The 144,179-nt window shown below is 39.4% G+C and overlaps 1 protein-coding gene and 3 pseudogenes across 1 annotated transcript; all 4 read left to right on the plus strand.

Annotated features, from left to right (window-relative positions):
- The first annotated feature begins 11,603 nt into the window (after positions 1-11,603).
- EPSTI1 (epithelial stromal interaction 1) lies at positions 11,604-120,500 on the plus strand. The gene is made up of 11 exons (XM_028151565.2): positions 11,604-11,853; positions 33,793-33,851; positions 36,117-36,200; positions 39,402-39,475; positions 40,138-40,221; positions 50,520-50,593; positions 76,211-76,304; positions 85,733-85,816; positions 108,856-108,929; positions 113,562-113,661; positions 119,973-120,500. Exons 1-11 carry the CDS (start codon positions 11,687-11,689, stop codon positions 119,979-119,981), a joined length of 903 nt encoding a protein of 300 aa, XP_028007366.2. The 5' UTR covers positions 11,604-11,686; the 3' UTR covers positions 119,982-120,500.
- On the plus strand, positions 27,915-28,208 carry LOC114232966 (COX assembly mitochondrial protein homolog; annotated as a pseudogene).
- Positions 72,440-72,720, plus strand: LOC103289656 (39S ribosomal protein L34, mitochondrial-like; annotated as a pseudogene).
- Positions 120,501-135,679: 15,179 nt separating the features above from the next.
- LOC114232980 (small ubiquitin-related modifier 2-like) lies at positions 135,680-137,214 on the plus strand (annotated as a pseudogene).
- Positions 137,215-144,179: the final 6,965 nt, after the last annotated feature.

Genomic DNA, 144,179 nt, shown 5'->3' on the forward strand with positions numbered 1-144,179 from the left:
TGCATAACTGCTCCCCTGTCAGCCTGTTTGCCCCCAACTTCCCTCCTCTGCTGGCATGGTCACCCCTAACTGCCCTCCCCTGCAGGGTTGATCGCCTCCAACTGCCCTCCCTTGCAGGCCTGGTCCCTCTCAACTGCCCTCCCTTGCAGGCCTGGTGCCTCCCAACTGCCCTCCCCTGCTGGCCATCTTGTGGTGGCCATCTTGTGTCCACATGGGGGCAGGATCTTTGACCACATGGGGGCAGCCATCTTGTGTGTTGGAATGATGGTCAATCTGCATATTACTCTTTTATTAGATAGGATATAAGTAAAATCATGTGGTATTTGTTTTTCTCTGACTTGACTGGCTGCTTGTTTGAGAGGTTTTAGGACAGTTTAAAGCATGAGTCAAGACAGGCCATTTGTATGGAAAAGTCACTGGAAATGGCTTGGGTAGGCCCATAACTTGGGTTGGGTGGTTCTCAGGGTGGGGCAAATAGTGTGAGACAGGTTGATGGAGACTCAGATATGATGTCAACCTGCTGGCTTGGTTGGGGAGGGCTCAGCAAAGGGACAATGCCAGCACTTTTATCTGGGAGAAAGCTGGTCCCCCAGCTGTCACTCTGATGCCAGATAATTCAACTCCTCTCTGTATGTCCCCAGTGTTTTTTGAGCTGCTGTCCCAGCACTGGAGCTCAGAGCAAGTGACTCCAAGTAAGTCTGTGCATGGGCCCTTTAAGAGAAATGCCTGATTCTCCAGCTACACATCATTTCACTTAGCCACAATCCCTGTCAGTCTTTATAGCCAGAAGCTATGGGGACTTCTCTTTCTGACATTTGAACCCTGTGGTGGTCTGTTATGGGGATGGGATCTCTCACTCCTTAGCAGGAACCTTCATAGTCAAGCTACCTCTCCTGATTTTTAACCATCACACATGGGTGTGGAACTTGCCCATTGCATTTCTCTGCACCTCTTACCAGTCTTGATGCAGCTTCTTCTTTATATCCTTAGTTGCAGGACTTTTTCAGCTAAATTTCGGGCCTAAACGGGCAGTCTCTGAATGATGGTTGTTCTGTAGTTTACTTGTAATTTCTATGTGGTTCTGGAAGGATTTGAGTACCACATGTACCTACACTGCCATCTTGACCAGAATCTTCCTCAGTCTATTCTAAAGAGTCATTGGAGGCCACCTTGGAAGCCAAACATAACAACTCACTCCCTTTCCTCAGACTGCAAGTAACACAGTATGCCTCCTGGTCTTGAAAGATTCTTATCTCTCCCACATGCAAATATACTAACCTTCTCCCAAGGCTCCATGAGGCTTATCCTATTAGAGCATCATTGAGCCTCCTCACATGTAGTTCCCCCAATATATCCAACATAAAATGGTGAGATATGCATAGGACAACCAATATAGATACTATATTCAAAGGGGAAAAATGGGAGGCAAATAGGTGTCACTATATAGCAATTCTGAAATCCATCAAGGTACAGATTGGCACTTCCAATTAGTACTCAAGGCATGGGAATAATTCTTTGTGGCATTTGGTTATCCGGTCTGAGCTTTAAGTTCTGCCTTTTGAGTCATCTTTCTTCTTTCATGAAAGGCAGCCCCTTTGTGAAGTTGTAAAGTTTTCTAGCCTGATTTCTGTCAGTGCAAGATTTCTGTTTATTTTGTAATGTATCACACTTTTATTCCAAACTGGTGGTGTTTCTGCAAATACAATTCTCTTAAAAAGTCTGAGGGTACTCTTATGAATCTCATTTGAGTTTTTCTATTGAACAAAACACACCTAGACTCTTATATACTTTGGGCTTCTGCTGACACTGTTGAAGGAAAGCTTCTGAAAATTTTATTCTTTGACTGAATGATTCCCTGAGGTACTTATTTCCTTAGATCATTCTGTCTTAACAAAGGAATTAGCAGCCACTTTTTCAGCTTCCTGTTTAGATCAGGCTTTCTTGATGGTGCTCTGAATTGATCTCTTCCAGGAGCCATTTTTTTTTTTCTTTTCATTTTAGCATAGTTTGCCACTTAGAGAGGTTAGAAACTTTTAAATGAAGTAAGTCCTGGCTCTGTTTTAAAGAATAATATTTCATTTAGGTTATCCTTCCCCTTTCACATTTTATTATATACAGCAAGCATAAATTAGGCAGGATCTTCAACATTCTGCCTGGAAATCTCTTTAGTTAGCTCACTCAGTACATTAGGTCCTCCCTCCCTCCTTCCCTCCCTCCCTCCCTCCCTCCCTCCCTCCCTCCCTCCCTCCCTCCTTCCCTCCCTTCCTTTCTTCCTTTCTTTTTCCATTCTCCAATTTATACTTTATTCTATTTTTTGTATGATTTTTAAAAATGTTTTATTTTTAAAAAAATTTAATTTTCAATTACAGTTTACATTCAATATTATTTTGTATTAGTAGTTATATTTTCTATTTTCTATATTACCATAGGTAGTGCTTCTAAGCTATCTACCACTTTTTAACACAGATCCCTATTCTTCAGTTCCTGATAAAATTTTCTCTAATCTTTCATGGGCAGCCCCTCAAAGGCTAATAGGTTTCTACTAGCAATCTCTTCAATATTCTTAAACATGTGTCAACATTCTCCTCAAGGTTCTTCCCGCTTCTACCCTCCGATCACTTCTAAAGCCAAGCCCATATTTCTTTTTTCAAAAAATATATTTTTATTGATTTCAGAGAGGAAGGAAGAGTGAGAGATAGAAACATCCATGACGAGAGAGAATCATTGATCAGCTGCCTCCTGCACGCCCCCTACTGCAGATCAAGCCTACAACCTGGGCATGTGCCCTGACCAAGAATCGAACCAGGACCTCTTGATTCATACATAGGTGGATGCTCAACCACTGAGCCACAACGGCAGGTGACCATATTTCTTTTTTGTTAGTCTGCACCACACTTCTAGGTTATAAATCTTTATTAGTTGTCTACTGCTACATTACAGTTTACTCCAAATTTCGGGTAGGAAGCAAGAATCACTGGAGGTCATCTTGAAATCTGACTACCACAGTACTTGACAATATCTAACACACTATACATAGTACTTATTTACTTTGTTAGTTATCCATGTAGAATGAAAGCTTCGGTGTGTCAGAGCTTTTTGATGAGTTTATTCACTACTATAGCCCCAGTGCCTGGTATATTCTAGGTATTCAATGAACATGTTTTAAATGACTGAATTAAGATTATATTTCTTAGCCTTTATGTAACTAGTTTGGCCATGTAAATTTTGACCAGTGAAATGTGATCAAAAGTGATGAGTGCAATCTCTAGGTTGTGCATTTAAAGAAAATGGACTTGTCTTCCAGTTTCCTTTTCTCCCTCCTCATTGACTAGATTATTTATACATTAGGTGCAAATAAAGGAAACATCCTAGAGATGTCAGAATAACATATGGAAGCCTTGACCCTTGACACCATACAGTCACTATGCTAGCCATGGCCTGCATATGCCAGGATTGGTAACAGAGAAAATTTCCAAGCTGCTTAAACCACAGTCACTATGAGTCTCTACCATTGTGGATTAGTTACACATATAGTTTAACTAATATAAGTTACATAAGTGAGGGAAGCCTAAATAGAAATACAATAATATATGAAAATAGCTCAAGGAACTAAAATAATGGCCAACTAGTACCTAGAGAATAATAAATATAGATCTCCTCATATATAATATCACACTAGAGTCCTGGTGCATGAAATTCGTGCATGTGTGGGGGGGGGTGTCTCTCAGCCAAGCCTGCACCCTCTCCAATCTGGGACCCCTCGAGGGATGTTCGACTGCCTGCTGCACCCTCTCACAATTCAGGACTGCTGGCTCCCAACCACTCACCTGCCTGCCTGCCTGATTGCCCCTAACCACTTCTGCCTGCCAGCCTGATCACCCACTAACCACTCCCCTGCTAGCTTGATCGATGCCTAACTGCTCCCCTGCCGCCGATTGCCCCTAACTGCCCTCCTCTGCTGGCCTGGTTGCTTCAACTGCCCTCCTCTGCTGGCCCGATTGCCCCTAACTGCACTCCCCTGCCGGCCTGGTCACCCCTAACTGCTCTCCCTGCCGGCCTGGTTGCCCCCAACTGCCTACCCCTGTAGGCTTGGTCACCCCTAACTGTCCTCCCTTGCCAGCCTGGTCACCCCTAACTGCCCTCCCCTGTAGGCCTGGTCACCCCCAACTGCCCTCCCCTGTAGGCCTGGTCCCCCACAACTGCCCTCCCCTGCAGGCCTGGTTCCCCCCAACTGCCCTCCCCTGCAGGCCTGGTTCCCCCCAACTGCCCTCCCCTGCAGGCCTGGGCCCCCCCCAACTGCCCTCCCCTGTAGGCCTGATCGTCCCCAACTGCCCTCCTTTGCAGGCCTGGTCCCTCCCACTTCCCTCCCCTGTTGGCCTGATCACTCACAACTGCCTTCCCCTGGCAGCCATCTTTTGGTGGTCATCTTGTGTCCACATGGGGGTGGCCATCTTTGACCCCATGGGGGTGGCCATCTTGTGTGTTGGATTGATGGTCAATTTGCATATTACCTCTTTATTATATAGGATTATTATATAGGATTGTAGGGTATACTACAATTTATTCATCTCTTGTTGATAGGCATGTGAGTAGTTTCTAGTTTTACCCTCCTATGAATTAATGCCCATATAAACACTATGGCACATGACTTGGTGAACACATTTACTGTGGACTGGTTGGATATGAAAAGGTTCAGTTTTAGAAGATTGTGCCCAACAGTTTTCCAAAAAAGCTATATTATTTTACAATCCACTATCAGACTACAGAATTTTAGTTGTTTTCTTCTCTTTCACTTTATACATTCTGTTAAGTGTGTAGAGGTATCTCATTGTAATTTTAATTTGCATTTCCCCTATGACAAATGAAGTGGAGCTCCTTTTTATATATTTATTAGCCACTTAAATATTTTTTGTGTGTAAAGTTCTTTGCCCAGTTCAATTTATTTTTTTTGAGTTTAAATAATAAAGATCACTATGTTCATTGAGTATACCATGTTGGATATATGGTACTAAGCAGTTTGTACTTAATGTATACAACAACACTATTCAGTAGGTTTTCTTACTCTTATTCCCATTTTACAGTTGAAGACTGAGCCCCTGAAATGTTCAGTAATTCACTCACATTCTCACTTGTAAGTGGTAGAGCCAAGATCTAAACATAGGCCTATATGACAGCCTAAAGTTTGAATGGCAAACCCTTGGTAGAAAGCATACAACTCACTCCCTTTCCTCACACTGCAAGTAATTTCATTATCTTAACAATTTTAAGCGATTCTCTTACTAGCACCTCAAGAAAAGTAGCCACATAGGTGGTGGGCTGCTGAGGACTACTCAGAAGAATCTTGAACTCTAACCTGTGTGGTGTCTCTGGGGAATTCCCACCCTAATCACACTCCTGGAAGCATTCAAAGGCCATGGGAATTTCTAATATGACTCCTTCCCCAAGTCAAATCAAATAGAACCCTAGGTTTTAGTAGTAGAAATGAAACTCTTGTCAGCTTCCAGAAGATATTAGGGTTGAAACAGTGTCACAAAATGTCTATGGAGTGCTCAGTGCCTTCTGGTTATGCCAAAGGAGTCCCAGCTTCATTGGGGACTGCACTCCTAGGTATTTATATGTTAGTAGGTGGAACTATAAATATTGTTTTTTTTTTTCTATTCTGAAATGGATTTCAAGATAAAACACACTAAGGATACAACTCTGTTATGTTTTAGCAATTGAAAGCCAAGAGCTGCTGGAATTGAAGTTAAGAACTCTTTTAGGACAAATTTAAGTATTATTAGAAAACACATATAAAGCTCTCCCATTTTTTGGCATCAAGGTGCAACTTATGATCCACTTTCACATGTTATCTCATTTGGTGCTCACAGACCCCTAAAGGGAAATTGGACAGGTGGCGTTATTATGATTAATATTTCCATCTCACAAATGAAGCCACCAAAGCTCAGAGAGTTTCAGTGGTTGCCTGAGATCACAAAACTCTTAAATGGCTCTTCCAGGTCTCAAGGTCCAGTCTACCTTTTTCTTCTGCACCACATATTCTCTTACATACCTGGTGACATTTAGAAAAGACTGAATGCTCACAGAAGAGTTGGCTTAGAGCTAAAACATTGCAACAATTAGGAGTTCCCTAAGAGGGGGAATTTTTGGAAAAGGCACAGTGGTTGGGTAAAACATGAGCAGCTCTGTGGAGAGTTTCTGTTTGACTCATTTATCACGGCTAAAGAAACCATTCAGGGGAATCTGACAGTCTTCAGAAGTTTTTCCAAACTCAAGGGAAATTTCTTTCATCCCTGCAGCCAGCAGAGATCTGTGGCAGCCAACTCCTCAGTGCTAGACCCAGAGATGGAAGCATCTATCTATTCCTCAGATGTGAATTTACAAACAAAGAAATTGAGTCACTTTCCAGAGGATAGGAAGTATCAGTGGAAGCACATTTCTACATTCATCATGTCCCCAAGTGACAGTACACATTGTCATCAGAAAAATAGAGCGAACAAATGTACATCTTAAGTAGAATTCTTTATCCTATTCTATAAAACTATTTTAGCACTATTAAAGAAAAAAACCTCTAACCAAATTAGTGTTTGCTATTTATGAAAAATTGACAAAATCATTTGATCATGTAATTATGGAGAAGAATATTGGAATGTTAATGTTGATTTGATAGGTTTAGAAACTTCGACATACTGTTTTGGAAAATAATACACAGCTGCTCATTGTGAAACTTGTAATAAATGAAAAGCATTCCAAATCCTGAATTTTATAAAAAATATATTTGTCAAAATCATCTTTCAAAATGTGAATTTGACTCAGACCTAAATTCAAGTTCTGGTTCTGCCACTAATTTGTTATACAATGCTGGCAAGTCACTTGACTTTGATAAGTTTCTGTTTTTTCATGTCTAAGATGAGGTAGCTGGATGAACTTAAACATGGATTTAGAATAACAAGGTTCTGCCTGTTTCCCATTTGAGCTCTAGGGTCTGAGAGAATGAGTGGGATGTGCTTATCATTCATTAAATATTTCTTCCATGAACTTAAGATGACTTATAGTTATAGTATCCCAAGATTTTTATGATATAAATTTGAAGAATTTCTAAAGAATATGAAATTTTCAAGACACAAATATGCACACACACATACACAAACACTTAAAATGAGATGATGTTAAGTATTAGGAGAATTTTACATTACTCCTTTGTTAGAAGAGGAAAAAAAGCTTTAAAATAACTGCTATCCTTAATCTACTGGATTAGTCTAACTTTTCACTGCAGAATCAAATTTAAGGAAGCATGACTTAGAATTTTCAGAAACTGTTTTCATTGAGATACTTCATTCATACTAATGAAGGAGTAATTTAAGGCAAATAATATACATTTACTTCCTTGGAAGATAAGACACACTTGGATATGTTAACCTTAGACCAAACTGATAAAAGTTGTTTTGTTTTTTTAATTTAATTTTAGCTTAGCTCACTGGGCTAGCTAAAATTGGTCATTGTAGTCCTGAACACATTGTAGCCATTTTCCATCAATGTCTCATTTTACACTTTCCTTTGAATATCTTTTTAAATCATTTCCTTTTAAAAAAAACTGTTTTTATTGATTTTTAGAGAGAGAGGAAGGGAGAGACATAGAGAGGTAGAAATAGCAATGAGGGATGGAGCCTGCAGCCTGGGCGAACCAGTGAACTCTTGGTTCATGGGTTGATGCTCAACCACTGCACCACATTGGCCAGGCTTTGAATCCTTTTCTTTTCACTCAGCTTCCCTCTTCCTTAACCAAATTGTGTTTGCTCAGATTAAACTCCTTTAATACATGAATACGTGATTAATTCCTAGAGGCAGTTATATCTTAAAAGAAAACCATTTCCTAAACTAATCTCCAGTTGGCCAAATTTCAGGCAATTTAACAATCTCACTGGATTACAGGTGTTTCTCATATTGCATATAACATATAGGCAATAGTCTGCTACAGTGGTTCTTCAAACTTGTGAAGCCATGCAACTCCTGCTTTAAACAAAACCAGGCAGCAGTCCAGTTGATAGAGGAGATTCAGATTAAAGTACTTTGGTGGAAGCAGGGATGGGAATCCAGAACCTTCCCCACTCACCCTACTTCTTGCCCCAGCCATTGCTGTATAGTGCCCCTCCTCCCCGCAACAACAACCCTGGTAAAAAGCCAGCCCGTGCTCTCACATCAATGCACACACCACGTGAGAGAATGGGTGGGTGATATATAAGTAGGCAACTTTCCAGCAGCCTAAAGGGGATTTTAGATGCCTCCTGCAATAATAAATCACATTCACGTTTTATATCACTTTGAGAATGTAGTGGAAGGAGAAGTGAACAGAATAAGCAACTTAAATTTTGCCTATTATTCTCTATTTTTATCTTACGTTTGCAAGTTTGGTGTATTACATGGTTGTGTTGTAAGATAAATATGGATAACTAAGTGTATTCCTGAAGTCAGTGATACTATTACTAGCTCCTTGAATATGAATGAATTTTTGCTAATTTGGGTTTTCCCTTACTGGTACTTTGAATTTAATCCAACCACCAAAACAATTGCTTTCTCCTCTGAAACAAAACTTCCAGTGGTGTTTTCCCAGGGGTAAAGATTTTGAAGATGGCTTCCAGAAAGACCACCCAGATCCAGGTTTTGTTTTTTTGTTTTTTTTCTTACACATCTCACCCTGCAGACACCTCTAACCCAACAGTTTCCAAATCAAACTCTTTCACCTTCACCCAAAACCTGTCCCTCCTTTTGGTTCTGCCAACGATCCATTCACAAAACTAAAACATTAAAGGCGCCATATAAACAGCACCGTTAAATTACAGGGGCTCTAATATAGGCATATTATCTGTCCATCAGAACGTTTCAACTTCAGCACTATTGATGTTTGGGGCAGGATGAGTCTCTGTTGTGGGGGCTGCCCTGTGCCTTGTAGGTGTTTCACAGCATTCCTAGCAGTCTCCTTTAGGCTGCTGGAAAGTTACCTACTCATATATCACTCACCCATTCTCTCACGTGGTGTGTGCATTGATGTGAGAGCACGGGCTGGCCTTTTACCAGGGTTGTTGGGGGCGGGGCGATATACAGCAATGGCTGGGGAAGGAAGTGGGGTGAGTGGGGAAGTAGGGTGAGTGAAGTAGCCTGACCTCCAGTCCCTTCTAGGCTTCAGGATAGAAAATGCTTCCAGGCATTGTCAAATGTCTGCTGGAGACAAAATAAACTCTATTGGAGAACCACTAATGTGGATTGTGTCTTTATTCCTCACAATACCCAACAAAGTAAGTATTGTAACTTCATTTCACATTATAGAGATGTGGAAACTGGGTCTCTGAGAAATTAAGAGACTTAGCCTTGGTCATGTGTCTAGGATGTGGCAAAGCTGGGTCAAAGTACTGTATAAATTGTCTCCCCTTCCCCCTGGGCCTCTGTCGCTCAGTTCGTCTTTGCATCTATTTTTTTCTTCTTCTTCTTTTCTTTTTTTTAAATTTTATTTAATTGTGTTAATTTTTCACTAGAAATGTCTTGATTTTGCCCCCTACTTTCTATTTCCCTTAGCTTAGACCTGTATTTTTATTACCTAGATTATAATAACTGGGCTCTTGACTTATCTCCCAGATTTCAGTTTTATTTTTATTCTCCCTTTTACATTGCTAGCAGATAGATGCTATTACATAACTGCCCTATTGAAAACCTTCCTTGTCTTCCACATTGCCTATAGCAGTCATCTTAAAGCCATGGTTCTCAACCTTTCTAATGCCGCGGCCCTTTAATACATACAGTTCCTCATGTTGTGGTGACCCCCAACCATAAAATTATTTTCATTGTTATTCATAACTGTAATTTTGCTACTGTTATGAATCGTAATGTAAATATCTGTGTTTTCCGATGGTCTTAGGTGACCCTGCTAGTGGTTCTCAACCTGTGGGTCGCGACCCACAGGTTGAGAACCGCTGCTGTAGAGCCTGAGACCACCAGAAAACACAGATATTTACATTACGATTCATTAACAGTAGCAAAATTACAGTTATGAATAACAATGAAAATAATTTTATGGTTGGGGGTCACCACAACATGAGGAACTGTATTAAAGGGTCGCGGCATTAGAAAGGTTGAGAACCACTGTCTTAAAGGCAGTCCTGGCACCAGCCGCATCTCCTGGAATCTTGTTAGAAATGCAAATCCTTGGGCCTCATCCCAAACCTATTGAATCAAAAACTCAAGGGTTAGGGCCCAGAAGTCTGTTATAACACATCCTCCAGGTGGTTCTGATGCTTGTAAAAGTTTGAGAACACCTGGCCGACTTGATGGAGCTCTAATGCCTTAGGTACCATGGAAACCGTTGACTCCCTTCCTACCCTCCTACCCCCGCACCCTGCCCCATCCTGCCCCCTGTTCCTTACCACTACCTTCTCTCCTCCTGTCCTACCATGCATTTACCCTTCCTGTGCTTCAATTTCATTCTTTCACCAGCGATCAAACATGTATTTCTATTCTAAGCACCATAATATAAGGAAGACAATCCAGCTCCTGAAAGGCTTGCAGGCTGGGCTGGGGTGCTCAGGCTACACTACCTCACCTGGACGGAGTTAGATATGCATCTTGCCATTTTAAGCCACAAGCCTCTGCCATTGTGTCTCCTTCCTGGTGAACTTCTATGTCTTTCATGGCTCATTCTCAAATGTCCCTTTTTCTTGAATTACCCAGGCTAATCCCCAGTTTCCTTGAGCGCTCACTAGCTTCCCCACATCCTGCTATTTCACTTGTCCCCTGGTGGCATTAGCTCCTGTTTACCTGTCCCCTAGAATACAGGTTATGTGAGGGAAGAGCCTCCTCTCATCTGTGTACAGCCAGCTTTATGACCGGGGTGATCAATCCAGCACACATCAGAATTCTCTGAGAGCTTTATAAAAATGCCTCAATGCCTACAGAGGCAGAATCTTGCAAATCTACATTTAAAAAAAATTCCCCACACCGTAGTTGAACCACTGCACAATGTCTTGCACAGAGCAGGCAGCTAATCAACATTTATTGAACGTCTAATCAATTACTTAGCAAGGTTGCCTGGAGAATCATCTCGGCCTACCCCTCAGCTTGCTTCTCCAGTTGTGTGTTTTCTCTGCTTTTGATTTCAGTTTCCATTTCCTTTAACTTCAGAGTACTTGCACAACAACCAAAGGGCAGTCATCACTGATACAGGCAAGTCTTTGCTTAGATGATTGTAAATGTTGGCCTAATCTCTGGCATCTGAAGGTCGGTAGTCTCAAATACCCAGCAGTAACCTCACATTAGGGTTACCTAAAGTCTCTCTCAGGATTGTAGCCACCTTAAGGCTACTCACTCACAGATGTTTGTGGCTGTTACCTTTATTATCCTCTCAGCTTGGTTGTGAGACTTTAACCAGACTCACCCGTAGCGGCCAAGTCAGCTCAACTCAGCACCCCGGGGCGGGCGTGGCCAGAGCTGGTACCTGTGATAAGGTTGGGGGTGCCAGACTGGAGCACGAAAGGGGAAGGAAATCCCCGGGCGGGCCCAGTTTGCAGCCTGGTAGCTAGAAATCGAAACTCAGCTGTTAAAACCGCTGCCCTGCCCTTTGGAATCGCATCTCGAGACTCGCTCAGCGTCCCAGCTCGCATCCCCCCTGCAGCGGCGGCGGCCGGCCGCGGACTGAGCCATGTACACCCACAGCAGCGTGCTGGGCACCTCCCCCGCCGCCCGCCCGGCCAGGGACCCCTCGGTGAGGCGTCGGGAGCCCGACCCGCTGCCAGCCCCGCGGCAGGTTTTGGAGGCGACTCCGGAGACCCCTTCGCGGGATGGACCTGGGCACGAGGGCCAGAGGCTGTAAGTATTTCACCGCACCTCTTGGAGGGGCGAAGCGGGCAGGAGCCTAGACCCCAACCTTACTCACCGCAGACACCTTCCTCATCAGTACAGTGTGAAACCACAGGGGCCCAATAACAGGGTCTTTGAGGGAAAGAAAGTTCATTTGCCTAAACAAAAGCACATACAAATGGAATGTGTGAGCCTGCGGTTCTTGGTTCTTTGCATATTTATCTGAGCCCCTATTCCTTTCAAGACCAACAGTCTCCTGATTCTGGTGACTGGCTCCAGGGTTGAAATACACACGTGGGTGTGGAAAAACTGCCTTGGCTTCTTACTAATTTTCCAGGTATCTTCAGAACTCATCCTCGTTAGAAAAAAAATGTCTTTACTGTCTCAAACATTGGTGCCCTAAATACTGTCTCACATCAGCTGCAAGGTCGGGGTGAAGGGGGCCTGCGCTCTGGGGTTGCTCCAAATGCTGCCTCCCAACAAAACTCGCAGATCAAGGAGCACCTAGGACCAGAGGCCTTGATGGAGAGGGTGTGGGAGTGGCTGCAGTTTCCTGTCCCTGACATTGATAAGTGCTCTTCATATTTACTCTTGATCTTTGGTCCAGGGACTGCAGTTGGTGTCCTGGAAACATTTGTTATGCAAAGTGTCAGCGGTTCTCTCTTTCTGCCCAATAAAATGAGCTTCTGTAACTCAACAGTATGATTTGTAAAGACATTATTGCTTTTGAAGTGCTGCCTCTGTGAATTGGAACGGTCCAAATGGCTTCATTCCTAGTTCCCTCTTTTCATCAACTTCCAGTCACATGAAAGACAAATGATCGTTGCTAAGGAACAATATATAACCTTATGACCAATAAGCAGATTTTCTTTCATCCCTTAACTTTAGGGAGAATTCATAAGTACCAGGCTTTTAATATTATTCAGTTCAGGGTTAACCTTAGTTGAGGTAGATGAACTCGGTGGTTTCAATGCGATATTGCTGCATTTTTCTCCTCCTCAAATAGAAACTCATTAATTTCAAGTAACCTGTATCTCCATAAACTGTAGCATTTAATGTATCGGAGGTCATGGACATTTAGTTTCAGGTTGATGATGAACATCCTCTACATGCTTCATTTTCTATTAAAAATCATCTACTTAGGTATAGTCATTTGCTTGTAAGTTCATATAATCTTATAAACATTAGCAGCTGCATTTGTTTTCTTTTTTTAAAAAAATATATTTTATTGATTTTTTTACAGAGAGGAAGGGAGAGGGAGAGAGTTAGAAACATAGATGAGAGAGAAACATCAATCAGCTGCCTCCTGCACACCCCCTACTGGAGATGTGCCCGCAACCAAGGGACATGCCCTTGACCGGAATCGGACCTGGGACCCTTGTATCCGCAGGCCGACACTCTATCCACTGAGCCAAACTGGTTAGGGCTGCATCTATTTTCTTATTTGAGGTGAATTGCCCTAGAATCTTACTGGGTCAACTTTCTCAGAAACGGGTAGTTCTTCACTGCATACTATTTTGTGATTTCTAGGGTTTGCCAATAGACCGTTCGAGAGTACATAGGAAAGTACAGTTATCTTTCACAGAACACTCTTACTTATTTACTTTCATGTGAACCAGTTACAAAAAGCAAAGCATTAAAAGATATATTCCCTTTTAGGTGTTTAGCATCAAGATCCCTTTGGACCCTTCTAAATTCCTCTTATATCTGCAACAGACACTTATAGCTAACTAGAGGCCTGGTGCATGAAAATTCATGCACTGGAGGGGGTGTCCCTCAGCCTGGCCTGCCCCCTCTCACAGTCCAGGAGTCCTCAGGGGTGGGAGGCGACCTGGCGATGAGGGGAAGACGGTGCTCCCATCACACCTTTGCTGCTGCCACTGCCAGCAGCGCAAGCCTTGGCCGGCCCTGGTTACCTGAGCCTCTGGTGGCCCTGGGTGGCAGGGAAGCTGCCATCGGCAGCTTGCCTGCGCCTTGGGCTGGCCCTGGGGGGTTGGAGGGCTGAGGGGACTGGAGGACTCCGGAGGCAGGTGCACAGAGCAGCTGGACCCGCCTGGGGACGGGCCCGGTGGTGCTGTGTGCCTGCCACCCCATCGGAGCTGAGGGGACTGGGCGTTGCCATCTTGTGGCTGTGGGTGCTGCCATCTTTGAGGGGCAAATCCACTTAGCATATTCTTAGCAGTCACTTAGCATATTCCCTCCTTATTGGCTGTGGGCGCCACCATCTTTGTAAGGGTGTGACGGTCAATTAGCATATTCCCTCTTTATTAGATAGGATGTTTTTTCTCACTTGTCTCCTTTAATGAAAGTGGAAAATCAAGGAAATGGCTGAATTGAAAATAGCCTTTTAGTAAAAAAAAAAACAACAAAAACCCATTAAGGTTTGAAATTTTTTTTGTTTTTGGAGAGAAATTGGAAACATTTTGTGATGGAAAATTAAGAAAAAGGAAGGATAAAATTAAGTGCTTAATAATGAGGCTGAATGTGTTCACTCTCAATATGAGCTTAATTATATGACCTGGAATTTGACCTTGTTTTGTGTACATCTTTCCACGGATTCATCAGGAAAGCCTCAGTGTGGGCACAGGAGCACCAGCTTCGATGCCAGGCCGACTTTGGTTCCAACTCAGATTGTGCCACGACTTGCTCTCTGAACTTCAAGCGCGGTGCTTAGCTACTTTATACTTGCGTTTGTCACTACTTAAAATGAGTTAATACCAACCACTCACAGTTTCTTGTTTTTATTATGTATATGCATGTTTGTGTGTATGCTTGAGATTTTGCTGGATATTTGCAATATTTTACTGGATAGTTATTTGCTTTGTATGTTTATGTACAAAGCAAATAACTATCCAGTAAAATATTGGGTGCTGATAGCCTTATATTTATTGAACCTATGTTTATTGACCAAGTGCTATGCTGTTACCCTGAAGCGGAGTGTTTGTGCCTTGTAAAAACATACTGATTTAAAACACCCACCTACTTACATATAAATATAAATATAAATAAATAGATTTTAAGACAGTCTCTTAAAATGACTCCTGAGGACCGTTACTAGTAGACTCAAAGCAAAGCTGAGTTCTTGACCGTATTTGGATTTAAATAGTAACAAGTATATTTATTAATTCATATTGGCTTTCCCACTTATTTTTAGTTGGTAATTTTATCTTGTCTTTAAATATTATAAGCTCTCTACACAGACTTAAAGAGAAAAAAGTCCCCACAAACTCTAATCCAGAATAATTTTTTACCCTTCCTTTCAGTAGTTTGCTTGTTTGTAAACATCTTACTCACTTATTCATAGGTACATAACTATAAGACTAAGGCCTGGGTTTTTCTGGAAGGGATTTTTACCTCGCTTTACCCAATTCTCGACTATAGGCTCTTGCCTGTGATCATAATATAGGCAGGTTCACTTCATTGAGATACTTGAACTATACCTGGAAGTGGCCTTATAATACTGTTTGAAGGAAAGATCTACTGAAAATGAACCCATAGTTTGGAATTTTACTAAACAGTTAACTTTAACATATGTGTGTACAAATTCAGTTTACCTTAACATATTTGTAGCCTGCTTTATAGTGAGAACTGTAGAGAGTTAGAGATGAGCAGTATTAATAGCAAACACATGTCATGCTTAGTATGTGAAAGTGCATGGCATATATTAACTCTTTTAGTCCTCACGGCAACCCTACAATAAGAGAGGATTTCTAACTCTGGATAGTCAATTAAAAATATAGGGACAAATAACTACTCAGCAAAAGACAGGCCCTAAGAAGCTTACAGTCTAACTGCTGGGGCAGACACTTACCAGATAATTACATGAATAATACTTTATATGTGTTATAAAGGAAATCCAAGGCCTGAACTAGGCCAGCGGGGGGGGGGGGAGGAGGGGGGGGGATGGGGGGGGGGGGAGGATGCAGTTGGGAGCAGGAGGTGATGTTTCAGGGGCAAATCCACAGGATAATTAGGAGTTGTGTGGGGTTTTTTTCTTACAAATATGTCATTCCAACAACAAATAACTACAATTCAATTCAATCCTGACTCTACCTGCTCAGAGTTAGCACTGTTGCCACAAGTTAAGGGTTTACTCCCCTAAGTCTGCCCCTCACTTTAGGAGTAAGCCACAAGTGAGGTCCCCAGGCTACCAACATTTCTTCCCAGCTGAGTACAAATTTGGGGTTCCCATCACTTTTCTCTACCTCTAGGTTCAATAATTCACTAGAATGAATTACAGAAATCATGGAACCGACTATATTTATGATTACAGTTTTATTATAAAGCATATAACTCAGGAACAGTCAAATGGGAGAGATTCATAGGGCAAATATATGTACAGCTTCTATACTTTCTCTGGGTGGGTCACCATCCTCGCACCTTGTGTGTTCAAGCTCTCCAAGCCTCATTTTTCATTCAAGAATTTTTATTCAGGCTCCACTGCAGCGTGATTGATTGATTATATCACTGGGTAGTGTGACTGAGCTCAGTGCCCCAGAGGTGGGGGTGGGGGAACGGGGGGTGGAGAGTAGACCTGGAAGTTCTAACCCTTAAATCACATTGTTGGTTTTTCTGGCAAACAGCCCCCATCCTGAAGCTATCTAGAGCCACACCTCCACTCCCCAGGAGTCATCTATTTCATTAGCACATAATCCAGGCTTTTGTTAACATAAAAAAAAAAAAAAAAATTCAAACCTGTAAAGAATTTTTGTGAGTTTATTTGAGCCAACCTGTCGACAATTGCCGGGAAGCAGAACATTGAGATAATGCTCCAGAGAATGGCAGGTTGCATCTATATTTATACACTATTGGCCTGGTGCACGAAATTCATGCAGGGGGTGGGGGAGGGGTGTCCCTCAGCCCGGCCTGCACCCTCTCTAATCTGGGACCTCTTGGGGCATGTCCGACTGCCAGGGGATGTCCCTGTGGGATCGGGCCTAAACCGGCAGCGGGACATCCCTCTCACAATCCAGGACCACTGGCTCCTAACTGCTCACCTGCCTGCCTACCCGATCGCCCCTAACCACTCTGCCTGCTGGCCTGCTCACCGCCAACTGCCCCCCCCCTGCTAGCCTGATCACCCCCAATGCCCTCCCCTGCCAGCTTCATGGCCCCCAACTGCCCTCTTTGGCTGGCCTCATAGCCCACAACTGCCCTCCCCAGCCAGCCTGATGGCCCCCAACTGCTCACCCCGGCCAGCCTCATGGCCCCCAAGAGGCCCATCCACAGCAGGGCTGACAGGACCGGGGACTCCAGCGGCGGGGCTGACAGGAATGGTGACTCCAGTGGTGCGGCTGACAGGACCAACCAGGGACTCTGGTGGGGCTGAGGGGACTGGGCACCGCCATCTTGTAGCTATGGGCGCTGCCATCTTTGTGACAGGGTGACGGTTAATTTGCATATTACCCTTTTATTAGATAGGATTGCAATCAAAGGAGGGACGTAGGTGGGTTACATTGGTGATAGACTAGAGAGGCGGGAGAAAGCAAAGCCGGGGGAGGGGGTACCCCTAGAATTGGATAAAAAGTAAAATGATAGACACATACTTAGGTAGGTGCAGAAACAATTAACATGATAACAATGAAGGAATTTGTGGTATCTGTCCTGGAGTCCAGGCACATTAGGTTGTGCCCCAAGGGGTCCAGAAAAAGGGAAGTTATAAGTTACCCAGACATTTCAAGGGTATGTTTTTATAGATGCAAAACGACAGATAGACTCAGTTAAAGTAAAGGCTGACCTTGTCAGTGAAGATACCGGTCTAGGATATAACTACCCACCATAACTGTTTTTAGTTAAAGTTTAATTTCAGACCATCTTTTGTGGTTACTTTAAGTCTCTGAGTTTGCAAGAGTGCCATGCAGACCTTCCCTGAGCTTGTCAGGTTAGCATGTGGCTCTTTTCGTCCACACTTTAATCACTTGTAATTCCAATGATTTTAGGAGCTCTGTGCCAGGAACCAAGGACAAAGACTAAACATTTATTTTTTAATTATACTATAGGAGTTTAAGTAGCTTCTGTGACAGCCAGGGAAGCTTACTATGCAGGTCCCCTTCAAAAGAACTTACTGTGAAGGGCATAGCCAATTGACAGCCTCTGCCACCACCCTTTTGGATCCATTACACCTTTTGCTCTGAGAGCACACTTATTCTGCATTCTTCCCAGCCAGTGACTGAGCATTCCAGGGTACTAGTGCCAGCCCATTCCTGCCCAAGTGGAACTCCTCTATTCGTCAGCTTCTGCCAGAAGACTCACCACTGACCTACCCAAGATTTCCTCAGAACTGTATAGCAGCAGTGTGAGGCTCTTCCTTCTCAATCTTCCCTCTCTCCTTTCATGGATATCAGACCTGCTCTTGTTCTCAAGGCTTTCCCTGCCTGCTTCTGCTTATTCCCCTTTTATTCTTCACAGGCATCCCCCCGGTAAATCTCTCTCATGGCTAATCCCATCTTGATGTATCCTTGATGTCTGCTTCTTGGAGAACCCAAAAGGACATAGTCTTTAAGATGCACCTACCCCTGACCACACAGCTTCAACACTGTGTCTGATGAACTGCTTTATATGTGTACTGGGGAAACCCACTCCTTTTTCTCATTTCCTGCCTTGGGGCTCGGGGGACATTCCCTAGCTTTCTTACTCTAATTTCAGTACCTTTTTTTTGGTTAATCCTCATTCAAAGATATTTTATCCCATAGATTTTTAGAGAGAGTGGAAAGAAGGGGGAAAGAAAGAGAGAAACATTGATGTGAGAGAGAATCGATTGGTTGCCTCCTGCATGTGCCCTGACCGGAGCTGGGGACTGAGCCTGCAACTGAGGTATGTGCTCTTGACTGGAATCGAACCTGTGAGCCTTCAGTCCATGGGCCGATGCCCTACCCACTGAGTAACCTGACTAGGGTCAATACTTTTCAAAGCTCATTGTGCTACTGGAAAGGAAATAACCCTGGTAACTAATACTTTTCCTTCCCTCCATCCTCAAAGTCTCAAAGGAGAGTGAAGGGAGAGTAAAGAATGGCTTCGTAAGACCACTTATTAATGGCCAATCCCTGTCTTTTCTCTCTTTCCCCCTTAAAGAGCACTGTAGTACATTATTATTAAACATTTTGTAAATATAAATTGGAATGGAAAGTGGGATATGATAACATAGTCATTAAGTTATAGTATTAGGACAATATTTATAAATATCACTATTGAATAATTGATGTGTATATTTGGAACCCTGAGTATAATTTGTTATGCCTAAGACAGATGATAATCAAAAACTTTGTCATTCTTGACTCATCTTGTTTGAATTTAAACTAGAGACATAAAGCCCAGCTGGTATGGCTCAGTGGTTGAGCATCGACCCATGCAGCAAGAGGTCACTGGTTCAATTCCCAGTCAGGGCACATGCCCAGGTTGTGGGCACAATTCCCTGTAGGGGGCATGCAGGAGGCAGCCAATCGATATTTTTCTCTCATCAATGTTTCTTTTTTTCTTTTTTGGTTAATCCTCACTGGAGGATATCTCCCCCCCGCCCTGTCCCACATACACTGATTTTAGAGAGAGTGGAAGGAAGGCGGGAGGTGGAGAGAGGAGAGAGAGAATCATCAATGAAAGAGAACCATATCAATCGGTTGCCTTCCGCATGTGCCCCAACCAGCATGGAGAGCCTGCAACCCAAGTATGTGCCCTTGACCAGAATCAAACCAGGAACCCTTCAGTTCTCAGGCTGACACTCTAACCACTGAGCAGCACAAGCCAGGGGTCTCATGGATGTTTCTATCTCTCCCTCTCCCTTCCTCTCTCTAAAATCAATAAAAACATATTAAACTAGCCACATAAAATAATCTTAGAGTTCAAGCTTCTACAAATTTATGAGAGCCAATAAGAACTGTTTACTGTTTCTTCTTCACTGCAATGCTCCAGATTTCTCTACAGTCTCTTCATATGACTGAGAAAATAAGCTTTGCCTATAGATGCTAAATGGCATGAAAGCATCAGGTTGTCCCTTTTCCCTGGGAATGAAGAGCTGAATAATGCCAATGTTCCCTTTAGTGCTCTGAAACGATAATACACAGGGAGAGAAACATCTGTGATTGATTTTCATGAATACTCTTCTTTTTCTTCTTCTTTTTTTAATCCTCACCTGAGGATATGTTTTCATGAATTTTCAGAGAAACAAGAAAGGAGAGAGAGAGAAACATTGGTCAGTTGCCTCCCATACACACCCTGACCGGGGACTGAACCCACAACCTAGATAGGTGCCCTGAGTGGAATCAATCCCGCATCCTTTTGGTGTAGGGGACAACACTCCAACCAACTGAGCCACGCGCCAGGGCTGAGGAGTACTCTTCTTGATGGCTCAATATAGGTGGCTATTCATTAGGGGGCTATTTAACCCAGTCTCCGCATAAGACTCATAAGCATTCAGGAAGTTTGTAAGATAACAGGTAGTATTTAACAATACTATTTAATGATTTTCTCACTTAATGATAATGATATGGCTCAAGGATTACCAGATTCTCCTACCAAACTGAACAGTGGAGCTCTGCCTATTTAACTTATTTTTGAAATGAGAAATGCAGCAAAGCATTGCAATACTGTGTTAGCATAGAGTGAATTAGCAGTGACCTGAAATAGTTAAACTGAGTACCTTGAAATGAGTTGCAATCTGAAAGAATTAAACTGAGAGACTAAAACCAAAATAACAATCAATAACTTAAACTTTTATATCTGGAACTCTTTATCATGTGCTAGACCTTGTGCTAAGCATATTATATACTTTCCTAAATTTTCTCTTCACAATAAAGATATTGTTACTTTGAGGTAAATAAACTGAGTCTTGAGAGATTAATTGATTTCCCAAGTCTCAGAACCAGCACTCAAACAGGAGTCTACCCACCACAGTCTGGGTCCTGACATGATGTAGAGCTGGAGAAAGGAGTGAAGTGCAACTAGTTAACTTCCTATCAATTGTTACATTTTCACATCAAGAAAATAGAACTTCTATAGGCTAGGGCAGGTGTCCTCAAACTACGGCCTGTGGGCCACATGCGGGTGTTTTTGTCGTTTTGTTTTTTTACTTCAAAATAAGGTATGTGCAGTGTGCATAGGAATTTGTTCATAGTTTTTTTTAAACTATAGTCCGGCCCTCCAACTGTCTGAGGGACAGTGAACTGGCCCCCTGTTTAAAAAGTTTGAGGACCCCTGGGCTAGGGGTACTATAGAAACAGTAATGTGACATTTGTTTACAGCTTTAAAATGATTTGGATAGAGAAGTAGTTTGTAAGAGAAAATTTTCTGTGGGGATTCTTGTTGTATGTGATAAATTCTTGACATCTTTTTCTTTTTCTTCATTAAAAATAAATTTCCCTTTAGTGGGTTACTACCTACGGTTTGAAAAGCACAGTTCTATGCATGGCAGAAGAAATTATTGGAGTGAATGGAAAGAAAAGACATTTTGGTTTGATTAGATCAAATTTACTTTCCTGTTTATGCAGGAGGGTAGAAATCATGGTCCTGCTTAGAATGAATTTCTAACTCTTCTGTACTAGATTCCACTCCTCGGTATGGTATGAAATTGCAGCCTGCCAAGTCGTAGGGAGTAATCATTTTTATTCAAATACAATATCACCAAAAATGAGTGGGCATTTCTCAAAAAGCCTTTGACAGCTGAAACAGTGAAACAGTAAATCAACAGGATGATGAAAGCTTGAAAACATGTAGCACCTATAATAATCAGTAGATGCATAGCAGAAATGAGAAAAAAAGAAACAGTTCAATTACACAGTAGGTTACTTACTTCAAAGTCAGTACAGTGCTGTAAGGTTATACGTATTGTTAAGGTTAATTGCATCTATTCAGAATGTATTTGAATCTGAAACAAAAGCTTAACAGGAAAAAAAATCAAAGGCAGAAGACTGCATTTGAACTGTCGGTTCTATATCAGAGAATCAACAGATGATGGTTCCTTGGTTCTGTAATGTTTGTATCTCCCCCATATAAACACTTAAAAGGCAATCCATTACAGTCTTGAAAAACTGAAGACATCTGCCATCATTAAAACTCAAGGGCTAGTATTGCCCAGTGATTGTTTTACTATGGAACCAGTGACAGCGGAAATTCTGTGCTACCTAATCTTGTAAGAAAATGTGAGCCCTAAAACTTTAGTTTAAATATATTTTTCATTTCGAAATCTTTGGAATATTTTTTTCTTGATTATAGAAGTGAAGTCATATCTACTTGTTATAAACACTCAAACATTGTAAAAATCATATAAAATCCCCTGTAATTCTAATCCTTAGAAATCAACACTTCAAACATTTTCATACAAAGACATTTTTATTTTTAATGTGCAGGTTGTGCTTTTTGACTCTTTATGCCACGAAGGGAGGATTAGGAGCATTATACCCTTTGATTTCTACTGCCAATAGGAGGTGACAGGTATAAGAAGATATGTTCCCTTTCCAATCTTTATTTTAAAATGTGATCGCTCTCTATCATATAGGCAGATACTGTTTTTCACATCTGTTTATTATTTATTTGTACAAGGAAACAACTCGAGTTCTAACAGTAGAATCTTGGATAACATCTCCTGTGTGGTACTATTTCCAAAAATGTTTAACCTACATATTTAATTGTGAGGGAAATCATTTCTCAAATTCAGATTGTGAGGCATTTTATAAATTCTGTAAGGCAATTTACCTGGTGTATTGGTCAGGGCTTTTCAGCGAAATGGAACTAACAGTCTATCTATCTATCTATCTATCTATCTATCTATCTATCTATCTATCTGATTTATTGTAAGGTGTTGGCTCAGTGATGGAGGCTAAGAAGTCCCACGACCTGCCATCTGCAGGTGGAAGACCCAGGAAGGCACAAGGTGCAGCGTGAAGGCCTGAAAGCCAGAGAGGGAAGGTGTCTCCCACTCCAAGTCTCAGGGCCTAAGACTGGAGCACTGAGGGCGGGTGAGGATCTCTGCCTCAGCTCGACAGTCAAGCAGAGTGATTTCCACCTTCCTCTGCCTTTTATTTTTTCTATTCATGAAGGCCCTCAGTGGATTGGGTGATGCCCACCCAGATGAAAGAGGGGCATTTACTTTACTCAGTTTATCAGTTCAAATGGTTATATCTTCCAGAGAGATCCTCACAGACACAGGTGGCCCAGTTATGTTGACACATAAAATTAATCATCACACCTGGACTCTTCAAAAATAAAACTGATTAGATTGTAGGAGTCTAAAAAGCATGCCAAACCATAGGAGTATATATTTCATGATTGGATCTGGGATGGAGATGGAGCAAGTTAGAAATGTAAATATAGACTGAATACTAAAATTCCTGGGGTATGATAGTTCTATCATGTTTAAAGAGAACTCTTTGTTCCCAGGAGATAAATGCTGAAGTATTTAGGTGTGATGTGTCATGACGCTGCAGCTTATGATCATATGGTTCAGAAAAAAAAAAAATGAAGAAGAGGAAAGAGAAAAAGCAATATAACAAAACATTAACAATTGGTAACTATAGGTAATAGATATGGGTTTTTATTTTACACAATATTTTAAGTTTGCTTATAGGCTTAAAATTTAAGATAAAAAGGTGGGGAAAAGTAACTTAGATAATAACCTAAAGTTCATGGTACCTCTCCCTCTTTTGCCATTATTCTTTTGGAATCTGGATAAGTTAAAAGAGGGCTTGTCATGGAGCTGTATATTTAAAATTTGTATAGTTTACCTTGGGATCAGAACTGTGCTATTTTTAAAAATATACATTTTTATTGACTTTTAGAGAGAGAGGAAGGGAAAGGGAGAGGGAAACATTAATTGCCTGCCTCCTGCACACCCCTTACTGGAGATCAAACTCGCAACCCAAACATCAAACTGGCAACCTTTTGGTGCATGTGGCAATACCCAACCAACTAAACCACACTGGCCAGGACAGAATCATACCATTTTTTATAGGAGAAAACTGGTTAGTAATCTTTAATGAGATATTACTTATCAATACCATTTTTGTTTCAGTGGTTCTTTTTACTCCTGGGACACAACAACCAAAAGGAAAGAATCAGGAACCAGGCTATAGATGTGAGAGTGAAGAGCCAGAACTAGCGATGTAAAAAAATAATGTGAAAAACTATCCTATCTAATAAAAGAGTAATATGCAAATTGACCATCACTCCAACACACAAGATGGCTGCCCCCATGTGGACACAAGATGGCCACCACAAGATGGCCAGCAGGGGAGGGCACTTGGGAGGGATCAGGCCTGCCGGGGAGGGTAGTTGTGGGTGATCAGGCCAGCAGGGGAGGGCAGTTGGGAAGGACCAGGCCTGCAAGGGAGGGCAGTTGTGGGTGATCAACCCTGCAGGGGAGGGCAGTTAGGGGTAACCAGGCTGGCAGAGGAGGGAAGTTGGGGGTGACCGGGCCTGCAGGGAAGGGCAGTTGGGGGGGACCCAGGCCTGCAGGGGAGAGCAGTTGGGGGAACCAGGCCAACAGGGGAGGGCAGTTAGGGGTGACCAGGCCTGCAGGGGAGGGCAGTTAGGGGCAATTGGGCTGGCAGGGGAGCAGTTAGGCATCAGTCAGGCTGGCAGGGTAGTGGTTAGGGGGTGATCAGGTTGGCAGGCAGAAACTGTTAGGGGCAATCAGGAAGGCAAGCAGGCGAGCAGTTGGGAGCCAGCAGTCCTGGATTGTGAGAGGGATGCTCGACTTCCCGTTTAGGCCTGATCCTTTTGGGATCAGGCCTAAACGGGCAGTTGGACATCCCTCAAGGGGTCCCAGATTGAAGAGGGTGCAGGCTGGGCTGAGGGACACCCCACCCCCCATGCACGAATTTTGTGCACCGGGCCTCTAGTCTATATGTATAAAACCCTAATATGCAAATAGACTGAACAGTGGAACAACCAATCGGTCTCTATGATGTGTGCTGACCTACAGAGGGCGTGCGCAGAACATGGCAGGCATCAGCCATGGTGGGATGGTGGAGCAGGGGAGCGGGGGCGCCAGACCAAGGTGGGGAACCAGTCGCTGTCATCAGGGCGAGCTTCTGGTGGTTACTGAAAATTCTTGGCTCACATGTGCTGTGGCCCCACCCAGCGCTTGCACCCACTGCCAGCACTGGAGCTGCCACTTGCACCTGCTGCCAGCGATGGCCCCACTTGCACCTACCGTCAATGGGGCCGGAGCCATCAGTGCATGGGAGCGGCAGCAGCGGGAGCAGGGCTGCCGGCAAACAGGGGACTGAGGGGTCAGGCAGGGGCACGGAGGATGGGCCAAGACCCACCCCTGTGCCCACCACAGCCTTGCAGCCTACAGTTTCTTTCAAGATGCATAAATTCATGCACTGGGCCCCTAGTATTACATATATTGTGGAAGAAGCAGCAAAGGATTCAGTCACAGCATGAAAAAGGAGATGTATTAAGTGATTCAGGACCAGGGTTTATACTGTATCTATAATAATAAAGGCATAATATGCTAATTAGACCGGACAGCCGAATGACCTTCTGGACGTCATTCCAGACGTCCTTCTGGATGAAGCTGTGGCAGCGGGGGCTGAGGCAGAGTGGTTAGGGGCAATCAGGCAGGCAGGTGAGTAGTTAGGGGCGATGAGGCAGGCAGGCAGAGTGGTTAGGGGCAATAAGGCAGGCATGCAGAGTGTTTAGGGACAATCAGACAGGCAGACAAGTGGTTAGGAGCAATCAGGCAGGTAGGCAAGTGGTTAGGGGAAATCAGGCAGGCAGGCAGGCAGGCGAGCAGTTAGGAGCCAGCGGTCCCAGATTGCGAGAAAGATGTCCGACTGCTGGTTTAGGCCCCATCCCTGCAGAAGTTGGACATCCCCCGAGGGTTCCCAGATTGCGAGAGGGTGCAGGCCTGGCTGAGGGACGCCCCCTCACTCCTGCACAATTTCATGCATCAGGCCTCTAGTGTATAAAATAAAAGTCTATTAAATTATATATGTTATATATAACTATTATAATTACATACAATATAACTTATATCCTCAAATAGGTGTCTTAATAGATGGCTGTATTTATTTGTTACTCTCTTATAAGTCTGAAAATAGGTAGTCTAGGGCAGATATAGTACAAATAGTAGGCAACCATAATAGAACATTTATTTCCAAGCACTGTTTTAGTTTAAGAATTGAGGAGTGTCAGGCATAAGAGCAGAAATTAATCATGTGATCACATTGTCTCTGGATTTTGGAAATGTAAATGGGATATTTAAATGTAGTCCATATTCCTGTTCAGAATACTGATTCTTCTGGATATTGTGCTGTGCAAAGTTTTATGTTTTACACTTTGTACATCCTGCAAGATTGTTTATAATAGTTAGCAATTGAAACAACTGAAATGGTAAAGTGAGTAATTATATTATGATACATCTACTAGTATGTCATGAAATATTATGAGGCCATTTAATATTAAGCTTATTTCATGTATAATTGGGAAACCACTTATAAATGAAAGCAGAATATAGAATTGAACCTAAGATATGATTACAACTGTACAATAACATGTACAGAATATGGATTGGGCTGAAATTTACCCAAATGAAACTGTAATTGAGATCTCTAAGGGGTGGGATTATGAGTGACTTTTAAATGTTCTAAGAATATGCATTTTTTTCTATGAGCTTATGTTTCTTTTTAAAAAATATGTTTTTATTGATTTCAGAGAGAGTAAAGGAGATGGAGAGAGAGATAGAAACATCAATGATGAGAGAGAATCATCAGAATTATCAATCAGCTGCCTCCTGCATGCCCCCTACTAGGAATTGAGCTTGAAATCCAGGCATGTGCCCTGACCCCTGACTGAGAATTGAACCATGACCTCCCACACCACTGGGCCATATGTTTCTTTCAAAATCAGAAATAAATGATGTATATCATTTTAAAATATTCTATGTGAAAATTAGATATAATTTCCTATGTCTTGAAGTTCTGATTTTTTCCTTTAAGTTACAGATAACCTTGGAGGAGACTATGATCTAATTATGTACACATAATTAGATCATAGTCTATTAATAATAATAAAAAAGAAAATGTATAGCCCAGGTTTTTATGGAAATGCCAATTTCCTTTTCATTCAGCTATCCTTAAACAGAATGTTAATCCTAAATATTCTGTTGGAACAGACAGCCTTTCTTGGGCTTCTTTCACTTTGATATGTCTTGCTGGGTGTGCCAGGACTGCATCCCTGACCATTTCTTAATCTGGACAATTTCTCAGAGTTGTTATGCAGCTGGGAACTTTGAAAGATGAGGCATACTATTCCCCAGGACAAGGACCAGTCTTGCTTACTTAGTTGCTATATAAATGGTAGATTCCCCAACTCAGTGTTCCTCAGCTGTAATGCAATCACAACGTGCAGTGTTGCCCCGGTAAGACTTGGGGCCAGAGAGAACAGATGTAAATGTGCTGGTGTTCATGTTGCCTGCTATGCCATGAGTACTAAAGTCATTTTTTTCTGACCCAGGAGTCTCATGACTTCTGCCAGCATCCAGGTTAGTTTGTTGGGTTAAGATTATTTTGTCAGTAAGGTCAAATCAAATCCCCAGACCTATATCGATATATTCTGAAAATATGGATTTCTTGTAGTTATTTATACTGAGGAAGCAAGTTTATGCATTTTGCAAGTATAACTATCAGTTGGTCCCCATCTCTACTTCCATCATTGATTGGCTTCTGACATCTTAAAGATGATGAATCTCTATAATATTGTATTTTATGTACATTCTTTTTATCTGTAAAGTAAATCTTTCTTGCTTTCTTTTTATTTTTCATAGCTTTTGTCATTTATGTGTTTTAAGTGAAGAAATTTGACATTGTTCAGGTCCACCCTGTAAAATTGTGCAGGCTGGTAACTGCACAAATTTGCTTGGCTAGGGTGGTAATTTGGAGCTGAAATATGGTACAGTTGACCCTTGAACAAGAAATCCATATACAACTTTTGACTGTATAGTAAGCCCTGTGCATTCATGGATTCAACCAATCATGGACCAAAAACAGTATCTTCGGCCTTCCTCTGTCGCCGAGATGGCACTTGACCCAGTAGGATAAATCCTGAGAAGTGTGTTTGCTGGGTCATATGAGCAGCATCTCAGGCATGTCAAAAATATATTTTGATACCTAAAATAATGAGAGAAAAGGCCCAAGAGAGATGTTCTGAAGAAGTTCAAAATTTGGCCAAATTTTGCAAGGAGTGTGAAATCCTATGGTAGTAAAATGTTGGAAAGAAATTCTGCATTGAAAGAATGTCTAATGGCTTACTGTAATGATCCTGCCTTTTATGAGGAATGCAAAATGGAATGCCTTAAGGAAAGGGAAGAACTCAGAAAAACTGGAATTCCTACCAAGAAGAGGCTACAGAAGCATCCAACAAGCATGTAAGCAAATATTTAAATGACTAGAAGCCTGATGCACGAAGATTCATGCAAGAATGGGCCTTCCTTCCCTGGCTGCCGTCACTACCTTCGCTCCAGCTGGAGCTGCCTTTCCACCTTCCCACGCTGCCCAGAGGCCTGGAGCATCTGGGACGGTGTGGCGGGGGCCGCTCAGCGCCTGTGTATGCAAATTAACCTGGCAGCTTTGTTGGGTTAATTTGCATACTCACTCCTGATTGGCTGGTGGCTGTTGTGAAGATATGGTCTATTTGCATCTTTCTCTTTTATTAGTGTACATACCCAGTAACTCTGTTCATGGAAATGACAATTACCTAAAATAATGGACTCAAGGAAGTGTGTTTGCTTTATTCTAAATGATGAACATATTATTTTAATCTGAAATAAAGATTTTCTAGTTAAAGCAAAACAAAACAAAAACAACAACAACAGAATTTTCAATTAGAGGTGGGATTTCATGCTTAGGAGTGCAAAAATACTGTTTTTTTATCTGTGATTGGTTGAAACTGTGGATGCCAAGGGCTGACTATTTTTATTGAAAAACAACAATAACAACAACAATATATAAGTTGACCCATGTAGTTCAAACCCATGTTGCTCAAGGTTCAACTGTATATATATATACCAAACCATGTGTGTGACACATTTTTCTCATTTGCCTAAGTTTACTGTGTCTCATGAAGCCATGACTTGCATAGGAACCCTGGTATGGATATGTCTGTGTGTGTGTACTTCTTTCTAGTTTCCATAAAGGCACCCCATCAACAGAGGCTCTGATGACCTGATGGTCTCTTGTTTGCTTATCTTTTCCTTTTGGGTGTCTATTCAGCTCTCTAACAGAAGCTGTGAGTTATAGAACTAACCAGCTTCACGTCAGCCTCTTGGGTGTGCAGACTATGTTTTGGGCTCTGCGCATTCTGAAACCAAAGAGCATTCACGCGTCCTTCCACACTGGTGATGTCTGGAGTGCTGGGTCAGGGCTGGTGTAACAGGCTTAGGGGTCAAGGATGATTTACTCGGTCTGATCTTGTTATTTTATGTTTCTCTTGTTATTTTATGTTTCTCTTGAGAATATGATGTGTTTATAAAAGAACTTTTGGAAGCCCGAATGCTTCAAGTTTTGACTCCAAGTTGGCTAAAACAGTAAGGTTCAGATTCCTGCATTGAAGATCATTTAGTAAAAACCAATATGGAAAGCCTTATCTAGAAAGTAACTCTCTATCCAGTACCTTTGATTAACCAAATCCTTCTTTTTTACAATTTCATCCAAGAATAAGATTTTCTTAAACTATGAAAGCCTCAAACCAATTTTGTATAGGACAGCAGACTATGTCTATTTGTCTGCTTGAAATTACGTTTGTAACATAATCTTCTACCCCTTTCTGAATTTTTGCTTTTGGCTGTGTTCTTTCTTTTTTAAGTCAACTAGTATTGTTCTTAATTAGAAATTTAAATTACATCTGCAGTTTCTACACAGCAGGATATATATTTTTGTAATACTGTTAGACAGCCAAGATATTTTTCATAATTTCAACATGACATTTTTTCGTAGAGGGCTTATTGACGAGGCTTCATAAAAATTGTGCCAGAATGTATGCAGGAGAAGCAGTTGTGTAGATCAGGAGAGACCTCACAAAGAAAACATTTATTGAATATATTTATTTTTTTTTTTTTATGGTGCAGGAAAATATTTTTTCTTTTGTGCTATTCTTTTATCTGTTCTCCATTAGTATATCTCAATGATATGTGCTGTTAGAAAGTGAAAACAACCTTACAAATTGAGAAATTCCATTAAATTTCAATGAGGTAATTAAGGAAACTCATTTTCAAAGATATACATTTATTTCAGTAGCTTGAATGTTGCTTAATCAGGAAATGACCAGAATACTAAACACTGACAGGTAGGTTGTGCTTGTGTAGAACAGCAGCTTTGAGAGCCAGACAGTTGAAAGGGATGACATGGAGGTTAAAACAGCAGAGGCCCTTGTTGTGGGTGGAAACTAATTGGCTGAAAGCATGAATAAGTTATATGTTATTCATGTCAAGGAAAAGCTAGGAGAAAAGGGATGAATATTTGTATCTACCAAGGCATTACACTCTGCCATATGCTATAAGAAATAAAAAGCAGATCCTTGGATTTATGCTCTTCTTCCTATAGCAAGTAAGAGGAACAGAAGCACGATTCATTGGCAGTGCTTTCTTCTGAATATTACGTTTTAGACTTGGCATTTTCAGCCAATAAAATATTACTAAGACGGTTGCTAAGAAATTCAGTAACATAAAACATTTATCACAGAGACCATTGTCCTTGATCCTGGGATTATGTTTAAGTGCTTTCAATTAAAAACCTCTGATTTGTGGCTAGATAATTCTTTTCCTCTTTTCACAGCCCTCTACCATGCCTGGGTATCCCTAGCCTACACATTGGCCACAGATTGACCATAGCCCTATTTCAAAGACTAAAGATTCTAATATGATATTATTAGACTTAAACTTAATCAGATTAGACATTGTAGAATTAAAACTTTAAAAAACATATTAATTTTACTTCCCAAATCTTTTGCAAAATTTTTATGAGAGAGACCCATGAAGCTTGGGAAATTCTCTAGGAAGCTGCTCTTAGCAAAGTCTTAGCAAACAAACATATATATATATATTTTTTTTTTTTGCCATTTTTAGATCCTATCCTTTAAGCCTCAATTTGCTATTCTTCTCTGAAGTTTTCTACCCCTCTGGGGTCTCTGACTCTCCTCCACCTTAAATCTCTCACTACTCCTTACATCTCACTTGGATGGTTGTTTGGATATCCTTGCGGTGTGTTCTCGTGGTTTCATGAATGGTTCCTAACGGAAGCATAAGCCCTGTTAAAGTGATTGGTGTCTGTGTTTTGGTATTGTCCCTAACACAACAAGTCTATAGGTGCTCAGTTAAATTAAGTTCATTACTTTGTTTGGAAATCTATCAAGAGGCTGAAGTTAAGGACAGTCATATATTATGCTTTCTACATTGAGCTGCAGAGTTAGCTGCAGACACCTGACTGGTCTGAGTCAAAAGTCCTGGGTTTGCATCTCAGCACTATTGCTTAAAATAACCTCGTGATCATTGACATATGTTTCTTTATCAGTGGTTTCTTAACCCCTAAGATCCCTTTTAGTGCAGATGTTCAAAGTCAGCTTGTCTGATCTATAGCAGTGGTTCTCAAAGTGTGGTCCCCAGATCCAGAACACCAGCATAACCTAGAACTGTTAAAAATGCCAGTTATCAGACCCCACCCCAGACCTACTGAATCAGAAATTCTGCCCTTTAACAAATCTTCCAGGATCCAGGTGATTCTGCTGCTCACTAAAGTTTAAGTATGACTGATTTGCAGTATAGTCAAATCCCTGGTATGGTAAGAAGCTCCGTACTACAATCTTAGTGAACATTGAGGATTGTGCCATCATTTCATGGTTGGCGTGTAAATCCATTACCTCATGTTTCATCTTTAAGACTCTGCAGAATGGCTCACTTTTGTGTCATATTCAAGTCTGCAAGGAACTATCCACAGAATTGTAGCTCTCAGGCTCCTATAAAGTGTTGGCAATTGAGGAGTGAAAAATCTTTCTTAGGGTGAGCAAAGAATATGCAGTGGACAAGGGATTAATTTCCAGCAGCAGCAGCCTCCTAATTTTGTATTCATAACGTTGCATGTATGCTAGGCTACACATGCAACATCTGCTGATATACATTAGGTAATTGGGCATCCAGCAGCCCCATTTGTATGCAAAGGTGGTTGCACACCTCCCATTTACAAGTCTAAAATTAAAGCCCAGTTTGAAGCTGGCTGAAGGCTCGCTGCTAGGAACATAAATAGATAAGGAAGAAATGGCTTCTGGTAATCAGCGCTTTTGGCCTCTCCTGTTCAATCTTTGCTAATTTGTCCTTTGAAATTGTACATTCTGTGTTGAAGAGAGACTTCTAAGATTATCTGTTTTTGTTGTTTTTCTTTAAAGAAAACCTACATTTATAAACTGGTTGTGTTTACACATAGCATTTCCCCTAACACTGTAACCACATGTATGCTACCGTCAGTTGCTGAGCCATATTTTTGCGATATGAACTATTTATGCTCTTGTGGAACCACATGGATCATCTCAAAGAAGAGACACCCAGCACAGACTCACTGACTGGGTGTTGGCATAATTTCATTTTAACTCAGCCCACATTTGTCAAGTAGCTACATTGTGTCAGGCGTTTTGCCAGAGGCTGGGCATAAACAGATCAATCAAGCACAGTTTCTGCCCTCAAAAGCTCACAATATTTTAACATCTTGATATCCCAGAGTTGAATATTTTTGCATAAATGAAGTCTTCTCTGATAATCTCATGAATTGAAGTGACTCCTTCCTTCTTTGAGCTCCTGATTATGCTCAACCAGTGTCCCAAGAAGAATGAGGGATCCATGCCTGGAAGACTCAGAACTCAAGCACAAGACAGTGGTCAGTGACCACTGAGATGGGTCATCAAGAAGAGATGGCTGCACTAATCCACACCCTTATGTTCATTACAACGTTATTTACAATAGCCAGGATTTGGGGGTAGTCCAAGTGCACGTTAGAGGATAAGAGGGTATAAAATCCGTTGTACATTTACACAGTGAAATGCTACTCGGCAGTAAAAAAGAAGGAAATCTTACCTTTTGCAAATGCATGGATGGACCTAGAGAGTATTATGCTAAGCAAAATTAGCCAGTCACAGAAAGACAAGTACCGTATGATCTCACTTATATGTGAAATCTAATGAACAAAACATACTGACAACAAACTAGAAATAGACTTATAGATACATAGAACAGACTGATAGCTGTCAGAAGGGAGTTGAGTTGAAGGGCTCAGTGAAAAAGGTGAAGGAATTAAGCAAAAATTAAAAACGAAAAAATAAAACCCTCATAGACACAGACAACAATATGGTGATTATCAGAGGGAAAGGGGGTGAGGAGAGGTAGAAGAGGATAAAGGGGGGCGGGGATAAATGATGATGAAAGGAGACTTGGCTTGGGGTGGTGAACACAATACAATATACAAATGATGTATTATAATAGGATTGTATACTTGAAACCTATATAATTTTACTGACCAATGTCACCCCAATAACTTCAATAAAAGTAATGTAAGAAGAGATGGCTGCATTGCAAATGACCCATATTCCCAGTTTGTGGGAACAAAGAATTCATGAGTGTTTCTTTTACTCCCAATATGGGTCAGTCTTGTGGAAGAGGATGCCCATCTAAAGCCACCTCAAAGGGATTTGCTCGTGAGTACCACCTAGAGGAACGGTGGATCCCTGCAAAAAGAGTACACCAGGAGCCAACAGTGAAGGGTTGTCACCTGTCACTCTGCATGTGTTTTACTTTGACAACTAGATTGTAAAGCTTCTGGAGAACAGACCTGGGTCTTAATAGGAAGAATATCTCCCATAGTACATATTTGATGGTGATGACAGTAAATGAGTGTATCGGCAGGAAGAATGTTTGGTGGTTTATAGGCATTAGTAGTTTCTCATGATAATAAACAATTTTTCCCCTCTTCATTCTAGCATAGGTGCCTACACCTTGATAGCACCAAATGAAAACCGAAGAAAGCAGATACAAAGGAGTATGTATATTTATTTAACATTTAGAAAGCTTCTCATTTTCTTATAGAGTACAATTGATTTGTTTTGGCCTAAAGTATTTTTATTTTCTGATTTGAATATACTCACCAGATCTCATCAATTTTTTTTTAACTTTAGCAGTTTTAATTCTACCTTTTAAAAATACTACTATTAATGTTTCTAACTTGTTTCTCTAGGTTAATAGCAGAACTCATTGCATGATTGTAAATCTCAGATTTCTGTTGAGCTTAAACAGTTTGCCAATAGACCTTTTTCTCGTTCCTGTAAAGTTGGGCTGACTGCAGACATTTTTATAGGACTACTAGAGGCCCAGTGCATGAAATTCGGCAAGGGTAGGCCTTTGCAGCCTTGGCTGCCTTGTGGCCCCGCCCGCTGCCTGCACCCGCCTTGGCCTGGTGCTGCCTGAGTCCACCACCACACACCCCGGTTCTACGGAGTCTCCTCCCACCCCCATCGATCACCCCCCTGCAGGTGGCCTGGGCCTCTCTCTGAAGGGTGATCAATCACAGAGCCCCTGCTTCCCCATCGATCTCCCCACAGAGGGTTGCCTGGGCCTCCCTCTTTGGGGCAATCGCGCCCTCCCCCCCCCCTAATTGATTGCCCCACTGGCCAGTGGCCTGGGCCTTCCTCTGCAGGGCAATCGTGGGGCGATGGCGGGCCCCCCAACCAATTGCATTGCACCCGCCTTGGCTGGCCTGGTACCAGTGCCGGTCATAGCTTGGTCGTCTGGAAGGTCATCCGGAAGATAGTTCTGCTGTTTGGTTGTTCTGTCGATTTGCATATTATGCTTTTATTATCATAGATGACTACTTTTGAGATAGACAAGTTATATATTTAAAATAATTATGTACTTGAAATAACTTGTCTCTTTCTTGATGTGTTTAATCCCTTCATAATGGAATTATTTTTAAGCTTCTGTGCTCCCATACTTTTGTAACTATCACAGTCTACTCTCAGTTATTTTTATTTGTATACAGTAAGTAAATTCACTTCACATTGTTTATAGGTTCTGCAACTTCAAGTGAAACAAAGTAAAATAAAACCAATTTTACCATAGACCACTTGATATAAACAAAAGCTAAGTTCCTATGTCATCTCATCAACAATATAATAAAAACATATTGGAGGACATGCTGTACTTCATTTTTTTTTAAATTTAGATTACAACATCTTTGAGGACAGGGACCACACTGTACTCATTTTTGTGTTTATACCTAGTGGGTATTAAGATATTTAATTGAATTGTACAGCAAAATAAATGCTGTCATTTCAAGTTATAGCATTATACACTATACTTGGAAGGAGAACTAAAATTTAGTTCGCAAATAAGTTACAAAGCTTGTTCAAGTCAATTGTGGGACTATCTCCTTCATTAGATCTTTGTAGGAAATTTAATTTTATGATTAAGGATGGACATCAGAGCACAACAGGAAAGCAAACAGCTCTCCTCCTGGTGGTAAAACTGGAGGTTTCCTTTTAATATTCAGTGTAGAATATGACAAACGCAGCTATGCAGTGAGTGGGCACTGCCAACAGTTGACCAACAGAATCCCAAATGTTTTGGCATCTCACAAGCTTTTGATTTAAATACTTAAGTCTCAGTGTGCTCCGGATTTTTGAGGTGTTTCAGAAAGTTTTTTCTCTAATAATTAAAAAATATTATAAATGGACATTTGGAACAATCAGGTCTAAGTGGAGATTCCGAGGTGCATTAGTAGTGAAGTAGTATCTCTGGCGCCCCCTGCTGTCACTGAGTGTATTTTGGGGAATGAGCACGGCTGTCCCAAGTGCCAGAAACTAGAGCAGGGTTGCCCCCCTGCAGTGCAGAGCTCCCACATTGTACAGTTGCAGTAAGATTTGGGAACCCTTAAAATAAAGAATATGGGCATCAGAATTACTTGGGAATATATATTTACCTATGTGTGAAAAGCTCTTATTGACATGAATGTTCTAGTTTTGCACACATTCTCTAGAATGGGAAGAAAAAGGAACTCCTTTATTTTAGTAGGAGTTCAGGTTCTTTTCCATATTTGAACCTCCTAGGCAGAGACATTGCCACAGAGGTGGGCCTAGGGTGACTTCAAGGGATTAGAACTGAATGATGTCTTCCTTTCCCCGAATATCTCATCTACCCATGCTCACATGTATTTAATTGCCCTCTAATGGTTGTTTTTAATGCCTTAAAGGGACCAGTTTCCTTTTAACATTCTAATGATTGATTATTTTATATTTCTCACTTGGCTTAGTTGCTGAGAAAGAGCTGGAGAACCTGGAGAAGTTGAAGGAGCAAAATAGAGCGAAGCCAGTTAACCTGGTACCAAGGAGGCTAGGTAAGCAAGCAAAGTGGTCATCTGAATAGAGGAAGACAGGGCATATATCAATCCTGTTAGCACCTTGCCTAGGCCTGTCTTTCACTGTATCTTACAGGTGGTTGGGTCACTGTGCTTCTTGGAATGGAGTGCATTTAAAGTTGAAACAAGTACGCAGATATGTTGTTGTTTCTTATTTTCTGCAAGTAGCAAACATATGATGCCACACAGTTATGTGGGAATAAAGTGATAACTTAATTGCCAAACAATTTAGAGCATCTTAGATGATCAACTCTGAAGAAATCTTACCTGGGGTGCTGCGCATACCCCATCATAGCTCTAGTCAGGATGGAAGTAAAGGTATCACAAGCATATGAATCATGGCACTTAATGCTAATGGGGAAAAATGAATGGAGAGTCAATTCAAAACTAAGACAGGAGTGAGCTGGGGGCCCAGTGGTCAGTATAAAGGGAAGCATCACCTCTGTTTTTATTCTACAGATAGAGACCTTTTGGTCTCTGACACATGCTGCCAGTGTGATGAATTGTCTTGGCTGCCTTTGCCAGTGTTTGAATCTTCCAGTGGGGAGGCCACCTAATGGGAATCATTCAGTCCTTTCTTCCCTTTTCTTTTCTAGCAGCAGCTAAGAACTTAAAGGGCTGGGTACAGTTTCCACAGATTTTGTTAATGCAAATGTGTCAAGCAACAAGGACCATGTACTGTCACAATAGTTTTAGAGAAGTATTTTTTTCCAGGATATAGGTAACAATAAGCTAATTTGGAAATCATTAATGGATGAAAGTAATAGTACTGTCACCACACCCCCACTATGAAAAGGGTTAATCTTAAGTGTGACCTTTACACTGAATAAGCCAGGTGTGAGAGGTACAACCAGGAAACAGCTTTGTCCTTCCTAAGTGATTCCCTCAAACCAGCTCTGTGGGACTAGTTTGCCCCTTTAATGTTTGGATTAAATTAGCTCTTTTTGATCTTTCTCAACTAATAAAGTTATTCAGCCAATTCTAGGCATAAAACAGTGTCATTTCAGTAATTAACCTTCAGTCCTAGCTACTGGGCAAATTGTTACTAATAAAGACTAAAACTTCCTCCACGCTCCAGCCCAGGTATATTAGGGGTAGAAAGATAGCAAAGGAAATGGGGCATAATGGAATTTTTCTCTCCAGACTGTCCTGCTTCCATATTCTGACCCCTCCAGGGTCAAAGGGAGAAGGGGAGAGAAGGGTGATAGGGTCTATAGTGTCCTGATCCTGGTTTCTTAGTCTTGGTATATGCTTACTGTGCATCCCTGCCCCCCCCCCTACCCCCACCCTCTACGGGGTCCTTGGAGTTCTTCAGATACCTTCCTTGCCTCCTTTGACCTAGATTCCCCTGGTAGAGATGATATACTTTCCTGCTGTCACCCGTAGCTTCACCATTGGCTCTTGGTAGGTAGACTTTCTCGGTAGGGCTGCATTTGTTTCTCTAGGTGGCTCACATGGGCAAGTCCCTTTAGGACAGCTTTAGATTAACATTCTCCTTCATGACAACTCAGATTGGGAGTACAGGAAACACAAACTCTGGGAAAACAGGCCATTTGCCCTTTAGCCACCTCTTGTTGGTGACCCATTGAGTAGACAACTGACAACAGCCTTTGGGCTCTGACTTTTCTAGTCATGGGTCCACTAGGTCCCTCAGTCTCTTGGGGGAAATGGATTGAGATCACCAAGTGATTTTCATTCAACATCTCTTGTTCATCTTTCCTCCTTCCCCAAAGACACAGAGAAAATAGAATCCACAAAGACATCCTCTGATTTCTACCTCCCTTTGCCTTATTCAACCCTTTTTATAGGCTGAGGGTAGTTGTTACTAAAGGTTTTCTAAACTTGTTCAGTTCCCTCCTTGAAGATTCTGCTTAGGGATCCAGGTACTTTGTTTTAGATTTTGGAATGGTTGGCTACTATTGTCTTCAGACCTTAGGTAAAAATGAACAGAATCTCATTTTTGACTTATCTGGAAATGGCCACGGATATCTGTGTGGAAAGAGGCAAGGGGGTAGAAAAAGAAGTTTCAGAGTGTACTAAACTTTATGATGATTTTTGAACAAAACCTATAAATGCTTATACATCTGACTATCTTCATTTATTTTTGTTCTCAGCTCTTCCCCTATTCCTCTACTCTTTAAAATATTGGAATAGTTTGAGGAGATTCTGAAAGTGGCTATAACATTATACAAAAGCTTTAGTAGCCCTCACTTTTTCTTTCCCTTTCCTCCATCCCCTACTACAGAGATGAAAGGGCCCAAACCATACAGGCTTTATATATCTTTTGGGACTCAGACGAGAAGTTCCTATGGTGTCTTTATCAGTTCAATTATAAAAACCATGGTGATGCAATTTGTTTTAATGCATCTTCTGTGAGAGTGAATCAGAGAACTGACACATTTAGTGACCAAAACACCAAAGAATTATTTCAAAGGGATTTTTATTATACACATACCATGCTTGCATAAACACAAAGTAATCCCTAAATAGCAATTCTTAGATGATTATCAAGCTGCATTCTGGCCCCAAATTACTTTAGGTTTAAGAGGGAGCAGGCAAATAATCTAACATTCATATTTTTTTCATGAATACCTAAAGAAAGAACAATAAATAGTATAGATTGACAATCAATTATGGATAAGAATATTTCTATTGTACTTTTAAAATCTGGGTTACAAAGACCTCATATTTGTCTAGTGGCAAGAGCCCTGAGGGTTTCCTGAGCTTTGCCACTTGAATCAGGACAATAGGGTCAGAAGAAGAAAAGCAAGTGAAGTATCATTGATAATAATCCTTATCTTGGTTAAGAAATGGTCATACTTAAGCAGGAGGAATGTTCTAGAATTTCCAAAACAAGCAATATTTCTTATTATTTAGTATGGAACTTCAAGTATGATTTCCATCTAAATGAAAACTTGAATATTGACACAACTGGAAAACTCAAGTAGGATTGTCCTGTTCTTTTAGGAATATGGTCTATCTGTCTAGCTCTGTCTATCTTTTAAGTGATGGCCATTCTTTAATGTCTTATTAAGAAAACTGGTTATGTCCTTATTTCTAGAGGTATGAAAATGTTAAAGAAACTCATTGTGTAGTCTTATCATGTATTAATTAGTTTTTGATGGCTGACATTTCAGGTTAACATTCATGTTTCAACTTTGTGACTTTTTTTTTCCTTAGGTGGAAGCCAATCAGAGGTTGAAGTCAGGCAGAAACAACAACTCCAACTGAAGCAATCTAAATACCAGCAAAAGGTCAGAATCCATCTCTTTTAGTTTAATTTTGGCAAGGAATTTGAGCACCAGCACTTTCTAGTAACCATGAAATAACACAGTAACTTACAGAAACATAAAACCTTTCAAGCAATTGCAAAAGGAAACTCTCAAAGGCAAAGAAATCAGGAGCTGAAGAGAGATATATCTAGAATTTTCATCCAAGCCATACATTAATCAGCAGCACCCCTGGTTCAGGGATTTTTTTTCCTAGTTTAACTCTACTATGTTTTGAATATTTTGCTTTCAATAACATGGATTTGTTTACTGGATAGCAGTCATGAAAGTATTCAAAAAATAAAATATTTAAGGCGCTTAGTGATTTTTTACAATGCATGTCATGAGTTTTATAATCAGGAACAATTATCTGCCCACCCTTTTTCCTTCCCAACCCAGATTTGGGGAGGGGGGTAGGAGATGACAGACAGAGACCAAGGAAGAAATACAAAGAGAAATTTCATAGGCAGGAGAAATAGCCTGGCCAGTCTCTGTGCCCTAAGTACTTGAAATACCAACCTATAATCATGGCGAGGTAGAGCACAAACAATACTGTAATTTGCCTTTCATCATAATTTTGTGTTCCGGAGATTCAGACAGAAAAATAGTAACTGTTTTTTGTCCTCTGTAATCTCAATACATTTTAGCTAAAAAGAGAAGAATCTGTAAGAATCAAGAAAGAAGCTGAAGAAGCCGAAATCCAAAAAATGAAGGCAATTCAGAGAGAGAAGGTAAGACAGTGGAGAAGATGATTAGTTAACATTGAGTGAGGGTATTTTATGTGTCAGGTTCTTTTCTAGTCACGGTCCATGTACAAACTTATTTAATCCGCACAATAATCCTACGAAGTACATATCATTCTTACTAGCCAAGTTCACAAATGAGGAAACTGACACAGAGCAGGTAGATATTGTGCCCAATGCTTACAGCCAGTAAATAGAAGTAGACCCAGGCTGATGGGTCTCAGAGCTAGAGTTCTTAGTCACAACACTATCTTGACTCTCAGGCAAATGATCAAAGTAGTCACTATATATTTGGCTATAAGCAAAGCAGTTAGTAATCATGGCAATTAGTGGTGGACCGCCATATTTATAACCAAATACTGACTTTTCCAGGGTGAATGCGAAATAGGTGAACATACTCACTTACTGATAGAAGAGAAAGCGTACATTTGAATTTCAGTATTAGGGATATGATCTAAACCTCAAAGTGTTTTTAGTTTTGATACTTATTCTGGGCTTGGGGAAATAAACCTCCTAAAAATGTTCATTTGCTAGAGAAGAAGGAAGAATGTAGTGTTATTCTCCCTTACCCCTGTTTCCTACTGTCATTCCTCACAAAGTCCTAAGCTGTAGTAGGTTTTAAGTGCTGAAGGTTTAGGGGCAAGGAGTTGACTCATGATGCTGACTACCAAGTATGACACCTGCTGCAGGTGTAAGTCATGGAAGCACAAGTGCTATTCCTGCTGTCTGTGTCTCTCCCCCTCCTCTTTTCTCTTTTTTTTTTAAAGATTGAGTGTTGGTCAAGATTTAAATCTGATTACCAAACAATAAATAGTTTTACCAGTTAGAGTTCATGAAGCCAAAAGCTGATGACTTATAGAATGTGTGAGAGAATAGGAGCCTTTTCCTCCCCTGAGGACTTCTCTACCTGCTGGGGAGCAGACTGAGTTTTTCTTGCAAGTGTCCTGTTGTGCCATGTGACCTTGAGCATGCTGTACCCCTCCCTCAATTATTCCTGTAAAAGGAGTCTATAAGCCCCCCTCCTCTTCTCCCAAGGTCCAGTAGCATCTGTGGATTTTGCTGCTATATCTGTAGAGGTGTTGGCATTGGGGAGGAGCTAAGACTGGACTTATTCATGTGGAACTGTAGTGAAATGCTGGAGGTATAAGAAAAAAATATAGGAACTTGGTTTATAAAATTTGATTCAGTAATCTATTTCCAACTGATCAGCCATTATACCCTCACTAAAAACATCTTTATTACAATAACATTTTTAACCCATCTTTCTCTCTTCCTATTTCTCTATTCCCTACTCTTTTTTTTTTCTTTTTTTTATCCAACTCCCCTCCCCAATTACCTCCTTCAGAGGAAGGTTTACATGTTGGTCTTGTGCTTGTAGAGGAGTGTCCCCTCACATAGAACAAGTCTATGTGCATTGCAGGCAGAACTAAGAAAATCATTAAATCATTACCAGGAACTGAATGAAGAGGCATGCAGATCCTGAAGAGTTATTGTGTTGCAACCACTTAACCTAAAAGTCATTTATTAGTTGTCATTTACTATCCAGAACTGGCTGGCTTGTGGGTCATTTATAGCTCATTTCTTCATGGCTCAAGTAATGTATACAATTTAGAAATGTGAGTGGCTGAAATGGTTTCCTTTAAAATTGAGTAAAAGCAGCATTTTCCTATTTCCAAGTTATGCCATAACACTACCTGTCCATCAATCATTAACTATAGAAATTTTAATTGGGTTGGCTTTTATAATATGACTAGAGGCCCAGTGCACGAAATTCGTGCATTCATTGGGGGGTGGGGTGGTGTCCCTCATCCCGGCCTGTGCCCTCTTGCAGTCCGGAAGCCCTCAGGGCAGTCGGACATCTGTAGTGCTACTGTGGAGGTAGGAGAGGCTCCCACCATCGCTGCTGCACTCACCAGCCATGAGCCGGGCTTCTGGCTGAGCTTCGCTCCCCCTGTGGGAGTGCACTGACCACCAGGGGGCAGTTCCTGAATTGAGCATCTGCCCCCTGGTGGTCAGTGCACATCATAGCGACTGGTCGTTCCACTGTTTGGTCAATTTGCATATTAGCTTTTTATTATATAGGATAACTGTAATAATTATTAGTATAAATTTGCCTGAAAGTGAGAGAAGGGAGACAAGAGTTGATATGTAGGTCCTTTCCATTCAAAATGTGGTCCCAACTAGCAGCACTGGCATCACTAGTGAGAAATGCAGAATCTTGAGCCCCACCCCAGACCTTCTGACTCAGAACCTGCACTTTAACAGGCTCTCCAGCTTATCCTCATGCACATAAACATTTGGGGAGCATTAATCTAAACTACCTTACAAGAGAATGAGCAGCCTACCTGGGTCCTTGCACAATTTCCTGGCTAATTGGCCTAGTGTTTCCTGCTGTATATAAATCTGTGGCTTTCATACTAAATGTGAGCCTATTCAGCAGCTTGCCTTAGATAAAAGAAAAATGGACATTGGCCATCTAGAAATGGTGTACTTCACATTGCCATGTGAAAATGGCCAAGGGAAGTGATAATGGCTATACTTATGGAGCATTTGTTTTTTAAAATGCAAAAAACACACACTCCTGGACACCAGCCTGCAAAATATTGTCCTCCTCCCCTGGAAAATGGCTGCTGCCCAGGAACTCTGAGCCACGTAGAATCCAAGCAGCCCACGGCCACCTGAGAGCCTCTAGCTTGGCCTCAGGTCTTCACCCTCTTCAGTTCCTCTTGGGTCTCTTTTTGATTGGTCAGCATCTGTGAGCAAATGAGGGGAGAGTAAACTACAGTCTCTGCCAACACAGGTGGGTGTTTTTTGGTTCTTAATAAGCACAGGGGTGTGAATGGCAGCCAGATCTGTAGCATGTGGTCAGGAAGGTGGGGCCCAGGAGGAGTTAATTCTAAGGGTGAAGGGGGGACTTGCAGAGGCACTAGTATGCTTCATGTGATGTCCAGTCAAATGTGTGCGTGTTCCCTATACTAGAGTATGCTGGTGCTATGTGGTCTTCCCAGGTGTGCTGGAGCCTTCTCGTTCCGGTTCAAGAGAGTGGATGGTTACATTCTCAGCATTTTTTTTGAACTAGTCGGCTTTATGTTGGGAGCTTGAAACTAACCATGTGGGAGTAATTTCACCACAGAAAGCAGTAAATAATTTTTAACAGACTTACATAATGCCCACAAATCAACCTGCCTTCCTCCTCCCTGCTAGAGTGGGTTGTTAAGTTTATCAGCACACCACTGCTTAGTCCTAAATGAAACAAGTTCGCTCTACCCTCCCCTACCACCCACATTTCAAAGCCAAGCCTCAGAAGGTTAAGGAGGGCAAGAATTTTGTGAAGTATCTGCCACATTATGTGTCTAATACTTATTTATTTAACAATAGATTTAATCCATGTGGTAGGCAGAATATTGTCCCCTTCCTGTCCCTCCACATTCTGATCCCTGGAACCTAGGACTGTGTCATGTTACGTGGCAAAAGGGAATTAAGTTTGCAGGTGGAATCCTATATAATAAAGAGATGATATGCAAATTGACTTTCACACCCTCACAAGGTGGCTGCCTATGACCAGGCTGCCAGGGGGTTAGTGAGGGACGGCGAAATGACTGAAAATGCAGGCTGCGTGGGGCAACCAGGCCAGCAGGGGGGTTAGTGAGGGATGATTAAACGACTGAACAGCAGGCTGTGTGGGATGATCAGGCTGGCAGGCGGGGGCAGTTGGGGGCGACCAGGCTGGCAGGGGGGGCAGTAAGAAGTGACCAGGATGGCCTAAACTGGCAGTCAGACATCCCTAAGGGGTCCCGGATTGGAAAGTGTTCAGGTTGGGCTGAGGGAACCCCCCACATGCACTAATTTCGTGCACCAGGCCTCTAGTTAATTTTGATAATTGACTTACCTTAAAATAGGGAGAGTATCATGCATTATCTAGGTAGGTCCAAAGTAACCACAAGGGTCCTTAAATTGGAAGAGGGAAGCAGATGATTGAGAGCATGGAAGGATGGGAGTAGGAGAAAGGTTTAGCCTGCCATTGGTGGCTCTGAAGAGGGAGGGAGAATCTCTCTAAGAAGGTGGAAAAGGCAAGGAAACAGATTCTCCTCCAGAAGGAAGGCAGACCTGCTGACAGCTTGATTTTAGCCCAGTGGGACCCATTTTGGACTTCTGACCTCTAGAACTGTATGATATTAATAACGTCTGTTACTTTAAGGCACTGTTTGTGGTGAATTGTTACAGTAGCAATAGGAAGTTAATACAACTCGTATGGTTTTATAATGATGTATTAATGTCTCTTCCTGGAAATCTGTAAAGCAGAGAAAATATCTCTAAAATATTTAGAGCATCAGAGTGGAAGAAAGTTATTAAAAATAATAAAACGGCAGCATACCCGATGCAACTGCTTTCTTTGCCACTGGATTTTACAGCACAAGTAGACGAGTTTTCATAAATCCTCACAGCAGCGTTTCACTGGAATTTAGTGCTGTGGGAGTGAACCTCCACCATGCTTTCCCCTCATGATCACACTCATTTTTCTCAACTTTTATATTGCCCACAAACTTAAAAGTGAAAATCTTTCAATTCTATGTAAAAGACACTCCCTACCTCCTGGGTTAATCTTGTTCTTCCTTCAAGCTACTTGTGCTTGAAATAATATTATAAAGTGCTATATGGTTTACAAATACTTTCACTTAATTCTTCAAATCTCTTGGGGTATCATAACCTCAGAAAGGGCAAGAAAACAGCGAGAGATCTGAGTGGCATCCAAAGCCTTCCCTTGCTCTTTCCAATAAACCATAAAGTCATAAAGCTGGTAAAGTTATTTGGAGCCCTGGAGGTCACAATGTTTTATGTAGACAGTAGGAACTGTTATTATTTTTAATGCTATAAAGTGAAGTGGGAACTCACCAGTAAAAAATAAGGTGTACATATCAGATGCAGAAATGCATGCATATACATATTTTTAAGGAACCACATTTGCTATTGATGTCTAGGAAACTAGGAGTCACAAGGGCTAAAGGTCTAAGAACAATTTTAGGAGTAAAGCTCAACATTTAGAAAATTATTTTAATATCGTTTGTATAAACTAGGAAAACCAGGAGTTCCCAGAAATATGGTTCCTACATCATGTATTCCTTTGTGGTGCATTGGTGTGGGCATTAAGCCTCTAGTTGTTGAAATGCTGTAGGACCCCATTAATTAACCTCATAAAGTTGAGATGTTAATATCTCTAAAATGCAGATGTAGTACTAAGAGGGCAAGCTGTTAGCTTCTCTGTGCTTCACTTTCCTTATCTGTAAAATGGGTATAATAATAATAATATAACAATGAGACCAGTTGGCTTAAAGTATACAATGACCAGCACTTAGTAAACACTCAATGAGGGTGTTCTAACCTGATTAATTATGCCTGTGAAGATCTCACTTCTAGGAATATATCCCAAGGAACTAGCAACACCAATCAGAAAGGATATATGCACCCCTATGTTCATAGCAGTACAATTTACAATAGCTAAGATTTGGAAACAACCTAAGTGCCCATCAGCAGATGAGTGGATTAGAAAACTGTGGTACATTTACACAATGGAATACTATGCTGCTGTAAAAAGGAAGGAACTCCTTCCATTCGAAACAGCATGGATGGACCTGGAGAGCATTATGCTAAGTGAATAAGCCAGTCAGAAGAAGATAAATATCACATGATATCACTAATTTGTGGAATATAATGAATAAAAACTGATGAACGAAAACAGATCCAGAGACAGAGAAGCATTGATCAGACTATCAAACCTCAGAGGGAAGGTAGGGGAGGGTGGGGGTAAGGGGAAAGATCAACCAAAGGACTTGTATGCATGCATATGAGCATAACCAATAGACACAGACACTAGGGGGGTGAGGGCATGAGCTGGGGGAGGCAATGGGGGGATAAGGACACATATGTAATAGCTTAATCAATAAAGAAAAAAGGAAAAAGGAAAAAAAAACAGTGGTACATCTACACAATGGAATACTATGCTGCTATAAAAAAGAAAGAACTCTTACCATTTGCAACAGCATGGATGGATCTGGAGAGCATTATGCTAAGCAAAATATGCCAGTCAGAGAAAGATAAATATCACATGATCTCACTCATTTGTGGAATATAATGAACAACATAAACTGATGAACAAAATAGAGCCAGAGACATAGAAGCATCAAACAGACCATCAAACCTCAAAGGGAAGGCAGGGGAGGGTTGAGGGAAGGGTAAGAGATCAACCAAAGGACTTGTATGCATGCATATAAGCATAACCAATGGGCACAGACAGTAGGGGGTCAAGGGCACATGTTGGGGGGTGGGAGCAGCTGGGGAGAGGTCAATGGGGGGAAAAGGAGACATATATAATACTTTCAACAATAAAGATTTTAAATAAATAAAAAAGAAGTGGCTTAACACTATAGTAGTTGACTCTACTATATCAACCTCTTGTGTTGAACCTCATGTGAATTAATTGGCTCAATCATTTCATTTCCACCAAGCCCATGTAAATAAGGTTGCTGGAGAAAGCAAACAAACAAAATGCTCATGGATATTTATTTATTTATTTATTTATTTATTTATTTATTTATTTATATTGTTTTTGGCCTTACCAGACTACAGGGCTTCCTTCTCAGCTAGGTCTTTAACAATGCCTAATGCCTGACATTTTTCCTTTGAAATTTAGGCTCATTTCTAATTACTAAGGTTTTCCACCTTTTACTTTTTAAAAATTCTCTTTTTTCATGTTCATCTCATCACTTACCTTCTAGGAAGTAAAGGCTGTCAGGTCATAAGTACCTTTATTTTTCCATTTTATTATCTTTCTTTGCTATTTCTACCCCTGCCTTACCTCAGGAGGAATAAGAAAGTGATTTTCCTTGCTGCTGTAATGAATTCTGCCTCTTACCATCTCATCTGCGCTTCCATATTCTCAGGAACCTTGCTGCTCTATCAGTTAACCGCCCCGCCCCCCAACCACCGCCCACTTTTCCCTATCACTTTCTTGGTTTTTTTTTTAATTATTTTTATTTTTGGGATCTCAGAATAAAATTATACTCAAGTCTCTCATCTTTAAAAAAAAGTGTCTCTTTTATTCTGGTTTGATTTCAACTCCTCCATTCCAATCATCAAGGCTCAACTTCTGAAAGCTTCTCTACCACATGTGGTTTCCACCTGCCAGTCTGTGGACTGACCCTCACCTGTTAGTGTCCCCAGGTGATGCTGAGCTTAGCTGGCGCAGGAACTTAGCTTCTTTGAGTCTTCACCTTTACTTCTTCCTTGGTGGGATGAATTTGCCTTCTGTCTCTAGTACTTCATTGGGATTGATCTAGTCAAGATCACCAATGGTGCTTTTAATTGAAAAACCCAATGGAGACTCTTTACTTTCCTAACTTACTTGAAGTCTTTGTAATGTTGTAATTATAAAATACTCTGTCCTTTAAATTCCACCCCTCTAAAATGCTTCTGGATCCTTTTCCTTCACTTGTTTTTCTACTATTGATGTTCCATCAGGTTCATCCCTTGATCTTCTCTAATGTTCTGGTGCCTATGCCACCCTATCCTTAAGTGGAATCCTCCCCCCCCCAACCCCCCCCACACACACATTTTCACATACAAGGATTTAGTTATTGCTTGAGCTGATGATTTCTGAAATCCATATCTTCAGGCCAAACCATATTCTTGAATCCCAGGACCAGATATTTTACTGGATGCTTGATATTTCTCTCTAGTTGTTCCATAAGTATATCTCAAATCCAATAGCTTCAAAACTGACTTCATATATTCACTCTGATGCTCTTAAATGACATTCATCTGGTACTATTCCCTTTTCCTTACTCATACTATATTAATACTAGAGGCCCAGTGCATGTGATTCATGGACCGGTAGGGTCCCTCGGCCTGGCCCGCGGGGATCGGGCTGAAACCAGCTCTCCAACATCCCCCAAGGGGTCCTGGATTGCAAGAGGGCGGTTCTCAGGTGACACACCCTGGAATCTGGCTCCTTTTTCTTTGGTTCCAGGTGCATCACCTGAGAACTGCAGCTGCCAAGTCACCACAGCTCGGCAGCTCCTGTGTTGAGCATCTGCCCCCTGGTGGTCAGTGCACATTATAGCTACAGGTTGGAGTGTCTGCCCCCTGGTCTTCATTGTACGTCAAAGTTACCAGTCGGACAGTCGAATGGTCGCTTAGGCTTTTATATATATAGATAGTCATACTTTCTATTATTTCATTTTTTCCCCTCCTGTTGTTTCTATCTCCTACATTTTTTTTTAGAGTTTGTCCTTTCTTTTCTATCCCCACTGCCTTAATCTGGGACTCATTATTTATGGCCTGGATTACTCTGAAAATCATTCTACTGGTTTTTATATTTGTGGTCCATTCTCTGTGATGCTTTCAGAGTGAGCTGCTTACTTTCCTGCTTAAACTAACATAATAGCTTATCTGCCTTTAATGAAGTCCACACTTTTTTCACTTGGCATACAGATCCTTTTATAATTACCCATTTTTTACTTTCTCAACCTTGTCTTTCACTCATCTCATTACAAACACCTTGAAATTTATCCAGGAGCATCTTGGAGTTCCCTGAACTGGCACATTCTCTGTGCATTTGTACATTGAAAATACTATAAACGGTGGGAATGCCCTTTTTCTATTCAGGGCTACTACCAGCCCAGCATTGCCTTTGTGCAGATTGGAAGTGATTCCCCGTCCAGACAGTCAGTTCTGCAGGTGCTCAGATTGGTGATAGACGGCACCTTTGTGAAAAACAGAAAGACACCTCTGCTGTGCTGCAGCACCCCATGCTGTGGTGCTCTGCATGGTGAGCGTAAAGCTGCCTCTCTTTCAGCCTTTCCAACCCTCTCCATGGCCCTCTCAGGCAGTGAGTAACCCATACAATAGAGTACAGTAGCCCTACTTCCATCATCCCCTTCTCTTGGAAAGCTCTTGTTTGTTTAAGATTGGTCTCTATCAAAAATTTCTAGCTTTCATTAGACCCATGGTTCTCATCCTCTCATCCTATACAATAAAAGGCTAATATGCAAATCGACCGAATGATGGAACATCCCATCGCTATGATGTGCACTGACCACTAGGGGGCAGACGCTCAATGCAGGGGCTGCTCCCTGGTGGTCAGTGCGCCCCCACAGTGGGAGCACCACTCAGCCAGAAGTCAGGCTCATGGCTGGCGAGCACAGCGGTGGTTGTTCAGTTGTTCCCGTTGTTCCACCATTTGGTCTATTTGCATATTAGCCTTTTATTATATAGGATTTATTTATTTATTTTTGTTTAATTTTTTTATTGATGTCAGAGATAAGGGGAAGGAAGAGAGAGACAGAAACATCAATGATGAGAGAGAATCATTGATCGGCTTCCTCCTGCACACTCCACACTGGGGATCAAGCCCACAACCTGGGCATGTGCCCTGACTTGGGAATCGAACTGTGGCCTCTTGGTTCATAGGTTGATGCTCAACCACTGAGCAACACTGGCCAGGTACCAAACAACCAGTTTAAAAAAAGTGAATCCTTTGCTATTCAAGTGATGGATTTTTTTTTTAATATATTTTATTGATTTTTTACAGAGAGGAAGGGAGAGGGATAGAGAGTTAGAAACATCGATGAAAGAGAAACATCGATCATCTGCCTCCTGCACACCCCCTACTGGGGATGTGCCCGCAACCAAGGTACATGCCCTTGACCGGAATTGAACCTGGGACCCTTCAGTCCACAGGCCGACTCTCTATCCACTGAGCCAAACCAGTTAGGGCAAGTGATGGCTTTTTAATAGCATTTTTTTGTTGAGTCTCTCAGCAGCTTTAAGTATCTGATTCTAAATCAGAAGGGAGTTTGGTTGGCTTATTGAAAATCTTTTTCTGTTTTAGTATATATAAATGTTGTCTGAACTATTTCACCATTTATTATAATTTTAATTTAACATACTTGGTGTGGAAATTTCATGTTTCCCTTAGAACATTTTTAAAACACTGCTTAAAATATAAATGATGTTGTCATTTAAACTAAGGAATAAAAATTAGAAATACTGGTTGTGTGATTATACCAATCAAGCTGAAAGAGGGGAGCCAATGAAAGAACTGGGTGCTCCTGGCTTTCAGAGCGGTACCCATGGGCCGGGAGAGGGATACCATCTTGGAAGCCCTGGTAATACCTTATTAGACTATTGAGGACGCTTAAGCCTAATGATTTTGGCCCCTGGGTAAGGTGCACACCATGATTCTGTTTAAGTTTCTCTAATAGATTACATTTTGATATTTACAATTTCAGAGTGAAAAACTAGAGGAGAAAAAAAGACTTCAAGAAAATCTCAGAAGAGAAGCATTTAGAGAGCATCAGCAATCGTAAGCTTATGTTTTCAGAGCTTTGTACCTTTGTGACCATATTATTCATTCTGCTAGGTGGTGGTAACTTTTCAAAACATCTGGTATTTGATTATTGGCTGTTATATTAATTATGTAATTGAACTTCTTCATTATGTAAGTGAGGTTCTAAGGTTGGCAATATCTATACTCACCAAAGTATTTTTTAGTAGTCATTTGATTAGAAATATTACTGCTAAACCTGAGGAATTCTTTATTATAAATAACTTGGAGGGCTTTATTTTTTGGTGACTTGGGGTACTTCTGATTATATTGAATTCTAAGACACTGACATCAGGAAGGTGTTTGAAAAAAAAAGTACCAACACAGAATCTAAACTAACTAAGCATTTATCTAATGGATTGAGGACTATTACACACGGGTATTTTTGTAGAAAAGAATTGAGAAATTAATTAGCAATTATTGGCAAACTGCCAATTGGTGGTCATACACTAAGATACTTTTCCCAGTGTGATTTGTGAATAACAGCAGCTAACATGTACAGGACAACTAACTACTCTGTGCTGTATAATGTAGATAATCTACTCTGTTATATAGGCTTTAAAGATAAGCTTGTGTGCTAACTCTATGTAGTTAGGTTACCTGCTTACTGCTTAAAAGAATAGACAAAACCAAAGGAACATATTTCTGGCCCTTGGTTAATTCCAAATGTGGTAGAATTCAAACCAAACTGATCTGGATTCAAAGTCATAGCTCTGTTTCCAAGATATGACCCTGGACAAAACTACTAAACCTCTTTGAACTTCATTTAAAAAAAAAATTAAATAGGTATGATAATCTCCCTATATAGGCCTATCTGTAAGGATTAAATAAAATATCTTCTGTAAAGGGCATAAAAGTGCCTGAATATTTTAGGAACTTGAAACTTTTTATAGAGGTCCTTGTTGAATGGGATCAGACAACTTTGATTTTGCCAGGACTGTGCGGAGATTTTTGGCCCATGAGACCTAGTTATTGGACTTGCACACTTTTAGATGGATTGCTCTCTCACTCCCTCCTCTCTTCTCTTCCCATCAGTGTACCTCCTTTGCAGAATTTAAGGTTATTCTGTGTTGGGGTGAGCATATATAACACCCTAAATCATGCTGCTCTTATAAGTATAGCATGTTCTTGTTTTCTCATTTCATTGAAATTATTCTGCCTCTAGGGTAAGCCGCTCCTCCTTACTTTAAGACTCAAGAGGTAGGAACTGGGAAAGAACTTTTTCAGTGCTTCACCTTGCCCCTAAGCAAGTTAGGTACTTGGCCACTCATTTCCCCCACCCAGGCTAGAAAATGAGTGGGGGATGAAATGGGGTTGGGTGGAAGTACTAATGAATGACATTATCTTCTCTAAGTTAAAATAGGCATTGCCTTCATTTGAGACATAGAATTCACACCTTGTTTTTCCCTACTCTTCTTCTAAGGCAGGCATGAGGGATGAGGGAGCTGGTAGAAAGCTAAATACCAGAAATTCTCTGTCTTAGAGAGATGGCAGGAGGGAGGCAATAAATGAAGGGCTCTATTATCGAACCCCATTTATGGGTAGAGAATGGATGAGAGTTGTAGCCTACAGATACAATAAGAACAAATATATTTATCCTGTGGCACCCTAGTTTTACACTAGAAAAGGGAGAGGCCTGCTTACCAACGTGGGGTTTTAGGTAAGGACTGAGAAGTTGAATGAGTCCTTTTTCTGGAGAGTTTTAACATGGTAAGGTGAAGGATGCGCGATAGTTTCAAGAGACATGGAGATTGTGCCACCCACCTCCTTTCTTTCATAGTCTTCCAGCTTCTTGAATTTGTGTTTTACTGAATGCTAGAGATCAATCATCCTATTTCTTTGAAGGAAAATGTTTTACCTGCAGCCACCTCACAACCATCAGGGAAGCTGAATTCAATTACACGCACATTTCACTCTTGATCTTTCTTCTGCTTATAGTGAAAGTCCCAGTTAACCAGGGAAAAGAGAAGTTGGCTAAAAATGTGAAGTGTCTCAAATTGATTTTTAAAGCCTATTGAGAAACACAAGAAGTATATATTTATAAGTTTTTTAAAGAGTATTTTTTAACTACTTTTGACATTAAAAAGACAAATAGTTCATGAAGGGAATGACCATTATAAAAACTAAAAATATGAAAGGGACTTCTTAGAAAAGATGGAAACTCTGCATAAGAAGTCTTGGTAATACCTTCTTAGAGTCAGTTTATGGGGAAAATGTGTCTAGGTGAGCTGTTAGAATTTTAATAGCGCAAAGATTTCACCAGGCTGTTCATCCTCCCGCCACCTTCCTACCCCAAAATTAGATTCTCATAAAACTGTCAAACCAAGAAACACAAAATAGAAACACAAGAAAGAGATTCTTTCAAACTAGTCAATACCTCATGTCCTTACCATTTTCAGTGTGCTGTGATATGTGATTCAAATAGCAAACAAGGAACGTTTTTGTTGTTGTCCTTGTTGTTTTTCTGTAGAGAAGGGTAATCATGGACTTGAGCAGACTGTAAATCCAAGTTGCTAGCGAAAAAGCTCATGATAGCATCTTGGGGCACCACCACGGGAATCTTAATGTGCTCTTTCTTAACACCTTGTTCCTGACTTCGTTCGTTTGCTTCTGATTATTTTTAGTGTTGTCAATTATTTAGCTAACAGGCAGAAAACTAGGCTTTTATTGACATCCAAAGGGACTCTCCTGAGTGTAATAATCAAGGCAGTTTATTGAATGCCTGTGAGGTTGCTTTCTAATTGTATGCATTAATCTGCCCAGGCAAGCTGGCTGAAAATACCCCAGCAGATTGCACGTGCAGATGGAGCACACAGGATGGTTTTTATGAAAAGACCTCTGGAATGTACTTCTGCAGTACTCTCCTTTCCTTAAAAATCAAATGACTGTGAAAATTTCAATTGGCAGCTGAGAACAGACCAGATTAATGGTGCATTAAGTCTGCTACTGTGGCTGGGACAGACTCAAATTTCACAATTTAGTGTTAGTTCTAGGATTCGTGAGTATGAAAGTGAAGGGTAGAAATCGACATTTAGCCTCGATGCAGTTTTCACTATTATTTTTACTCTCTGTATATATTTACTACTTATAAAAAGTCAAATGTGGTACTTTCCTGGATGGCCTTTTCTATTATCAATATTACTAGATTATCAATATTGAGGATTTGAAGCATCAGTTAATGAAACTTTTGTTGTGGATCTTCTTTTTTTTATATCAAGGGAGGATGTTGTGATTTAAGTTGTTTAAAACATTAAGTAAAACCTCAGCATTAAAAGTTTCCAGTGGAATTTATACTGAGGATTATAGTCATCTTTTAATTATTTTTTGATGGATGTAGAGAAAGTTTAAATTTTGAGCCTATTTAACCAATAGTGGGATCTCAGATAGGATTTGTGGGGGGTAGTCAGATGCATTTTGTGTGTGAGTGTTAGGAAAAACAATGTTTTCTTAGAGATTTGCTGAAGACATGAGAATTGGGCATCTTTTAAACATTTAAAATGTTAATTCATATCTAATAACCATTAAATGTAATAGGTTGTACATTTGTGTAGTTTTTTTACAAGTACAAAGTACTGCCCTGGGCAAGTGGCTCAATTAGTTGGAGCATTGTCCCATATACCAAAAGGTTGTGGGTTGGATTCCTGGTCAGGGCACATACCTAGGTTGCGGGTTCCATCCCCGGTCGGTGTGCATGTGAGAGGCAACTGATAGATGTGTCTCTCTCTCTCCCCTTTCTCTCTCTAAAATCAATAAACATATCCTTGAGTGAGGATTTTAAAAAAAAGTGCTTGGCTAATTTAAATAACCAAAGTAATAATAAGCTGCTGCTGTATCATTGGGGACATGTGGAGTTCAGGTGTACTATGCATAATGTATATATTTTTCATTCTATTTTTAGATTAGCCCTATTAGGGCTCTATCATCTTTATTTTACAGGTAGACGATTGGGTAATTTAAATTGCTCAAAATCATAGAGACAGTAAGCAATGTAGCCAAATCTTGATCTAGAGATGTGAAGGGTTAGGGAAGATAGGCAATTTAGAAATGTGGTGTACTTTGAAGCTCAGGAACACCTGCCCAGGGTGGGGGTGATAAGCACTGTAGCCATATGAGGGATCTGTGGAGAAGACGTTAGGGTAGGTCAGTGCAGAGAGAAGAACTTGGGCAAAGTTGACTTGTTTCTTCCTACCAAGATCTAAATCTTATCTAGCAAAAGGAAAACTGAGGAAGTGTCTTTTCTGATTTTCCTCATATGTGAATGACATCCTCTTCCAGGTCCAACACTGGGTTGGTACCACGACTAAACTTATTTGTAGGATACATGGGTTTTTGTGACCTCCCTGCCTATACTGTACTCCTAGGTACAGTTTCCAGTATTTCTAGGGGAGAAGGAGCTCAGTTCTTGAAATCCAAGTTTGAAAAAATCTTGGAATCGAGCTCATTTCGAAATAGTTCCTATTTCTAAACTGCCAAGTGCCCCCTTGTGCTCAGCCTGTGGATTGTAATGTGGGAAGTTTTCTGCGGTTGGAGCCAGGCATTTCTTTTATTTCCATTTGAATAATAGTGTGATTAATTCCTGGGAGGCACATCTTCATCTATTTTAGTTTCTTAGAGCAGAGGATCTAGACAGGTCTGCTGAATATGCATAACTAGGCCTCAAGTTTGCCTTCTAGTATGCTCACAAAACTTCTAATGCCTTTCATGGGAGCTTCCAAAAGACACTTAAGGGCTAAATTGATCCCTTATCCATATGGTAGGCTTAAATCCAACCTCACATTTTATAATCCAAGTAAGGTGAATCAAAAGTCATCCTTTTCATAACTATCTTATGCTAATGAAGTGAACTTATAGATACAAGAATCCTCTATTTTGCTCAGTATAAGACTGAACATTTTATGGGAAATCTGTTCTGAGAGAGTCTCTGCCTACTGAATGTTAAATCATGTTGATGGTAAGATCGTATCAACATTTTCACCCACTAAGTCTTCCTGCAGAAGTCCTAGTGCACATTACCTCATTTTCATTCTGCTGCCACCACCTTCACATAGGTACTTATCGCATGCCACTTGCATTGTGGCTTCTGTGTCCTTGTCATCCTTTGGACTACGGGAACAGTTTCATAACTGTCATTGCCAGGAGTCTCCTCCTCTTCTCTTGATTATCTTAAATGTTTTGTCAGATTTCATTTCCTAAAGCACAACTTTGGTCATGTCCCTACCCTACTCTAAAAGCCTCGATTATTTCCCCTTGCTCATCAAATGAATTCTCAATGCTTTAGCCACATGTGGGCCACCTTAGTAAGAAGATGTCACGGTCACTGTAGTAAAGATGTATTCGAAATAACTGATAAGAAAGAGTTGGCCCTGGGTCAGGTGATGTGGAGGGAGGGTTTGAGGAAGCAGGGCTTTGCTCAGGAAGCAAGGGTAATTCATTTTTGGTATCTTAATCAATCTTACCTAAAGGGAGGGAGAAGACATGAGTGAGATTAATTCTGTAATTGATAAAGAGGCAGTAGTCACTCATATTAGTCAGAATTTTGGGGTGTTTGGTCACTGTTGTGTTTAAGAAATGTTCATGTATTTTTTTTGCTTAGACATGTCATGGAATAGTCTTACTTTTCTCATGACCCATCACAGTCACAGAGTAACCTCTTTGGATGTTGCTATTGTATGAAATTACTTTTATTTTTAAAAAATATATATTTTATTGATATTTTTACAGAGAGGAAGAGAGAGGGAGAGAGAATTAGAAACATCAATGAGAGAGAAACATCGATCAGCTGCCTCCTGCACACTCCCTACTGGGGATGTGCCCGCACCAAGGTACATGCCCTTGACCGGAATCAAACCTGGGACCTTTCAGTCCGCAGGCCGACTCTCTATCCATTGAGCCAAACCGGTTTCGGCATGAAATTACTTTCAACAGGAGCACACTAGGGCCAAAATTTGAGTGCCTGGCTGTCAGGGATGGTTTCCGTCTTTCTCAGTATGTAGTGAATAAATGGTAAAAGATAAAAGTTTATTTTAAAATTGTTTCACTTAATTATCTCATCACTGGAACCTGGTATCAGTGCTACCCCTCTTGGGAGGGCAGATCTGGGATTAGACTGCCTATCTGGGTTCAAATTTTAACCTCTCCTTACTAGTTGAAGAACATTATTTAACTTCTGTGAACCTCTGTTTCCTCTTGTTTAGTACAGGGTGAGGATAGAAATTGTTGCTAGTTCAAAAGAAGATTAATCAATATAATCCACGTTAGAAATCTAGCATAGTGCTTGGAGGGCAAAGTGAAGCAAAGTAGGAAGGGACTCCAAACAGGCCAGCAGAAGAAGAAGTGAGAGAGAGGGATCAGCTGACTCTGGCCCTTGCCCCCAAGGATAGAGCCTAAGAACTTGATGACACAAGATCATTCACTAAGAAGGCCCCAGGGCACTAAAAGTGCTCCTGATAAACATTCTATACCTGGGAAATATGTTTCCCCCTCCACCCAACACAAGCTATCTGCATCACCACGTTTATCAGTTCTATGTGAGTTCTAAGATCCTTACTGAAAGAAAAAAAAAAAAATACCACAAAAGGAACTCTGGTCAAACAAATAATGCATCCAAGAAGGAGGAGGAGATAACATACCAGAACAATTCTGAACAAAAAAGACAGTGACATTTCTAGCCAGTGTTGCTCAGAGGTTGGAGCATCTGCCCACACACTGAAGTATGGAGGGTATGATTCCAGGTCCAGGGCACCTACCTGGGTTGCAGATTTCATCCCCAGCCCAGGTTGGGGTGCATACAGGAAGCAACCAATTGATGTGTCTCTCTTTTTCTCTCTCTCTCCCTCCTTGCCTCCCTTTCACTCTCTCCAAAAATCAGTAGAAAAAATATCCTTGAGTGAGGATTAACAAAACAAAAAAAAGTGATTAAAAAAAGAAAGATAGCAACATTTATGGTCAAGTATATGATTGTTTTATGTATTTTTAAAAAATTAAGAATCAAGATTAGGTCAAACTAAAATAATGGAAGATTTTAGTCCTAGAAGAGGCAGAAGGAACAGAGGGGCATAAGAAGTAAATATTTGTTTCTTTGCATGAGTGAATGCTTGTAAATTGTAGATATTGATATAAAAATATATAATTATGTATTTTTATGTTTAATTATATATGTCCAAACAGGATATATAAAATAAAGACTTTAGGAGAAAAAAAATACAACAAATGAAAATTTGATCATTACAACAAAGGCAACAAGGTGGGTGGACTTTTTATACACAATAGTCAACAATCACATAAAAGGTATGTAGGCTAGATTTCCTTGTTAAAAGAAAATTTCTTAGATTGCATTTAAAAAAAAACTAGCTATATGCATAGAAAATAAAAATCTAGCTATAAGCTATGATAGGACTTATCTATAAAACAAAATAGTTGAAAATAAAGGTATGGGCCCTATGTTCATAGCAGTGCTATTTACAATAGCTAAGATCTGGAAACAGCCCAAGTGCCCATCAGTAGATGAATGGATAAAAAAGCTGTGGTACATTGACATCATAGAATACTATGCAGCAGTAAAAAAAAATGATCTCTTACCCTTTGAGACAGCATGGAGGGACCTGGAGAGTATTATGCTAAGTGAAATAAGCCAGTCAGAAAAAGACAAGTATCACATGATGTCACTCATATGTGGACAAAATACACTGATGAGCAAAATAGATCCAGAGACATTGATGCATGGGACAGACTGTGGAACCTCAGAGGGAAGGCTGGTGTGGGTGGGTGGGAAGAGATCAACCAAAGAACTTGTGTGCATATATATGCTAACCCATGGACACAAATAATAGTGTAGGGAAGATGGGATAGATGGGGTCAAAGGGAAAAAGGGGACATATGTAATACTTTGAATAATAAAGATTAAAAATAATAATAAGTAACACACTAAAAAAGATATGGAAAATATATCCATAAATGCTAACAAAAGGAGGCAGATGTAGCAATATTAATGAGACAAAATTGAATTCAAGGTGAAAAACAGTAGGACAAAGGATATTTTATGTAGCTAAAATATATAATCCAAAAGATAATGTGAATTATAAATCTTTATCAATATAGATTTGAAATATATAAAACAAAACTGCTGAAGTCTATAATATAGATGGGTTTGCCAGATTTCCCTTTTATTTAACTAACTAGAGGCCTGGTGCACGAAATTCGTGCACGGAGGGGGGGTTGTCCCTCAGCCCAGCCTGTACCCTCTCCAATCTGGGACCCCTCAAGGGATGTCCGACTGCCCGTTTAGGCCCGATCCCAGGGACATCCCTCTCACAATCCAGGACTGCTGGCTCCCAACTGCTTGCCTGCCTGCCTTCCTGATTGCCCCTAACCACTTCTGCCTGCCAGCCTGATCACCCCCTAACCACTCTGCTGCCAGCCTGTTTGCCCCCAACTTCCCTCCTCTGCTGGCCTGGTCACCCCTAACTGCCCTCTCCTGCAGGATTGATCACCTCCAACTGCCCTCCCTTGCAGGTTTGGTCCCTCTCAACTGCCCTCCCTTGCAGGCCAGGTGCCTCCCAACTGCCCTCCCCTGCTGGCCATCTTGTGGTGGCCATCCTGTGTCCACATGGAGGCAGGATCTTTGACCACATGGGGCAGCTATATTGTCTGTTGCAGTGATGATCAATCTGCATAGCACTCTTTTATTAGATAGGATAGAGGCCTGGTACAGGGGTGAGGGCCAGCTGGTTTGCCCTGAAGGGTGTCCCTGATCAGGGTGGGGTACCCTTGGGGCATGGGGCGGCCTGAGCGAGGGGCCTGTGGTGGTTTGCAGGCCGGCCACTTCCCCTGGCAACGCAAGCAGAGGCCCTGGTATCTGGAATTTATTTTCCTTCTACAATTGAAACTTTGTAGCCTGGAGCAGAGCCAAGCCTGGGGCTCCCTCCGAGGCCTGAAGCCATTTGTGTTGGGGTTATAATTGAAACTTTGTTGCCTTAAGCGGGTGGGCCTGGCCAGGGTGTGTGGAAAGCTTTGCTTCCCCTGTTGCCGGCGGCAACCCTGGCCTGCTCTCTCAAGCTCCATTCTGCCGCCATTTGTTTGAATTTGTTTACCTTCTATAATTGAAACTTTGTAGCTTGAGTGGAGGCTTAGGCCTGCAAGGGCTGGCAGAAAGCTTGGCTTCCTCTGTTACCTAGGAAACCTTGCTCTCTGTGGCTGTAGCCATCTTGGTTTGGGTTAATTTGCATGCTCGCTCTGATTGGATGGTGGGCGTGGCTTGTGGGTGTGTTGGAGGTATGGTCAATTTGCATATTTGTCTATTATTAGATAGGATTTGCCATAGGAATAAATAGATTAAATGACTTAAAAGGAACTGCTTAAGGAATATGTGATTTGAATAACAATAACTTCACAGTATTAGGTAGATACAGTTACAGTGTTGTAACCAGTATGTGAAAATGCATATTCCTTACAAATACCGAGTTAACTACCATACTACCATTGGCCATAACTAAATCCTCAGACTCTCTTTAAATCCCAGAAAAAAACACAAATCATAGAAAGTCACCATTCTTAAGAAAAATGTAATAAAATTAGATATTAAGCAATAAGAAATTTAAAACTCTATCCACTTAAAATATTTTTTTGAATTACCTTCTGAAATGATCTTTAGGGTAAAAAGATTGAAACCAAAAATTAAATTACAAATTACTCTGACATAAAAGAATATAAAATTTAAAATATCCCATGCTAAAATGATAGAATGTGGCTATAAGGTGATTTAGAAAAAGTAGGTTTTTAAAAGTATTTAGTAAAAATGAAAATAAAAGAACAAAGCACTTTACTAAAATAGAATTATAACCATAAAATAAATACAAATAAATAAAAGGAAGGAATAAATACAGAAAAAAATTAAAACATGATGAAATAGAAACATTTTTATGATCTATAAATTAAACTAGGCTTTTTGTTTCTTTGTGTTTTGAAAATTCTGATAGAAGAGACAAATTTTGATTTATCTGAGTAAGGGATAGAGAAGAATTCCAAAGACACAAAAGGAAGCATAACCAAAATTCTGGAAGAGAAAAATACTATGCTCATTCCTAACAGTTTAATTAGGAAATATGGGTGCAAAAAATATTTCCTGGGAAAATATACCTATACGACTAGACTTGATGTCTGATTAGAATAAAAACTATAAATGGAAGAGGAAATGTAGTTAGACCTTACCTAAAAAAGATGCTAGACCCAGTTGGTTTTATCAGTGAGTTCTACCAAACCTTCAAAGAAAGTGATAGATTTTGTTTGAAATCATAGATAAAGATGCCAGCTTTCCAGTGTAGTCTGGAACAGGATGGCATGAGTGCTTGTTGTTACTGATCCTGAATTTTAGATAGATAATTAGAGACAGTTTCTATTTCTAAGAAATAAATAAAGAACTAAATATTGGAGAAGAAGAAAGAAGTGCCTCTGATTTTCTATCTAAAACCATCCCAAGGGGATTAACTAAAGAATTATTAAAACTAATACAAATAATTCAACTAACATGAATTAATCTCAGATTATATTCAAACATTTCTGTCTTTCCTATAAAAAGTCCATTATGAAATGTAATTGAAAGAAAAAAATTATTTGCAATAACCATCCACACTGTAAGACAGGTGCATATAAGTCTAATACATAGATGCATATAAAATAAAATACCTAAAAGAAGATGAAAATAAATGTATACCATCTATTTACTATAAAGGGGGGATCAAAACAAGGATGATATTTCCCTTCTTGATAATGTTTAAAGTAAACAGGACTTCTTGTGGAATTTGATAAACCAATTTTAAAGAGAAAATATTCAAAAATAGACAAACTTAAACATGAAAAATTGAAGTGACATGAGAGAGGCTTCTTATACCAGGTATTATATATATTCAATATAAAGATATGATAATAACAAAGTGTTGTTGGCATTGTAATAGGTAGATTTGTTGAATTAGAATCTATAAATAGACCCCAAAAATGGGAATTTAGTATTTAGTATTTTAGTTATTGATAAAAGGTCAAATCCTTTTCAAAAGGACTGACAATTTGACAAGTTGTATTGAGTCAACACAATCAAATATAATGAAGAATGTGTGGAAACTTTTTGCTAAGCCTTATATATAACTCAGAAGCCGTAAGGAAAAAATACAGATTTGACTGCGGAATAATTTAGAATAGACATCACAGTGAACAAGGGTACAAGTAAGTGATAGACTAGGAGAAAATATTTGCCTCAAAAGTAATAGACAAAGGCTTAATTTCACAAAGAACTTTTACAAATTAATAAGAAAAAGACAACACTAGAGAACTTGGCAAAGGGCTTCAAAAAGCAGTTAAGAGAGAATAAATATAAATTAATAAAAATATTCAGCCTCACCAATTACCAGAGAAACACAAATAAAATTTTTATTTCTTTACACTGACAAAAACACAAATGAGTTGGTAATAGCATTAGGAAATATGGTTTCATTTATTCAACAATGAGCACCTGGCATGTGGTTAGCACTGCATTAGCTTAGTAGGTTCTAGGTGTGTGTTGTGAATAGAGAAAACATGGCTCCATGATCAAATGTGGAAATTCTGATAATAAACAAGCTAACAAAGAAATATATAGCATAACAGACTATAATAATTCCTATGAGGAAGCCTAGTGGTAGCGATAGTGATCTCTACTTGTGATCAAGAATAATGGGGCCGGGAAGGGAGAATCTCCTTAGCATGATAGGGAAGTCCTAACTCTGAGAAAATGGCATTTGCACTGAAGATAGAAGCATGAGAAGGAACCATCCATGCTGAGAATCAAGGAAGGGAGCACTGGGCACAGGGACCAGAGGGAAGCTGGTGCCAGCAGCCAGGGGAAGGAAGACCTACTCTTGCACAAATTTTATGCATCGGGCCTCTAATATTTCATAACCTGAAAGAAAGTTGGCATATGTGAGTTGAAGTGGAAAAAGAAAAGAGAAAACATGAAGTTGACAAGTTAGAAAGGTGTCAGACATCATTCAGGCTGTGGCACAGGGGTGAGCCTGGATTTTATTCAAGCCACAAGGATAAACCTTCAGAAGCTTTTTATTCTTTTAAAAGAATGACTACTCTGTTTTGCTGTGTTGAGAATAGGTTTGAGGAGACAAAAATGGAAATGGAGGAGCCAGTACAGGCATAGCTTGTTTTATTGTGCTTTGCTTTATTGCACTTCACATATATTGCATTTTCATCAATATCCAGGCAAAACCCTCCACCGACAAAAATATTACAACTTGCTGAAGATTATGGTTAGCATTTTTTTAGGAATAAAGCATTTTTTAATCCAGGTATGCACATTTTTTATTTTTTAATCCTCGCCTGAGGATATGTTTTTATTGATTTTTAGAGAGAGGAAGGGAGAGAGAGAGAAACATCGATGTGAGAGAGGAACATCATCAATTGCCTTCAATATACACCCCTACCAGGGATCTAACCTATGACTTAGGTATGTGCTCTGACCAGGAATCAAACCCATAACCTTTTGATACACAAGACAATGGCCCAACCAACTGAGCCACTGGTCCAGGGCTGCACATTTAAAAAAATATTTTTATTGATTTCAGAGAGGAAGGGAGAGGGAGAGAGATAGAAACATCAATGATGAGAAAGAATCATTGATGGGCTGCCTCCTACATGACACCACTGGGGATAGAGCCCACAACCTGGGCATGTGCCCTGACTGGGACTTGAACCATGGTTCATGGGTCGACATCCAACCACTGAGCTACACCGGCCCAGCTGGCTGCACACTTTTTATACATAATGTTATTGCACACTTAATAAACTGCAGTATAATGTGAACATAACTTTTATAAGCACTTGGGAGCCAAAAAAGTTTGCCTAACTCACTTCATTGTGGTGGTCTGGAACCAAACTCACAATATCTCTAAGGTATGCCTGTGAGAACATCACTGCAGTAGTCAGGTAAGAGTGGGCGGTAGTTCAGATTAGGGCAATGTCAATGCAGAGAAGAGTAATGCAGCAGTCTCTCCTTATCTTCAGTTTTGCTTTCCTGCAATTTTGGAACCATGGTCCAAATTTTCAGAAATAAACAACTTGTAAGTTTTAAATTGCACACCATTCTGAGTAGCATGATGAAATTTGGCATTATCCTGTTTCATTTGGCCTTAGACGTGACTCATCCCTTTGCCCAGCATATTCATGCTGATTATGTTACCTGCCCATTAATCACTTAATAGCTGTATAGATTATCAGAGAGAGACCACATTCACGTAACTTTTATTATACTATAGTGTATGTTATAATAGTTCAATTTTTTATTATTTATTGTTTTTAATCTTTTACTGTGCCTAATTTAAAAGTTAAACTTTATTGCAGGTATGTATGTTTAGGAAAAAACATAGTATGTGTAAAGTTGATAGTATCCATGGCTTCAAGCATCCATTGGGGATCTTGGAATATCCCCCATGGATAAGGGGGGCTACTGTGTATGTTGCATGAAAATTAATAAGACATTTTTGGGGATGAGGAAGAAGGAAGAGTCACAGATAACTCCTAAATTTCTGACTTGATGTATTGGATGTGTAATGGTGCCATGTGCTGCGATGAGGACTATTAGAAGATCAAGTTTTGGGAAGAAAAATATCAAAGGTTTGCCCTGGGCAGTTGGTTGGGCATCTTCCCATAAACACCAAGAGGTTGCTGGTTGCTGGTTCCATTCCCAGTCAGGGCACATGCCCGAGTTATGGGTAGGGGGTGTGCAGGAGGCAGCCAACCATGTTATGTTCTCACATTGATATTTCTCTCTTCTCCCTTCCCCTCTCTCTAAAAATCAATAAACCATTCTTTTAAAAAAAGGAACATATCAAAAATTTGCTTTTTAACATGCTACCTTTGAGATGCCTGGGAGATAGCAAACGGGAAGTTGTACATATGAATGTGGTGATTGGGTGAGTAGGTAAGTGGGAGGTAGAAGTTCAGAAATTCTGAGCATGTAAATATAAAGCCATGTTAATGAATTAAATCACTTAAGATGTGCTACATATATACAATGGAGTATTACTTAGCCATAAAAAGAGTAAATCTTGCCATTTGGGACTATAATACTTACTATAAGTATTATAATAAATAAAATAAGTCAGACAGAAAAAGACAAATATAATAGTATTTTGCTTATATGTATCATCTAAAAACAAAATAAATGAACAAAACAGAAACAAACTTGTAGATACAGAGAACAAACTGATGGTTGCCATATAGGAGTGAGGTTGAAGGAATGGGTAAAATAGGTGAAAAGGATTAAGAAGTACAAATTGTCAGTTATAAAAATAGTAATGGGAATATAGTCAATATACTACAGCACAGGGAATATACTCAATATATTATAAATCTTACATATTGTACCAGATGGGTGCTATACTTATTGTGGTGATCGCATCATAAGGTGTATACTTGGCTAATCACTATACTATATACCTGAAACTAATATGATATTGTATATTAGCTAGAGTTGAATTTTTTTTAATATTTAAAAAAAAAGAGTTGTGAATTTAAGAGGCCCACCAAGTGCAGAGGAGTTCTACAAATTAGAGTTTAGATAGATATGAAAGAACAACTGAGAGGTAGGGTAAATGAGGAGTGTGGTATCATGGAAATCAAGACAGATGTGTTTCTGAGAGATGAGTCAATTCTCTATGGCCATGGTCTTCACTCTTATGAGAAGAGGACCAGTGGATATAGTTGTAAGGATGTCATTTGTGATCCTGACAGGTATGATGGTGGGGATGGAACCTTATTAGGACAGATTCAGAAGTAAAAGGAGATATGGAAATAGAGATGGCATTTATCAACTAACTACTCTTTTAAGTAATCCGAGAAGGTGGGCAATGAAGTGAGGCAGCAGCTAGATGGGATTGTGGGATCAAGGGAATTTTCTGTTGTTTTTGTTTTGTTTTGTTTTTTGTTTGTTTGTTGTTGTTTTTGTTACTGTTTTTTTTTTTTTTACTTTTTTTCAATTGAATTTGTTGGGGTAACATTGGTTAATAAAATTATATATATTCAGGTACAATTCTATAATACATTACCTGTATATTGTATTGTGTGTTCACCACCCAAAATCAAGAAGGCAGAGTTTTCTTAAACTGGGCGTGCATGGCACTGATAGAAATAAAACAGTAGAGGAGGGAGAGGCTGGACAGAATGGAAATGGCAGAAGTAATAAAGACCTTGGAAAGATATATGTGGATAGTTCCTGAGCATATGCAATCAGTGGATTAGCCAACGGTTAAAAAGAGATCACTTCCTTATTTTAAGTGAGGAAGTACTCTTTTATACTTGTGTTTTTAAAAGAAAATGAATGCAGAAAGAGGGAGACTTGAAGACTTGGTTTGGGGAAAAGACTATGCTTTCATTGTTCTCACTGAAGTATGAGGGGATTGTTAGATGAGAGGACATTGTCAAGTGGAACAGATAAGATATTGAATAGAATTCATAAGTGAAATGAATAGAATTATTGGGTGAAGCTGGATTTCATGAATTTCATGTGAAAACAATTTACTATACTACTTCTCCATCCACCTTCATACCTATCATGCCAAATTCCTGCGATTATTTTTCCCAAGTTTGATTCACTTGCTCTGGTGCAGACCCAGAGAAGGCAGACCGTTGACTTTATCTGGATTGGTTTTTTTCCCCAGGCAACTATGATAGAGAGAAAGGAGGGAGAGAATTGGAAGCATTTGTAAAGGAAATATTGTGAGAATGGACTACACTATCTAAATTATACAATGAGTAAAGACAGGTGAGAAAGAGGAGGAAACAATGGTTTGAAAAATTGTTGTGGTGAGATGTTTGTGCGAAGAACATGGAATGCTAGAAAGTTCTGTCCAAGAGAAGGATTTGTCACTTTATATTTTGCAGGGAGGACATTTGTTAAAGACAGTAAAATCTGTGGTATGACCCTAGGAGTGTGGCTCAGGCAAAGTGAAGAGCTATTGAAGACAAGGAAAGCAGGAAGTAGCCTAGGGCTGAAAGGCGGGAGGAGATGGATAATATCCCTGCTGATGACTGTAGTCAAGATAGAGGGGAAGGTCTTAAACAAACGAGCAGTAGTTGAGCAGATGGTTGGGAGATGACAATAGCAAAGAGGATGGTGCATACTGGTGTCTGGAATGATACAGGAACACACATCTTTTGCAGGTGATGGGGAAACAAATAATGGTCTAGAAGCAGCATGGGGAGCAAATAGGATGTCTGCTTCACCCGTAGGCACTGAGGAATGTGTATAGTCTGAGAAGAAAATAGCTCCTTTTAGGGAACTATTTTAAGGAGATTTTTCTCTTTTACTTTTGGAATAATTTTCCACTCAGAGAAAAGTTGCTAAATAGTACAGTATTTTCCAGTAAACTTTTCACCTAGCTGCCCCTAATGCTATTATCTTATGTAACCGTAGTACAATTATAAAAACCAGGAAATTATCATTGATTAAACATTGCAAACTACAGGCTTTATTAGAATTTCACCAATTTCTCCCCAGAGCTCTTTTCCTATTTCAGGATCCAATTCAGTAGCACATAATATATTTAGTGGCCATGACTCAGTCTCCTCCAATTTATGACATTTTTTCCTCATCTTTTGATCTTTTGTGATCTTGACACTCTGGTTAGTTACTTTGTGGAATGTATCTCAAATTCAGGTTTATCTAATGTGTTCTCATGATTAAATTGAGGTATAAAATCTCAGAATACTAAGAAGTGATTCTGTGTCCTCAGCATCATATCAGAGGGTACATGATGTTAATAACTTTATTACTGGTGATGTTAACTTTGATTGTTTGGTTAAGGCACTCTCTACTGTAAAATTTTTGTTTTTCCCTTTGTAATTGGGGAAGATACTTTAAGACTATTATTATTATTCTAATATCCTGTTATCCTCAAACTTTTCTCCACGGATTTTAGCATCCATAAGATCTTGCCTGCAACAATTTTTATCTTAGAGTTTGCCTAATAGTGATTTTGTATTTCAGGAAGACTTTCTGAAATGAGGTTGGGATATAAAATTGTTGGCTCTTTTCATATCAAGAGTTTGTTGTCCCTGTGAAAGAATGTGGGAGGGAAGATGAGGGTGTGGACTACAGAATGGCAAATGTATGAGGTGGTACATAATAGAGAGACAGCGATGATGGGTGAGGTGGGCCACTTGGAGAGGTGACTGAGATAAACAGAAATGTGTGGGACAGGATGGGATTAATACTCAGAGGAGGAAGGCTGTGGTTCTGAACTGTACTTTCATACAGTTAATTTTTGTTGAGAATATAAATTTGTATAGAACAGCTTGGCACTCACTGTCATGCATAGTTTAAACATATGTATATATTTATAAGTACATCTACTAGAAGACAATTCTACTTATAGATATATTAGAGGCCCGCAGCACAGCCATGGCGCAGACGCTGAGCTCACACCGCCGCTGGTGATGCAAGCTCAGCGTCCTGCCGGCCCAATCGGCCACCCCGGCCACCCCAAGTCCCGCCCCCCCCCGCCTCCTGGCCAATCGTGGGCATAGCGAAGGTATGGTCAATTTGCATATTTGTCTATTATTAGGTAGGATATCCTAGAAAATTACTCATACATGTGCACAAAGATGTATATACCTGAATATTTTTGGAAACAATATAACTATCCATTAGTAGGAGTGTTTTAAATATATTACTTTTATCCATATTATAGAATGCTATACAGCTGCCAAATCAATAAGGTAGCTTATAGAGTATTGTGGGAAAATCTCCAGGATATTGTTAAATAAAAAAGTAGTTTTGCAGCCGAAACCGGTTTGGCTCAGTGGATAGAGCGTCGGCCTGCGGACTCAAGGGTCCCAGGTTCGATTCCAGTCAAGGGCATGTACCTTGGTTGCGGGCACATCCCGAGTAGGGGGTGTGCAGGAGGCGGCTGATCGATGTTTCTCTCTCATCGATGTTTCTAACTCTCTATCCCTCTCTCTTCCTCTCTGTAAAAAATCAATAAAATATATTTAAAAAAAAAAAAAGTAGTTTTGCAGAACCAAAAAATTATGGTATGCCAGTTATGAAAAAAAATTCTATTAGGGTAGAAAAGGCTGTGGTTTTTAAAAAAACCACATTGAATATTAAGTAACTTAAAGAGCAAGAAGTTTGTATCTTTCTTGAGGGATGGTCCAAGAAAAGTGTTTGAGCCAGCAGCTGGCTTTCTTTCCTCCCCAGGCAATAAGCAACTCAAAGTGCAAGTAACTTCCAAGCTCACTTTAGGTGCTGCCATCAGACAGAAGGAGGAATAGATTTAAGAATCATGTGTAAGTTACTGATGTGTGTCACTTCAGGGTTGGCTTATACTAGCACTTTTGCTTACATTTCATTAGCTAGAATTTAGATAGGAGGCCACATATAATTGCAAAGGAGGCTGGGAAATGTAGTCTAGTTATATGTCCAGGAAGTTGAAAAACACATTTTGGATAGCAATCTCTGCTTTACCTTATTTACTTCTGCCCCCATTCCAAAGTAAAACACCATTCATCATTCTTAATAGATACTTGACAATTAATGGAAGACATTCTGGAAGAATACATACCTGACAAGTCATGGTATTCACCTCTGGGGAAAGGAGGAAGGTTGAAAGAGAGCTAGTAGAACTTGACAATTAATGGAAGACAGTCTGGAAGAGTACATACCTGACAAGTCATGGTATTCACCTCTGGGGAAAGGAGGAAGGTTGAGAGAGAGCTAGTAGAACTTTTACTTTTTTATTCTTTACACTTTTCTATTCCTATTTTCTGACTCCATAATTATATTTAGGTATTACTTTTGTAATTAAAAATTAAAGCATTAAAGACCAATTGAACAAGGGGAAAGAATTGTTTAAAGTACTCGGGATAGTTTGATTACTATGATTAAGTATACAATTTAGCTCTCCCAATGTTGCTACCTCACATTTATGTTTTGTTTCATACCTCTCATTCTTGTGATCTTTTAAATGAAACTCATGTCTCTATTCATTTTCTCTCACCCTGCTAATTAAGGTCTTTTGTTCACATCCAGTATATGAAACTGACATAGGCAAGTAGTACCTATTTAGATTATTCTATAACATATATTTTAAAATACAAAGCAGAGACTGAGGAAATATTTTTTGCCTGCATGAATGCATGTGCGAGTGTAAGAAGGGTTATTTGCTCACCTAAATCTCATGGTGGCAAAGTTCATGTTTGTGAAGCTATGCAAAATACAAGAGGAATGTATTGTTTGATAGTACTTACACAGAAGGTTCCTAAGACACGCTGAGGTTTTGTTTTGAAATGTGTTGTATGATAAGAATTATTCATAAATCAGAACAATGTGGACCTGAGGTACTTACGCATATTAAATATCCATATGTACTACCATAATAGTTCTCAAGATCGCCAGGAGTGCTTTTAAGAAACAGATTCCCAGATCCCACTCTAGACATTGAATTAGAAAGACCAAGTCTGGATTCCAGCGACGTCTAAGAAGCGCCGCGGATGATTCTCATGCTGCCAGCCCCCCATAGGTCTTCCTACTGGCGTTTTGGACATTATTGTTCTTTGGAACCCAGAATGGCATATGCCAAGCCTTACTTTAGTACACACCACAGTTATTAGTGAGTTTAAATATCTTTTCACATGGTTATTGCTCATGAGAAGCAGTTAAGTATAATGACCAAAAGCATGGACTCTGGAGCCAGTCTGCCCAGAGCTGATCCTGGCTTTGACATTTAATTTACTATCTGTATTGTATGATTTTGAGCATTATATTAGTACCCTCACAAGGTTGTCATGAAGTTAATATATATGATGTGATTATAACAGGCTTGACACATAATAAGCACTATATACATCCTAAGCTATTGTTGTTTTCATTACTGCTAGTAATTGGGCTTCTTCTTCTGTGAATTCCATTTCTACATCTTGCCCACTTTTCTATTGGGTCATCTTTTTCTAATTAATTTATTAGATCTTTATAAATATTTCACATTAATCATTTTATTATTTTTATTTGTTTATAAATATTTTGTGGGTTTTTGCATCTTAGAGTGTCCCACCATTTCTTTTCATGAATTAAAACAAATATTTTCATGAAGTTGTAAACTATAAATGAAATGATATTCCTTAATGATTAAAATAAATATGAAATATACTCTTAGCTGAAATACATAAACTAGTATAGCAACTATCTCTTCAATACTAGAAACCAGTCTTGCTTGTCTTTTCTTCTTCTTTTTTAAATAGAATATAAAGAATATGTAATTAAGAAATACACAAGCCTGGACATGCAAAAATAAAATCACCTGCTCACAGACAGGTGGCCTTTGGGGCCACATTTGACCTACAGAGTTTGTGTGTGTGTGTGTGTGTGTGTGTGTGTGTGTGTGTTGTTGTGTGTTTTATTTGTTTTTTGTTTTTTGCTCAGCACAGTGTTAGCCCACAGTGTTTCAAAAATTTTTGAATTAATTGCCAACCTATTTCACATTAACAGTTGTTAGCATTTTTATTCTACCTACAAAAACTAGGATATCTGGCACTGCTGGCTGTGTCCCCATGGGGCAGTGACAGCCTGGAGCTCAGTAGCAGATGACCCCTTTCTCAGGAAGATCATGCTCTAGTTTGTTAAAATCCTCTCTTCTCTCTCTGGTCTCTTCAACACTGACCTGAGTGGCAGTTGCCATTTATCATTGAGTCCGAGCTCCTGGGCCTCACTCCTGGCCCACTTCACTCCCTTACATCACCTGGCCACACCCTGCAGACATCTGAGTCACTGGAGATGAAAGAAGGTAAAACTGCCCCATCCACTCCTAACAAGACAAAGTACCAGGGTTTGTAACTGGATTTTTTATTCCAGAGAGGGAGCTTTCCTCATTACAACTGTTTAACATTTTTATTAGAATGTTTTTATGTGCCCAGTCATGGTGCAAAGTTGCCACATAAACAGAGCAGCTAGAGAAAGGTGCTGAGCCCTGAGGTGTGGAGTGTGGCAGGTGCCTGACTCATAACCTCCTAAAGGTCTAAGTTAATTTTTTATTCCTTCTTGAACACTAAAACCCTAATGTTCTTTTCTAACCATAAAAAATAGCCTTATAGGAATTGTCTTTTTGCAATTCTGTGCTAGTCAAATGATCCTCAGACACAATCCACACTCTGTGGCCTTTTCTATATTTTTTGTCCTTTCAAAAAGGTCAAAAATTTTTTTCATTGATGAATCTCCAGTAACAGATTTTACATTTCATCTTATGGAATATAACAAGCCATGTTCCTTTTCTTCCTTGACTTTCTCACATGTAGCTTCTCTTCCCCAAACCCCACCTGTCCTCAAGATTACTATTACTATTAACTGGGAGTAATACAATTAGTGGTATTGGGATACATTTTATATCCTGGGCCTAGTGCTAGGTCAGACAAGAGGACAGCTCCAGGGGGCATAGGCTCTTTCCCACCTCAGCCTCTCCCCACTGATGTTCTGAAACAGCAAAGATGACAAGGTAAATTATTGAGAATTCTCTTTTCCTACTCTTCCTCAACAAGTCTTAGCCTCTTCGTATATACTTTTGCAATTGATTACTTAAATTGAGAAATTATTCTCTTGTGTGCATTACTTTATGTTGTATTGAGTAGGGTAGTTGCTGTAGTAAACAGACCTCAAAATATATAATAGCTTGAGTACTATATATTTTTTTCTTGCTTATTTAAGACATGAGTGAATAGGTTTCAGAGGAGGTATTCAGGCAGCAAAACCAATATAGGCTCTCTCATCTTCAATATATGACGTTAGGTGATCTGAGGTTAGACATGGCTCTCTTGGGCAGATCCCCGAGTCGCCTGTTGTGTCCCGTCAGTAGGGCTTTACTGGATGTCAGGTGGCTCCAGCCCCAAACCTTGTTATGGCTGCCGGATGCCTGGGGACTCCCCACCACGCAGCGGAGCTGGGGCAAGGCACGTGGGAACGAGTACCAGCTGAGCAACATCAAACACAAGCACAAGCATGGCTGGATCAAGCGCTTGAGCACACGGGCAGTGTCCAGGTCATTCTTCATTGCATGCTCAAGGACCAAAAATCGCTGAGCCATTGAGCACAAAGCTGCCTGTGAGACTCCCCGCTCCCGTTACAGCATTTCCCTCGCTTCAGACCTCTCCTGCCGCTGCTTTTGTGAGGAGGTTGGATGACTCAGACATGAGTGCTCCTCCAATTGTGGGGTTGGTCCAGGGCAGAAGTCTGGGGTTGGACTGGAAAGGGGAATAGGAAGTCAGAATCCAACATATGGCAACAGTCCACGGAATAGTACAGTGAACCTCGTCGTGTACCCACCCATTTCTGACCACTGGCTACCTACAACCCGTCCTGCTCCCTCCTGTGTGTGTGTCTTTTCCTTCCTTCCTTCCTTCCTTCCTTCCTTCCTTCCTTCCTTCCTTCCTTCCTTCCTTCCTTCCTTTTCCTTCCTTCCTTCCTTCCTTCCTTCCTTCCTTCCTCCCTTCCTCCCTTCCTTCCTTCCTTCCTTCCTTCCTTCCTTCCTTCCTTCCTTCCTTCCTTCCTTCCTTCCTTCCTTTCTTTCTTTCTTTCTTTCTTTCTTTCTTTCTCTCTCTCTCTCTCTCTGTCTTTCTCTCTCTCTCTCTCTCTCTCTTTCTTTCTTTCAACAAATCTCAGGCATGGTGTTATCTCTTATGTAAATATTTAAGAATGCATTTCTCCAAGATAAGGATCCTTTAAAACATAATCACCCAGAGACAGGGAAGCATGATCAGAGGTGGTCAAACCTCAAAGGGAAGGTAAGGGAAGGTGGGGAGTCAACCAGAGGACTTGTATGCATGCATACTAGTATAAGCATAACCAATGGACACAGACACCAGGAGGGTGAGGGCATGGGGGGTAGGGGGACAATGTGGGGGGCAGGATAAGGACACTTATGTAATACCTTAATCATAAAGAAAGAAAAAAAGAAATAAAAAAATCACATTTTCTTCTTGAAAAAAAAAACAAAAAAACCCACACATAATCACAAAACTTCTCACATTTAGAAAAAGTCAACAATTCCTTAATATCATTACATGTCTAAATTGTGTGTGTGTGTGTTTGTATATATATATAATTTTAAAGTTTGTGCTGGGGTTGCCTCTTTCACAGGCAGTCAGTAGGGGGGAAATGTATGGAGGTGCATGCGTGGGAAGTTTACAATTATTTGGTCCTGGAAGTGGTGATATATATTACTTCCTTTCACTTTCCATTGGTCAACACTCAACCATCTGACGTTGTACTAATAGTAGAACAATACCATTAGTTTGGTAACTTGGAACTTGTCTTGTTTGCATAGTTAATTACTTGGGAGTAATCCACATTCTCCAGACGCTTCTTCTCACATTTCTGTGACAGTCCTGTGGCCCTGTCATTATGATTTAATCTTGTGGCACAAGTGGGGCAGTGACATTGGCACAAGGGCCATGCTGGTGGTTAGCTACCCAGCAAGCTTTGTGCTGGAGTTGGCAGATAAATGCAACCATCAGAACACAATGCAGGGCTGCCACTCAACCTTATCTGATGTTTCTTCCTTGCTTGTCATGGTGTTTCTTTTTCCCTGCTTTCTCCTGTGGTTTGCACTCAGCTAAGGATATTCAGAAATCTCATCCAAACTTCTAGCAACTCTCTTCTCTTTATACTTTTGACTGATGATTTCATAAAGCTCCAGACACTGGGGCAGCTCTCAGACTCTGAGACTTCATTAGTCTCCTTGTCTATTCTTGGCAAGATAAGCAACCCTAGACAAATGGGAAGGCTGCTTGTCTCAACTGCCGAAGCCTTATGTTTGTTAGGGTTATGTACATTATTGAACTTTGAGCTCTTTCTTTCCCAGCTCAAGCTTCTGAACTTGTTCAAATGACATGTTCTACTCAAATAATTATTTGAAATGATGTTGGCATCTCTGTTTAATTTCTAATTCCTTGTTTTGATTTTCACCCCACTAGATATAATTTATTTTTGCCAGGCCATTTGTGTTTTCTCTGATGTCCAGGCCCTAAGTGCTTGATGAATTGGATCTTAGCATTAGACCTAAAATATTAGGGGAAAGCAGAGGGATACTAGAAGGAAGGAAGCAGAAAGGAAGCAGGCAGGAAGGATCTGGTGCACTATAAATCAGGCCTTAATGAGATATTTGGTTGCAAATATTGAATAGAGGGGTAACAAATCCCATAGATAACATGGGGAAAGGACAAAGGAATGGAAATAAATCAATGGTAGGTAGAATGGGCCAGTTATGGAAGTAAGGGCCAGGAAACAATTCCAGTATTCTATGCTTGAGGTACATGAGAGGCAAAATCATGGTGATGGTTTGTAAATATTTAAGAATGCATTTCTCCAAGATAAGGATCCTTTAAAACATAATCACCCAGAGACAGGGAAGCATGATGAGAGGTGGTCAAACCTCAAAGGGAAGGGAAGGGAGGGTGGGGAGTCAATCAAAGGACTTGTATGCATGCATACTAGTAAACCCCCCCCCCGCCTTACCATTGATCCCCTCTATGCCCTCTTCCACTTCCACACATTCACCCCTCAAACCCTCCCTCCCCTAATCATCACACTGTTGTCCATGTCCATGAGTTTTCTCTGTCTTTTTTTCTTTTTTGTTCAACCCCTTCCCCAACCACCTCCCCACCACCAGCCTCTGAGCTGTCTGCCCGCTCTATCTATGAATATGTCTCTATTTTGCTTGGTAGTTTTGTTTATTCATTAGCTTCCACATATAAGTGAAATCAGATGGTATTTGTTTTTCTCTGACCAGCTTATTTCACTGAGCATAATATTCTCCAGGTCTATCCATGCTGTCAAGGAACCTCTCACTTACTCTGAGGACATGTCTAGGCCAATCTTTCATGTCAGAAATGCAGACCAGAACCACAGCTCTTCTTACAAATCAAATGCAAGGGTGTGTGTGTGTGTGTGTGTGTGTGTGTGTGTGTGTGTGTGTGTGTTTGGAAACAGAGGATCTATTTCTGCTTTCAGAATCCAAAAGAGGTCCATGATCCATAAATGGCTAAGAGTTACTGGATTAGAGGGTCTGTGTATCCTGATGGAAAAACCATGATGGAAATGAGGTCACCAGGGAAAAGAAGGTGAAGGGCCTAATGTAAAACCAGAGTGAAATGAGATATTATGAGTGATTAATGTTTCATTTTATAGTGAAGTCTGAGTGTCAAGCTTTAAATGTGCAGATAGGAAATTAGGGCCCCGCACTTTAGAATGTGAGAGAGCATTTATTTCCATGTCTAAGTACAGGAAGTAGAAAAATAAAATTATAGGTTCAGAACCTATTCCTATGGGTTCAGTTTTAAGACTTATACTTTTCGAAATAATGTTCTTCAAGAATGCAGTTTTGTAATGCAGTTTTGTAAATGCAGTTTTGTAATGCAGTTTTGTTTTGATTTCCTACTGCACTCAAACTAAACTTTTGTTCTACCTATGGCACTCTTAGGCATCCCCTAATACAAGCCTAGGCTAGTTTCCAAAGGCACATTAAGTAATGATATTTCTATTTTTATGAAGACACTAACACTGACTTGTGTTTCTGCTAGCACAACTGCTGACTTCTTGAGCAGACTGGAGACAGAATTGCCAAACAGAAGTACCTATCAAACTGCTTGCCATAACCTACAATCTTCAGCTTGGGTAAGTGAATGCCATGCAGGGTGCTGTCTGACATTGCAAAAGAGGCGTTTAGTGAATGAAGATTAAGAGCATAGAATGACCTCTGAAACTAGAATATTGGAACTAAAGGCAGATGGCCTAATCTGAAACTTCAATTGTTGCAAGAAAACAGTGCACTTATTACCTATACTCTGGGCACCCGGACTAAGTATACATCAACCTTATAAAAGTCTTTGATCTCACCCAGTCATCCAACCATCTATCCATCTCTCAAAGGTTTTTGTTTTGTTTATATAAGGTCTGCTGAGTCCCTACAATTTCTGCCTAGAAGGACCTTAGTCAGGTGAAGGAGAAAAATCATAGAATGCAAAGTAGTGAGTGTAGAGCATATAATAATTAGAAAGCTGAAGTTTTAAGGTAAGTCAATAAAGTGAAGAGTCATTCCAAGTGTCAAATAAAATTAATCCAAACAGAAGCAAGAATTAAGGTATAATGTCAAGAAAAAGCATGGTTGTGTTAAGGAAGAAGAGTCTACAAGAGTACAAGTCTAGAAGAGCTGTAGTCTAGCAGGCTGGAGAGGTAGGCAGGAGCCGTGAGGAGAGTTTCTCAACAGTGGCAATCCGGGTGGGATAGTTCATCATGTGGGCTGTCTTGGATTCTACAGGATGTTCAGCATTCCTGACCCCTAGGCACACAATACTAGTACCATCCCCCAGACATTGAGACATCCAGAAATGCCCCACACAGGAAGCTGTGGTACTCTTGATGGAACACCACTGAAGAAATATTCATGTCACATTGGAGAACTTGGATCTCATTCCATGAGGACTAAAGCTTTAAACAAGGAGGGTTCAAGGTCAGATACGTACTTTAGCTGAATCTTACTGGTAACCATGTGAAGGATGGATCTAAAGGAATAGGAAGGCAGAGAGGCCTCTGAGACCCTTCTGTATTAGTCTAGATGAGGAATGATGAAGACTTGAAGTAGAGTGGTGGGTGAGAGGATGGAGATGAGAGTGAAGTCAGAGAACTGCTTAGCAGGTGAAATTGGCAGGGCTTGGTTATTGACTGGCTAATTGTGGACAACAAAGTAAGTGTAATTAAGGAGGAGTTTGGGAAAGGGTTGTAGTTCAAAGGAAAGATGGGTTTAAGTTTTAGATGGGTCACAGTTTCCAGAATTTGGGCAGGTAAACAATGCACTGTTAGAAAAACCTGATCTACATCTTCTCCACCCACCCCCTTTCTGGTTAGTGACCACATTTAAAAAATGCCAGGAACACATTATGACAGTCCTTGGGAAAAGGCCATTTTACTCTCACTCTAAGTGTTTGTTTATTTTTTTTCCTGTTGCTAATATGATGTTTCAAAGTGCAAATTTGCTAGTGTGGGCTCCTCAAGTCATATCAAATCTGTCATCCCTCTCCCCTCATTGCAGGGCTCTGGAGGAGAGGGTTAAGAGGCTGTAGGTAGTAGATTAGATACTGTGGAGGGACAGTCTTGGACATCTGTCCAGACATCCTGTGGTGGTGGGGAGGCAGGGAAGGGAAAACAGGACTTGCGTAGCCTTACCAACTGGGTGTTTAGCTGCCAGGATGGTCTTAGTTTAAAAGCTTCCTGACCCCTATGGTTTGAAACACCTGGCGGAACTGTGTGTGCTTGTTCTGTTGATTTTGTCTCAATTCTTCAGTTTAACAAGATCATCCCAAATTTTAAAACTGTCGTCCAAAGTATCAGTAATGTTTTGTCGTCCAGAGCCTCATGTTTTGTGTATTGATGAGTGCATTAGTCACACGGTCCTGAGAAAATTGTCTTTCTTATGCTATTTACAAGTGGATCTGTCATGGGCAGGTAGAAATTTAATAAATTACTATAGAATTATGTCAGCGAAAAAGACTGCAAGAAAATTCCTTTAGATGTTATACAAGAGAACTTTAGACAAAAGATTGCACACTAAATTGTTTCCAGTCTCTGGTTTGATGCCCCTTGCTTCCTTTACTTCTAAAGAGAATAATAATTGTTAAAACTCTCATCCTGTTGTTCCACTGCCCAGTGGCCTCTATATCTTTAAAGACAAAGTCAAAATGCCTTAACTTAAGCAAAAAGCCCTACCTGCTTTCTGCTCCCTTCCCCTCCAACCCTGCTCTCTCTGCAGTCCTAAAATCTAGGTCTTTGTCACTCCTGGTATGGTCTATGGACCATGGACATCACCTGGAGCTTATAGAAATATAGACAAATCTCAAGCCCTACTGCAGACCTAAATCAGAACCTGCATTTTTGACACGGTCTATGGGTGACTTATGTGTACATTAATGTTGAGGAGCACTTTCTCAATCACTTATGTCTTTATGGCCATATATTTTTACTACTTTAAACACTCAGTGAAGCTTGGTTACTTTAATTTTTACCATGTGTCACGTTCTTTAAAAAGTCAACACTTAAAGCCACATGTCCCTTGTAGGCCTTCAATCTCACTTTCACTCCAACACTTTAAACTCTTTGTATTAATTTCCAATTGCTTATAAAATAAGTTAAGAAATTTAATGTGAGGCATGGTGACTATGGTTAATACTCTGTCACATATTTGAAAGTTGCTAAAGAATAGATCTTAAAAGTTCACATCAGCCCTGGCCAGTTTTCTCAGTGGATAGAGCGTCAGCCCGAGGACTGAAGGGTCCCAGGTTCGATTCTGATCAAGGGCACATGCCCAGGTTGTGGGCTTGATCCCCAGTGTGGGGGCGTGCAGGAGGCAGCCGATCAATGATTCTTTATCATCATTGATGTTTCTATCTCTCTCTCCCTCTCCCTTCCTCTCTGAAATCAATAAAAATATATTTTAAAAAAATTCACATCACAAGAAGATGTTTTATAACAATGTATGGTGACAGATGGATGTTAATTAGACTTACTGTGGTGATTAATTCCCAATATATACAAATATTGAATTATTATGTTGTAGACCTGAAACTAATATGATGTTATATGTCAATTATAACTCAATAAAAATTTTTCCATTGCTGCTGCAACAAATTACTGTATCTTAGTGGCTAAAAAACAACACAAATTTATTGTGACAGCTCTCGAATCAGAAGTCAGAAATGAGTATGAATCATTGTCAGCAGGGCAGGTTCCTCTGGCAGCTAGAGCTGGGAATCTGGTCCATGCCTCTTCCAGCTTCTCTTGGTCACCACCATCCTTTGGCTCCTCAGCATGTGGCTACATCACTCTGATCTCTGCTTCCATTCTCACATCACCTTCTCTGCACTCATTGACTTTGCTTTCCTCTTAAAGGGCCCTTGTAATTACATTGGGCTCACCTGGATCATCCAGACTCATCTCATCTTAAGACCCATGATTTCTGCAAATTCCCTTTTGCCATATAAGGTAATGTTCACAGCTTCCAGGGATTAGGACATGGACATTATTCATCCCATCTTACTCCCCTAGCTGTTCTTTTGTTATTTGACTCTATATATCTGTAAATGAATGTGTATATTGCTATCTCATGACTAATTAATTTTCTGTCTTAATAATAATTTATTTCCCCTATTCTCCTAATACAACTATTCAGTATTTCATGTGTTTCCTTATTATGACAATGTAAATATATTCTCGCTGCCAAGCCAGTTACATTTTCTCTTTTTAAAAATTTCACTTTATCTTTACATTTTCTTAGTTTCCTTTGAACATTGGAATGCCTGCCTTCAGTTCTTGTTCTGAAACTTTCCTTTCACAGACTCCTCAGCCTTGTCTGCACATTGGAATCACCTGGGGGGCTTTAAAATTCACTGATGTGTTGGTCATACCCTCAGAGATTCTGTTGCTCCGTGGCCCTGACTTCAGGGCTTTTAAAGTTCCCCAGGTGATTCTAATGTGCAGCCAATGATAAGAATCACTGCTTTAAAGTCATCTGGGGCAGCAGTCGCCAACCTGTGGTCCGTGAGGTCCGAATGGTTGGCAACCGCTGATCTGAGGAGTTGCTGCTATTGCTTTCCTATGTTGGGTCCCCTGATTTCTGGGTCTCATCTACATTCTTGCTTTATTTTGCTTGTTTTGGTAGAGCATCTTATTTAGTATCTTCTTAAGAGAAGATGCATATTCAGGTCCTTGCATGTCTGAAATTATCTTTATTCACCCCCCATTCTTAGCTTGCAATTTTCTGGTAAGTATTCCAGTTTGGAAATAGTTTTCCTTCAGAATATTGAAGGCATTGCTCTTCTAACCTTGAGTATTAGTTCTTGGGAACTCCAAGGCCATCTGAATATCAGTCCTTATAAGAGGGCTTTCCCCTACTTTTCCTGGAAATACTTTAATATCTTATTTTTTTCTGGTATTCTGCAATTTCATAGTGATATGTCTTAGTGCGGGATCATCTTTATTCCTTTTTAAAGAATAAAGGAAACTCATTTCTAGTTCTAAGTGATTTTCTTGTGTTATTTCTTTGATTTATTTATCTTCATTTTCTCTTAATGGAATTTTTATTATTCAAACCCTAGGCATCCTAGATTTATCTTCTAACATTTTGTAAAAAAATGTCTTTCTCCTCTAATTTATCTTTGACTAACCCCCCTCCACTTCTTGGCATATTGAGTTAGAAAAAAAAACAAACCCAGTTCTTTCTCTTCCTTGTGTTTCATTTGCTCTCACACCACCACACTCTCAACAGAGTGTGTGTTGACACCAGATGTGTAGGTTTTTTCTCTCACAGTAAGCAATGCTGGGACACCAGCTAGGTGCCCTACAATTAAACTCAACTGTGACACTACCTACCTGGAGAGAGTGTCAGTTCCCACAGGTTAAGGGCTCAGTCCTACAAGCCTGCCTCCACTTCAGGTGCCAGTTGCAACTAGTAGGTGCCCAGGTTCCTCACAACTTTGGTCCAGCATGGCTGCACATTGGAGGTTCCTTGGGCTTGCTTAATTTGCTACTGCAGCCTGCAGAACTCAGGGTAACACATTTACCTGTTATTAAGGGTATGATAAAAATAAAGATAAGTAGCCAGATGAAGAGATACGTAGGGAAGGTCTGGGAGGGTCCTGAGCACAGGCGCTTCAGTCCCCATGAAGTTGGGGTGTGGCTACCCTCCTGGTATGTGGATATGTTCGCCTACCTAGAAGTTCCCCGAATCCCCATGCTTTTGAGATTTTTAAAGAGGCTTCCCCACACAGGCATTCCCAATTTAGTAGCTCCATATCCAGCTCCTCTGCCATCTCTTGAGGACAGGGGGAGGTGGGACTGAAAATTCCAAGCTTCTAATTATGGCTTGGTTTCTCTGGTGACCAGCCTCCATCCGGGAGCCCTCCCAGAGTTGCCTCATTAGAACAAAAGATGCTCCTTACTGCTCTTATCACTTAGAAAACTATGATGATTTTAGGAGCTCTGTTTAAGAAACTTGGAGCAGATACAAGAAAATACATGTGAGATAAGAAAAAATATATTCTGAATATTTTACTGGTTTGTCTTTTGTGGAGGGAGAGGAGATATTTTTGATTGCCAAGAGCTTCTTTTTTTCTGCATTGCTATTTAAAAATAATATTTTCTTGTTTCATGGATAAAATATCCATCTTCTGCCTCTCAGAGGAAAGTGTAGAGAGCATGAGAGGCTCACTGCCCAGTATGCTGGATTTCACAGAATCCTTTCACTCTCAGCGGGGTATTTGACCACTGCTGGCTCAGTTCCAGGCCTGCCTTTCTTAGTTTATGCAGAGAATACACTTTTGATTTCCTGTCAGGATTGGGAGAATTAGCACCTGAATTTTCAGGTGGGAGCAGGCACAGGCATCTTCCCATCATCCATCAGCATTCCCTAATAACTGGTCCATATACTGAGCCCTCACATTGATCTATGGAGAAGACTGGCTTCTCATGGGTGTCCTCTGTACCCTGGCCAGCAAGTCTTCAGGCTTGCTCTCTTCCTCTCTTAGTCACTTACCATTTCGCCATCTACTTTGCCTTTATAGATTGTTGTCTGGGAATACAGTTGTCTCTCAGTTTTCAAAGATAGAGTTTGTTTTATTTCCTCTTCTGTTTAGGGTAATTTTTGAGAGAAGAAAGGAGCATAAACAGGAATTTAATGTTTGTCATGGGTTGAATTGTGTCCTCCTCACCCCCAAATTTAAATTTAAAACCTCCAGAACCTCAGAATGTGACATAATTTGGATACTGGGCCTTTACAGTGGTAATCAAGTAAAAGTGAGGTCATGAGGGTGGGTTCTAATTCAATAGTAGAGGTGTCCTTATAAAGGGGGAAATTTGGCCACAGAGACGGACACAGAAGGAAGATGATATAAAGGACACAGGGAGAAGACGTCCATCTCCAAGCCAAAGGAAGAGGCCTAGATCCTTACCTCATGGTCCTCAGAAGGAACCGATCTTGCAGATACCTTGATTTTGGACTTCCAGCCTCTAAACTGTGAGACACCAAATTTCTATTATAAATAATAGATATTAGGAAAAATATCTGAACACAATGATATAGAAATTTCTGGGATTTAAAACTAAAAACAATAGTGATCAAAACTGTTTCCTCCCTTGTTTTTGAACAGAAACTTCCTGTCCTGCCTAGGGATCGCAGCTGGGTAAGCACCCATGAGGATTACAAGTAACTTTGAAGTCTTCATAGTTAAGGTGACAGGTGACTTCCCAGTTTTGAATGACACTTTATGTGTCTAACCATTTTTTTTTTTTCTGAATCCAAAACTAGGAACCATATTCTGGTAAATGAACAAGGGCTTAAGTCTGTTTGTTTGTTTATTTTAAATATATTTTTATTGATTTTTGAAGGGAGAGGAAGGGGGAGGGAGAGAGAGATGGAAACATCAGTGACAGAGGAACATCATGCATTGGTTGCCTCCTGAGTGTGCCCCTCCTGGGATCCAGCATGCAACCAGGGGAATGTGCCCTGATGGGAAATCAAACTGGAGACCTCTTGTCGAGGCTCAACCACCGAGCCGTACCAGCTGGGCATCAAGTGGTTAAGTTTAAAAGGAAGGTATACAAACAGAATTTAGGTTTCCCACGCAAATCATAATATCTGACTTAACTAAATATTTTACTCCTTCTTTTAATCTCTTGAGTAGATGTACCCCCTTGTCCCCCTCCCCCCTCCAGACCTTTTAGGTTTTCTGTGGAATGTTTGCGATGAAGACTAGCTTTCTCCAAAAAGAAGGGGTCATTGAGAACCACTCCCACCTTCTGTCTTGTCACAGTCCCCTTGTGTTTAGGAGATAGATAAGAGAAAGTCATAGGATGTTTGCCTGTCTAATGTAGCAGGGTTTGCATATACAAGGGCTTTCTGAACACATCCAGAGCTCCACTATTCTAATTAGTAGCGCTATAGATGGTACAATCCCTCTCTGGCAAGTATGTCTTCTTATTTGATGTAATATGGGTTCTATAGTGACAGAAATGGGGGAGTGAATTAAGAAGTGCTTGAGAAAAATTATAGTAAGAGGAAAGGGGGGCCCAGCCTATATAAGCTTTATGGATGTTAGTCCAAAGAACAAGTCTTGAAATATGCAGTCTGCTGCCATGATGCTGCTGGTGCTTTTATGAGAAAAATGAAATTTCCTGCACATTAGCTTACCAGGCTGGCCTCTCTGCCTTACGGAGGCTGGGCTACAAATCAATGTGTGTGAGAGAAAGTATATGACCAATGAACAGACAGAATACTTGATATCTCATAAATTCCAGAGTGTATGGTCTCTATGCCAGTGTGTGGAAGCCTGGCGTGGTGGGTCAGTGGGACTAAAGACATCCTGCTGTGAGTGCTGGCTCTCCTAAGGCTCCCCAGGGGGTCCTAATTCAACCAGATTTATTACTTCTGTGCTCCTTAACAGGCCTTGTTTTTCTGCTCAAAAATAGAAATATGCTTCAGGTACAGACTGGGGATGCAATGACTGAGAAAGAAATGCATCTCTGGAATCATGTGGTAGCAGTTACCAGTTGACAGGCTTTTTAACAGGATCCATTAATGAGCAGTAGGCATGTCAGTGCTTCTAAACTCAGTGTCACTATTGCTTGTCTCTGATATTAACTAATCAGCTGGTTGGAATATTCTTGAAAAATATTTAACTTTCCTTCTCATTAGAAAAAATATGCACTATGTCGACTATCTCTGCGGAAATTTGTGTATATATGTATACCCTGAGTGGCCAGATTATTATGATCTCTGAACACATAATAATCTGGCCACTTAGTGTATATCCTATATAATAAAAGGTTAATATGCAAATTGTCCCCTAGACCAGGAGTTTGACCAGCAAGCAGGCCAGCCAACCGCCCATGTCCCCTCCCCCTGGCCAGGCTGGCCGAACCCCACCCATGCATGAATTCATGCACTGGGCCTCTAATACACACACACACACACACACACACACACACACACACACACACACACACTGAGTGGCCAGATTATAATGTGTTCAGAGATCATAATAATCTGGCCACTCAGTGTATATGTATGTATGTATTTATTTTGCATGGGGCAATTTTGAGAAATAAAAGTTTAGTTTGAGCTGAGGAAAGTCATAGGGAATAGGCTAGAGAGGATAATTTGAAGCCATCTAATCATAACATGAATGTCAGACCAAAGAGGTTAGACAGCTGTGAGTTATAAGTCTCTTAAAGGGGTAATATTTACTTTGGGCCATGACTAAGAATTCAACAAGAAGGCTGTGTCCCAACCTCTGTTGCTCAAAAAGAAAAAATGGTCCCTTATCTTTGCATCTAGTTACATTTCATAGTGGACAATTTCTCTCTTTTTTTCATTCCCTTATTAGTAGCAGTTTTCAGGAAAAGTGGCCCAACACAGTTCTTGGTTAGCAGTTCTAAAGAAGCTATACAGATTTTATTTTATTTTATTTCTGCAACAACTTCTTCTCCCCCAACTTTCTAACAGGAAGGTGTTAGCATTCTTCACTTTCACAAAAGTGTTCTAAATGGTTTATTAGCTGAATTTCACAACTGTTATTAAGAAAGCAAATTTGCCATTTTGAAACTTTAAATAAATTATTTTCTTTTACATTCTTTTTCTTTCTCCCTTTCACCCTTGCAACTTTCTTATTTTAATTTTAATTTTTTATTATATTTATTGGGGTGACATTGGTTAAAAAGGTTATATAGGTTTCAAGTGTAGATTTCTATGATACATCATCTATGTATTGCACTGTGTGCCCACCATCTAAAGTCAAATTTGAGGGGATATTTTTAAAACCCAAATTAAACAAGCATTTAGATCATATTTTAAAATGTGCTAATACTAGCATTCTTTTTATATATCCCAAGGGACATCTTCAGACACACGCATAAATAATTCAATAGTTAAGTCTGTATGAAGAGTTTGCTGTATGCTTAGTACAGAAGTTGAGTTATTAAGACCAGATCCATGGTAGGCAGACTAATATATTGTGGTGATGCTTTTTCCTATGAATTTTCCCCCTATATCTTTACAGGCCAGAAGACAGGCTTATAAGGATTCTCTAAAGGAAGAAGAAAATAAAAAACTACAGAAGATGAAGGAAGAACAACACCAAAAGGTACTCCCAAGACCCTGTTGGTCATTGCTAATTATTATTTACTTCTGACAATAGATCATTTCAAAGGGTTTCTGAACAGAAATATTTATATACATGAAAATCCTAAAAAATAACACAAGCATTAATACTGAAAGGTGAGATGGGGGATGTTTTAAGAGTCTGGTGGTATGGTGATGTGGTTAATTCTAGTAAAATCTATCAGGATACTTTATCTCACCGGGCTAGAGTGTGTCTGCTATAATTGGTATCAGCAGTTCATGGAAATGATAGAACACTTTTGAAATTCTCATCTACAGAAAATAACCAATGGCACTAATATTTAAAAAATAAATGATTTTAGAAAGAGAGGAAAGGTGGGGGAGAGAAAAAAAAAACAACAACATCAAAGTGAGAGAGAAACATTGATCCGAATGTGCCCCAACTAGGGATCAAACTCACAACCTGGATATGTGGCCTGACTGGGAATTGAACCTGGAACCTTTTGCTATATGGGACGACACTCCAACCAACTGAACCACACTGGCCAGGGCAACACTGACAGTTTTTAAACCAAAGATATACATATGGTATTACAAATAGTGTCCAGAGAATATTATAATGCACAACAGTGGGTATACACATTCATGAAAATGGCTTGAATATTCACTTAAAATGCACATATCATAAAACATAAAGATACTCTACACATGTATACAAATATGTGAGGCAGTCCAAAATTTTTGAGCAATAGGAATAAGTACAATGAATGTAGAGCCTACTAAGAAGAGTGCTGAAAAGGGCAAGCCTCATTAGAATATGAACTCTCGACCGGCATGGTCACTGAAACAGTCAGTGTTTAAACTTGATGGTCAAATCTGACTTTGATACATAGGCTTTGATAGGGCCAGCAGCTCCTCAGCATGGGCTCAGAAGGACGAGGAATACCAGTGGTGAGCTCCAAGGTGCCACTGCATTCCAGATCCTTTAAAAAAGCAAAATAAATTATTCAGCTAGTTGGAGACCATTACCTTCCCCATAATTCTTATTTTCCAACTTTTATTCTTACCATATTGGTGATTGATATATCCTATCACTTCTTCCAGGATATCCCTCAAATCCATTTCTTCAATTATACAATTAACTTGAATTCCCATTTTGATTTCCTTGATTTGGTTTAATTTGTTTTCATCCTTATGTCTTTACCACACAAAGTAATTTATTATAGTAAGTGTGTGTGAAAATCACATTATGAAATAGGCTATATGTACGAATTTTTGTTGCTATAATTTGACTCCTTCCAACAGTGATCAATCCCTTACTCATTCTGTTTCACCTAGTATACAGTTTAAATGACTGTGTCACTGACCTCTTTTGTGCATGGTAGGCAGTAATAAACACTTTGCACTCGCTTGCTTTTTTCTCGATTCCTTTATTCTACTCGGGATTTAATTTTTTAAATACCCCAGATTTTACAAAGCACGGCAGTAGAATAAAAAACTGGAGTTTCTTTTCATACAAATTATTTATTTGGATTTTTTTATATTTCAAATTATTGATACATTCAAAGAGTATAAAAAGAGCTGCTACCGATGTTAACCGTGTCGAGTCACACTCGACATCCGAGTGCAAAAGGTTAAATTGCTGAAAGCATAATGTAAATTGTAAATTTAGCTTCTATATAAGCTATGAAGAAACCATAAAACTTTTTTTATTCCCTGATTTTTTTTTCAAAAAACACAAATATATTTTGACAAAGGCCATATTGAAATGCACAATAAAATAAGCAACATTATAGTAATACTAGAGGCCCGGTGCACAGATTCTTGGCTGGCCTGCAGAGATCAGGCTGAAACCGGCTCTCTGACATGCCTTGAGGGGTCCTGGATTGTGATGCACCCCGGAATTGGGCTCCCTCCAATCTGGTTCCAGATGCATCACCCAAGAATTGCAGCTGCCAAGTCACTGCAGCTCAGCAGCTCCTGCGTTGAGTGTTTGTTCCCTGATGGTCAGTGCACGTAATAGCTACCAGTTGGCCAATCTCTTAGGCTTATCCTATCTAATAAAAGAGTAATATGCAAATTGACCATCACTCCAACACACAAGATGGCTGCCCCCATGTAATCAAAGATGGCTGCCCCCATGTGGACACAAGATGGCCAGCACAAAATGGCCAGCAGGGAAAGGCAGTTGGGAGGGACCAGGCCTGCAAGGAAGGGCAGTTGGGGGCAATCAAGCCTGCAGAGAAGGGCAGTTAGGGGTGACCAGGACAGCAGAGGAGGGAAGTTGGGGGTGACCGGGCCTGCAGGGAAGGGCAGTTGGGGGGGACCCAGGCCTACAGGGGAGGGCAGTTGGGGGTGACCAGGCCTACAGTGGAGGGCAGTTAGGGGTGACCAGGCCTGTAGGGGTGGGCAGTTAGGGGCAATCAGGCTGGCAGGGGAGCAGTTAGGCATCAATCAGGCTGGCAGGGGTGTGGTTAAGGGGTGATCAGGCTGGCAGGCAGAAGCAGTTAAGGGCAATCAGGAAGGCAGGCAGGCGAGCAGTTGGGAGCCAGCAGTCCAGGATTGTGAGAGGGATGTCCGACTGCCCGGGATCGGGCCTAAACGGGCAGTTGGACATCCCTCGAGGGGTCCCAGATTGGAGAGGGTGCAGGCTGGGCTGAGGGACACACACCCTCCGTGCATGAATTTTGTGCACTGGGCCTCTAGTATATATATATAGATTCTAGTAGTTAGCAAGTGAAAGCTAACTAATATTTTCAATGTCTGTCAGATGATACAAAAGTGTTCATCTGTTTCTGTGATCTTTTAACTTAGTAACAAGTTCTGAAGTTGGAACAGAGAAGAGTGTTATGAAGTCAGTGTACATATGATTTATTTTAAAGTAACTTCTAGTGAATTTTAAATAGTGTTTTATACGGTTTGGTGTATATTTTTGGAATGTGAAAACTATTAAAAATAGAACATTTTATAAAGAGAGTGCTCAACAGATTAGAAAATTAGATCTGGGATTTAATTTTCAGGTTGAGCAATTATTTTAAACAGTAAAAATTAAGCTTTTTATTTCTTAATCTTGTGTTTTCTTCTGGAGTTAGACAAATATTGATACATACGTATTTTCTAGTTATTGACTGAACATATATTTTTCTTTGACATAAACTGTTTCTTTACTTACTGTAGCTTTCAGTAAAATGAATAACGTTAGCACATAGATAATTCCATCATTAGGGATTTAAATAACAGTAGAATACATAAGGGTATTCATCATATTTTTGTTCAATCTGTTGTTAAAAAATGTTCATTGAAGGTATTCCCTGATTGGTACAATCTGTCATTCTTTATCACATCAATGATTTAGCTTAAGAAATTATGAAAAATCATGTCTATGGTAAGAAGATACAGAAAACAACACATTTATATCATTGCATCTATTCATTTGTCTGTTCATCCCATTCATTTAACAAATATTTATTGAATACCTGCTCTGGAGTAACTTGTAAGTAGATCATCTAGGGTAAGTTGAGGTCACAGCATATTTATTTGATTCTCTAAGTCCCTTACTTTCACATTTTCCCATTACTCTAATCTCTGGGGACAGTAGGTTCTTTCTTAAGTTTATATGTGATTAAGTTGCCTCTTCTAGAAATTTATTTATAATTCCCCTTTTCCCTCTATACCTTCAACATATTTTTCTCCATTGACTAATACTTGTATTTTGCTAACTAATATGCTCACTCTTGCTATTTTAAAATGAAGAAACCAACAAACCCCTTCCTTGATTCTGCTATCCTCACATATATCACCTATTCTATTTCCACCAAAGTAATAAAAGTAAAGACAAAGGCAATCTTACTGTAATCATATCTTTATTACCTACTTCATCCTTAATTCTTTATGTTCTGGTTTATATTCACTGAAAAACCTGGTTTGTATTCTTACTAAAACAACTCTCTAAAGATAAAATCCCTTCTGAACTTTCAATTCAGTGGACTTTTCAGACTCCCTATAACTCTGTAACAGTATCTAACACCACTTTAAAGCCTTCCTTTTCTGGCTTTTTATAGTGCATTATTTTGATTGAATCACCTCAGCATAATCTATTTCTGTATTCATTCACCTATCCATCCATTCATTCATTCATTCATTCTATCAACAAACATATATTAAACTCCCATTATATGTGCTGAGCCTTGTGTAGAATGCTGGAGCTTCAATTAAGAACAGATAGTCTCCATATACAAAAATTAACTCAAAATGGATTAAAGACCTAATTATAAGACCTGAAACAATCCTCTATAATAAAACCCTAATATGCAAATTAACCAAACAGCAGAACGATGGGCAGAAAGACCGGTTGCTATGACGCGCACTGACCACCAAGAGGGAGGTGATTGGGGAGTGGGGCGGGCCAGGGGGCGGTGCCAGGCCGCCAGCCAAGGCAGGTGCCAGCGGGGGGGCCCCCAATTGCCCTGCCTGCCGGTCGCCCCACAGATTGGCCCTGATCGCCATCCAGGCCTAGGGACCCTACCCGATATATTGGGAACAGTCTTTTAGATTTAAAAATTAAAACCTGGCAAGGCTATTCTAATACTGAAAAAAACAGGATGATGCAGCGATGACATGCATGGACTCTGGCTTGCACATTTTGTGGTCAGCCCTGATTCTGACACTTATAACTGTGTGACAAAGCCAGTTACTTAACTTCTCTCTGCTTCAGTTTTTCTGCCCATAAGATGGGAAAAATGGTACTACTGCCTCAGAAGGATCATGTTATGTACTACTTTTTATAAACAGGGCAAAAAAATGTAGCTGCCCTTACAACAGCAAGATGCCTTTCACCTGTATGAAAAGTATGGTCACTGGTGCATGCAGCATCCTGGATTGTGAGAGGGATGTCCGACTGCTGGTTAGGCACACGCCGGGCTGAGGAACTCCCCCCACTCATACACGAATTTCATGCACCAGGCCTCTAGTAAATTATATAAAAGAAAACATAGGTACTAAACTTATAAACCTTGGTTGTAGAGAAGATTTTATGAATTTGGCCCTAAAGGCAAGGGAAATAAAGGCAAAAATAAATGAATGGGATTACATCAAACTAAAAAGCTTCTACACAGCAAAAGAAACTACCAACAAAACAAAAAGGCAACCAACCAAATTGGAGAAAATATTTGCAAACAACAGCTCTGAAAAGGGGTTAATATCCAAAATACAGGGTGGGGCAAATGTAGATTTACAGTTGTTTGTATGCAAAATAATACAATAATAAATAATAATACAAGAATAAATTCTGTGTTTTGCATAATCAGAATTGTAAACCTACACATAAAACTCAATACCAAACAAACAGATGGGTAGAGAACCTGAACAGACACTTCTCCCAAGAAGACATACAAATGGAAAATATGCTCAACTTCACTAACTATTAGGGAATTGCTAATCAAAACTACAATGAAATACAACCTCACACCTGTTAGAATGGCTGTTATTAATAAGCAAGTGATAAGTGTTGGAAAGCTCTAATAAACTACCTAACACTACAACTAAAAAGAATTAGAAAGAGAACAGTAAGAAAGCCTAGAGTAAGTAGAAGGAAAGAAATAATAAAGATCAGAGTAGAAATACTTTACATGGAAACAAAAATAATGCAAGCCCAGTCGGTGTTGCTCAGTGGTTGAGCATCGACCTATGAAACAGGAGGTCACAGTTTGATTCCCAGTCAGGGCACATGCCTGGGTTAGGCTCGATCCCCAGTGGGGGACATGGAGTAGGCAGTCGATAATGATTCTCTCTCATCATTGATATTTCTATCTCTCTCCCTCTCCCTTCCTCTCTGAAATCAATAAAAATGTATTTAAAAAAATACAAAAGATCAATAAATCCAAGAGCTGGTTCTTTGAAAAGATAAACAAAATTGATGAACCTTTAGCCAGAATCATCTAGAAACACAGAGAGGACCCAAATAAATAAAATTAGAAATGAAATAGGTGAAGTTACAACTGACACTACAGAAATACAAAGGCTTATAAGAAAATACTTTGAATGACTATATGCCAACAAGCTGGACAACCTGGATGAAATTGACAAATTCCTAGAAAAATACAATCTTCCAAAACTGAATCAGGAAGAACCAGAAAGCCTGAATAGGCCAATAACAATTGATGAAATTGAAGCAGTAATTAAAAAAACAAACCTCCCGGCAAACAAAAGTCCTTCTGCAGATGGCTTCACAAGGGAGTTTTATCAAACATTCAAATAACTAACACCTATCCTTCTCAAACTATTCCAAAAAATTCATGAGAAACGAATACTTCCAAGCTCTTTTCACAAGGCCAGTATTATCCTAATCCCAAAACCAGATTATTGCAGGCCAATATTCCTGATTAACCTAGATGCTAAAATTCTCAACAAAATATCAAATTGGATCCAGCAATATATTAAAAAGACCATGCTCCATGACCAAGTGGGATTTATTCCAGGAATGAAAAGCTGGTACAATATTCCCAAATAAATAAATGTGATACATCACATAAATAAATTGAAAGACAAAAATCACATGGTCGTATTAATAGATACAGAAAAAGCATTTGACAAAATCCAGCACACATTTTTTTTATAATACATTTGTGGTTTTTTAAAAATATATTTTTATTGATTTCATAGAGGAAGGAAGAGGGAGAGAGAGATAGAAACATCCATGATGAGAGGGAATCATTGATCAGCTGCTTCCTCCAAGTCCCTCACTGGGGATCGAGCCCACAACCCAGGCAGGTGCCCTTGACTAGAATCAAACCTGGGACCTTTCAGTTCGCAAGCTGATGCTCTATCCACTGAGCCAAATTGGCTAGGGCCCAACACACATTTTAAAATAAAATTCTCAGCAAAGTGGGAATAGAGGAGTCATACCTCAACATAATAAAGGTCATATATGACAAACCTACAGCCAACATCATACTCAATGGGCAAAAACTAAGACCATTTCCCCTAAGAACAGGAACAAGATACTGATGTCCGCTTTCACCACTCTTTTTCAAGATAGTACTGGAAATCCATAGTGATCAGACAAAAAGAAAAAATAAAAGGCATCCAAATTGGAAAGGAGAAGTAAAACTGTCATTATTCATAGATGTCATGATATTATACGTATGAAACCCTAAAGACTCCACCAAAAAACTACTAGATTTAATAAAGGAATTCAGCAATGGAGCAGGATACAAAATTAACACCATTTTTGTACACCAATAACAATCTTTCAGGAAGAGAAACTTAAAAAATCCCATTTACCAATGCAACAAAAGTTAATATACTTAGGAATAAACTTAAACAAGGAGCTAAAAGCCCTTTATTAGGAAAACTACAGAAGGTTGAAAAAGAGATAGAAGATATAAACAAGTGGAGGAATATACCATGTTCATTGATTGTTAGAATTAACATCATTAAAATGCCCATACTGTCCAAAGTAATCTATAGATTCAATGCAATCCTATTAAAATATCAATGGCATATTTCAGATATCTAGAACAAATACTCCAAAAACTTATATGGAACCAAAAAAGACGCTGAATAGCTGCAGCAATCTTGAGAAAAAAGAACAAAGTTGGAGGATCACAATACCAGATATCAAGCTATACTACAAAGCCACTGTACTCAAAATAGCCTGGTACTGGCACAAGAACAGGCATATTGATCAGTGGAACAGAACAGAGACCCCAGAAATTGACCCAAGCCATTATGCTCAGTTAATATTTGACAATTGAGGCCAGAGCATACAATGTAGTAAAGACAGTCTCTTCAATAAATGGTGTTGGGAAAATTGGCCAGATACATGCAAAAAAATGAAACTAGACCACCAACTTACGCCATACACAAAAATATACTCAAAATAAATAAAAGACTTAAATGTGAGTCACATAATCATAAAAATCCTAGATGAAAACATGGAAAGCAAAATATCAGACATCTCATGTAGCAGAATTTTCTAAGACACATCGCCTAGGGCAAGAGAAACAAAGGAAAAACAAACAAATGGGACTGCATCAAAATAAAAAGCTTTTGCACAGCAAAACAACAACAAAAACAACACACACAACAAAAAAACAACAAAACCAACATCAAAATGAAAAGGGAACCCACTGTATGGGAGATCATATTTGGCAATGATACATCTGATAAGGGGTTAATTTTCAAAATATATAAAGTACTTACACAACTCAACAAAAGGAAGACAAACAACCCAATTAATAAATGGGCAAAGGACCTGAATAGACACTTCTCCAAAGAGGACAAGAGGACATACAGATGGCCAAGAGATATGAAAAAAATCTTCAGCATCTCTAATTATCAGAGCGATCCAAATTAAAACAACAATGAGATACCACCTCATACCTACCAGAATAGCTACCATCAATAAATCAACAACAGCAAGTGCTGGTGAGGATGTGGTAAAAAAAGGAACCTTAGTACACTCTTGGTAAGAATGCAGACTGGTACAAGCATTATGGAAAAGTGTGGATTTTCTAAAAAAAAAAAAAGGAATTGCCATTTGACCCAATGATCCCACTTCTGGGAATATATACTAAGAATCCTGAAACACTAATCAGAAGTGATATATGCATCCCTATGTTCATAGCAGCACAATTTACAATAGCTAAGATTTGGAAACAGCCTAAGTGCCCATCAGCAAATGAGTGGATTAGAAAACTATGGTACATCTACACAATGAAATACTATGCTGCTGTAAAAAAAAAAAAAAAAAAAAAAAAAAAAAAAAGATCTCTTACCCTTTGAGACAGCATGGAGGGACCTGGAGCGTATTATGCTAAGTGAAATAAGCCAGTTTCAGAAAGACAAGTATCACATGATCTCACTTATATGTGGAATCTAATGAACAAAATAAACTGATGAACAAAATAGATTCAGAGACATTGAAGCATGGAACAGACTGATGTGTTTCAGAGGGAAAGGGTTGTGGGGGTGAGGGGCAGGAAGAGATTAACTAAAGAATCTACATGCATAACCCATGAACAGACAATAGTGCAGTGAAGGCCTGGGGAGGGTGCAGGAGTGGGGTGGAGGGGGTCAATGCAGGGGGCGGGAGGGGTGGGAAGAAGGACATCTGTAATACTTTCAATAAGAAAGACAAGTGTTGGAGAGGTTTTGGAGAAAAGGGAACCCTCATTCACTGCTGGTTGGAATGTAAACTGGTACAGAATAGAGTTACTGGTATAAGAATGGAGTTGCTGCCCTGGCCAGTGTTTTTAGAGCATAAGCCCATGAACTGAGGGGTCTCAGATTCAATTCCAAGTCAAGGGCAGGTACCTGGGTTGCACATTCCATCCCAGACCCCTGTTGGGGCTTGTGTGGGAGGCAACCAATAAATGTATCTCTCTCACATCAGTGTTTCTCTCTCTCTCTCTCTTCCTTCCTCCCTTTCTTCCACTCTCTCTAAAAAAATAATGGAAAAAATATCCTAGGGTGAGGATTAACAACAACAACAAAAGAACAGAGTTACCATATGACCCAGTAACCCCTCTTCTGTGTATCTACTGAAAAATTTGTAAACATTTATTTGCAAAGATATATGCACCCCTATGTTCATTGCAGCATTATTTACCGTGGCCAAGACATGGAGACAACAAAAGTGTCCTTCACTAGATAATTGGATAAAGAAGATGTGGTTCATATATGTATAATGAAATACTACTCAGCCATAAGGAAAGATTAAATACTGCCATTTGTGACAACATAGGTGGATCTTGAGAATAACATGCTAAATGAAATAAGTCAGACAAAAAAGTTAGGAACCATATGATTTCACTCATATGTAGGATATAAAGCTAAAAGCAACAAATGAACAAACAAGAAAATCAAATGAACAAAAACTCATAGACACAGATAATACAGTGGTTACCAAAGGGAAAGGTGTTTGAGAGTTAGTGAAGGGTAAAGGGGGTCAAGTATCTATACTAATAACAGAGGAATATACAAAGTGTCTGGGACGCTGTCACAGTAACAGTAAAGACCGAACAGCAGGCTGCATGGGGTGACCAGGCCAGCCCGGGGGTTAGTGAGGAAAGACCAAACGACTGAACAGCAGGCTGTGTGCAGTGACCAGGCCGCCAGGGGGGTTAGTGAGGGATGACCAAATGACCAAACAGCAGGCTGCGTGGGGTGACCAGGTTGGCAGGGGGTTAGTGAGGGACAACCAAAAGACTGAACAGCAGGCTGTGTGGGGCGATCAGGCCAGTGAGGGGGGGGAGGGGGGGAAGGACAGTTGGGGGCGACCAGGCCGGTTGGGGGGGGAAGTAAGGGGTGACCAGGCTGTCAGGCAGAGGTGGTTATGGGTGATCAGGCTGGCAGGGGGGCAGTTAGGGGCAATCAGGCAGGCAGGCAGGTGAGCAGTTAGGAGGCAGCAGTCCCAGATTGTGAGAGGGATGTCTGACTGCCGGTTTAGGCCTGATCCCTGGGCCTAAACTGGCAGTTGGACATCCCCCAATGGGTCCCGGATTGGAGAGGGTGCAAGCTGGGCTGTGGGGACCCCCCCTCCCCCGTGCATGAATTTTATGCACTAGGCCTCTAGTCTATAATAAGAAAAGCATAATATGCTAATTAGACTGGACAGCCAAATGACCTTCCGGACATCATTCTGCACGTCCTTCCAGATGGCCTTCCAGACGAAGCCGCAGAGGCAGGGGCCGAGGCAGAAGGCAGTGTGGCCAAGTCAGAGGCGGTTAGGGGCAATTAGGCAGGCAGGTGAGCAGTTAGGGGCAATCAGGCAGGCAGACAGAGTGGTTAGGGGCAATCAGGGAGGCAGGCAGAGTGGTTAGGGGTGATGAGGTAGGCAGGCGAGTGGTTAGAGGCGATCAGGCAGACAGGCAGGCCAGCGGTTAGGAGCCAGCAGTCCCGGATTGCAAGAGGGATGTCCGACTGCCAGTTTAGGCCCGATCCCACAATCCCTGTGGGATCGGGCCTAAACTGGCCGTTGAACATCCCCCGAGGTGTCCCGAATTGTGAGAGGGTGCAGACTGGGCTGAGTGACCCCCTCCTCCTGTGCAAAATTTTGTGCACCAGGCCTCTAGTATGATAATAAAAGATGATTTGACTTTGGGTGGTGGGCATATAATACAATATACAGATGATATAGCATAGAAATGTGCACTTAAAACCTATATAATCTTATTAACCAATGTCAATCCAATAAATTTAATGTAAAAAATAAAAACAAACAACCAGAAAAGTGGAGGTTCCTGCCCTTCTGAAATTAAAAGGAGATGAAATAAAGCATTGCACTTTTTATTTCATAGCAATTAATCACTTTGTAATAATGCTGCAAAATAAATAAATTGAGTCTTGTGATAGCCTTAGAGTAGTGTATAAAATATTGTAGGTTGCCTAGCTTTCTCCTAAAATCCTAATTTTTTCTTCATGTATCCACCCTAGTTAGCATGACCTGTGTTTCAGAGAAGACAGACACCACCCAAATCCCAGGGATCCAATCCCAAATGGTTTAATCTTTCATTGGAATTCCAGTTTCCTTGACTGTGATTGGTTCAGCCATGATAAGGGAAATAATTGCAACCAATAAAACTTATGGGAAGCCTGCTCTTTCAGTACAGATTTTCATGAATATGAAATACTAGAGGCCCGGTGCACGATTTGTGCACCAGTGGGGTCCCTTGGCCTGGCCTGCAGGATTGGGCCAAAACTGGATCTCCAACATCCCCTGAGGGGTTCTGGATTGCAAGAGGGCGCAGGCCAGGCCAAGGGACCCCCTACCCCCGGTACATGATTGGGGCCAGGGAGAGACAAAGGAGGTTGGCCAGCCAGGGAGAGACCATGGGAGGGCTCCAGGGTGTGTCCGGCCCATCTCACTCAGTCCCGATTGGCCGGACCCCAGCAGCAAGCTAACCTACCAGTCAGTGCATGTCATAGCAACTGGTAGACCCGTCGACTCTCTGCCCCCTGATGGTCAGTGCATGTCATAGCGAGCAGTTGAATGGCCTTAGCATATCATTAGCATATTACACTTTGATTGGTTGAATGGCTGACCAGTCAACTGGACACTTAGCATATTAAGCTTTTATTATATAGTATACTACTTTCCTATGTAAAGATTTTCAGCTGGATTTCTTTTGGTCTTTCTATTTTATCGGATTCCAATATTTTCTCTGTTAGCTTTTTAAATTAGAATGTATGTGACAATTTCTTTTTTCCATCACTTAATTTTAACCTCTTTGTGTCACTTGGCTTAAATTAAATTTCAAGTGACAAAAATGGCAGATTTTTTTTTTTACCTCATTTTACAGTCTCTTGATAGGTAAATTTTATATAGTCTCATTTATTGTGATTACCAATATATTTACACATATTCTTGCTACATAATTTACTTTTTAACTATGTATTTTGGTTTTTATTTTCTTGACTCTGAATTTTCTCTGTTCCATTTCTTTTTTTTAAATTTCTTTATTGATTAAGGTATTACATATGTGTCCTAATCCCCTCATTGCCCCTCTCCATCCCCCACTCATGCCCTCACCCCCCTGTTGTCTGGGTCCATTGGTTAGGCTTATATGCATGCATACAAGTCCTTTGGTTGATCTCTCCCCTTTACCCCCACTCTCCCCTACCTCCCCTCTGAGATTTGACAGTCTGATCGATGCTTCTCTGTCTCTGGATCTATTTTTGTTCATTAGTTTATGTTGTTCATTATATTCCACAAATGAGTGAGATCATGTCATATGTATCTTTCTCTGACTGGCTTATTTCACTTAGCATAATTCTCTCCAGTTCCATCCATGCTGTTGCAAATGGTAAGAATTCCTTCTATTTTACCGTAGTATAGTATTCCATTGTGTAGATGTACCAGAGTTTTTTAATCCACTCATCTGCTGATGGGCACTTAGGTTGTTTCCAAATCTTAGCTATGGTGAATTGTGCTGCTATAACCATAGGGGTGCATATATCCTTTCTGATTAGTGTTTTTAGTTTCTTGGGATATAGTCCTAGAAGTGGGATCACTGGGTCAAATGGGAGTTCCATTTTTAGTTTTTTGAGGAAACTCCATACTGTTCTCCACAGTGGCTGCACCAGTCTGCATTCTTACCAGCAGTGTATGAGGGTTCCTTTTTCTCTGCATCCTCGCCAGCACTTGTTGGTTGATTTGTTAATGATAGCCATTCTGACATGTGTGAGATGGTACCACACTGCTGTTTTGATTTGCATCTCTCAGATAATTAGTGACTTTGAGCATGTTTTCATATGTCTCTTAGCCTTTCTTATGCCTTCTTTCGAAAAGTATCTATTTAGGTCCTTTGCCCATTTTTTTTATTGGGTTGTTTAACTTCCTTTTGTTAAGTTGTATGAGTTCCCTGTAAATGTTGTAGATTAAACCCTTATCGGGGATAACATTGGCAAATATGTTCTCCCATGCAGAGGGCTTTCTTGTTGTTTTGTTGATGGTTTCTTTTGCTGTGCAGCAGCTTTTTATTTTGATGTAGTTCCATTTGTTTATTTTCTCTTTAGTTTCCCTTGCCCTAGGAGCAGTATCGGTGAAGAAATTGCTTTGGCATATGTCTGAGGTTTTCCTGCCTGTGGATTCCTCTAGTATTTTTATGGTTTCCCATCTTATGGTTAAGTCCTTTATCCATTTTGAGTTTATTTATTTTGTTTTGCTATTTTCTCTCTCCTCTCCTCCTCACAATAAGAAATGTCAGTGTTTTTGTTTTTAATCTTGTATGACCTATTTAATCTTAAAATATATGTTTCCAGTTCCAGAAAATTTCTAGTTTCTTTTTATGTTTCTTCCTCTATATTGTCTCTGATCCTCATTTCTGGGATAGGTATCAAATAGATTTTGGAAATTGTAGATCTGTTCTCTATATCTCTTAATTGTTTTTCTTACACTTCCTGTTTCCTTGGTTTTTTTCATTACATTCTGGGAGAAACCTGTAGATAGATCATCCTGCTTACTAAATTATTTCATATGTTCTCATTCATCTTATTTGGCACATGTTTCGAATTTGTTTTTTTACCATGATTGCTGATTTACTTTATTCATAGCAATGTTCTGCATTATAAGTGCAATATTCATCCTGATTTCTTTATTCATAGTAATTATACAGACATTACATATTCTATTAACTATTTTAACAGTATTATTTTGCCTTTCCATTTTAAGTTTTATCTCCCATGGTTTTCTTTTTTGCTGTTGTTGTTGTTTTAATTTATCTTTATTGTTGAAATTATTATAATTATCCCCTTTGGGCTTTTTTTCCCATTGACCCCCTCCACCCTGCCCCTGCCCCTCCCAAGCCTTCACCACACTATTGTCTGTGTCCATGGGGTATGGATATGTGCAAGTAAGTTCCCCAGTTAAACTCTCCCCACCCTCCATGCCCTCTGAAATTTGTCAGTCTGTTCCGTGGTTGGTTGTCTCTGGATCTATTTTATTCATCTGTTTATTTTGTTCATTAGATTCCACATATGAGTGAGATCACGTTCTCATGGTTTTCTTTCTCAAATGTTTAGTGATTCTTGGTTATTGTCTAATAGTTCTTTGGGCGTTCTGCTGAGTAAGGTATGCAAGAGCTTGTCTTCTGGATGTGGCAGCCTCTTGTTTTCCTGTAGCCACTAGGCTCCTGGGACATTGTCCTGTTTCTCTGAGCACAGACACCCCTCTCCATTCATTGTTCACCTGGGGGCCATGTCAGTGCTATCTCGGTTGTAGTGTAGAGGGAAGAGAGCCCACTGCTAAACTGCTTTCAATGCAGTTCTCCAGCTGATCATCTCAAAAACCACATCAGTATTGCTTCCTGGAACTCATTTGGAAGCACTGCTAACTCAGCACCAATTTATCCCACATATTTGTCTCTTGGTACAATTTGTTCTGTCTCCTTTCTATCTTTTTCAGGGGTTAAAAAAAACTTCTGATAGGCTGATTCCACTCACTGGTTTTTGCATGGTTATTGATTTTATATAGTCATTTGGAAAATAGAAATAAGCCAAAAAATAAAAAATATTATAGAATTCATAACAAATTATTGTGAGGGCACCTTATGAAGAATGTATGCAAAGCTGTAGTCTGAGACATTGTACTCAGAAAGATCATAATTTTAAATCCAATCAGTACTAAAAAAAGAAATGAATTAAATATCCAGTCCAAGAATTTAGAACAAGAACCATAAACAGTTACTGAAGGAAGTAATTAAGATAAGAACAGAAATTAATAACAAAACTTCAAGAAACAGCTGTTAGAAAAATCCGACAGTTTGTTTTTTGATAAGGTCAACAAAATGAGCAAGTCACTGGCAATTCTAATTAATAAGAGATTAATAAAAATGCAAATACACAACATTAGAAATGAGGGACTGAAACCATAGATTTATAAAATATTTAAGTCTATATGACTATAGATAATACTATGCTAACAAGTTGAATATATGAATTAAGTAAATTATTTTATAGGTACATATAAAACTCTAAAATAACTCAAATAATTAAAATACATAAAAACAAATAAAAATGTAAGTAATTTCTAAAGTTTTCTGAGAATTACGTTTCCCTAACAAGCTAAACTTAGGTCATTTCATAGTCAAGTTCATTGGAATTTACAAGGAACAGATTTTTTTCCTATGCTTTACAAATTGTTTTATGGGGAGGAAAAGACAAAATAATTTAGAATCAATATTATTTAGCTATCATCCTCATGATGTCACAACCAGATAAAGGGAGAAACTTATAGAGATTAACATCAAAAATTAATTAATGGTATTTTTCTCTTAATTTATCACAGTAAAGTAAGGTTTAGTCTAGGAATGCAAAGATCACTAACTATATTTTTTATATCTTATCATTGCAATAAGATAGGTCATGAGAGGAAAAGTATTTGACTATTGTAAAAAAAAAAGGTTTTGATAAATATTAACCTGTACTATCAATTTTAAAAAAACTAGTTAGTTAGAAATAAAAACTTTCCTTAGCATTCATATTGTCTTCCAATCCAATAACCAAGAGTGGACTCAGTGGTGAAACTAGAACAGTGAACAACACAAGACTAACTGCAGCCACTCCCCACAGCCTGTATTGTTCTGGAAATTCAAACTCTCAAAATTATTTGATGAAAAAACTCTTTTCAGTTAAAAAAAATCTTAATATAAAATGGAACAAGGTTGAGGAAATGTTTTAGCCAACCTGATGAGATAAAAATTAAAAAGAAGCTTTTCCAGTTATTGGAACTAAGGATAGTTATCGATGGATGAGAGCCATTTGCTGGCACAGTCCAAGAGGATCAACTGAAAAGTGATGAGAACAAATGGAGTTAAATAAGCAGGAGTTGGTTATAAAACAATATACAAAAATCAACAACTTTCTCACATATCAGCAAAAATTAATTAGACAATATAATGGGATAGAAAGATCTCATGAAAAAGTCACTATGTAAAAATTTGCTCAATTCCTAAAACAAAAGAAAACAAAACCCCTGAAGTTTCCTGCAATCCATGACTGTCAATATGAATAAAGTAGAGATGGATGATGCACCCGAGTGGTAAAATTCAATGTTGTAATTACTGCAGTTCTATCCAAATTAACTTGTGAGTTTAATGCAAATCCAATAAAAATTTCAATGGAATTGGAGGCAATTTGAAAAAAACCTTTCTACATTTCATCTGGGAGAATAATCATGAGATTATAAACAAGAGGCTTTTGAACAATATGGATAATAATTTGTGTGTTTGCTGGGGTGACCAGACCTGACATGATTAGCTATTAAAATATTTCAAACTCCCCTGTACTGCTTCTGGTGAGAGGTGAACTGAAGGGCTTTTTGACAACATCGAATTCTGAAGCATTTCCTAAAAGTATTAGATCTTAAAGATGTATGTTTATTCTGAGGAAATAATGAGGGATCACACAAGATGTATGTACAAGGTGGTTTATTTTTAAAATGATAGTAAATGGAAAGTTTGAAACCATTTGGTCAGCAATAGAGGATTTAAAGATGACATTTGGAATATTGTACAGCAATTAATGCCATGTTTTAATGACATGGGAATATGCTCACCTATATTAAAATGAAAAAATAAAATAAAAATTCTGGGGGAGTTTGGAAATCTACCTCTTCTTACTGAACTTGTATAAATTACTTCATCTCTAAGCTTCATTTGTATGTCTGAGAGTAATGTTATTTCCTCATGACATCACTTCTAGGATTATGTGAGAGAAAGTATGTGTAGAATTTCTCCTAATGCCTGGCACATGGTAGCTCTATAGATATGACCTGAAGTGATGGTAAAGTATAATCTATGTGTATAAATTAAGACATGAAGGAAATATGATGGCATGTTAAAGAGCTTATCTCTTGTAGAGAGTTTTTAATGAGTGATTACTGTTTTCTTTTTACAGTTTCTATACTTTATACATAATTTTCCATGCTGAATGATTTTTATAAGAAAAAAATTTTCTTTAAAGAAGAAAGTTAATAGAAGATATTTCTGAGTGCTATATATAGAGCTATGTGATTCAATGATTGTTGTAGCTGGAACTCTACTTTCCTTTATATTGTAACTAGAGGCCTGATGCACGAAATTCATGCAAGGGGCTTGGCCCTTGCAGCCCCGGCTTTGTCTGGAAGGTCGTCCAGATTGTCATCCGGAAGATTGTTTGGCCATCTGGTCTAATTAGCATATTATGCTTTTATTATTATAGATGACAGAACTAACAATAATAGAAGGCACGTATCCTTTATAATAAAAGGCTAATATGCAAATCAACCGAATGGCAGAATGACCAGTTGCTATGATGGGCACGGATCACCAGGGGGCAGACTCTCAACATAGGAGCTGTCCCCTAGTCCTGAGGGAGTGGGCCTAAGCCGGCAGGAGGACATCCCCTGATGGGTCCTGGACTGTGAGAAGGTGCAGGCCAGGCTGAGGGATCCCTCTCTCCGCTAGGGCATGAATCTTGTGTACTGGGCCTCTAGTATATTACAAATGCTAATTTTGACTCCTCTACTTTACCCATTAGTATTTATTTCCTTTGATTTGGTAGATCTTCTCAATTTTGGGGGGTAGTTTCTAATTTTTCTCATAGCTAAGGATGCCTTTGTCCTTCTGGGTGAAGGCATTACTGTGGGGAGCAGCAGAACTAGACTTCTCTAAACTGTTTCCTCTCCCCTCAAAACTCTCCTCTATTAAAAAAAAAATTAATAGAGGGGTTCTTTAACTCCCTGTCTCCTCTGTCCTTTTCCCCTTGTTGAGGTGAGAGGACATCCTCTCCTGCGAGAAGTGTGTCCTTTCTGGGTGATGACACTTTAATGCTTACATAAAGCATCAAGCTGAACCGTATCAGGACACGCCTCGCTGGGATTCAGACATAATTGTAAAATGACCCTGTCCTGGTCTTCAATTATTGCACCACAGCCTTGCTGTGGAGCATGCCTTTCACCCTAGCCTCATCTGGTTTCTCAAGCATCCAGCCCTGTACATTTAACCTTTGGGTACATGGGAACACAGAAGCGATTTCTGTAACTTCTAGCTGGAAACGGTAACCCCTTTACTTCTTGCTGTCAGCTGGGGCCCCGGCACTGACTCTTGGTTCCCACCTGCAGCTCCCCTGCACAGCAGCCTTTCCTCTGGCAAGGGCAGCCCTTGTGGGGCACACACAGGCAGCAGCAACAGTTGCCGTGTTGTCCTCATTTACCATATACTACTGGCCTATGTTTACAGGAAGTTCTGTGTTTGGCATCTCCAGGATGATATTCTGTTTATCAGATTAAGTACTCTCTTTGAGTGGCACCTTTTCTGAAGGTAGGGAGTTGTGTAGAGCAGTAAGAAGGCTCTTTTTCTTCTGGAAGTCTTCAGGGGCACACTTAAAATATCAAACAACACCCAGAAACATCTGCTCCTTGTTTCTCTTGTTTACTTCCTTCATATTCCTATGTCACGTTGCTTGAAATTGTGTTCAGCAATGCATTTCTTTCTGTCTTGTATTGTGGTTATTTCTGGGTCCGTCTCCCGCTGTGATTTCCTTCAGGGTGGAGTTGTGTCTATTTGCATCTGTACCTTTAGCATGAAGCTAGGTGTCTAAAAATGACTGGTGCTTAACAAGTGTGCGTAGAATGGGAAAGGACTTGACAGTGTCTCGGATGCTGTGTGTCATGTCTTTCCTGCTCAGAGCATTTTGATTTCCTTAATGTCCAAAGCTCAGTCCTTGGAACAGAAACAACTTACTTTGTATCTGTCCAACCAGGTAGTGCAGTTCTGTATGAGAATCCAGTAAATGAACCAGAAATATGCTCATAAAGCATGTGAATGCATCTGTAGTGGCAATTCAGCAGAACAAATCCATTAGTTGAAATTATCCTTCATGGTACCAAATGAAAGCCAGCCTGTCCCTAGTAAATATGCTTTGCTAGTTGTAGACTAATAATCCTGAGTGCAGCCAATCCACAGCTTCTCCTGCTGTCTGGGGCAATGTTCTTGCATGACGAGGACTCATCAGTTCCTCATCCCCATTTCTCTGCTGCCCTCGGTGTTTTCCTCGCCCTGCTCTTTGCCTCTGTCAGAGGGTACTGCATGCTTGCTTCTCTCTCCCATCCTCTTTTTTCCACCCTGACAGTTCTTAGCATCATAATGCAGTGCTTTGCTCTTTTACATCTTCAAGTATTAAAAACAATCCTATTAGGATTTTTAAACAAAGGAAAGCATAAAGAAACAGAAATGGTGTCCCACACAGATAAACCTCTGTTGATGGTATGAGGAAGTACTATATTCATGTGGTTTCAAGAGATAAAATGATATATCATGTTTAAACTTCCTACCCTGCCCATATACCCTCCATGTTTCTCTCCCCAGTGGTAATTCCAGTTAATATGTTAGGTGTGTTTTCGCATAAAAATGTTTTAAATATTATGCACACCAACATTAAACTTGAAATGGATTTATGTGTATCTTTTCTGTTTACATCAAGCAATCCCAAGAAAGCTACTCTGAGTCTGTTATCATTTAATATATTGTAAGAGATGTCTCTATTGTGGCCTCCCCTCTCCCCATCTACCTTATTTTTATAACTGTTGCATAGGATCCCAGTGCGTGGATGGTCTAAGTTATTGTGCCAGTTCCTTATTAATGGGCATTATGACTTGTTCTTGAATTTTTACTATTTTAATAGTACAACTGTGATGGTCTTTATACAGACATCTTTGAATACTTCTTCAAAGGATGGGTACATTTTACATGTTGATGTTATTGCTATATTGTCCTCCAAAAACTAAATTAGTTTTTACTACCTTAGACACTCCCCAAAGTGCTTGAATGTACCTGATTATCAGAGAGGAAGGGCGAGGAGAGAGAGATAGAAACATCAGTGGTAAGAGAAAATCATTGAGCCCTAGCCGATTTGGCTCAATGGATAGAGCGTCAGCCTGCAGACTGAAAGGCCCCAGGTTCAATTCTGGTCAAGGGCATATGCCCAGGGTTGTGGGCTCTATCCCCATTAGGGGGTTGCAGGAGGCAGCCAATCAATGATTCTCTCTCATCATTGATGTTTCTATCTCTCTCTCCCTCTCCCTTCCTCTCTGAAATCAATAAAAATTTATTTTTAAAAAAAGAAAAAGAGAGTGAATCATTGATTAGCAGCCTCCTGCATGTCTCCTACTGGGGATTGAGCCAGCAACTGGGACATGTTCACTAACCTCTTGGTTCATAGGTCGATGATCAACCACTGAGACATACTGGCCAAGCTGAACTTCTTCTTTAAAAATGTTTTTAAATTGATTTTAGAGGGGGAAAGGACAGAGAGAGAGAGAGAGAGAGAGAGAGAGAGAGAGAGAGATGGGTTACCTCTGGTACACACCTCCAACCAAGGGACAACCTGAAACCTAGGTATGTGCCCTGACCAGGAATTGAATCTGTGACCTTCTGGTGGCTGGGACCATGCTCCAACCAATAACCACACCATCCAGGGCTGTGAACTGCTTCTTCCTATCCTTTGTCCCTTATTGATTTATATGGGGTCTTTAGCCACCTCCTTAGACCTTTCTTATGCCTCTATCTAAAATAGTAACTGAGCCACTGAGCCTCACGTGGCTGGGTTGGTTGGAGCATCTTCTGGTACAGAGAAAAGGTTGTGGGCCTAATTCCCGGTCAGGGCACATACCTAGGTTGCTAGTTCGATCTCTGGTGGGGTGTGTGCAACCAATAGATGTTTTTCTCTCACATCGATGTTTCCCTCTCTCACCCCCTACCTCAAGTCAATAAACATCCTCTGGTGAGGCTAAGAAAGAAAGGCATAAGCCAATAAGAACAAACAGTCCAGGAGACTGCCATAAAGAAAAGATACCAGCAATTTTGGAAGCTGAAAAGGAGAGAAGGAAAAGTCAGAACTCATTTGCAAGAAGTAATCCCAAGGCAAGTCAGGAAGTATAGGCACCTGGTACCTCTGAAGGCTGCATTGGAAAGAGGAGGGTGAATTAAAAGTCTAAAAGAGGAGCTCCTCCCCACCACATAGAAAGTTAAAAAAAGAGAGAGTTGTAAGGATGAGGACTGAGTATGGTGGTGTACTGGGAGGGAAAGTCGGGGTTAGGATGGAGGTGGTAATAGAGCCATAAATATTCCTCCATAGTAGGAAGTCAAAAGATAATACAACTGGAAAATAAGGAGTAGAAGAATATGCATGCGGTTAAGGAGATAATTGAATATGAAACCATCCACAGTACTGAAGTGATTGTGGGGGCCACGGGGAGGACTGGCACGTCTTTTATTTTAGTGTAAGCTTGGTAGGACTAATAAGTAGTACTGTAACTTGGCAGACTTTTAAAACTATGTACATATATTACAGTGACAGAAATTAAGATGAAAGAGTCTTCAAGGTACTGTGAAAAAGTGAGTCTTCCTAGGACAAGAGTTGGCGTTTGGTATTCAGTGAATGTGTGTGGAATGGTTGAATGAATATCATTGAATTATTTAGAAAACTCTCTAATTTTCCCTTGTTGGTGGTGATATATTGGAATTAGAATTAAATAATCTACTTTAAGGATGGGTGAGTAATGTATTTGTAATATCACGATATAAGAAACCAGTTTTTTTTATTTTGGGAACTATAGAACGTTGGAAGATCTTTGAATAAAGTTTAAAAAAATGTCAACTTAGACTTTGAGTTTATTTTATACTTTTCATCAAGGAATTTTGGAGGTTAAAAAATACGTGTTGTATATGTTTATCAAAACGTGGCAGTATTTTCTGTACTAGACAGTCTCTCTGGCTCACGCACTAACTTAGGACAGGAGCTTGGTCACCCTTCCCTTTGCTTTTTTCTTTGAAATGAGGTTAAAACTCAGTCTACCTCAAGGTAGATAGTTGAGTATTACAGAAACCCTGGCACCTAGTTCTTTGGATTAATACTGTAAACATAGTAACTGAGTTTGGAAGTTGTTACCTCTTTTAAGAGGATGATCAGAATGTCAGAAGCTAAAGATGAAGTTGTAGTAAGGTGATCATCTTTTCAAAGCACAGTATCTCTTCCAGAAAGTTCAAAGTTCTGCTAATATTAGAAGTAACTTGTCAATGATAGGTTCAGTGATTATTCTCTAGGATGGAAAACATTTTACTAATGGAATTGCACTATAGAATTGAGTCCAGTATTTATTTGTAAGTTCCTTTGGATTTGCTGGGAAATAAATGCTAGAGAAATGACCAATAAATAGCATTGTGTGGCATTAGTTAAGGAACAAATTTGATTTCTTTTACTTTGTAAGGCACAGGTAAGTTTGACTCACATTGTGATTCCCTCTGTGTGTGTTGTAATATCTTGATCTAATATCTTGAACATGCACATTTGGCTTTTTAATCTCACTATTTTACACTTGGTGAGCTATTGTTTGATTAAAGCATAATTATTTTTTGCTACCTAGTCATATAAGAAAATACTTTCACATGGAAATGGTACTTAAATAAAAGTTTCAAAAATGAAATATTGCATCTGCTAAGGTTAAACATGTAATTGATTTGGCTGTCTTCTGTGTAACCAAGTGAATTGAAAACCATATTTTAAATCTTTTCTTGTTCCTAGAGTGAATTTCTGGAATTTAAGCGACAACAACAGGAGGAAGAAAGAATCAGAACCCAACAGGATGAGCACAGGAGGTATAAATGGCTAATAACGAAGCATCCTTGGTTAAAAACATTACCTATAAATTGCTTGCAATGTTTTAGGCAAGCACTATAGTAATATTGAATGCAGTTTTGAAATGCATATTTTTTATGTGAGGATGACAACTGCTACACATTTTGTACGTACACATACAATACCCATTTTTTTCTGGATAGGTGGCATACATTTACACTAGAAAGCTGAATTGTGCTCTCAAGCTATATGTTTATTTAGACTATATTTCATTTGCTTGCCATGGAAGAAAGCATCTTCATCCTTTGAGAGGATGCATGGCTATTTGTAGTATTGATGGTGAAATACCCATCCTTGAATACAAAAGCTCGGACAAAAACTGCCATAAAGTTGTTTTATATTGACTAACATATTAGGAAAAAACTTAAAATAGGACCAGTAAGGACTTTTTAATAGTGTAGGTATTATCTATTTAGTACCCAGTAAAATATCATGTTGGTGTTGGGACAGTGTTAATAATCACCGTATCTGTCATTATTGTGTTAGGATTTTCCTGAGGGGCACTTGGGTTATTGGAGTTTATTGCAGTGAGCTTGTGTGTCTTGGGAGAATAACTTAATGCAAAGGCTCTCATGATTTAAAGGAGCAAATTCTTATTTTGAAACTTAGTGGCTTCCTTTACATGTTTAAATTCCCCCTACCATTAAGGTGCATTTTTAATTGTGGCAGTTTCATTTTGTAAATGAGGCTTTAAAAGGTGTTAATAGAAGCTCCCAATACTGTAGCCACTAACTATGTATGGTGTTCCCATCCTTTTGACTGGATTATGCTGCCACCATCATACAGTCAATATAATTTTAAAATGTCAAATGTGAATCCATGTGTTCTCCTCTGCTTATAATAAGACATCAAAACTCTGATACACTGGTTAGACTATTTTGTTGGGTAAGGAGACAGCATTACTGCTATCCATTTTTATAAAATAGGCCACAAATTAGTTTAATCTTTTATAGGTTTATCTCATTTTCTCTTTAAACGTCTTTCTATTTAAAAACCTGATATTATGTAACACCAGTTGTTAGTATAACCAGGTTTTTTTTGATTTTTTGAGGATTAATTGGGTTTAAGCATCTTAAAGATAGCATTATGTCACATTAATAAATGCTGTTGCTAAGAAATTAATCTTCAATAGGCATCCAATAAAAATGCAAGTTATTTGATTAGAGGTGGAAAGGATTACTTTTTTTTTTTTTGTTATAGGAACCTTGATCCTCATTCTTTAGGTTTAGTTCCATACCGCTGATTACTTAAATATTGGGGGGGTATTCATTTCCTACACCTTATTTTCTCCTTCAATTGATTCTAGTTAAGTGTGGATCCAAATTTAATCCATAAAGAAATATCTCTGAATTATAAACTTAATAATCAGTTTTGAAATAACTGATCGAGTCTTTAACCACATTTTTAAAATATTCTGAATCAGTTTTTGAAAATAGTTTATATTAATTTTGTCTTTTAGAGTTTACAGTGTTATCATATGAAAATACTCATTAGTAATGTCTTAATGAACAAAATAGCTGTGCTCATTCCTGCTGCGGACAGCAACACAAGCTGCATGATCTGTGTGGAGGGGACATGTTAGCTTTTCTCCATGGGCATTCATTCTATTAGAGTAAAAAAGACAATGTGCTTTCTACTGCTTTGAAGGTCACAAAGCCAAAACTCAGGCCTGAATTTTATAATAGAAAGCTTGTGGGATTCCTCACAGGCTTTCAATGAATCCTGTCATGATTGAGCTTGAGTGCACCTACCTGCATCTGATTCGGTGTAACTTTTTGAGTAAGAGAGGGAAGTTTAAACTCCAAAAAGAAAAGACGGAGACTATGGAGGTCAAGGACTTGAAAGGAACTGGACTGTAAGCTGAAAACTGAAATGAACTGAATTGATTTATTGAAACTTGAACCATCCTTGAATAACATTTTTTATCTAAATTAACCCTGAGGAGAAAATCTAGAGCATGAGTTTGAGAGCAATAAAATGTATGTACTTTCTAACATTAGTAAACAAAAATATATACTGGTACTTTTTTTTCCTATTTGAATTCTCAATAGAAATTGAGAAAAATAATATCTTTACCACCCATGATCTCTGGTTGACCCCCTCTGCTGTCCTAGTAACTGGTGCTCAATTGCATCACTTTGCATGGGTGACAAGCTTCAGTCTGCACAGTGCTTGAGCGAATTGAGAGCAGTGGACAGTGAGCAGTTTTGCAGCCTGCCTTCACCGCCATGGGTGGTTTCACAATGCAGCTGCAGCCACAGAAGCAGGCATAGATGAGGACCACGCACCTGGATAATTTATCATTTACCTTTTACATATTAGGGCATGGGAAAGCTTTGTTCTCAGCACTGGGAATAGACTAAGCAAGGCAGAGGTCCCTGACTGCATGGAAATCACAATCTGGAGGAAAGAAATACAAGTCAACAATTTAACAGTAAGATTACTTTACACCATGATGCATACCATGAGGACCACACCACAGTGTGATGTTGATAGAGAGATTGGAGGTGATAATTCCTCAAAAGAGAGGTGACATCACAGGACAAGAGCTAGTCATGTGGAGACAAAACATATGGATGTCCCATATTTAGGCATAGGAACAAATGCAAGGTCCTAAAGGGGGAATGGGCTTGGACTTTTTGAGTCCCCAATGACTGGAAGAGAATAATATAAAATAGGATAGAAAACATAGGCAGGAGCCAGAAGATACAAGATTTTGTAAGCCAGTGATTTTATTCTAAGACTAATGGAAAGTCCTGGGAGGGTTTTAAGCAAAAGGAAGGCATGATCCCTTTTATGATTTAGTAAGCTGGTTATATGGAGGATGGATCACAGAGGGCAGGAGTAGAAGCAGAAGCAAGATGAGAGAGGATAGTGGTTTAGACTAGAATGGTGGTCATGGAAAGAAATGGGTGTTTAGTGGGTAGAGCCAACAGTACTTATAGTGGTTTGGATATGGGGTGCGAAGGGGATGTTGAGGGAAAGCCCATCGTTGTTACTGGCAAAAAAATTGGATAAAACCTATCCTAGGCGCCTGAGCAGGCCAGAATGCCATGGGTTGTGTTGTTTAAAGGGGAGCAGGGGAAGCTCTCATTTTCTTAATATGCGTGTCTCCAGCTCAGTGAGATACTGTTCGATCTGCGTGCTGATAGATCCTGTAAAGATGATTTACTACTAAACTTGAGCTCTGCAGTGAGCCAGGCTTTCCAGAATATGTCCCTTGGGTAGATATTATGGTGAAAGGAAAAAACTTTTCTAATAACTAAGATGTAACCAATGCTTGGTGGGACTTGAAGTTGTTGAGAAAAAAGCAACCCAATAATCCAGAGATCCAATTGGGTCAACATGTAGTTGGCATTTTAGCTAGCCCTGAGCAAGCACAGACAAGTAACCCTCCCCAACCCACCCCAAAAGCCCAGCCTCTGACTTTGTCCCCAGCAATCACCATCCTCAAAGTTTCCAAACCTCCCACAGTCATGGACTTACAGCCACCCACCATGTCCACATTCTCCTAATCTTCATGACTGAAAAGGAGGTTAATGTGATGGGCCAATCTGCCTTTCCTCCCATAAATGTGTATTGAGTAGCTGCTGTGCACCAGGCATTGTATTACTAACAAGAAGCTTATAGTCTTAATGACACTATTCCTCAGTAACTTGCTGACATCATAGGGTACCGGTCACAATGTTTCTCCAGCCATCACCTCCCTGATTCAACTCATCCATACCAAGGCAACTCAGAGCAGGCTGTTGCCTTTAATTTACTTTTTTAAATTAAAAGCTTTGTTAATTAAATTTTTTAGTAGAGCAGGAATATCCAAGTCCATGAAACAGATATTTAGAATGATTATTTATAAAGTGAACAACCAGGTAACCAGCTCCAGAAATAGAATGTAACTATTACCCTACAGTTAACTTATATTCTGACCTTTATGATAATCACTTTCTTGCCTTTCTTCATGATTTTACCTCCTATGTGTTAAATTTAATTTCTGGAATTGGTTGCTGCAAGTATGTCTGAACATCAGTGAAAGATGTGCCCATTCCCGCTTTTGAAAGTTCGGGTACCCCCTTTCCCATACACTTGTCCCGTTTTTTCTTCTGTTTTTCACTTGTGAGATTTACGTTAGTAAGACTGACAATGGGGTAAGGGCATATGCGAGGGATGTCTGTCTTGCAACAACAGTGTCACAGAGCTATTTTTGATTTCTCTTCATAGAGTTTTAGTTTTTGTGAGTTCTATCTTTTCTCAGTCTCTGGGGCCAAGAAAGATCTTGATGAACTGGTAGAAGATGGACCAGTGAAACTGAAGTTAAGAACTGTGTCCCTAACTCACTGCATTTTTTAAAAAGAAAAACAAAATAAATAAAGAACTGTGTCCCTCTGGCCTGAGCCACAACTGGCACCAGGTCCAGCAAAGGGCTGTTAACAGCATGGCATGTGGTTAATGTGAAAAGAAGTTTCTGTAGATTTCTTCTAAGCTGAAGGGAGGAAGCAATCCCCATAGGCAGTCATACAGCACAATAAGCTCTCAAAAATCTCTCAACCCTGCAGCAGGCTTTTCATTTACACACATTTTTCATTGTTTTAAAGGGTAAATAATGCTTTTCTGGACCGACTCCAAGGCAGAAGTCAACCAGGTGGCCTGGAGCACTTTGGAGGCTATTGGAATATGAATGGTGGTAACAGCTGGGTGAGTTTTTCCTTTTCTCTTTAAAAATATCTTTCAAATTTGAAGGATAAAAACAATGAGAATTTTAAAAATATGCTGTGGCCTTCTCCCCAGATATTTTTTTGTGCACTGTTCAGCTGTGTGATGGGCAGTCAGCCAGCATGATTGCTGTAAATTCCACAATAGCCTCTGAGAGAGGGAGAAAGTCCCGACTTTCAGCTCTGGCCAATCACAATAAAAAATGACACCTGCCTTGTTCTCACTGTGATTGCCTGGACTTAAGGCTTTTTATCACCCCTGGCCCAGACCCACAACACAAACAAATGAACTTTTTGTCTCAGGAAGATTTTTAACTGAAATATGGTTATACAAATAGGAAGCATTCTCTAGTAATACACTTCTTTTCAGTGAAACTAGCATATCAAAGAAACTAATATTTAATTTTTCACTCTAAAATGATGTTTTAAAAAACCCTACAGCTAAAGGCACTTTTTGAAAATGAAATGTCCTTATAGATTTCTGTGACAAAAACCTTGCCACTTGTAATATGAATTTAATGTGTTTTGTGTGCACCATATGTTATTGAACCAGCACCAGGACTTCGGAATGCTGGAATGCATATGTTTATGGGGTTTACAATGTGTATAGAACCAAAGCTAACTACACTAGGCTTTACAATTACAATTTAATTTAATCAAAGCCCAGGTGCATATGTATCTATTTTTTAAAAAAGGAACAGATAGAAATCTTTAAACTGGTAAAATACAGCAAAATAATCAAGTGCTTGCTGACCTGGAAACTCTAGAGACGATCCCTCTTTAATGAATACCTGATGGACAAAGGATCATTTTTTTTAAAAGATAAGCTGTTAGGAATGTTACAAGTTCCAACATGTTTTCTTAAAAAGCATCTAGTAGTTGAAATTGATGGATAGATTTCACAAACGTATATATAGTGAAGAGAACTGAAATCAGGCAAATTTGCAAAGGATGCATAGTGGACATGTCTATTTACTGTAATGTATGCTCATGTGTATCACTGTAGCATTCAGAAAAGAGGCAATATGGAAGAGAGAAAAGAATCCAAACACAATGTTTTTGCATCATGTGTTGCAATTTACATATTATTGACTTCTACAAATATGTGAGTAGGAGTCATGTGGAAAATGGGGCACTGTGAGTTTAAGACATTATCCATGTTCATGGAATTTATGTTATGAAACGTGATTGAAACTCAGATTTTGCATAGGACTTAGAAACTTGCAGCACATTTTCTCCTCTACTCAACCATTCCCCAAATTTGGAAAGAACCTAGAAAAATACCTGAGATTGAGGGGAAGATGATGGGAAAGTAAATTAATACTGCATGGGCTGCTGCTAAGAGAATAAGCATTGGGCTTACCAATGACTATTGGTAGGCCTTCTGTAAGTGAGCTATGAACCTTTGCTTAAGTTCCTCACCGATTAAAAAGCTAGGAACACACCCTGGTTGGTGTGGCTCAGTGGTGGAGTGCCGGCCCACGAGGAAGGGTTGTGCGTTTGATTCCAGTCAAGGGCACGTACCTGGGTTGCAGGTTTGTTCCCTGGTTCTGGTTGGGCCACGTGGATGTTTTTTTAGTGGGGCAGGCATATCCAAGTCCAAAGTGGTGTTGGCTCTTCCCACATCTGAAAGAAATGTGACAGAAAGGTGAGAACTTCCTCAGGCTCCCAGCTCTAACTCCACATCTATCACCATCTGGATGCCTGCCCTTCCTTTGGACCAGTTTCCGTCTTCTCCACTGACTGGGGGACAGTCATCAGGTGTTCCATCTCAACCAAAAAATGTCCATCAGCACAAAACATTAATAAATTATATTGTTATCACCTTTCCTCTTGCTATTTCTTTGTTCCCCTTTAAAGCAAAACTTTAAGAGGCATCTATTCTTGCTGTCTCTAATTTCTCTCCTTCCACTTCTCTGATACCCACTCTAATCGGGTTTTAGACTTTACCAGTCCAACAAAAATGCTCTTGTCATGGTCATTAACAATGTCCACCTTGCAAAATTCAATGTTTATTTCTCAAACTTTATTGTTTGGCCTGTCAGCATCATTCTTCATGGTGAATCACTTCCTACTCTTTGAAACTTTCTTTACTTGGCTTCTGGGACCCTATACTCTCCTGGGTTTCTGCCTATTTCATCAGCCAAGTCTTTCATTCTCCTTTGCTGAATTCCCTGCATCTTTTTGTCCTCTCAACATTGGAGTGCCTCAGGGATCTACTTTGGACCACCTACTGAACTTTATGTTTATTTAATACCTTGGTGGCCTCATTTATTCTCATAAAATTACATATACTACATGCTTATTACTCCCAAATTTTAATTGCTAGCCTAAACCTCTTCCTTCAAACTCTAGTCTTGCATATCCATTTGTCTACCCAACATCTCTACTTGCATATCTAATATATATTTCAACCTTAACATATCTAAAACTTAACATTTAATCCCTTTACCTTAATGTTCTATCTGCACTTTTTCCTGTTTGCATAATGGTGCAACCCATCTCTCACACCCCCACCCCAGATGATACAGCAGGAAATATTCTTGAATCTTCCTTCAAAATATATCCAACCCAACAGCTTCTCACCACTTTCACCACTGTCGTCCTGCTTCCAACCTCTATCCATGCTCATCTAGATTCTTGAAATAGTCTCTCGGTGGTTTCTTTGCTTCCACACTTCCCCACCTACAGTCTGCTCTCTATATGAGAATGATCCCTTTGAAACAGATCAGATCCCATCACTCTTCTGCTCAAAGCCCTCCAATGGCTCCCAAGACTCTCCAAATCACTTGGAATAAAAGCCAAAGTCCTTACAGGAACCTTCCAGGTGCTACATGATCTAGACTCCACCTTACCCTCTGGCACTCTCCTACGCTGCCCTTCCTCATTCTTCCTAGCCATGCTTCCTTCTTGCTGTTCTTTGAAAAGTTGAGGAACTGGCACTCTCACCTTATGGCCTTCACACTGGCTGTTACCTCTCCACTCTTCTCCAAAGTATCCATATTAATTGTTCTCCTTCAAGTATTTTCTTGAATTCCACCTCAGTGAGGATTCCTTATTCATTTATTTAGTGCTGCCACCTGTGTCTTTACACCTTTTTCCCCCATAGCATTCTGTAATTTCTAACATAATTTTCCAACATCATTAATTTATATGTTTTGTTGGATATTTACTCTTACTCTCTCCCTGTGGTAATTTATGTTCCATATACCATCAGAGCAGGGCCCTTTGGTTGTATTCCAAGCATAAAACAGTGACTAGAACTTACCACACACGCAAGGAAACAGGTGGCTGTGATCAAGGGTCAACCAAACAACAAAGATTTCGAACTAAATGATGTGATACTCTAAATTGCATTTTAAAAATCTATGTATTAAACATTTGATGAAATAAATGTTGGATTTAAAACAATGAGCCAAAACAAGAGACAATGCCAACCAAGCAGATTTGAAAAAAGAACAAAACAACTTTTAGGAATAAAAAACATAGTCTTTGAAATTAAAGCACTCAGTGAACTTATCATAATAAAGGGAATACAAATTAAGAACTAAACCATAATACTGTTTCTCATCTATTATTTGGCAACTCCCCCCTCCCCAAATGAAAGATTGACAATATATTCTGTTCTTTCACACATTGTTGGTGCAAATTCAAAATGATGCAAACACTATGTAGGTTAATTTGTTACTGTCTTCCCATAAAATAGATACATTACAGCAAAGTTCTACTAAATGTTCTAGGAACAGATGATTTCAAATGTCTGAAAAGATTTTTCAGATAAATGAAAAGGAGAAAATATTCCCCAAAACAATTAAGCAGGTAAACATAACTTTCAATCAAATTCTGGCAAAGACTATACAGAAAAAAATGATAGAACAGTCTCACTTATAAACATGGATTTAAAAAATCACAAAATTTTGATGGATTCAATAGTGAAATTTTTAAAAGGTATAATATGCCCTTATCAATTGAATTTATTAAAAAATACAAACTTGCCCTGACCGGTTTGGCTCAGTGGATAGAGTGTCGGCCTGCAGACTCAAGGGTCCCAGGTTCGATTCCAGTCAAGGGCATGTACCTTGGTTGCAGGCACATACCCAATAGGGAGTGTGCAGGAGGCAGCTGATCGATGTTTCTCTCTCATCGATGTTTCTAACTCTCTATCCCTCTCCCTTCCTCTCTGTAAAAAATCAATAAAATATTTAAATAAAAAAATAAATAAAAAAATAAATAAAAATAAAAAATACAAACTTGGCTTATCATAAATAAACAACTAAACAATATAAGAATAAAATAAACAACAAAAATTCACCTCATAAATTAGAAAAAACATCATATAATCACCTCAATAGTTACTGAGAAAACATTTGATAAATTTCAATACTTATTTGTGATAAAAACTTCTAGAAAACTAGGAATTGAAAAAAAGTTTTTAACCCAAAAGTCACCAAAAATCTATCATAAAGTATATCAACAATATTTTTATATCATACTAAGGATTGAAAGAAAGTTTATAAATCACAGATGTTGCAGAATATTGACACTGATAATATCCATTGATCTTATTTAGATGTTCCCAGTTTTACTTTGATATGTGTGTCTCTCTCTGTGTGTGTACTTAGTTCTATCACATATGTAGGTCCATGTATCCACCAGAGTAGGGAAGATTTTAAACAATTCTATCAACACAATAGTTTTTCTCAATATTAGCATTTTATAACCACACTTATCTCCTTTTTTAGAATGAGTACCCTTACACAACTACTGGGAACTATAAGACTGTCTTCATTTCTAAAATTTATCATTTCAAAAGTATTAATATAAATGGAAGCATAGAGTATGTAAATTTGGGGATTGGCTTTCTTTCACTTGAAATAATTCCATGGAAATCCACCAAAGTTTTTGCATGTGTCAAGAGTTTATTACTTTTTATTGGTGAGTAGTATTCCATAATATGGATATACCACAGTTTGTTTAACCATTCACCCATTTAAGGACATTTGGGTTTTTCAGTTGCTGACTAGTACAAATAAAGGTGATATGAGCAATTGTGGAAAATAAAATAAGAAAATAAAAAAAACTACAGATAATATAATTATCTACTTAGGAAATACAAAAAAAAAGGTATATCCAAATTTTTAGAGTAAATAGGAGCTCAGCAACAAATATGTTTTTAAATAAAAAAGTCAACAAATGGTTAGTATGTAGAATATATTAAAAGTATGTTATTTATTTAGAAGTTTATAGATGATGACTAAGTTTCCCTGATGAATGAGAGGAGGAAATAATGAAACCAGTAAAAAGCCAAAGACAAAAGAAAAGGGAGAAGGCAGAAAACATGATGAAAACCAAGGAAAGAAAAAAATAGTTTCTTGAAACATCATATAGATACTTAAGCAGTAGGCCTCCAATAAATGTATGTTGGTAGACCAATTAAATTGATCTTTATTTTGAAATCTTTTAAAATTTAAATCACATTCTTCTCACATTACTTAATATATATTTATTATTTGATAATTTAAAATTCCTCTTTTATTAAGAAATGCACTTTGTTTTTTTTGGAGTTCTTTATTAGTATTCATGATACACCTAGGGTGGGACATTTAAAGAAGCACTTCAAGTGATCTTTTCTCTGATACGAGTAGGGGAGACCCTTTGGGATACGATGAAAATTCTAAATCCTTTGCCTTCAAGGACAGTTAAGTATTTTCCATGACCTATGAGACAACCTGAGATTTTAGTGTCCCAGAGTGTTAGAACAGCACTAGTCTGAATCCCAGCTATAACTTGGTCCAACTTTCTGGATGGCTTGGTGGAGATTTCTTGACCTTTGTACATAGTTGGCAGGGAGGGGACTCATTTACTCAATCCCCTTTCTCAAAGTCTCCTTAGAAGTCACCTTCCTGCTGCCTAATACAATGCAAATATACTCCACATATTTCCATTTAAATTGCTTTGCTCCACACTGTGTTAATCCTGTCCTTGCTGTAACTGTGGAGGTGGGTGACAATATTTGTGAACATTATTATTTGGACCCATGTTAGCCTATCTCTAAGAACACAGACGATGAGCTATCACTCAACAAGCCATTACATTGTTGATGGAGACTATTTTGTGGATTGAATGAATGGGACTCTAAAATTAAGCCATTTCATTGGGACTTTAAATCATTAACAAATAGTCACCTAAGCCTGATGTAGTAACAGTGTTCTTTGTAGGAACTTTGTTGTGGTTTACAAAGGCTTTGAATTTTGTTTTGCTGCTTGTAGTAATTTTGTTTTCTTTTTCTTCCAGGATATATGAGAAACGTTTACTTACATCTGACCTCTGTCAACTGACCTTGAAAACTGCCATGAGATGCTTTTTTAGAATGCGGTTTTATTCACCTTCAGTGCTTTTACCTCGACTTCAACTGCCCACCCACACAGCTGAGCAGCCGGGATGACAGGTTTCTCCCTGCCATTGTTTATGTGTGTTTGCAGGAGCTGATTATTGAACTCATATTTAATCTCTACTGTCAGTGAAATGTTACAGTATTTTTCTAATTGGTTTTGCCTCTTATTGGAAGTATAATTACAGCAATGTTAATAAGAGAGAAAATGAGGGGCTCATTGGATGCTTTCAGGTTACGGGGAACTATGGGTGGGTACTGTATGCTTGTCTCTCTAAGCAGCTAATTCTCAGATCAGGTTTGGGGAAGCTTTGGCATCTTTTTGGATTTTAATCCCTACTTTCTTAATTCACTGTATAAACATGAGTAAAAGACAAAAATAAATCTTTTAATCTCTTTTTAACCAATTTATAAATAAATTTTGAACTACCTTTGCATACATGGTTTGGTTTGCTTTTATTTTTAACTAGTAGCCCGTTTGCATGAAGATTCGTGCAATAGACCTTCATTCACCTGGCTGCCTGCACCAGTTTTCTGCCGGCATCGGGGACCCAGGCCTTGGCTGTGGCCACCGCCTTCTACCTTCTTTCAGGGTCCGGGCTTGGCCCTGGGCGGTGGCCTTGGGCTCGGCTGCACCCAGCGTCCCTGCTACCCGATCTCAGGAGCCCAGGTCGGCTCGCTCCTGCGATCGGAGCAGGCACCCCGCTGGCTTTCCCTGCTTTGGGCTCCGCCACACCCCAGCTTCCCTGCAACGGTTTCCTGGTGGGCGTGGTTGATGGGCGTGGCTTGGTTGGTGGGCGTGGCTTGGCATAGCGAAGGTGTGGTCAATTTGCATATTTGTCTATTATAAGGTAAGATGAAAAGCTCTTGAGTTTTTCTCTCTTGAGGGGTCTCATTTTTATATTCTCCTTTATAATCCATATAGATACAATATAAAACTGTAATCACTATGAGATCGGGTTTGGTCTTGAGCTATTTACTAATATCTATTCCTCTGGTTTTTCAGAGTGGGACAGTTAATTTAGTGACAGGCCATGTTTTCCTAAAAAGCAACTAGACAAAAATGTTGACACCACATGTGTGGTGTTTTGGACACTTGTCTTTGCTGTTTGCAACCTATTTTCTATTGCTCACTCAGTCAGCTTTTTTTTTTTAAAAATCTTTATTGTTGAAAGTATTTCATATGTCCCCATTTTACCCCCATTGGCCCTTTCTAGCCCACCTGCCCCAGGCCTTCACTACCCTAACGTCTGTGTCAATGGATTATGCATATATGCATACAAGTTCTTTGGTTGATCACCTCCCACTCACCCACCCTCCCACACCTTCCCTCTGAGATTCCACAGTCTGTTCCCTGCTTCTGTGTCTCTGGATCTATTTTGTTCATCAGCTTATTTTGTTCATTAGATTCCACATGTGAGTGAGATAATGTGATACTTGTCTTTCTCTGACTCTCAGCTTTTTTTATCCTACTTTACAACCTTGAACCAGTTTGTAGAGCCCTAAAGTACAAAACCCCAAGAATATTGGTTTTCTATGCTGTATATTCCAGCCCCCTTCATATTATATAGAGAAAATAGTGCATTAAATCTTAAAATGAAGATTGGATAAATTAATAATTTTTTGCAGCTGGATAACTAATAATACTTTGCAGTATTAAGAGATATTTTGTGGTTCCAATTTTTCTGTTGAAGTTAACTTTCCATATCTCTGTATTCAGGGGAACATTGGGACTTCAGATTCTTGGGCCAAGACTAGGGGGCGGGGAGCTCACAGAAACAGGGCAAGTTATAGAAAGGACCACATTTGGTGGGAGTGGTGGTGGCTGAGGACAGATGGTTCACAGCTAGTTTCTCGGGAGTAAATAATGCAGATATCCTTGGTTTCCCTCTCTTCTGCCAGCTGAAGCCACGTTAGTGCTGTTGACACTAATATCAAATGTTTGGTCCACTTGAAATCCTTGCCAATTCCTGATCCTGGGTTGGAAGCGCCTCCTAACTGATTATAAATGTGTGACTGTTGTGGGCATTTTACTGTTGTGGCGTGTGGCCATTTCAGTCCTGTGCCTGCCAATCTGGCTGCCTCACAATCCACTGTGGTGTTCAGGTGTTTGTGTCTAGGCTCAGCATTCCTTACTTGCTGCTGTTTCCCTGTGTGTCACCAGGAACTGATGTAAGGGAAAAGGATGCTTTCTTACTTTGGGGGCTCTTGGGAAAGTTGGAGTCAATTTCTCTTCCACCACCTGCTGTATCCTGCATTCCCTAACAAAGATATTTTGTTCAGGTATCCTTTTTCATTTTTAAAACCAGTTACATTGTGCATCTATGGAGAATTATGACTTCATGGCCAAAATTATCTAGAATGTGAATGGGGTTGTAAACATCTTCCTTGAACAATTCTCTGTGTAGGTGAAAGTAACCAGAAAAGAATAAAGAATTTTTTTGTGTGTAAGGGAGTGGACCATTTTGTTTTTCACATTTCATCTGCCCTGTTGAATCACTTAAAATAAAATTTCACTTGAGGGTAACTCTAGATAGAAATCCCAAATTCCAATCACTATCTATCTATCTCTATGCTTTTAAAGTTCTTTCTTTTTCTGAAAAAGAAAATATAAGCAAGACAGATTGTTACAAAAGTAATAGGTGTTTGTTATAGAAAGTTAGACATAATGATAAATAATTAAAAGAAAAAAAATAGTGATTTTTTTCAGGTTTCATCTGCAGATAATCAGCGTTACTATTTTGGTATTCATTCTTCTAGATATTTTTCTATCTGTATGTGTGTCAAAATCCCTGCAATAAAAATCATTATAGACACTTTCTACTTATCAGATGAGGACAAACACCTAGAATTAGAACTTGTAGTTCTAATTGAAAACCTATTTAGAGGGATTTTGATATATGTAGTCAAATTACATCCCAAAAGGTGGCACCAATATCTGTTACCACCATAAGCATGCCCTATACTCTCCCCAATACTATTAGTGGCTTTTAAATCTTTGCTTATATGCTGAGTGAAAAATGTCATTTGGAGAGATTAGAAAATACATAACCATAGAGATAGTGACTATAACCTTAATCTTAATTTCTAGGACATTAACCAGATGGGTCATGATTAGTTGGACCTTTTCCTATGAAAGGGTGTGTTTGGAAGTGTGGCTGCCAGAGGAGGTAGCAGAGAGTGTGCTAGAACCGGTAATAGGGATAAGAAAATAGTAAAGCTGTGCGGTTATTTTTATTTTATTTTTTTACTTAGTGAACTGGAGCATATAGTGGCTAGCTCTTTGCCGATGTGCATGAAATAAGATTAAAGTAATCTATAATACATGTATATGATGAAAAAGTATGCCTTTCAGTTACTGTAGGATTACAGAGAAAGTCTGTTCGGCATTTCTTTCAGGAAGAGGCTCTGTGTTGAAACACTTTCCATTTTAAATATTTCATTGTTTAACAATGGAGTTTAAAAAGGATCATAAAAAGAGAATTTATTTTCTCACATAATTATATGCCCAAAGTAAGGGTTTTCATAGGCATATCAAGGCAAATGGAGGAAAATTTTATTACGTTTATTGCCATGCCATTGTGCCACCTGCTGGGGCAGAGGACACCGGGAGACCCGTGCTGCGACAGTCACATCCCCTAGGAGGCTGATGATTACAAGCCCCTTGCTTTGCTGCTCAGAGCTGGATGCAAGTGCCCAACGCCTCCCTCCTCTATCCTCCTGTGCAGCGCACTGCCTATAGCTGTGCTGTATGATTTGTTCAGTCACCAGAGGGCAGACATTTTATTCTACACAAAATGTTATATGAGTGATCAACATTGGATTATGAACTGATTAGACATTTCAATTTGTATATTTTAGAAACCATAATAGTGCCAAAATGGAGCAGAAAGTGTGCTTTAGTAATGAGAAGAACAGATAAGAGAGAAATATTTGAAATCAGACATTATGAACTAGGAAAAAATCAGAAATAAAAATTTAAAATAATATTTTTATTCTTCTCTGTTTTGCATATGCACTATGGAAGCACAAAGATAAGTGGCACAGTTCCTGTCCTCAGGGAACAGAGTGGTCAGGTTCTGTGACTGCAATGAACAATCCCCACATCTCAATGGATGATAATGTTGGTATCTTGCTTATGATACACATCACACACAGATCATCCTTATCACTCAAGGACACAGGCCGATGGGTGCTCAATTTCTTCTTGTGTTTTCCATATAGCAAGGGGAGAAGACAGTGGCAGTATCTTGCACTGGGTGATTAAATGCTTTCACCTGGGAAATGGCACATGCTATTTCTGTTTATATTTTATTGGCCAGGACAAATCACATGACCATCTCTAACTATAAAGGGAATGGGAAATAGAATTCTACAATGTTCCCAGAAGAGAACTGGAATATTTGTAAATAGCCCCAAGTACTACCCCCAAGAATGTACTACTAGGTTAAAAAATCAAGACATAGGCACATAAAAGCTTAAGATTAAAGATACACATATAAATGCAAACAATAGTAGAAGCCCAGTTCAGTTCAAAATTTATTAGGGGATAATATATCTCAGCCATTGTGCTAGGCATGGAGACTACAAAGATGTAAAAATAAGCCATGAAAGAATTCTATTTTAAATTAGGGACATGCACAGAGATAACCTAGGAAAAATATGACATAGGAACTGTGCAAAGCAATGAAGTAAGACGAAGACTGATCACAGGGGGCTTTGGGCCATATCAAGTAGCTTGGACCTTTGAAGGGTTTGAGCAGGGAGTGGACCTGATTAGATTTTTGTTTTAAGTAAATCATAAGTGATCCATGGAAGATGGATCTAAGGAAGGCAGGGCCAGAGAGAGAGCAACTAGTTAGAGGTGATCACATCAGTCCTAGTGACCCAAGGTGAGAATTCTAAGCTAGAGTGTTGAGTAGAGATGGGGAGAACAGAATGAACATGTGGAGTTCCAAGGATATAACAAAGCAGGACTTTATAAGCGACTGAATGTAGATGGAGAGTGACATGGCAGATATGAGTTTCATAGTTCTAGCCTGGCTGAGTGTATTGATGGTGATGTGACCCCAAAGACGAAGTCTGTGGTATTTCAAAGAAAGGGGAGCCCTGGTGTGGTCAATAAAGAGCTTCAAAGACTATTGATATAAACTCGGTGAGTTCAGGGACTTCATCTTGTTCAATGCTGTATTCCCAGTGCCTTAAATGGAGCCTAAGACATAATAGTGATTCCATAAATACTTGATAAGTGAATGGATTTTATGGAGTAAATATTCAGAGATGAAGCGATATAAGTATGGTGGTGGTTGGGTGGGGGATTGGGAGCAGGGACCTTTAGGGCATTCGGCCCAAGTGGCTGGACCTTTACACCCATATCTCACCCAGTCACTAGGTATGGGCTATCCAGGAAGGGGCATGACATTTGGTGGGGCCACTCTCTATAGCTGAGGCAGACCCTGAGAAAGCTGACAGAGGCTGTCTTGTTTTCTGTATGGTCCGTAGCTGGGCAGCAAGTTCTTCTTTGAAGAGGCATCTGGCCAACACATTTTCTATAACATGTTGTGTCTAGATGAGATCAGGAAAAGTGAGATAGGTTATCTCTGGGCATCCTCTGATCTAACCAGAGTGAGAATGCAGTATTCATGTCTCATACACTACTGGACCGGTCCAATGTAGAAAGTGGCGAGCGTCAGAGGCTGTGGCCTGCTGAGATGGAGATTAGTTTGCAGGAGTTTGTTAGGAAGTGCTCTTGGGATCACCAGCTCTGGAGGGAAAAGGGAGGAGGAGGACTGTGCAGAAGGAAAAGCTGGCCTGTGAGGCAGGCTTGACACAGACCAACCCCCCGGGGAACTTGGAAGCTTGGCAAGGGGGCCAGACCTTTGTGCCTCCACATATACCAGCCATTGGACATAGGTACGCCGGGAAGAGGTGGCAGCATGGTTGACATGACACTTTATCTGAAGTGATTCTGATGAGAGTTGACAGCTGGGGTTTCCCGCCAGAAGCCTTTCTGGGCAGCTGGGAGACAAGTCCTTCAGTCCTGATGGGGCTCTGAGAGTCACATTACAGCAGCACACTTCTACTTCCTATAGACGTCTATTAAGTCCATCCTAGCTAACTCTAATGCCATGCATATCATCATCATCATCATCATCATCATCATCATCACAATAAAATAATACTTGACTTAAAGATTTTTGAATAAATACTGAAAAAATTAAAAGCTCAGACAACAGGTATAAACAAAGACTGTCTCCAGGCAAATTAGCAAAAAAAGGTCACCCTTTTGATAGTGGCTTTCAAGGCAAGATTTCTAGGAAAAAAAGAACAAATTACATTTGATGGACCTGAAGGTAAGATGCTGATTCAGTAATCTTTTGAGCTGACTTACTTGAATTTTCACTTGGGCTTCACTCAAATGCCAAAGGATTTAAGTAGATTATTTAACCCATTTTTTTCTAGAGTGTAGTTTGGCAGTGCTGTTCTATTTTCCAGTGTCTTCTTTCATTTTCAGCAGATTACATCTAATCATTGTGCCTGCTGCCCTGTCTTGATCTCTCAGCAGAAGCCCCTGCCATCCATGGCTCTCTGGCTTCAGGTTCCAGCATGCTCCATGCCTAGTTATTTGGCTCCCACCCTGCACACAGCCGGGCTTTTCCTTTAGCTGTGAGCAGAGAATTTTTCACAATTATCAAACAAAGAAACTCGCCCGCACCAATCCTTACGAAGAGCTCAGGGAGCCCAAGCTGTTCCAAATGGGGGGCTCTGCCAAAAGAGCACAGGAAAGTGACTCTGGCTACAAGAGGGAGGCTGCTGCCTTTTTTTTTTTTTTTTTCCATTATGAACTCAAACCAGGGTTGAGAGGAGGTTAAAATACCTTTATTTAGCTTTCAATCATTGTCATGGCTGGCTCACAGTGCTATGAACTTGAGAGGGAGGGAGACATAGAAGGAGCTCTGCACTAGACATCAGCCCCTCTTAGCCCCTGTCATGGGTTCTCCGTGGATCAGGGCTCATTTGTCTTACCACTCCTACTACCCAGGAGAGTGTCCAGTTCATAGTGGGTGCTCAGAAGCATGTGCTTTTGTTTTAGGAATGTTTTTCTCTGCTGACTATGTGGCAGGATAGTAATAAACTAGGAAAATTCCTGGACAAGTGGAATGGGGAAACTGAGACAAGAAAAATTAAATAAGGCCAAACAGTTTGGGCAGCTTATAGCTAGCTTGTGAATCACAAGACCTTAATTTCCCTAGTCAAGGATACTTGAAAGCAAATGGTTTATACCTCTCCTCGCTAACCAGGGAATACATAGCTTAAATCACCCTGGCCTGGGAAAATAGAGGACAAAGACCCCATTAATGCCAATGTGCCAGCTAAACCCAAGGACAGATGAAGTCTAGGGAACAAATAACAAAAAACCCAAAAACATTTGGATGGTATCACTTGAGGCAGAGAATACTAGGCAGGACAAATAAATACCTGCTAGGGCAGGAGGAGGGGAAGGCAGAAAAAAAAGAGGGAGTTTATCTCACCAACTGAACAAAGAAGTCAGCAGTCTTGGGATTTTCCAAGGTAAAATCACCAGATGTTCCCAGAATTTATGAGAACATTCTGGGAAAAGCCACAACAATGTAAAAGAGACACCTTGAAATCTAGTCTATCCAGCAGGGGAACCTTGAAATCTTTGGAGCGGGGGAGTGGGGGTCAGGGGTGGGGGGGATGGGGGGGCGGCGGCAGGGAATATAAAACCCTTAAACCCCCACCTTGCAGGATGCTCAGACTAGCTTTGTTGCCCACTTGTTCTTTATGCCAAGTGTATTCTTTTTTTTTTTTTTAATCTTCACCCAATGATATTTTTTTCCATTGATTTTCAGAGAGAGTGGAAGAGAGAAAAGAAGAGCAAAAGAGAGAAAAACATTGATATGAGAGAGACACATCAATTGGTTGCCTCCTGCATGCACCAGTGGCCAGGGATTGAACCTGCAACCAAGGTATGTGCTCTTGATCAGGAATCAAACTTGCAACCATTTGGTCTGTGGGCTGATGCTCTAACCACTGAGCAACCAGCCAAGGAATATCAAGTTTATTCTTAATAAATTTGCTTGTTTTGCTTCAATACTGCTTTATTTCACTTGTCTGAACTCTTTCTTGAGAGTGTGACAAGACCTGAGAGGGGAGAGCCCCCTTCAATTCTGATGGCTCTCTGATAACAGATATAGCTTGTATAAAGAAAGAATAAAGTAGGTGTGGAAAGGCTAAGGATTTATAAATATTTTTCATTCCACACCACACATTCCTCTACCCCCATCACCCAAAGCACAATACCCTTTTTCTAACACTGTATCTTGCAACCCAGTGGAAATCTCCCATCATCATGTATCTACTGTAGGGGGATATTCTGTCTAAATTTGTTTGGACATGTGTTCATATTTGGACCAAAATGTATAGAGTCCTGTAATTAAGAAGACCTAACTATTTCCTTTTCACAATTTTTTACTTCTTGTCATCCTGTGAGATATATGTTGAATATCTTTTTCTATTCTTCATGTTTCTTAATCCCTCCTGCATAATTTACATTTCTTTGTAGTCGATTGTGCTGCATTTTGTGTAGTTTTCTCAAGTATATTTGTAGTTTACTAATTTTTTCTTGAGCTGGTCTCATCTGCTATAACCTACTCATTGAACTTTTAAATTTTTAATGAATAATTTTTTGAGATAATTTATTAAAATGTAAACTTGTCCCTAATAAATTTTGTTGTGTTAAAACACACACACACACACACACCAAATAACATGAAAATTACCCTCTTACCAAATTTTTTAAGTGTATGGCATTGTTAACTACAGGCACAATGTTGTACAGCGGATCTCTAGAACTGTTTTATCTTGCATAACTGAAATTCTATGCCCAGTGAACAATAACTCCCCATTTCCTCTCTCCACATAGAAGCAGCCACTATTCTACTTTCCACTTCTCTGATTTTGAAAACTTTAGATACCTCATATAAGTGGAATTATGTAGTATATATCTTTCCGTGACCGGCTTATTTCACTTAGCATTGTGACCTCAAGGTTCATCCATGTTGTAGCAGATGACAGGATTTCTTTCCTCTGAAATATCATTGTAGATATATACCACGTGTTCTTTATTCATTCATCTGTTGTTGGGACACTTAGGTTGTTTCCACCTATTGGCCATTGTGCATAATATTGCTGTGAACAAGAGAGTACAGATATCTTGAGATCCTGATTTCTTTTATTTTTTAAATAAATACCAGAAATGGTATTTCTGGATACTTTGATATGCTTGTTTGTATGGTACTTCTGTTTTTAATATTTTGATGAGACACTATACTGTTTTTCATAGTGACTACACCAATTTACATTTCTTCCAATAGTGCATAGGATTCCAATATCTCAACATCCTTCCAATGCTTCTATTTTCTCTTATTTTGTTGTTGTTGTTTTTTTTTAGAATGTCCATTTTAACAGGTTTGAGGTGATACCTCATTGTGGCTTTGATTTGCATTTCTTCAATGATGAGCAACATTGAGTATCTTTTCATATGCCTGTAGGTATTTATATGCCATCGTGGGAGAAGTGTCTATTTAAGTCCTTTGCCCACTTTTAAATTAGGTTACTTGTTTTCTGCTATTGAATTGTGGATGTTTATTAATATTTTGGATATTAAATTCTTATCAGTTGGATGGTTTACAAATAGTTTCTCCCATTCTGTGGCTTACCTTTTTACTCTGTTGATTGTTTCCTTTGCTGTGCAGAGTTTTAGTTTTATGTAATCCCACATCTATTTTTCCTTTTGTTGCCAAATCCAAGAAATCATTGTTAACACAAATGTTATGAATATTTTCTTTATGTTTTTTTTTCTAGGAGTTTTATAATTTCAAGTCTTATATTTAAGTTTGTAATCCATTTTGTTATGAATATTTTCTTTATGTTTTTTTTCTAGGAGTTTTATAATTTCAAGTCTTATATTTAAGTCTGTAATCCATTTTGTGTTTATTTGTGTGTGTGGTGTAATATAAGAGTCCACTTTTATTCTTTTGCATGCAGATATGCCATTTCCCCAGCACCATTTTTTGAAGAGACTATCCTTTCCTCATTGTATAGTCTTTACACCTTTGTCAAAGATCATATGACCACATATGCATGGGTATATTTCTGAGCTTTCTATTCTGTGTCTTTATGCTAGTGCCGTGCTATTTTGATTACTGTAGCTTTGTAATATGTGTTGAAGTCAGAAATGTGAGGCCTCCCACTTCATTCTTTCTCAAAATTGTTTTGGAATAATAATTTTTAAAATGTGTTTTGTTTTCATTTTTTCTTCTCTTTTTTTCTAGTGCACAGCTCTTTTAGTTTCTATTCTTATTTCATAACCTCTTTAGGAATTTTTTATTAACTACTCTAGAACTTGTGGTGTTAAACCTACTGATGACTGTTTCTACTGATTCTCTGTCAAGTGGTTTGATTTCTTATGTGGTTTGTAATATTTTACTGTCAGCTCCTGTTTAACTGGGATTGTTTTTTCTATGTAAGTCATGCACTTCTTTGTAGCTCAGTTTTGTATGTATTGCTTGGGCTTCAGGGACTCACTAGTACTAAAGCAGTTTTTATAATCTCTTAATTTGCATTTATTATACTCATTGGGCATTGTAGCTTCTGATACCATATCTGTGTGGGGTTTCAGTTTCATGAAAAATTAAACTCATTTTCCACACAGATTCCCAGCAATCTGCAAACTTTCTATTTATTCCAATCCCTAAGTTGTGGATGGAGTTTTTCTTGTCCTCTTTATCAGACAGGGAAGTCCTTTCAGGAACTTGGCTCTATGCAGGATTCATATTTTCAGCTTCTTGCCTCACACTGCCCTTAGCATCCAGGGTTGACATTGACACCTGTGAACCATCTCATCAGATGTCAAAATTACCACTCGCTGAGTTCTTTCTGTCATCCTGGTTTCTTATGGTTTTTCTCCATTCTTTGCTCTCTGCTTCTTTTCTTTTCTCCTGCAATATCTTCCTTCCTTCTTCCTAGTTGACTATGTACTCTGTATTATTGCTCTATGCTTCCACCCAGCATTCATGTGTTTTTTTCTTTCTTTAAAATTTATCTTTATTGTTGAAAGTATTACAGATATCCCTTTTTCCCTCCATTGACCCTCTCCACTCTGATCCCGCCTGCCCCTCATGGCCTTCACTGCACTATTGTCTGTGTCCATGGGTTATGCATATAAGTTCCTTGGTTAACGTCTTTCTGCCCCCCCACCCCATCCTTCCCACCTGAAATTTGTCAGTCTGTTCCATTCTTCCATGTCTCAATCTATTTTGTTCATCAGTTTATTTTTTATTAGATTCCATATATGAGTGAGATCATGTGATATTTGTCTTTGTCTGACTGGTTTATTTCACTTGGCATAATACTGTCCAAGTGCATCCATGCTGTCTCAAAGAATAAGAGGTCCTTCTTTTTTATAGCTGCATAGTATTCCATTGTGTAAATATACCACATCTTTTTTACTTACTCATCTGCTGATGGGCACTTGGACACTGCTATGAACATAGGGGTGCATATATATTTTCTTATTAGTGTTTTGGGATTCTTAGTGTTTTCAATATAAACAATAGTATCCATGTGTGGTGGTGATGATGGTAGAAGGATTTGAATGAATTTAGTTCATGTTTCCCAAGAAACTTGAGTGATATTTTAAAAATGAAATAGATCTTGTCACTCCTCAGGTTAAAGTTTGCCAATATTTTGCTATTGTACTTAGATAAAATAAATTCCAAGCTCCTTATTTTGGTTTAAAATATGAGTTGACTCTTATCTCACTTTGTACCCAGAGCTTATGGTACATTCCACTTCATTCAAATCAGTCTTTTTTCTTGCCTGACAGTCATTGTCCTAACTGTTCCTTGTGCATGGAATGGCTGGTCACTAGATCTTTGCATGGACATCTCCATCCAGATATCCAAATAACAGAATTGAAATCTTCCTAAAAAATGGTTTCCCTGATTGCTCCTTCCCTCTCATATCACTTTATTTCATAGTCTTCATGACACTGATCAGTATGTTAATAACTATTTTTAATTTACACGTTTATTTCTTTATTGTTAACTAGAGGCCCGATACATGAAATTCATGCAAGAGTAGGCCTTCCTTCCCCCAGCTGCCGGCACCGGCTTCCTTCTGGCACCTGGGACCCAGGTTTCCCTCCAGCCACTGGCAGGCACCCTGGACCCAGCTTCATCTGGAAGGATGGAAGGACTTCCAGAAGGACATCCGGTCTAATTAGCATATTATGCTTTTATTATTATAGATTAGGAAGCCAATCTAAGTGATTGCTGTTGGAAAAGGAAAGAAATAATCAAGGATGAATCCTAGTTCTGGGGCTTGAGCAAGTGAGTAGGAGGAAAACCAAGAGTTCTGTATTAAAAATGCTTATGTTTGAGATTCCATTCTTCATCCTAAGGGATAAATCAAGCAAGAATTTGGTATAAAAGTCTGGAACTTAAGCATAAATTAAGGACAGAGATATAAGTTTGAGCATCATTAGCATACAGATAATATTTAAAACCATATGAGTAGATGGTGTTACCCAGGGCAATACAGAAGGTAGAATAGAGAAGGTAATACAAATTCTGAAATAATTAACTGGTGTGGTGTTGTCAGGGAATGCCATTCAATACTTTATTTGATTAGCTTAATTTAACTCTGGTTTTTGTCAGACAGAGGTTTGCTGCACAGAATCTCTAGTGATGGAATTTCAGAGCAGGAGAAATAAACTTCCTCCACTCTCTCTCCTTGACTTGATTTCCCCAAACAAATGTACACAAGGATTTCACTAATATTGATTCTTTCCTTCTTTTCCATAGGGATGGATGTGAGGGTTCTAACAGAGACGACACATGGGTATTATTCAATACAAACAGTTACCATAATGTCAGAAATCTTTGGGAAGCTTTTTCTTGGCAGTCTCCCTGAAGGCTACTGGGAATGCCCAGAAGAGAATTTTCTTCCCTCTTTAGTTTGGGGAGACTAAATTATTGAGCAACTTATTTGTACTTCAGAGGAGCAGGGCAATATTGTTAAATTTCTTCAGACAATTTAGTTCAAGGTGGGAATTAGGGGCTCAGATGTTTTGAGATATCCAATAAGATTGAAAAACAATCAGCTGTGGTCCTGGTAATAGAATGAAGAGGCTCTCTGCTTCGGCTTCCTTGAGCCACAGATCACCATCTCACTTTTAAATCTAACTTGCGTACTGTTCTTATTGTCTTCTACACTTATTTAGGCTATAAAAGGTTTGTCTAGAGATAGGAATTTTTTGTGCTGATGATGTGGCTGTGACTCTGCAATATATCCTTGCCTTTGCTTTATGATTTCAGGCTAAACAAAATTAAAGGTTCATAATCACCCTTGTTCAGGAAGCAATGATGGATATCTTAAAATTCATATTTTAATCTTTTGTCAAGAATAGGACTGAAATTCCAAATGAGGTGCATTTTCTACAATGCATGTAGTGCCCCATCCTGAAATAATGATTGTCTTTGTCATTATGATTTTCTGGGAAGACTGTTAGAAATTAAACAATAAAAAATATGTTTTTGTACATGACATTTCATTTTGGGATAACCAGCAACCACAATTCCCTGGCATTGGGATTAGTATATTCATCTCCATAGGTATCCAGAAATGAAATGAAATGAAATGTCACCTAAGCAGTAGACACACTTCATTGCTATTACACCCCAAACTTTCCTCCAGTAAAATATTTTATTAAAATTAAATGAAAAACCAAAACCTGCACCATGGTTGTTCAAGCAGATTTAATGGGCTTTAGGATAGAGCACACCCCTGACAATTCTTTGGTGGATATTTTATTATGCACAAGACAGTTGTTTGAAGAATATTATACTACTTTTCCTCATCTTTTTGGCTGTGTGTTGAATCAATTAAATTGCAACTTATAAATTTCTGCTTAAAATATCTGAGAAAATGGCTTTTGTTTTTATTTATAGGTGCAGTATGTACTTCCTAAAAGTATTTTCCTACTCACTGAATCATCCTCTTCTTTCTTATCTAGTTGTTCATTTAGCAAATATTTATTTATGTGCTGTGTCTCTGTCTATTCTTAAGGTGACTATTGTGAGCAAGATAGTCAAGGTCTCTAGGCCCTTATGGAGTTTATAATTTAGCCAAATTGACAGGTAACAACAAAAACAATAGCAACAACAATACCTTCTCATACTTATTAAATGTTTACTATTTGCCAGATACTGTTCTAAGTGAGGTAATATCATAATAATAAAAGGTTAATATGCAAGCGGTCATCATTCTGTGACACGTAAGGACCGATTAGCAGGGACCTGAGGCTGCGAGGCGCCTTGCTGAGGCGGGGGACCTTGCGATTTCAAAGCGCATGCGGGTGGGCGGGGACTTGACTCTGGGTCCCGTGTTGTGCCCCAGACTCTGACAGGACGGAGATTTTCATATACATTTTACTAATTTTCTTTTATCTCTGACACTTCTATTATAGAGAAAGGGCAAATAGCAATATTAAAGTATTTCCTCTAATTAATTCCCTTTAATGTGCATGAATTTCATGCACCAGGCCACTAGTATTAGATAACTTAACCATCACAATAAGATATGAAGTCTTATGAGATAGGTTCCATTGTTATCCCCATTGTATGGAAAAGGAAATGGAGGCACAGAGAAGTTTAAAGTATATTACCCAAGGTAACACAGCTAGGAAGTGGTACAACAACATAATGAGTGTTATGATGAGGGATATTGTAAAAACAGAAAGTAGAGGCTCCTAACTTGGTGTCTTGGTCAGCTGGGGTTGCTATAACAAAATACTAGAGACTGAGTGGTTTAGGCAATAGACTTTTATCATTGTGTTCTCACATGTGGGGAAAGAATAAGATCTCTGGTGTCTCTTTGTACAAGGGCACTAATCTCATCATGAGGGTTCCCTCCTCATGACCTCATTTAAACCCAGTTACCTCCCAAAGGTTTCATCTCCAAATAACATCACATTGGAGGCTTCAACCTTTGAATTGGGGGCGTGGTGGTGGTGGTGGCATAATTCAGTCTATAGCACCGGGTTTTAGAAATTTTCCAGCTCAAGGATTACAAAGCCCTTTCTAGATCAGAAATAATAACTAATCGATATGAATGAGACTTTAGAAAAATATATCTCTACTATATCCCAACAGCATCACAATGGATTATTATGTGACCATGAGCTTCTTAAGCCCTTAAGTCTTGGTTTTCTCATCAATAATTTGGGAGGAAAGTTATACTGCTGTTGTACTTATGTATATATAGCAATTTTAGATGAGAATGGTCTATATTTCTATAAATGAATGCATATATCAATGGTGATGTGTTCATATGTGTTTGGGGGATGGGTCAGCAACCTTTTTTGGCATGTTATATGTGTAGCACTTTACTTTCAAAAGCACTCTGTAAAGTAGATGTATATTATCTTGTCTAATCATCATGGATGAGGTATTGTTTTTATTCTCATTTTTACATGTGTAGAAACTGAGGCCAAGAGGTCAAGTTTCTTCTCCAGGGTCTTGGAATGGGTATGTGGCCAAGCAAGGGAAGGCTTCCTGGGTCAGTGCTTTCCAACTCCTTGGTGCTAATAATGCACATTCTGCCTCATACGTGGGCTCTGAGAAAGATGGTTATTCTCTGCCATATGCTCTGCTGACATTTCACTTTGTTTCCTTGCAATCCATGACTACAGCACAGTGGGGAGTGTTTCAGTGCATTTTTGAAGTATTGATCTCGAGTCAGTCCCATTCCAAATGCAACCACACACCCATTTCTATTTACCTCACTTCAACTCATGACATGATGCTACCCAAAGCTCCTGGTTTGTTCTTGCTCAGCTAATGTACAGATTTGCATTACTTTACTGTAGCTACCAGGGCTACTGCTAGGAAAAAAGCAGAGTTTCAGAAATGTGAGCAGATTTTGCTTTTTAAAAAAACTTAAAAACAATCTGCTTTATACATGTAGAAATGCATGCATTTATATTATTTCATGTAAATCCACACATTTGGGTCATATCAAAATGCCTTTTTTAAGTGAAATATTTGTTCTTTATTTAATTTTCTACTATTTCTCTACTCATATCACTCTCCACCCCTAGCTAGACCATGTTTCTAATCTAGGATGTGCCCTTTGAAATAATTCTCAGTGCTCATAAAGTCATACGTAAACATACATATATGTGTATATGATATATGTATGTGTGTGTATTTCACAAAAACAGATCATTGTTTTACAAAACTCTTTTCATGTTATTACTGTTATTCAGTGTATACTTTACTTCATCTTGCTTTTTTCACTCAATAAGAAATCATGGAATTACTCCAGATCAACTGGCAGAACTTTAATTTATTATTTTATTATTTTTAAATTAAAAATGAAATATTGAAAACATATACAAAGCTGAAAAAAATAATATGATGAATCACTATTAGCCATCACCTGGCTTTAACAATTATAGGCATTTTGTCAATCTTCTTTCATCTATTTCACCTGACTTTTTAAAATTTTCATCTATTTTTTGCTGGAGTATTTTTTAAACAAAACATTTATTTAAACAACAAAGCAATTGACTTGAAGGAAAAACTATCTAGAATTCATTTCTTTTAGAGTAAGTTACCCCAACCTACATGCAGCGGCTACATTAAAAAAAAAGTTATAAAACTGTCCTTGTTTTTACAATGATAAATGAAAAGCATTAAAATTCTCCAGTGGAATGTGAGGACCTGGCACCTCTCTTGTGAAGTTGTGAAGTGGCAGCTGAGGAGACTGAGTGCTCACCTACGAAAAGCCCAAGGAAGGAGTCAAGACTGAGAACAACAATCAGATTAATTTGAAGGCGGCGGCAGGATGGTTCCCGGCGCAGTTGAAGGTGAAGAGGCAGGCAGCACTTAGCAAACTAATGAAAGCCTATTGGGAAGGGCAGGGTGTGTCGATGAGGCAGGCCAGAGTCTGATGTGACGGGCAGCCAATCACTGACATAGACACACCTGCGCAGCTGGAAATGAGGATGAAGACCCCGCTGGTGTGTTCCAGCAGCAGACAGCAGGTGTCTACTAAAAGGGGAACCTGCTACTCACCCAGAACTCTGTTCCTCCAGACCAAGGAGACATTCCCAGTTAGAAAACCGCCATTTGGTTTCACAAGCCCAGACAGTATACTTTTCTCTCTTCCTTCATTTCCTCCTTCCCCTTTTTTATTGTACATTAAATAACTAATATATGTGTACAAGCATTTGCATTTTTAAACTAAGTGGCCAGTGGTATATTTCGATAGACATAAAATGGAGATGGGAAGGGGGGAAACACTGGTTTTGTAAAAATGCCCCTTTTCCCCATTGGTGGCATGCTCATGCAGCTCTTACCTTTATTTTCCAGTAAGTTATTTTGTTGGAATATGTTAAAGCAAACCCCAGACCTCATATTATTTTTATCCGGTAAACACTTCAGTATATATCGCTAACAGAAAGAGATTTTAACAAACATAACCATAATACCATTATCCCTTCAAACAAAATTTATAATAGTTCTTTAAAATCATGTAATATCTTGTCCACAGTCAAATCCCATTGATTGCCTCAAAAATGTCTTTTTTATGGTTGGTTTGTTTTATGATGATTCAAACGCCAAACATTGTATTTTTCCTGATAAGTCTTATAAGTCCCTTTTAAATATACAGATTTGAATGCCTTTTAAATGTCTCTATTTATTAAAGAAACTAGGTTATTTTCCTTGTAGAATTTCCCACCTTCTAGATTTGGCTTATTGTATCCTTATGGTGTCATTTAACACATTCTCTACCCTGTGTTTTCTTTACATACTCAGTTGAATATAGAAGATTGACTAGATTCAGGTTCAATTCTTTTAGCAAGAATATTTACTAGCTGCTATTGTGTATTTCCTTTTGCATCACCTTGGGAAAAGTAGAACGCTAGTTTGTCCACTTTCAGTGACACTGAGATTGATCAGTGGGTTGAGGTGTGGTCAGCTTCATTTCCTCAATATAAACTTCCCCATCAACGTCTCCCTAATGGTTTAGCATTCAGTATTGAACATTATCTACATTGATTATTTCACTCAGAGTTGAAAAATAATAATTTTATTGATTTATTAATCGCTCTGCATTTATTTGCTAGAATTCTTCTATGAAGAACTCTCCCTTGTCCATCAATGGCAATTCGAAAGCAGTTTGTATAGGAAAGGCAGAATAAAGGCTTGATTCTTTTCTTTGTCAATTTAATGAATAATGAATTGGTGCTGTAATAGCACCCAGTAATGATCAATTGCATATTTGGACTCATAGATTTTTATATCTATGTTTTAGTTTATTGAAGTTATTGTGTGATTTGATGTCTAAAAGGTCCCATCCTTGGCCAATGGAAACCTCCTAGACTTTTGTCTTCTTTTGACAAAATCCCTATAGTTCCACCTGCTTTCTGGCACAATAAGACACACTTGACTTACCCAGTACATTTTTTATACCAGACTTAGATTGAATTATTTCTTCAAGGAGGAATGGTCCCTTTATTTGGGAAATGATGTTTAGAGAGCATAATCTTGATTCTGGGAGTTAATTTATTATCTTTTTATGGCTGTATGGTACTCTTTGACATTCCATGATATATTTAACTAGTCCCCATTACTGGCATTCACTTTACTCCCAATTTTGCCAGATTCTGCTTTTCACTTGTAAAGGCATATAGAAGAAATGAGAAAATTGTTCACCAACTTGCTATGGCCCTTGTATTATTAACAGAAATTGTAAGATTAAAAAGCAGGATAGTTGGGATTCTTAATAGAAATTTTGATAACTCAACAGGTCTTGGGCATTATGTGAGGACAAAAGGAAAATAAAACTCCTTCAGATAGATCTACAATTTCTCCTCTGTTTCCTGGAGATGATCTTTAACAAATGAAAAGCTGATATTCTTCCCTCCTTTTATCCCTTGGTTGGAGAAGAATTTTCCTTCTCTCCCTTGATGATCTTAGTGGAAACATATTTTCTAAAGGCGCTTCTGGCAAAGGGATGCACACTAGCTCTTCAAGGCCTGTAGCAGCTTGGACCTCTCATCAACTCCATATAAGTTTGGATAGAGGTGCAGCTATGTGCCATATTGGCAGCACATTTTATTCTCACAGAGGGCATTCTGGCTTCCTTGATTCTATATTTCATTTCTTTGCCAATCATCAGACAGTGTGCAATAGAGGAAACAAAATTTATGGAGAGCTTTCAGCTCTGTGAGTAGCAATAACCATTTCTGGCTGGTTACAAAGTTCCCCAGATGCACCATGCTATATATAACCCCGACTTTCTAGTTCATTGTAAATTCAAAACACTATATAAACTCTGAAAACTTCTCAGTATCTACATAAAAAGAAAGCTCTTAGTAACACTCTTAAAGTTGATAATGATTACAAACTTTACAAAAAAACTTTTATTGTAGTGCAATACATATTAGAGAAAGTATGCATAAGTGTACAGTTTGATGAATTTCTACAAACTAAACACATATAACCAGCATTTGGACCAATAAATAATATATTATAAGCACCCCAGAAGCATCTCTGTTATTTATTGATTTTTTTAATGTGTCAAAAAATTTTAGAGTATTTTTAAATTTATTTTTTCTTTTTTTCTTTATTGATTAAGGTAGTACATATATTTCCTTATCCCCCATTGTCCCCCCACCCCCCCACTCATGCCCTCATGCCCCTGGTGTCTGTGTCCATTGGTTAGGCTTATATGCATGCATACAAGTCCCTTGGTTGATCTCTCCCCCTTACCCCCACCCTCCCCTACTTTCCCTCTGAGGTTTGACAGTCTGATTGATGCTTCTCTGTCTCTGGATCTGTTTTTGTTCATCAGTTTATGTTGTTCATTATATTCCACAAATTAGTGAGATCATGTGATATTTATCTTACTCTGACTGGCTTATTTCGCTTAGCATAATGCTCTCAGTTCCATCCATGCTGTTGCAAATGGTAAGAATTCCTTCTTTTTTACAGCAGCATAGTATTCCATTGTGTAGATGTACTACTGTTTTTTGATCCACTCATCTGCTGATGGGCACTTAAGCTGTTTCCAAATCTTAGCTATTGTCAATTGTGCTGCTATGACCATAGGGGTGTTTTTATGATTGGTGTTTCTAGTTTCTTGGGATATATTCCTAGAAGTGGGATCACTAGGTCAAATGGGAGTTCTATTTTTAATTTTTTGAGGAAACTCCATACTGTTCTTCACTGTGGCTGCACCAATCTGCATTCCCACCAGCAGTGCACGAGGGTTCCTTTTTCTCCACATCCTCGCCAGCACTTGTCATTTGTTCATTTGTTGATGATAGCCATTCTGACAGGTGTGAGATGGTACCGCATTGTTGTTTTGATTTGCATCTCTCGGATGATTAATGACTTTGAGCATGTTTTCATATGTTTCTTGGCCTTCCTGATGTCCTCTTTCAAAAAGTATCTATTTAGGTCCGTTGCCCATTTTTTTTTTATTGGGTTGTTTATCTTTCTTTTGTTAAGTTGTATGAGTTCCCTGTACTAAATGTTGGAGATTAAACCTTACCAGCAAATTTTCCCCGGGATGCAAGGACGGTACAATATCTGCAAATCAATAAACGTGATACATCACATAAACAAATTGAAAGATAAAAATCACATAGTCATATCAATTGATGTGGAAAACACATTTGCCAAAATCCAACACTCTTTCTTGATAAAAACCTTCAGCAAAATGGGAATAGAGGGATCATACCTCAACATAATAAAAGCTTTATATGACAAACCTACAGCCAACATCATGCTCAATGGGCAAAAACTAAAACCATTTCACCTAAGAACAGGAATAAGACAGGGATGCCCACTTCCACCACTCCTGTTCAACATAGTACTGGAAGTGCTAGCCATAACAATTAGACAAGAAGAAGAAATTAGACAAGCAGTCAACTGTTTACTCCTGATGTTTATTATCATATACATTTTATAACAAAAATACGGTAAAAAATATCATTCACAATCCGTAACTGTGGATCATGCACAACATTAACAAATTTTCAGTTCCCTTGTTCACATACATATCTAAATTTTATATGGTTGTAATCATAATGTATACATAATTTCATATTATGCTTTTTTAACCGAATGTTATATCTATAACAGCTGTAGGCCTGTTCTCTATATCTATGAGTCAGTTTCTATTTTGTTCATCAGCTTATTGTGTTCATTAGATTCCATATACAAGTGAAATCATATGGTATATGCCTTCCTGTAACTGGCTTATTTCATCTAGCATAATACTCTCCAGGTCCATCCCAGCTGTTGCAAAAAGTAAGATGTCCTTCTTTTTTATGGCCAAGTAGTATTCCATTGTGTAAATGTACCTCAAACTTTTTATTCACTCATCTACTCATGAGTCTTTGGGCTGCTTCCAAATCTTGGCTATTGTAAATAATGCTACAAGGAATATAGAGATGCATATATCTTTCAAATTAGTGTTTTGTGTTTCTTTGGATATATTCCAGAAGTGGAATCACTGCCTCATAAAGCAGTTTTATTTTTAATTTTTTGAGGAAAATCTAAACTGTTTTCCACAGTACCCCACTTTTTGGGTAGTGAATGCACAATGCAGTATGCAAATGATGTATTATGAAGATGTACACTTGAAACCTGTATGCTTTTATTAACCAATGTCATCCCAATAAATTAAATTTAAAAAGGAAAAAAATAGAAATAAAATTTACCTTGAAGATACACCTTCACCAGTATAAAAATACATATGAACAAGGTACATCACTTTTTGTAATGGAAAAATAATGGGGAAAAACACTCAGAGGTGATTGGTTGCATAAACTATGATACATTCACACAATGACATACTATGCAACTGTAAATAAAAACTAAAGAATATGTGAAAAAAACATAAAATAAAAAGTTAATCTTTTAGGTTAAATTTCTAAGAGTGTGATTACTGAGTAGAAAATTTATGGCTCACTTTTTGGCTCTTAATTTATCATGTATCTTTCTTCCTGAAAGGTTTTCCACCATTTATACCAGTGGAATCCACTTCTTGAAAAACAGAAGAGCTTAGATTTACTTACAACAAGTACTTTGTTAGTTCATGAACAAATAAAATATATAGCACATAATAAAAGTAAATTCCTTGCACTTGGAAGATTTAAAAGTTCTTTATTAGCTTTATTTGTACCAAATCTGAAAACAATCCAAGTTTCTACCAGGAGGTCAATAGATAAACAAATGGTGCTACAACCATACAATGGAATAGTATTTAGCAATTAAAAGGAAGGAATCATTGACACATGTGACAACATAGATGAATCACAATATAATTATGCTGAGTGAGAGAAACCAGTCAAAAAAGATTACATACTGTGTGATTCCATCACACATATAAAACTCTATAAAATGAGAACTAATCATAGTGATAGAAAGAAAATCAGTGGTTTCTTGGGGACATGAGGTGAGGTTGGGGAGGAGCAAAATGGAAGGATTACAAAGGAGCACCTGGAAATTTATTAGGGTGATGGATATGTTTACTATCTCGATTGTGATGATAATTTCATGAGTCTATCTATCTATCTATCTCTATCTATCTATCTATCTATCTATCTATCCTATCTAATAAAGAGGTAACATGCAAATTGACCATCATGCTGTCACAAAGATGGCTGCGCTCACAGCAGAGGCTGAGTTCCCCTAACGAGCCTTAACGAATAATCAGCATGGACCTGAGGCTGTGCCCCCTGCCTGGTGGGGCTTGACAGGGGACCTCAGGCTGCGTCCCTCGCCCCAGCACTGGGTTAGGGGACCTGAGGCTGCGCCCCCTGCCCAGCAGGGCTTGACGGGGGACTTCAAGGCATGCTGCCTGCCCCGGCACTGGGCCAGGGGACCTGAGGCTGCATCCCCCAACCGCCCCCTCCCGTCAGGGCTTGACAAGAGTGGGGCTGGCTGGGTATTGATCTCGCCCAATGGGGGTGGGGCCGGCTGGGTCTGGGTCTCATTCGATTTCAAGGTGCTCGCTGGTGGGCGGGGACTTGACTCTGGGTCCCGTGGCATGCTCCAGACTCTGACAGGAGGGAGATTTTCATATGCATTTTACTAATTTTCTTTCATCTCTTGACATTTCTATTATAGAGAAAGGGCAAATAGCAATATTAAAATATTTCCTCTGATTAATTCCCTTTTAATGTGCACACAAATTTCGTGCACCAGGCCACTAGTATATGTGTGTATATATATATACATATATATATATATATGTATATATATATAAAACTTAACATTTACGCTGTAAATATGTGCAATTTATTATATATAATTATACCTCAAGCTGATATAAAAAATAAAATGTCTTGCCTAATATTTCCTTGAAGATCAATGAGGAGCATGAGTTGCTATTAATTCATTATTATTATGTATTATTGTCAGTTTAAGGGACACAATTAAACCCATTATACCACATTGTAATATCAAATCAACAGCAACTCATGTCTCTCATTTTTTATCCCCCCAAAACATACGTTCAAATCCTAACCCCCAGTGACTATGAATGTGATCTTATTTGGAAACATGGAATTTGCAAATGTTTAAGATGAAGTCAATTTAAGATGAAGTCATTCTGGAATAGGGTTGGCCCCAAATCAGATGATTTGTGTTTTTATGAGAGGAGGATGCACAGACAAGACACACAGAGAGAACTCCATGTGTAGATGGAGGCCGAGTTTGGAGTGATATCACTACAAGCCAAAGCACAACAAGGACTGTTGGGAACTGCCAGAAGCTAAGAAGAGGCAAGGAAGGTTACTTCCCTGGAGCTTTCAGAGTGGGGATGGGGGTGGTCTTGCTGATATCTAGATTTCAGACTTATAGCCTCTAGAACTGTGAGAGAATAAACGTGTCTTTTGAAATTATCAGAAGTGATCATTTGTTATATCAAGCCTTTGGGAACTAATGCTCTTTTATCAATTAGTTTACTGTGATTTTTTTAAAAAGTAGGTAATACCCAGG

The sequence above is a fragment of the Eptesicus fuscus genome, chromosome 8 (genome assembly GCF_027574615.1).
Source record: "Eptesicus fuscus isolate TK198812 chromosome 8, DD_ASM_mEF_20220401, whole genome shotgun sequence".
Taxonomy (NCBI): Eukaryota; Metazoa; Chordata; class Mammalia; order Chiroptera; family Vespertilionidae; genus Eptesicus; species Eptesicus fuscus.

What these genes read in the sequence shown, in the direction of transcription:
- EPSTI1 (XM_028151565.2), top strand. Translation starts at nt 11,687, where the DNA reads ATGTACACCCACAGCAGCGTGCTGGGCACCTCCCCCGCCGCCCGCCCG. An exon ending in GGGCACGAGGGCCAGAGGCT is followed by an intron (nt 11,854 to 33,792) that starts GTAAGTATTTCA and finishes TCTTCATTCTAG; the next exon opens with CATAGGTGCCTACACCTTGA. An exon ending in ACCTACAATCTTCAGCTTGG is followed by an intron (nt 76,305 to 85,732) that starts GTAAGTGAATGC and finishes ATATCTTTACAG; the next exon opens with GCCAGAAGACAGGCTTATAA.